This window comes from Pteropus medius, unplaced genomic scaffold (assembly GCF_902729225.1).
Source record: "Pteropus medius unplaced genomic scaffold, Ma_sr-lr_union100, whole genome shotgun sequence".
In the NCBI taxonomy this organism is placed as follows: Eukaryota; Metazoa; Chordata; class Mammalia; order Chiroptera; family Pteropodidae; genus Pteropus; species Pteropus medius.
The window spans coordinates 2,756,885-2,901,063 of NW_024354886.1; the positions used below are offsets into that span (position 1 = coordinate 2,756,885).

The 144,179-nt window shown below is 44.2% G+C and overlaps 2 protein-coding genes and 1 long non-coding RNA gene across 3 annotated transcripts; 2 read left to right on the plus strand and 1 right to left on the minus strand.

Moving 5' to 3' along the window:
• Window positions 1-5,470: 5,470 nt before the first annotated feature.
• On the plus strand, window positions 5,471-6,516 carry LOC120597584 (uncharacterized). The gene is made up of 3 exons (XR_005651419.1): window positions 5,471-5,614; window positions 5,992-6,192; window positions 6,308-6,516. It is a non-coding gene; the product is annotated as an uncharacterized LOC120597584 (long non-coding RNA).
• A 49,153-nt stretch (window positions 6,517-55,669) lies between these two features.
• On the plus strand, window positions 55,670-70,157 carry CCDC167 (coiled-coil domain containing 167). The gene is made up of 4 exons (XM_039856210.1): window positions 55,670-55,755; window positions 68,027-68,121; window positions 68,329-68,381; window positions 69,786-70,157. Exons 1-4 carry the CDS (start codon window positions 55,714-55,716, stop codon window positions 69,887-69,889), a joined length of 294 nt encoding a protein of 97 aa, XP_039712144.1. The 5' UTR covers window positions 55,670-55,713; the 3' UTR covers window positions 69,890-70,157.
• A 1,362-nt stretch (window positions 70,158-71,519) lies between these two features.
• On the minus strand, window positions 71,520-115,444 carry CMTR1 (cap methyltransferase 1). Its single transcript, XM_039856208.1, has 24 exons — window positions 115,265-115,444; window positions 113,165-113,302; window positions 105,117-105,268; window positions 103,429-103,587; window positions 100,772-100,864; window positions 99,283-99,354; window positions 98,008-98,102; window positions 97,821-97,893; window positions 93,016-93,214; window positions 92,101-92,219; window positions 89,989-90,085; window positions 89,536-89,668; window positions 88,667-88,846; window positions 81,922-81,978; window positions 81,140-81,197; window positions 80,630-80,698; window positions 79,540-79,671; window positions 78,480-78,602; window positions 77,756-77,847; window positions 76,873-76,941; window positions 75,460-75,507; window positions 74,489-74,601; window positions 73,808-73,916; window positions 71,520-73,008 (listed from the first exon to the last, which is right to left on the minus strand). The coding sequence occupies exons 2-24, from the start codon at window positions 113,295-113,297 to the stop codon at window positions 72,876-72,878; spliced, it is 2,508 nt and encodes an 835-aa protein (XP_039712142.1). The 5' UTR covers window positions 113,298-113,302; window positions 115,265-115,444; the 3' UTR covers window positions 71,520-72,875.
• Between the last annotated feature and the right edge of the window lie 28,735 nt (window positions 115,445-144,179).

Here is a 144,179-nt window from a genome sequence, read left to right on the forward strand (position 1 = left end):
AAAGAAGCCAGAGACCTTGAACTTTTCGGCAAATAGTACTAGTGACTACCACAACATAACACGGGTGTGCTAACACACTCACTGCTCTGCCTATGTCTTTCTTATTTTATTCTTTTATATCTCGGACTCCTAACAACTCCCTGTTCCCAGCAATTAGGATCGAAATTTCTCTGCCGGAAGCCAGAGGTCATTGTAACTTCCTTCCACTTTTATTTCAGGCCTTGTCTGCTGCCCCCAACTCTCCCTCTCTCGCTTGGACCCCCATCATCCATCTCCCCTCCCCAGCCACTCTTCTTTACCTCCCCTACCCCATGCTTCTTCCTTCCTGCCAAGGAGGGAAGAAAGGGACAGCTGCACATTTATTCAGTGAGACATCACGCTGTCGCCCCACCACTTGCTTCAAGCTCCCTGCTCCCTCCCTTTCTTCTTTCTGTGGTTGCCTTGAGAGCTTACTAAGAGTGAGCTAGTGGCACATAGAGGGGAGGCTTCTTTGGAGCTGGAGAGACAGAGAGGTGGGGCCCAGGGAATATGGGGGTGAAAGGAGAGCAGGCAGACACAAACAAAGACCCCAACAGGGCCTGGGATGTAGAGAAACAGACACAAACAGACAGAGGCAAAAAAAAAAAAAATAGACATAAAATGTGTGTGTGAGAGAAGCAGAGATACAGCCAGTAACAGAGGCAGATGGAAAGAGACACAGATTGACAGAGACAAAAACAGAGACGCAGAAACTGGGCAAGAGAGATGAATGCAGAAAGGAGCAAAGAGACAGTAAAGATTGTTGAGCTCCAGGGTGGAAGTAAGGCCGTGTCCAGCCAGTGTGTGTGTGTGTGTGTGTGTGTGTGTGTGTGTGTGTGTGTGTGTGTGTGCATTATTATAGGCTCTCCAGTTACTTGTTTCACATTATCTTTCGTTGAAAGCAGGCGCTGAGATATCTTTAAAGACAGGGAGAAGACGTGGCCCTTTTCAAGGAAGTGGCTGGGGTTTGAGGCCAGACTGTAAGCTCAGGGTACTGGCAGGGGTTTCCTTGGAGATTTCTAGTGCAGTGTTCAGCTCAATAGCATTGGCGTTGTCAGTTGGAGGAGCCTTCAGGGACTAAACTGTGAATACATTCTCAGCTGCCTCTGCCCCACCTCTGCCGCCTGCTCTAGCTGTGGGATGGCAAGTCACCCTGGAGGGAGGACAGAGCTGGGGGTAGGGGGCAGGCAGTCCCTGCTCTGTGCAAGAAGTGGAGGAGGTCTCAGGCTGAAAAGAGAGGCAGATTCCAGTCTTCAGGGAGCTCTGGGTCTGAGTAGAGATGTAAGCCTCGTTTGTTCACCAAATGATTATGAAACCTGTGCCAGGCCCTGTGCCAGGACTTGGAGACACAGTGGAGACAAAAACCACATGCTCCCTGCATAGGTTCTAGTCTGGTAGAGCAGACAGACTCCAAATAAACTATAAATCTAATATGACTAATCAGTTTAATACTACAAAGGAAAAGAGTGTTATATGTCATAGAATGATGGCCATGGGACTTCGTTAAACTACTTTAAACCACTCTGCCCTCAGGAAGGTCTCTCCATGTGGGTGATATTGTGACCAAGACCTTCCTGATGAGGCGCAGCCAACCAAGAAGAAAACTGGGTGTGGCGTGGAATGGGAGTGGGGAAACGGCCCAGGTGGAGGGAACAGCCCCAGTAAAGGCCAAAAAGCGGCACCAAGCTTGGGCACCAATATCAAGACCTGAGGGGGGGCAGCACGGTAGGAGCAGTGAGCCGGGGAGTGTCGGGAGTGAGACCAGCCTAGTGGGCAGGAGCCTGCAGGACGAGCCCTCCATGGAGTGTGAGTTTTATTCTAAGGACAGTGGGAGAGACGTGAGTGGTATCCATCCATTCATGTGCTGGCACCTGCCACATGTCAGGCACCGTGCTGGGGCTCTCACCCAGCTGAGGTGTCGGGATAGACGTAAGAGGAATGTGGCGCAGGGGAACCCAGCACATCTGAGCATGTCACTCCTTTACTTAACTCCCTCCGGTGGCTCCCAGCACCCTCAGGAAAAAATCCAGACTCCTTAGCAAGGCTGTCAAGGCCCTCACACCCTGCTCCCCTCTTCCTCCCCATCTCCTCCCCTCCTGCCATTCCTCTGCCTCAGGTTTAATGCTCCCCACCAGGCCATTGCACATGCTGTGCCCTCCGCCCTTCCCACTGCTCTCTCCGTCCCCCTGCCTGAATTCTAGCCATCCTTCAAGGCTCAACTCAAGTCTCCTTTTTCTTGGTGAAGCTTTTGCTGAGCCCGGTCTCTTCCTCAATGCAACTGACCACTCCCCCTTCAGGCCTCACAGCACTAGGTACCCAGGAACACTTCATGCCCTTGTCTGTCTGTTTGTCTGTCTGTCTGTCTGTCTCCTAGATGGAGTCCAGGGAGAACAGGGCTGTACATGTCAGAATCCCCAAGCAAATTATCCAGCTACGGTCATGCAGCTGATGAGAGGCAGAGCTCTTGGTCCAAGGGAGCTGTTCGCATTTCTGCTCCCCAACTCCTTCTCAGAATAATTGGAGGTCAACCCTTGTTTGTAGGAAGAAGAGACTGGAGGCCAGAGTCTGGGACGTTAGTCTAAGAACTTTTTTTCCAGCTTTTTGCCTCATTGCATCCATGAAAACAAGATAAGCCATTCAGCAGCGCTGTTGGAGCCACCCAAGAAAATGTGGCCAGGGTTCTCACTCTGGCCATGACTGCTCAGACTGGCACAGCACGCAAAGGATATAGGCCTCATTGAGTTGGACTAAGTGACCTTTTTTGAATGGATCACCCAAGACCTCTGCCCGACTGCAGAAACGATGCTGCTCTTTGTATACAAAAATTTAAAAACTTTTAAAAAAGAGAGAAATTTTTTGAGGAAATGAATGTGGGTCAGCGTTCAGAAGAAAGAGCAGGGTCATGGTTTGGCTAGCAGTAGGAGGTCAGAGACTCTGAGCTGGGGAACAGGGGCTGGCAAGGAGCAGAGGACTCTGGGTGATTGAGGCAGGGACCTCGGGAGAAGATTGGGGAGGGAAGGTGCTGAGTACTCGCTGTAAGGCGTGAACGAAATAGATGAAATAGAGCAGTGTCCAGGAAGGACTAGCACGAAAGTCTGCCTACTCCCAGGAAAGTGAATCTGCCACGGAGAGCTTTTTATCCAATATGCCATTGCCTCCTTCCGGGACCTTGTGTGCTGCGGGAACCGAGGCAAACAGAAAGTCCGTCCCCCAGGAGATGACCTCTCTAAGACCCCTGCTGTGCTTCAGTTTCAAGGAGGACACAGGCATCCCCTGGGAGCACCTAGGGGTGGGTGACAGAGGACAGAGCTGAAAAGACCAGGAGAGGTGGGGAGAGGTCAGAAGAAGCAAGGCGGGGGCTAGGGGAGCCTAGGAAAAGGAAATATCACCTAAAATGCTGGAAATTCATGAGGCCTCCAGCCCTCACCCCTCAGAGACAGCGGGAAGAGGGCTAGTAGAGGGCCTGACCCTGCAAAATAGAAAGCTGAGAGAGAGAAGATTTGGAGGCCAAGGCTAACTGCTCCCATGGCTGTTGGCTCCTCTCTGCTTCAGCACTCCTGGGGGGAAAGGGGGATTTCTAAAGTTCAGTGTGGTTTGGATCCCCATAAACCAGTCCCCAGAGGACCGTACAACCAAGCCAGATCCCTGGACAGCTAGACTAACCTGTCAGCATCTACTGAGGCTGGGATTGCACTTGGCACCTAGAAAGAAGGCCCCACTCTGCCCTAAGCCTGACAGCCAAGACAGCTGTACTCAGCCCCCATTGGACAGCAGGACAAGTGGGCCTGAAGCAGGGGGAAGGCCCTGGGTCAGAGGGCCTGAAAGGAGCAGGCTGGCCTAGATGGATGTGGCAGCACAGGGAAGGGAACACAGACCATGAGGCCCAGACAGAAGGATGGACAGGGATAGAGACAGGGGCCGGGGAGGGGGGTATTTTGAGGAAAGAAAAAGAGACAATACTAGCTGCTGTAATAGGCAAACACCCACATCTCAGTGACCTGACCTATAAAATTCACTTCTCCCTCAGTCACAGTCTAATGCAAACATTGCTATCGGTGCGGCCTGCTGCAGGGCCTGTTGGGGCCCAGGTTCCCTCCCTTTAAGATCTCTGACACTTCCCTGTTCGGCCAGCAGACAGGGACGGACACCTGAGAAGGTGTACCCAGTTCCTGATCCTTCTGCCTGGAAGTAGTATACGACACCCTGTGCACGTTCCATTAACGAGAACTAGAAATGTGGCCCTACCTAGATGCAACAGGGTCTGAAAAATGGGGGTCCTGGCTGGGCAGCTGCTTCCCAGCTCCAAACTCCACAACATGGAGAGGGGGTCCCGAATTTGTGGTGGATGGCTGGCCAGCTCTGCTTCCATCGGCAGCGTTTATTGGACATCTATTCTAGTCCAGGCCTTTTACAGAGTGTGATTTATTCTATTCTTCACAACAACCCTTGAAAACTAAAGACTATTAGAGTCATTTCATACAAGGAGAAAGGGAAGTTCAGGGAGGTTACGAGGCTTAGCCCGAGGGGGCGAAGCCTGGATTCGAACCCAGGCACCAGCATGTCAGAGCCCATGGCATTTCCTTTCCCCAAATCACCAAGTTGTTCCTCTAGAAAATGACAGACAAAAAGGAGGGAAGCGGGGGGCGTGCTGAGGAGTAAAGGAAAAAGACAAGAAAGAGAGGACAAGAAAGAGAAAGGCACAAATGAAGAGAAAATCTGAGATTCCCACAGAGGGAGAATAAGTAGTGAGACAAGAAAGAGCTGGAAGGACATCCCAGGAAGCCCCTGGTACAGATGGGGAGGTCGCTCCCCACACCCTTCCTCCCCCTCCTGCAGAAGTGAGCTATTCTCACAGAGAAAGCTGGGCCAGACCTCTGCCCTCCTCCTTCTTCTGCCAGCTCCAGGCCAGCTCAAGGCTCCCTCCTCTGGACCTTTCTCTGCTTGGCCCCACCCTGTTGAGGGGAGAATCTGGCTTCAGCTGTTCCCCACAGGCCCGAGTTCAAATCTTACCTCTGTAGGTACTAGCATTAGATCTTGAATGGCTGAGGGCTCAGTCAAGATATGGTAGATGAAAGTGCTTTATAAACACTGACAAGAAATGGTCCTGGGGTACCTGTCCTGAGGGGCATTTGCCAGAAAGAGTGGCAAGATGGGGAGCAGCCTGGGGACTGGGGACTGGGGCGACAGCAGGAATCCCTGCTGGCTTCCCCGCCCTGGATGGCGGGAGCGAGGAGAGGATGGAAATAACGCATTTAAAGACTGCTGTGTTTCCCAGCTGCCCTGTCAGAAGCAGCTTTCCTGACAGGGAGGGCTACTTGGAAAATGAAAAGTGAATGGGTTGCTAAAATGTTTTACTTCCCCAGCTGTGTCATTACTGTCCACGTGGGAGCTTTAATGAGGGACCACGCGTCACTTGACCCCCTCACCCCAGCGGATGACAGAGGGTGATGGCTCCCCGGTTGCAGGCCCCAGAACAATCCACCACTGCAGGGCTTGTAAATTGTTATGGCCCAATGAAGAGCACGCCCTTAAATGTCACTTACCCAGGAATTAAGGTGAAGACAGGCAGTGGGACCTGCTAGTGGCACAGCCTAAGGTAGGGGAAGATGGGGTGAGGGTCGGCCTTCTCAAGAAGGGCAGTCAGACACAAGGTCTGAGGTTAATGCAAAGGGCCCCTTATCCCCCCAGGTGATCATCATCTCCACTAATTATCTCAGTTTGTGTGTGTGTCTGTGTGTGTGTGTGTGTGTGTGTGTGTGTGTGTGTGATGGGGGACAGACTTGGGAAAGTGCTTCTGTCATTAAACTGACCATGGCGAATATAGGCCAGGCACCCCAACCTCATCCCCACCCGCCTCCCTCTCCACTTCTCTCTATCGCCCTGTTCCTTTCCCTTGCTTTCTCCATTCCTCCCCCTCCCCCATGCCTTCCTTCCAATCTTACTCTCTCACCTCAGCCGTTTGTATTGTTCAAGGATTTCTCTTTGCCCCAGTGGACCCTGAGGACAGAATGGAGGAGGAATCTTAATGAGTCTGACCCAGGACAGAGGGCCCTGGTCAGGGACACCACGCCAGAGGGATCGGCCAGCTTCGCTTTCTAGCTGCACTTTCTAACTTTGAGGGGCAAGGAGAGGTCAGCTTCTAACTTTTCCCTGGAGGCCCTTCTCTGGAAGAAGGTAGACCCTCCCCTCCTCGTCTCTCTCCCATACCTATTTTTTTTCATTGTGAGATAAATTTCACATCCAGAAAAGGGCATGAAACGAATGTTCCATTTAACCAATTGTTTTAAAGCAAACGCCAGGGTAGTCACCACCTCTGCCGAGGACCAGAACATTGCCGGCACCCAGCAATCCCGCGGACAGCTTCCCACCCACCTCCCCCTGAGCCTGAGATCCCAGGCAGTCACTTCTGCCTCTCTTGACAGTGCTGTGTTCCCTCAACACGACAGTGTCGTTTTGCCTGTTTCTGAATTTTACATAAATAAAGTCATATGTTGTATATTCTTTTGTGTCTGTCCTGGTTATGTTCGTGCGACTCATCTGTGTGGTTGGTGCAGTCACAGTTCGTTTATTCTCATTGTCATAAAGAGATTGTGGTTGTCTGAGTGCCACAGCCCCACCGCATGTCTCCCCAGCCCTGGTCTCACCAGCTGTAGCACCTTAGAGCTTTGAGCCACTCTGACAGTGAGGACGTGGGTGATCCTCACAGCAGCCTGAGGCCTGGCTGGACAGGATACTCTGCAGACAGATAGCACAGTGAGGAGTCCTGGGGATGAACTGAACCCGAGCTCTCCTACCCTCCTGGGGACGTTGCCTGCCAACAGGGGTCCTAAGGGGTCGGGCATGCATGGAGAGAAATTCTAATGATAGCACCCCAGGCATTGGTACCAGTAGCTGAGAGAACCTTGAAATAGAATGTGGTGCCTAATTGTTGCCTGGTAGATGTTTGCTGAGTGAATGAATGACTGCCCTCCCGGGATCCCTCAAACCAGGCTTCTAGGTGGCCAATCTTTCTTCCTTTCCTAGGTGGCCAATCTTTCTTCCTTTCCTCCTAGTTGCCAAGCACACCAGCGCTTGGCAATTGTGTCTCTTTCTGAGACTCTTCAGGCCAGCAGACCCCTCCCAGACTCATAACTTTCCTCCTGCCTTCCCTCCGGATGGGTTAACTGCTCTACCTTATTAACCACCTGCTCCAGGGCCCAGGAAAGAACTACATGGATTGCTGCCTGTCACCTGTTGCAGGTCTCCCATCCCTCCTCCTGCCTGGAAGTTCCCCTAAGGTCTAACCTCCATCCTCCCACCCCGATTTTGCTGCTCCGCTGACTCTGATTAAGTTGGAGGAGAGGTAGAGGTACGGCAAAAATAACACATTAACTTCATTTGCAAGGCATTTTTCAATGTAAGAAGCACTTCCTAATGCACTAATTGAGTGTGGATGGTTATTATCATCCTGTTCTAAGTATTTTACATTTTTAACTCATTTAACCCTCAGAACCACCTCTGCAATTGGTACTATTATTATCCCCACTTTATAAAGAAATAAGCTGAGAAGTTAAGGAGCTTGTCCAAAGTAGAGTTGCCAGATAAAATACAGAATGAGCAGTTAAATTTGAATTTCAGATAAATGGGAATTTTTTAAAGTATAAATATGTCCCAAATGTTGCATATGAAATTCAAATAGGCATCCTGTATTTTTGATTTGCTAAATCTGGCAGCCCTAGGCCAAGGTCACTGAGCAAGTAAAGGTGGAGTCAAGATTCAAACCCCAGCTCGCCACTGCCCTCCGCTCCTACAGGATCTGCACTAAGGCCCTGGTGGCTGACAAGAGAAGCAGATGGATTTGAGACTATTTAGTAAATCAACCAGCAAGGTTAGGAAACAGATTTGATATGGAAGCTGAAAGAAGCCCAGTTTCTGGCACTGGTAGATAAGATTTAGAGAGGAGGCTTCTTGCTGAAGATCACTCAGCTCAGCAGAGGCAGAGCCTCCAGAGGCCAACGCCACTTCCTCTAATCTCTGTTCTCCACCTCGCCACTGCCACTCGCCACTGGAGCGGAGATGGCCAAACCCTGCCTGGCTCAAAACCAGTCACCTCAGTCCTCGTGGCTGTCCAATGGGCTCCCATTTCCAGCCTTAACACCCATAAACAAACTACCTCATCAGACTGACTGCCAGGACCTCTGTTCCTGCCCTCCATCCAGCCCTCCCCCAGGGCTAATCGCCTTATTTAGATTCGATGTAGCCGCAAGACTTTAACTGTAAAAATTGCAAAAGTGAACTTGGTGGTGTCTGAGGCTGCAAATGCAGATATATGCTTTTATTTTGCACCAAATAACGCATTTAATTACTTCTTCGAAGGGAAGCCTGTTTGGCAGACAGTGAAGGCGATGCTAATAATAGCGCTTTGCATCAAGGGCCTCAAATACGGAGGAAGAGCCATGAAAGGGTCCTGCTTCTGTTCCTGACAACTTGAAAGCTCCCCAGACATGCAGGCCTCCTTCCTCAAGAGCAGAGGGGATCGCGAAGAAAATGCTGTGGATTTTTGCTTTTAACTCTGTTTTGATCCTTGCCAGCCATCAGAATGGAGGACCCCTGGAGAGACTGGGGTGGGGAGTTGTTGTCTGGTGGGAGGAGAGTGTGGAGGTGGGGGCACAAACCTTCTCCCTCCTACCCCCCTCTCAAAAGGCAGGGCCGGAGAGAGCCCCCCGCAAGACAACACTGCCCTGGCTAAGGCATAGTTTTGTGTACAGAGAGTAGAACAGCGAATCAAGAGAACCTGTTCTGCCAGTTTGGGCAAATTATGCTCCACGTCTGGGCCTCTGTCCTTCTGTGGGGTGTCTGGCCTCATGTTCCTCATTTGCAAAATGGGGCTCATGCTACTTACAGTACAGCAATGTCGTGAGGATTAAATGAGTCCATTTATATAAACGGGCTTAGAACAGGATCTGACACATAGAAGAGCTCAATAAATCCAGCCATAACAACAACAATAATAACAATTATTGTCATTTTCTGAACCATGAGGGGTTTACACCAGCTCAGGGACTAAAGAGGAATGTGTCTGAGGAGACCCAGGACCTCTGCACCCTGCCCTCCACCCAAGGTAAGACCACAGAGAGTGGAACAGCCTATGGCAGACTCAAGACAGCAGACCCAGTAAACAAATTCAAATGTAAATTTAAAAAACACTCTGATCAAATGATATGGGTCTGTGGGGCCAAATGCAGCTCTGGGACCCTGTTTCAACCTGGCTGAGCTTTAGAGACCCTCTGCCATTACAAAATCTCTGTAATTTAGATTCAGATGTAGCACTAGAAGGTACTTTAGAGCCCATCAAGTCTGATTGACTCCTTCACCCATCTTACAGATAAGGAAACTGAGGCCCAGAGAGAGAAGTGCCTTGTGAGTTGTATGTATGTGCTCAGGGACTTTAAACCATGCCGTCACCCGCGCAGAACACTTTCCCACACGTCTGGTTGGCTGTTGTATGCTCTTGGGGAAGTTGCTGCACTTCTCCAGGCTATTTTTCCCTGTAAAATGTAAGGCTTGGATCCAATGCTAAAACAGTGTAGGAGAATGAGCCAGAGAGGCCTGGATCTAAATCTTGGTTATGTAACCCTGGCAAGTACTGTCAGCCCCTGAGCCTCAACCATCGTCACCCTTACCGTCACCATCATCACAGCTAATGCTCCCTAGTGCTTGCTGTATGGAGACCCTATTTATCCTAAGTTGCTTTACCTGGGCCAACTCATTTGTTCTTAAGGACAACCCTGGGAGGTGAGTCCTATTATTACCCCTAATTTATAGATAAGGCAACTGAGGCCCACAGAGATCAAGTAACTTGCCCAAGGTCAGGCACCTTTTAGGGTTGTCGCTGGGAAGGATTCAGTGTCCATTAAGTACCCTAGTGCCTGGCACGTAGCAAGCTGGGCTCTCAATAAGCATCAGTGCTCCACCCCCACACCCAATCTGGGCCGTACTTTCTAGGAGTCTGTCATCACAGCCAAGACTCCCAGGAACTGGGAGACCTCTTACAAACCATATGGCTATAGAGTTAATAAAGTGTTGTAACCAAAGATTGAAGAAAAGATTAGGGCACTCGGCTCTTAGAGTAGCATTATTAAAAAAGGAAGAAGCCACTCAGCTCTGCAACGGAGGAGTGGGAATGGGGCCCAGGCCTCCTCTTAGATGCTGGGCAAACACCAGGCGAGGGAGCGTCCCTAACCAGCTCAATGTGTCTGTCGTCGGCCATAAAGACACAGCTTATTGGGGCTATGGTGATGGGAGAATCAAGGACCAACAAAACAACCTCTCTGGAGGGGGATAAGGAGGCAGGTTTATTACCTCAGCAAAGAGGGATGCTCGAGCTGGAACGTCCATCCCGATGATAAGAGACAGAGCCCACCTCAACAGGCCTCGGGGCTACCACCGTCCACCACTGGTCATAGGTGGTGAGGAGGTGAATCGGACTCAGCAAGGCCTTTGCTCTTCATCCTTGTCCTTCTGGATACAGGTCCACCTCCTACCCCAACAGAAGAGGCCAGAACAAGCTTCCTGATTTTTGTCGTCCTCCATCCTCATCTCTCCAGGCAGAACTGTTCCCACCTTCCTCTGTCTTTCTTGATGCTAGGATTAATTGCCCGGGTTCAAATCCCAGCTCAGCCACTTACTGGCTGTGTGACCTTGGGTAAGTCATGTCACTTTTCTGGGCTTCAGTGTCATCCTTTGTGAAAGGGGTATAATAACAGAAGCCATCTCATGGGATCGGTGTGGGGATTAAATGAGGCTTGTAAAGTGCTTAGACCAGTGTGTGACACTGAATAAGCCCTCATTAAATGTTGTTTTTTATTATTATTAAGACCACTTTAACCCTTACCATATCATATTATAATTTGATGATGAGTCTGTCTCCCCAATGAGACCATGGGCTATAGACATCTTACATCCTCATAACGACCTCATGATGTAGTTATTATTGTCCCCATTTTAAAGATGATGACACTGAAACCCAGAGCAATTAACCAACTGCTTGCTCCAAAGTCACACAACTGGGACCAGACAGGGGACAGATCTCAAAAGTAGACTCTATGGCCTTTCTGCTTCGTATCCAGGGCCTCAGCCTGGGTGATCTCCAGGGCTCCTAGTTCTGCTGCCTCAGGCTGTAGCTCTGTAATGGCTTGTTGGGCAAAAAATAAAGATACTACTCCAGAGCTCAGGCAGGAAAAGTGGTCTTAGTTCTAGGGGACACAAAAGCCAGAATTAGGTCTGTAGGCCTCTGAATGCGGGGTGCCAGAGGGCTGAGAGGGATCCGAGCTGTGGAGGGAAACTGGCGCTGCTCAGACAAGAAACACCAGCCAGAGCCCCTTCGTCACCAGAAAGATGCTGCTGCTGAGAGAGCATGTGCACACACAGATGCAGAGACACATGCAGACCCACGGACATGTGGGTGCACACACACTCTCACACGTGCCCACTCACTTGCCTACAAAGTCCTGTCAGAGGGAACCATTGTGCTTCCTAAGGAGAGAGACTCCGAGCTGTGATGGAGGTGCCTGGGGGCTCCCTGTCATATTGGAGGGATTTGGGTGATCATGGAAAGTACGATTCAGCAGACCAGCTCTAGAGTGAGGGGAGGAGGCATTCCTAGAGTTTTCCTCAGCAGGAGCTCAATGTGAAGGTCAGAAAATCTTAAGGTTTACAGATCTGATCCATCTAAACAAGTCTATGACCCTACCCTTCCCCTCTCCCTGCGGAGGCCTCAGATTTTAGTGGACATCAGATCTACATGGGGAGCTAATTTTAAAATTCAGATTCCTGGGCCACCCCATCAGAGATCATCACACATTGGCAGGCGTGGAATCTGAGGCCCAGAGAGGCTACAGAACTTGCCAGGGCCCAAGCTTCGAACCATCAGGCTTGACCCTGTCTCAGGCACCTGCAGACTCAGGCACAGGCATTTGAAAAGGCCACAACCAATCTCTTAGGGAAATAAGACTGGGAGCAGGGAGCAGAGCTGGGCAAAAAGGGTCAGGACCTCAGGCACAGAGGCAGGGGTTCCAAGCAGGGCTTTGTTTCCAGGGGGGACTGGAGACTCAGAGAAGAAACTGAAGTATAGGTGCAACTGTGTAGCCTGGCTGGACTAGGCTGCAAGGCGCTTAAATGTCTAGTGGTCAAGGACACTGGCTTTGCAGTTAACAGGGGCTGCGTGAACTTAGGCAAGTGACTTCAATTCTCTGAACCTACAGAAAAACCATAACAACCATCCCTTCCACACAGGACTGTTGTGAAGATTAAATGAGCTAATACACACGTCCCAGCACCAGGGAAGGCCTAGGTGAGTGACAGTTTATCCTCCTACAGATCTGACCGTGGGTGACCCTTCTGGTGGAGGCTGGCTACATACAAAGCTTAGAAGCTGCCCGAGATGGGGTGGTCCATTCCTCCGGACATGCCCTGGCCCACCTTGAAGCAAGCATGACTCACCTTCCTTTGCAGGAAGGGAGCAGAAAGGAGGCCAACCCTAGCTCCACAAGCAGCTGAGCTAGAGCTACTAATAGCATTTCCTGCCCTCACCCTGGACTGCCATCTGCGTGGGGCTGAATGGACCTGCCAGTCTCAGAAGGTGGTTAATTTATAACCCGCCCTGCTCCCCATCTATACCAAACCAGAGGGGCCACGTCCCCCAAACCCTCAGCCTCTCAGCAGGAGAAGGAGAGGGAAACAGAACTGGAAACAAGTTCCAGCTTGAATCCCTTCCTTCCTGTGAACAGTTAGCCAAAGGGACACAGAGGTGAGGCCTGCTTCCCTTAACCCCCTCTATCACAGCCTTGGTCTCACAGCACACCTTAGTAATCTGCACACTTTACTGACAGGCAGAAGAGCAAGCCAGAAGGAGTAGGGGCTCTGCAGCTAGACTACCTGGGTCCAATTTCTGGTGCTTACCAGCTCTGCAACCTTGGACAAGTTGCTTACCCTCTCTGTGCCTCTATCTCTTCATTTATAAACTGGAGATAATAATAGAAGCCACCTCCCAGTGCTATTGTAAGGATTAAATAATATTATGCATAAAGATTTCAAACAATCCCAGGCACATGTTAAATGCTCAGTTGTCATTATCAGCTGCTAGTCCATCTGGCATCTCTGTGGGCCTTTGAGGCGGGGGGGGGAGGGGGAGTCTGGATGAAAATGAGGCAGATGTTTCTCAAGGCCTCCTGAGGGGCAAGGAGTCTTCTGACCTGTAACAAGTCAGGATAATAGGAGAAGGCCTTACAGTGGCAAGGGGGAGAAGCAGAGGGTGTCCGCAAAGAGCAGTGGCAGAAGTCAGGGGTCCTCTGGGGGAAGGGACTGGAGGTCTGGGCTGAGGCTGCCCTGCATGGCTCCTGCCTTTCGCTCCTTCATTCTTCACTTTCTTCCCTGTCTGCTTCACTCTTGAGGGAGTGAATAGAGAACTCATCTATTGTCAGGCGTTCCCCCTTCACAGGGCTGGCCTCGGGCCACCAACCATTCCTTTAGGGTCTTCGCCCCCTAGATAGGTTGGCCTAGGTGCTCCATCAGGACAGTATGGCTGCTGCTATAGGAGAAAGCAGAGTACCGAGGCTCTGTCCACCAGGAGTAACCCAGCAAGGGCCCTGGTAAGAAGGCATCAGGACCTAACTGTACACGGAAATGAGGCTCCCTCACATGTGGTTTCTCCCCACTCAGACTTCCAGCTCTCTGAAGAAACAGTTACAATTCTGTACCCTCATTCTGGGGCTTCCTGAGGCAGGGCTATGTCTCTCGCTCAGACTGGTACTCCCTGTGAGCAGGTGAGCAGGGCTGTGTCTCCTTCCTGGGTGTCAGCTCACTAATCTGGAACAAGACTTTGGCCTCATGGATGCTCTAGGGAGGAAATGGTGGACGTTTCATTTATAGTAGTTCCCCTTACCCATGGCGATAACGTTCCAAGTCCCCTGGTAGATGCCTGAAACTCGATACCAAACCCTATACAGATGCTCCTCTATTTATGATGGGGTTACATCCCGATAAATCCATCATTAAGTTGAAAATGCATTTAATACACCTAACCTGCAGAACATCACAGCTTAGCCTAGCCTACCTTGAACATGTTCCAAACACAATAGCCACAAAACTCTGGCAACACAGGACATTGTAGCATACCAGTTGCTTTATGATTGCAGGGCTGACAGGGAGCTGCAGCTGTCCAGCATCACAAGAGTATCATACCACTTTTCGAGAACTTAGGAAAAGATCAAAGTTCAAAATTTGAAATACGGTTTCTACTGAACGCTTATTGCTTTTGCGCAATCGTAAAGTTGTAAAATCATAAGTTAAACCATCATAAGTCGGAGACAGTCTGTATATACTAAATTTTTCCTATACATACACACATATAATAAAGGTTAATTTATAAATTGGGCACAGTAAGAGATTAACGATAATAATAATAAAACGGAATAATTATCACAATATTCTGTAATAAAGTTATGTCTCTCTCTTTCTCTCTCTCTCTCTCTCTCCCCCCATAACCAATCTGATAACCCAGATGGCTACTAAGTGACTAATGGGTGGGTAGCATATATAGCGTGGATATGCTGGACAAAGGGATGATTCATGTCCCAGGCAGGATGCAGCAGGATCATGTGAGATTTCATCGCACTGCTCAGAATGGTACACAGTTTAAAACTTATGAATTGTTTATTTCTGGCATTGTCCATTTAATATGTTCAGGCCATGGTTGACCACTGGTAATTGAAACCACAGAAAGCAAAATTGCAGCTAAGTGGTGACTACTGTACTTACAAATATGCCTTTCATCCTCCCGGGTAGGTGGGCATCAAGATAGAGACTTAAAGGTCCTAGCCTGAAGTGAAAAGACCCGCTGAGAGCCATGGAGTCCATGTTCTGGCAGTGGGGGGTGATGGCCGCTGTATATGGACACACCCTCTTCTCTGGCCCTGTCCCCAGCAGCTTTCACAGACCTGTCCCTGGCTTTAGGAGTAGGAAGGGGTGTGGATGGCTTCCTGATGCCCAGTCCTCTCCAGAGCCGCTGAAGAGTGCACCCATCCTGTTGGAGCCAGAAGGACCATCTCTGCATGTGAACCACTAGATTGCTTGAGTTTGAGTTGCTGCCCAACTAGTGTTTGTTGAATGAATAATTGCAAACCTGCCAGCCAGTTATTCCCCCAGCCTAGATGTCTCGCCCCTACCAGCTTCCATCTTTCCAAATCCTCCAGGGCCAACCCACATTCCTAAACAGCCCAGCTGCAGATTCTTTCAACCTTCTCTGACTGCCTGTTGCACTCAAGCATGTCCCTTGACTCCAGTCCTCAAACCTGGCACTCACTGGGGAAGTTTTCTAAAACACAAAAGCCTGAGCTCTGCCACCAGGGATTCTGATTTAATTAGTGGGGTGGCAGAGCATTGAGTCTGTTTAATTTCCCAGGTGATGCTAACATGCCACCATGGTTAATAACCAAGGGACCAGGCTGTGGTCTCCTCCAGAAGAAGGAGGAGCTATCATTTATTAGTAAATCCTGGTGCCTAGCACTATGTCTGGCTCGTTGTAGGTGCTCCATAAATGTTTGTTAATGATTGCATGTTAATGATTGCATGACGGGTGGGCCAATCCCCTTCCTGGAGGTGTCTGAAAGTAAAAAGGAGTGGAGTGGTTCTTCCTCTCCAGCAGGAGAGGCAATGATCAAAAACTTATCTCTCTTGACTGACAGACCGAATTCAAATTCTGCCACCTGCTCGGCCTTGGGCAACTTGAACTTCAGTTTCCTCATCTGTAAATGAGGCTAGTAACAGCCCCTATCTAATAGCTGTTTTGAAGCGGATGGACAGCTAAGCCTTTACAAGGGCTTAGCTCAGGCTGTTTCTGCTAATCTCAGTCCTGAAAGGAAACAGATGATTTATTCAAACCACCAAGAGGCGTTTACCAAAGGGGCAGTTTGCAAAGATGTGGGCAGGGTTGAAGAAAAAGACAAGGGATGGTGCAGAACCCCAAGGCTGGCAACGCTGGGCCACTGTTAGCAGCCTAAGCCTAAAGGGGCATGGGGTGGAAGCAGTCACAGGAACCCAGAGACAAAGCTGTGCTGTAGAAGAGGAGCCTGAGACAGGCACCATGAACGGTAAAGAAGCAGCCACTGCTCCCAAAAGAACTACCTCAATTCACTCTCCTTCCTTCTTCATCTCTTCATGGTGTCACCCATTGGGCAATTCCAGCCAGGGGAGGTCATGAGAGCCTGGGAGCCCAGGGGATGCAATCCACATAGGTCAGCCCCCTAGGGCACGGTGCAAGGAGGCAGAGGGCAGAGAGTGGATCTGGAGGAGCAAACAGAAAATATTCAGCACCCTGACATATGGTAAACACTGATTAACTATTGTTCCACATATTCGAATTCGACTAACCGCAAATAGAAAATATTCCAAAAAGCTGATCCCTAAACAATACAGTACAACAACTGTTTACATAGCATTTACATTGTATTAGGTATTCTAAGTCATCTAGAGATGATTTAAAGTAGACAGGAGGATGTGTGTAGGTTATATGCAAATACTATGCCATTTTCTATAAGGGACTTGAGCATCTGTGGATTTTGGTAACCAATCCCCTGAGGATACTAAGAGACAACTGTACTATTATTACTGTCCCAGTGGTTTGTGTGGATCACCTTGTGACGTCTGACCTTGATATTTCAGTGTTGTGTGCACATGTTGGGTCTCCCTAGAACAGCAGCTGGCCTACGGGCCGGGCCAGCTCCTCAGCAGCCCCAGCCGCACACAGCAGGTATGCAGTACACACTGGTGGGAGGAAGGACTGCAGGCAGGAGCAACAGCACATTTCCACGTTTAGCCATGGGCGGCAGCATGTTTGACAAGCCATCAAAATGGCCTTTCAGTAGCAAGCTTCATTAAAATGGCAGCACGGCGCTCTAGTATGCAGATGGGGCCACTTTATTACTTTTTAATTTGTTTACAGAAAGCCTATGTTTGGTGTACACCATCTTTGCATACAGTAACAAATGGGCATGTTTGCTGCCTCAAAAACTGTGGTGTCCCTGGACGAATAGGACAAAACAGGGTTTGAACACTGCGCTTGGTTACTCTTAATAGAATTTGGCTAGCTCCTCAAAGTGTGGGGGAGGCTGGAGTGAGGTGGACCCAAAATGGGGTGGGCGCATGTGTGGTGCGTGTGTGTGCGGGGGTGTGTGCGACTTTGGGCAACGCATGCCATCTCTGCACTTACTTTCTCAATCTACACAATAAGTGACTTGGGCCTGATAGTCTCCATGGTCTCTGCAGCTTTCCTATCCAGCGGCTTGCGATTTCTCTAGCACCCTAGAAGCCACAAACCTCCATGAGCTACCAGCTTCCCAATTCCCAAGGAAAGCCTAAATGACCAAGTGCATTTGGAAAATGGGTCAAATTGAATGAAGAATACTTAATGGAGTGTAACTATTCAGGAGACAGTTCAAATACCTATACTGTAGCCTCTCCAAAGCAACAATATTCATAAATCCATCAGGACCCTCAAATCCCAGTTTTACTCATTATTAGCTGTGTGATCTTGTGGAAGTTACTTAATCTCTCTATCTCAGTTTCCTCATCTGTAAAGTGAGGGTAATAAAACTTTCCTCATGGTGCTGTTGGGGAGATCGGACTGACTGATTTTACAAACCATTCAGATTGAGGTACGGCACCAGCAACTGCTCAGTAATTGTTAACAGCTGTCGTTATTATTATGCTTGGTACTGGTATTTCTATTAAAGAGAAAGGACTGAGGACAATCTGTTACATAAAGGTGCCCATTCAGCAGAATCTTGTCCTATTCTGACCATGCCCAAGGGAGTGCCCTCGCTCCCAAGTCACTATCGCATCTCCATGGCTTACTTTCCTGGCAGCACTCATCACAACCTAAACTCCATATTTACCTCTCTATTTACTGCTGGTCTCTCTCCACCTCATTGTGGGCTCCATGGGGGCACAGACCTTGTTGGTCTACTCATGGCTATCTCCCCAGCCTCTAGAATGGCATCTGACTGGTTCTCCATAAATTCCTGTGCAATGAATGAACGTCTACATCCAAAAAACATGCAGCATTGACCAGATGTGAGGATGAACTCTGGAAACCATTGGTTAAGAGAGGGCCCCTTGTGGACACCACATACACCCACTGCATATTTTATGCCTAATCTTAGCTTACAGGACTGTACATGAAACAAATTTGTGTTTTGACTTTAAGATAAAGCAAGATCAGAAAAGAACATGAAAAAGGAACAAAACGACATCCTAATCCTTCGGGTGAAGTCCCAGGCTCAGAACTGTTTGGGCTTAAGGGGTGTGGGATGAGGGGACTTCTTGTCCTGGAAATGGGCTCTCAAGGAGCAGAGACTCCCTGGTGAGGACGATGCACCCTTTGGGGTGCCCGGGGCTTTACAGTTTACAAAGTTCACTTGGAGCCCTTATCCCACCTGCTCTCTCCTTGTGAGAGGGGAATCCCACACTCCCTCCAGGTATCATGACTCCCATTTATAGATGCAGAAGCCAGGGGTGGAGGTGGGACGGACTTGCAGCCTCCTCATAGCCTAGCTCTTTCCAATAATATTTTGAGGCCTCCACAGAAAGGAATGTTAATTTCTCTGCTGACTAAAGTGAGGAAAGGAGTTTGTGCATTTCAAATAAATTTTCAACTACAAAGGGAATGAAAATAAAAGCAATGGGCTACTCTCAGTTAACCGGAATATTCTGTTAACCAGGAACACACATACACATCCCATACTCTAGCTGGAAGCATACTTTAAACAACATTCTGTGGGTCGTTCCTCAGGATTTCAGATATTACATATTCCTAACTGATCACTCTAGCAAAGATTCAAGACCCAAAGCGATAAAAACAAGGAGCCAAACTTTCCTGAGAAGGATTTAAAGGCATTCTGTGATTACAGTAATTATATCCAACACTTATCAGGTATACACTTACTATGCTCCAGCCTTTCAGGTCACAACCTTTTAATTTATTGGTCACCCCACTTTATAGATGAGGAAACAGAGATATTAAGGAACATGCTCAAGGTCGCACAGTGGTAAGTGGCCAAGCCAATTTTCACATCTGAGTAGTTAGGCTCCTGAGCTCACACTCTTCATCTGCTGTCTCTGCAAGGGAAAAAAAAATCTTAGTGAATTTTAAAGAAGTAAAAGATAGAGCAATACTGGTAGAAATCCATTTTGTTGACAAGGTGTTAAATCACAAGGATAATAGTAATGAAAAATCATGATTATCCCATTGGGTATAAAACTTTCCTTTTAATAACATTATCTGTGAGCAAGGCTACAGCAGACAGCATATCACTTTGGCTGGTGAACGTAGCAGAAAGTGAGTTTGGATCACAATTACAAAACATTCCTACATCCCAAGAATGGCCCCCTCATCTTGCCAATGTTCTCCTTTTATATACAAAAATCCTGGAGCCCAGAGAGGTTAGGTGACTTGCCAGAGGTCACACAGCAAGTTTTCAGGAGAACCTAACCTACTCTGTTCAATGAATATTTATATCACTTCTGCCACACGACTGAGTTATGTTCTTTGCACTAGAAGCCAGAGAGGAAGCCGGAGGCCAGATTGTGGAGGGCCAACTTATTAGTTAGCGGAGGGCTAGAATCAGCTCCTTCATCACCCCAGCCATAGCCAGGGTCTATTTTCTGCCTAAGTGCAGCTGCTGCTGTGGAGTAGTCACGGGGTTTTAGACCTTGACTCTCCTCAGGGGAGGAAAAAGGAAAAGTCAGATACCTACCGATTCTTTTATCTGGGGGCCAATGAATCCCTCTCATCTCACAGAAACTTCCAATAACCCTCTTCCTTCCAGTAATTCTTGGAGAATGAAAATTGACACCTATCTGCTCTTCTTACCACTGCTTCTCCTACCATTCAAGCTAATCACTTAGGGAGAGTCCAGAAACAGCTTCTTTGTGTGCCTGTGGCTTCCTCACAGGCCTGCAGGATATTGATAGTCCCCATCAGTGATGTCACAGCACTGGTTGTGTAGGAGGCCACTGTACTGCAACGGGACGTGAAGACACAGGTCTCCAGCAAGGTGGCCAGGAAGTGGGGAGAGCAGAGGAAGCGGTCCAGGATCCTCTTTGAGGGTCTGCGTTGGAGGCTTTCCAGTGAGGAAAGAGCAGCTTATTACAGCTAATTTCCTCCCCCTAGTCAAGAACCGCAAATCCACAGGGTTTTCCACAACATATTTGTGTATCTGGAGTTCTCAGCTCACCACCTCTTGGGGACCATAACAGACACCAAGGAAAGAAACAACATGGTCCTTCATAATTTCAAAGTCAGTTTTAGAGTTAATAATAAATTAAGGGCTGGGGGCAGGTGGAGGAGGACTACACTCTGCCCATAAAGGCCGGCCCCTCCAGAAACATCTTCTAGGAGTCAGGAGAAATTATGAGAGTGCTGGAGTCTGAGATGCTGAGGTAGCATCCCCAAGTCACATGCCCATCGGACTCTGTATATTTGCGGTACGAAAATAGTGGGTCCCCATCCCCAGACTGGCTGTGGGAGGGGAGAACTGAAGAGCATTCTCTCCCACTTCTTTCTTCCTCCAGGTGGAGGGCAGGGGCACCGGGGCAGGCCCCAGCCCCGCTGGGAGTACCCGGTGATTCCCACACTCTCAGAGAAAGGACAAGTTAGCTGTTTCAGAAAGAACTGGAAAATTCCTTTTCCTGGTTGACTTGACTAAACTCACTCACCTCTGAGGATGTTTCTAGACCAGCAACCTCACCAGCTGGAAATCCAACAGTCTCAAATGCCTGTATAATTTTGCTATTCATTGTTTTTTGGTCCTAGGAGGACTACCTCCCAGACTGGGCACTCCCTGAAGATCAGGGGCACTGCCCAAAGACTAGAAGCTCAATCAATTCTTGTCAGAGCTAAGATCGCGAGGGGACTTGGAAGCATTGGTGTGAGGACACTGGGCAGGGTTAGCCCGTAGATGACAGTATGGGGTATATACAAGTTGGCTGCCCTGAAATACCAGAATTCACTCCTTCTATGTGCTGCCCCCAAGGAGAAGAGCTAGAATTAAGGGGAGATAATACAGAGGATTGGACTTCAGTTCTAGAAAAGGATAAACTTCACAAGAGAGCAGATCAGTGAGAGGTAGTGAGCCTCCCACTATGTGGAGCTTCTGAGGAAGGGCCTGAAGTACCCAGTGGCAGCTGGACTGGGTGGCCCTTAAGATCTTGTCCCAACTCAAGAGTCAGTGAATGATGGTAGATTTTTTAGTATCTTCGGCCCCAACACCTAAGGCTGTTCCTTCTGATAACCACAGGGAGAGGCCATAGGCAAATGGGCAGGAGGACATAGGGACTCAGCCACAGCCAGGGAGGTTACTAAATAAATTAGTCGGGCAAACAGCTACAACAGAGAAGGATGAACACAACGGTGGCTGCTGCAGGCCTGGAAGACGACCCCACTGTCTGCAGCTGAACAAATAGGAAAATAAATCTTCCCTGCTGAGCAGGGTAGTGTTCTGTCTTTACTACCGCAGGAGATAGAGGCTTGGCTTACCCAGTTCCCTGCAGAGGACTCACTCATTCTTCAAAGGGAACCTGGGCCAGTGTAGAGGAGTGACTTGTCCACAGTCACACAGGTAGTGAGGGCAGAGATGGGGCAAAGCCCCAGGGCTCCCTATTTGTAAGCCAGTGCCCTTTCTCCCACCCTTGGCTGCCCCCACAGCACCATCTGCTCCTGCAGCAGTTGGGATTCCTTTTAAAATATATGTTCATCTCAGGCAAGTCCCGAAGTGGTCAGAGATGATATATATGTTTTTTGCTGACCCAGGAAGAGCAGGCAGAATGAGGTCCGACCTTTCTGGGATACGAGGAATGTTTTACCCTCCAGTATCTGTATTTCTGCCCTCATGCCACGTTCTCTCCCAAGCAACTGGGAAGCACTGGCATTTGGCATCCTTCGCCCTCTTGCGCCTTGTGCTTCCTTCCAGGAGCCCCCCACACCTAGTTCCTCCAGCTAACCTGAAGGGCTGATTAACTCCTCCACTGGAAGACAGTAGAGATTCATAGTGTTGTTCCTCCCCACGCCCACCCCAGGCCCCAGGAGAATTTGCATTTTAAGTCAGGCTCAATCTAGATTCCGGAGCCTTGACATTATGAACTTTCAGGATGACACGGAGAGATGAGGGGGAGGGTCGGAGATGCCTTCCTTCCCAGGGCTCCTCAGGTACTCCCTGATGCGAAAGGAAAGCTGGGCTGAAGGTGGAGGCACTATCCAGGAGTGGAGGGAGATCACAGGGAACCTGGGCATGCTGCAGGAGGTTGCAGGCACCAATGGCAGGATGGTCCCGAGAGAAACATGTCCCGCAAGAATCAATGACCTCTCCCTGGAATGAGGATGTTCACCATTAATCCACATCTGGACAGACCTACCACCATGACCACTGCAGACCATTCTCCTTCACCCCCCAAATAGACAGCCTCATCTCATAGATTGGATCTCTTCCTGGGGTTCATTAGCCACACACTGTCTGATGTCAAACACTGGATGCAGCGACCTCTGGGGGTTCCTGCTGGAGATTTTTCCCTCCATCCACCCCCAGAAGCTAGAGGAGCAGAGCAGTCTCTGCGGAGGACTCCTACACATACCAACGGATACCAACCAATACCGGGAGCAGGGCCAGAGGCTCCTGTCCCTTCCTCTTGTCCCTCCTCCCCGACCCAGGGCAATTTCTCCAGGAGCGTGCTCGCGCTGCGCCCTCTGCGAGCCTCTCAGTGCCAATTGACTGGATTTCAATCAGAAATCCATCTCCGTTAAGGACCACTTTGGATAAAAGCAGAAGTAACCTGCAATCTAGATGCTGATGCCAAGCCGTAATGCGAAAGCTGAGAGAGGCCGGCTGCCCAACTCCGGCCTCCATCCCCCAGCGGGGTTGAAACCAGGCCTCAGCTGCAGCAGACTCGGCTTTTAGGCATCTAGGGAAGGGAGTAGCTTGATCTGCCTCCATCTCTGACATCGGCCGTACAGGCCGAATCGCCGAACCAGGCCAAAGAGTTAATGGGCTGCTAGCAGCTGGCCAGGGTCTGGGAGGCCTGGATGCGCCCTCAGGTCCCAGGGCGTGCCAGACACGGGCTCTTATGGGCCAGCTAAAGGGAATGCGAGCGTCCTTAAGAGCAGAAGGAGGTGCGGGCTCAGCACTTCTCCCACCCACCCACCCACCCCCAAACTCCACTCCACTACCACTTCTGTTACTCTAGTTCCTCTCCCGGCCTATATTGCGGTCAGGAAAGGGTCACTGAGAGAGAAGGTGGCTGCTCCCATCCCCTCGCGCTCCAAGACCCCGCACCCGGCGAGCAGCAGAGCTACAGGGACAGGAGGGACCCCGCGGAGCGCTGGTGGCTGTGGCGCTCAGCGCGGGCAGCCTCTGGTAAATAATGCACGCCTCCCAGTCCAGGCTGCAGCAGGTAGTGTATCAAAGTAATATCGCGCGGCGAATTGCAGTGTAATTGCCGTAATTTAGGGCCCCATGGGTGAGCCCGTTTCGAAAAGGCTGCGCGCCCGGACAGACAAGGTGACTGGAGCGTCTGCGCCGGCTTTGACCTCTGGATTTCCTCCAAGCTAAGTGAAGGCATAAAAAATTCAGAAGCCCAGGCTGTCTCCTGGCAAATGGGGTGTGGGCAGAGAGATTGTATTATCTATCTAGACCCAGCGAGACGGATGCCGGGCCGGGAGTAAAGCGATGTCCCTGGGCGCGCACCGCCGGACAAGCTGGGCCTCCCAGGTAGCGGAGAGAGGCCCGGGCCGTGTGTTGGGGGCGCCCTGCCAGGCGCGCGGCGACGTTTTCATTAGGTCTTGGGCCGCCCCTTCCGCGAACTGGCGGATCTTTTCCTAACACCGACTGCTCCGCAACCATCTTCCTGACCCTCCCAGGACCCCGCGGGGCCGTGGTCGCTCCTCCCCGCTGCGCTAGGAAGTCGTCGGGGCATTAATATTCCTGCCCAGGTTCCTCCTGAGAGGCTCGTTGCCCACCTTCCCTCCCCTCCCCCAGCCCCGCCAGGGAAAGTCATTCTGGGGTGGAGAGATGATAACAGGAAATGTATTTGCAGGCTCCCTTCTAACTTCTTGATGGGAGCCAGCTGGAAGCGAATGAGCTGTGCTGTCCCTCTGGGTTTCTGTTCCTGGTGACCGAGAGGGTGATAATCATGAGCTTCTCTCAGAAAAGACAAAGAAATGGAAAAACTTATCTGGCTCGGCAGCCCTGTCACATTGCATTAGCAGAGAACCTTGTGTCTGTGGCCCCGCCTGGATGCCAGAGGGGCCATTTTGTGTATCTTCAAGAAGCACCACTCCAGGCTCCTTCCCCCGCTCCATGTCTAATTGTCTGGACACAGGAGTTGCTACTTCCTCTTCACCCCTCTCCAAATCATTTTCGTGTCTCAGTGAAGAGATGCGACATACACCTGGCTTTTCTGGACTGACGATCTGCTGATATTCCCCAGCCCCATTCTACCCTCTAGTTTCTCTTTAGCCAGGCAGTGAGCTTAAGAACCAGAGGGGCCCTTAGAAACCAACCATTCTGGTTAAACAAGCTGTGGTGCATTCTTACAGCAGAACATTCCACAGCCAACAAGAATGAGGGAGATTTATATGTGTGTGGAAAGCTGTCCAGGATATATTGTTCAACAGAAAAGGCAAGTTGCAGAATAGCGTGTAGAGAACGATCTCATTTGTGTTACATTTTAAATAAAGGCTATATATACTCACATGCTTGCATATGCATAGGAAATGTCTGGGAAGATAAAAAAGACTGTTAACAGTGGTTATCCCATGGGATAAGGAGCAGATAGGGACTTTAACCTCTCACGCTTACATTTTTGTACTGTTAAATTTTTTCAACAAACAATTGCATTACTTTCATAATTTAAACATAAATCTTTCCCCAAAAAAGATAAGAAAAAGAAAGAAATCTTCCAGTCCAACCCCTTCATTTGAAATTGGGGCCAGGGAAAGAAAGGGACTTTCTCATGTTACACAGTGCTCACAGCCCGGCCCCTGTCCCTGTCCTACACTGTCCCCACACCAGGCTCCTTCCCAGGAACACAGCGCTGCCAGCCAGGCTCAACAGGCCCACAAAGGAAGCATGGACCCCCTTCCCAGAGCAGGAAGGCCTTCTGACAGGAGTGTGACCTGATTTAAGAGACCAGTCAGATAAAAGCAGGAGGGAGCAACAACAAGGATTGGAAACAAATCTGGACACCTGGCTGGATGTCCTGTACTTGCCCTGCCCTCATCCAGCTCCGACAGGCTCAGTCTTCTCTTGGTCCAGCCTTAGCAGAGGTCGGGACTGAAGGGTCATGCCTAAGGTGACCAATCATCTTGATTTGTTCAGAACGGAGAGGGTTCCAAGGATGCAGGACTTTCAGTGCTAAAACTGGGACCGTTTTAGGCACACTAGGACACGATCACTCTTGTTGGGCCAGCCATGTCTGCAGCAACCCACTGAGAGTCTGGCCAAGGACACCTTTCGGCAACTCAAGGATAAAGATTCTAGAAGCTTATTTTCTTAGATGGGTGAAGCTGCAATTTACATTGTGTCAGTTGTGATTTCCTCTTAGTCCAAGTGCGTGCTTGCACACACATGCACATACACATACCTCCTTACCTCCCTTAGTCTATCTAGAGGCACGTCAGCCAGGGCCCAGCTAAACCAGCCAGAGCCCCCTGTGTCTCTTTGAGCAACATAATCCTCAAGAAATTCTAGAGCCTTTAATTACACATGGGGTGCATCAAAATTTCTCATCTCTCCTTCCCCACCTCAGGAGACAAAAAGGAAATTTCACACCCTAGTGAGCCCAGCTCATCTTTTCCTCTTTGATGCCAGCCTGGGGTTAAAAAGCGGGGACAGGCGACACACGCCTCCTCTGGATACTGATTCCTTTGCTGATTTTGAGATTCAAAGCATGCATCTTAAAGATCATAATCTGATTTTGCCATGCCCGCCTTCCCAGCCGATTAATGGCCCCTTGGCTTCCGCACTGCAGCACCCAGTGCTCTGCAGAATGCCACCTCCCACACACCCGCATCTACCTCTGGCCCCACCGAAGACTGGTAACTCAGAGAAGAAAAAGCTAAAGTTAAGCTGGGGGATAGAGGGCAGTTGGGGGATGGTCAGAAGAGGAATGGAAGATCCAACTTCAAGTTCTAGTTCTGTCACTAGCTTTGGACACATTGCCTCCCCTCTCTGGTCTTCAGTCTTGTCATCCACAAAATGAAGGGGTCGACCCAAGTGTCTTTGAGGTCTATTTAGACCTAATAAAGCAGACTTCCTCAGTTTAAATTCTGCCTCCTCCTTCTAGCTGGATGAACTTAGGCAAGTTACTTAACCTTTCTGTGCTTCAGTGTCTTTATCTCATTGGATTTTAATAAGGATTAAGTGAGTTAATATTTTATAAAGTGCTTAAAACAGTGCCAAGCACATGCTAAAGAAGTTATGACAGAGATATTGGTGGCCTTGCCATATGCCCTCGCCATTCGATAGTCCCATGTATGGCTCTTGGACTTCTTCCAGCTCCAAGCACCTGTTTCTCTGCCTGACAGCTTTCTTTGATCCGCCTTCCCCCCCCCCCACCCCCACCCCACTGTTTGCCCTGAGTTCCAGACAAGCTGGAAGTGCAAGGTGTTTAAGCGCCCAGAGCAGCCCTCAACTGATGAAGGTAGGAAGTTGGCGTAGAAACACCCCAGCAAACTGTCCCTCATTGAGATAACTCTGAAGCTTGTTCTACAGTCTCCCCGAGGTCCAGCAGGATTGAGCCTAGGATCCACAGTGGTAACTGCTCTTCAGCACACCCTTTATGGGGTTTCCTCCTTCCTGTCTCCCTTACCCAGTACTCTCCAGAACCAACCTCTAAATAAACTCCTTACACTCAAATCCTGCTTCAGTTACTACCCTGTGCCAGTGCATTTTACAGACATCACCTTCAGTTGTTGCAACAATCCTGTGAAATGAGTGTGATTGCTTCATGTTACAGGTATGGAAACTGAGACCTACAGAGGTTAAGTGCCCTGCCCAAGATCACACAGTAGGTAAGTGGCCCCGTGGGGATTTGAACCCCAGTGTGTCTGACTTCACTGGCTCTACGTCTCCATCTGCCTCCCTCTTCCCCCTCTGGGGAGCTGAATCCTGCTTCATGGACAGACACTTCATTCCTTCAAAGCCACAGTGGCAACTCCTTTGCTCCAGGCATGGAAAAGCGGCACAGGACCTGGGCTAACTGTGAAACTTCCTCTCTGGCAGCCACTGAGAGGCCACCCAAGGACTCTAGCAATCATACACATACCCATAGAGCCCTTGGGTGGCATAGTCCTGAGCAGAGCAATCAGGCCCTTTGTATCACAGACTCAGTTTAAGTGCAAATATGTGGGAACCCTTGGGGGAAAAATGGCCTCCCAAGGTCCTGGGGATGGATCCAGTTACTACTTGACTCAAGAGGGCACCGTGCTTTCTAGTCCCCAGCCAAGCCCCCCTCTCCACCTCTGGAAGTGTGAGCTGCTGGCAAGAGCAGTGGGCTATGTGCCTGAGACTGGAGGGGCCCAGCCTCACAGTCATACCTTCTTAGAGGACCTCATTTCAGACGGGCTCATTACAGTTCCTGGTGTTTTACGTTTTATACTTATCAATAGCTTTTATGTGCACATGGTTCCAAAGTCACGAAAGCCTTCCTCCCTTCTCTGCATCTCACTTTCCCTCCCTAAACACAACAGCCACTGTTGTTGATTTACTATGAGTCCTTCCAGAGATAGTCTGAAGGTAGACAAGCACACAAATGGAGGCATCACAGCACACCGTTCTTTTTTCTCCAGAACAACATGCCTTGGAGATCTTTCTATATGAGTACATAAAGAACTTCCTCGCTCCTTTTTATAGCTGTCTAGTATTCCAGTGTATTTATGTCCCATAATTGATTTAACCAGTTCTCCAATTGATGGATACTTTGAGTTATTTCCAATGTTTTGCTAATACAAACCTCGTACATATATTATTTCACACATTATAGGAAAAATAGCTCAAGATGGAATTGCTGGGACAAGGGATATGTGCATTTGTAATTTGGAAGATGCTGCCAAACTGACCTCCAAAGGTAGTGAATCACTTCTGCTCCCACCAGTCCTGCGCCCTGCTGAGAGCCAACTGGGCCAGGCATGACTGTGCATTGCTGACTTGGATCCCACAATGACCCTGGGAAGGTGACGCATTATTATTTTTGTTTGATGAGAAAATGGAGAGAGATTCAATTTTGCCCAAGATGACCCAATAAACATTACATTGAGCATTTAATTACATGCCAAGCCCTGTGCTAAGTGCTTTACATTCATTATTTTATTTAACTCCCCAGTAACATTAAGAGGTGGTTGTTCTTACCATCATCATTTATTTCAACCAAGTATTGGAGCTCAGAGACGTTAATTTTCCCAGCATCACACAGCCGGTAAGTGGCAGGGCCAGATTTGTAATTTCTCGGTGTGGCTTCAGAGCCTGGGCTGTAGCTGCTCCCAGAAGGTTGTCACTGGCTCCCAATTTACTGCTTTATTATGTGCTCCCAATTCCCCTAGGCACTATGGGGGGTGCACGAGCAAAAGTATTAGACATATAATTGAGGAGCTAGAGACAGAGAAGGTCAGAGCTTGAAAGGACCACAAAAATGCTTTTTGAAAGGTGGTCTTTGCCCCGGAACAAGGGAGGAAGGGGTTGAAAATGTGAGAGGGTGGTTCTGGTTGCTTCAATGCCTATTGGAATGCTAAACTGTCTCACTCTGCATGGGAGGGTCTCACAAATAACCATTTCCCTGAAAATGCCCATAACCTCCTGAAAATGAGAAACTCTGGCACTTTTCATTCTGTAGATGAGGGGAAGATCTGCTTGGGGCAGGGACAGTGGCTGGGTCTTCTCAGAAGCGACGCCAGCAAGCACTAGAAATTGCTCTGCTGATCTCCAGGCCAGAGCTCAGTGCCCTGAACCCTGCAGGCGCTGTCTCCTGCACGAGCTTAAATTAAACAAAGAGAACCAGACCAAATACCTTAGTTGGGGGATGGGAGTGGGGTGGGGCTCATATATAAAGCAACTGCTACATACACATAATCATTTAAGTTCCATGATAACCCTATTATTTTACAGTCCCCAGCTGAAGGGTGTTGCTGGCAGTTGACTAGCACAGGGTTAAGTAAGAGGAGGCAGATTTGGGGAGAAGCCTGAAATCCAAGCTTTAGGTGAACAATGACATGGACCCCACTGAGCTAATGAGGCTGATTACAGGTTCTTGAGCCAGGACATGACTCGATCAAATTTGTTTCTTAGGACACTAACTCTCATGGCAATGCTTTGCACATGCTGTTCCCCTGCCTGGAATGCCTTTCCCAGGCTTGTATACCCAGAGAGCTATCGCTGAAAGCTCTCTATGAAGCATTCCCTGGCCCTTGGAGCAACCACATCCCTTTGTGAGATGGGGAACCCCTAAAGGTAGTGGCTAGGTCTTATCTTTACATCCCTAGGCTCTGGTCCAGTGTCAGGTACATAGTGGGAGTTCCATAAATGTTTATAGAATGAATGAATTAATGAATTAATGAATGAATGGAGTGATGAAGGCCTGACTGAGAGAGTGGCAACAGGAAGAAAAAGGAAATGTGAAGCCAAGTTGAAGAAAAATAAACAGGGCCTCTTGACTAGCTAGATATAATAATAACAGCTTATACCTATGTAGCACTTACTATATACCAGACCCCATGAGGGAGGTACTATTATCATCCTCATTTGACAGATGAGGAAACTAAGGCTCAGAGAGATTACACAGCCACTAAGATCACACAGCTAGTAATTGATAGAGCTGAGCTTTGAACCCAGTCGTTCTGGTCCAGGGTTCATGTTCTTAACCTGTTGTCTATTTTAAACTACTTATAAGGGCTGGAACAGGTGAATAAAATCAAAACCAAGCAACCCGGGAACATGGGATAATGATGCTTAGAGACTTAGGTCTTCTAATCTCTAATCTGTCGCATTATCCCTGCATTTTCCCCTCCCTCCCATTCATTGAACATTCTCATAGGACTCAAACTTTAGAACCTACAGAATGTATAGCCTGGGCAGAAAGGGCAGAATCTTCTCCTTTTTGAGGCCCAGTGTGCAGACATGGGGGCTGGGAGCATCTGAGAGTGCTGGCAGGAGTCAGAGCCCCAGCCCAGCGGCTTTCGGCCTGCCCCAGTGGGCTCTGGGCGGACAGCCAGTCCAGCCTGTGGTGCCATCTCTCTGCTGCGCCTTCTCCCTCACCCAAGTCACACTCCACGTGCTCAAGTTTCTTTGTGGTGGGTGTTTTGATTAATTTTATTCTAATTAATTCAGTAATCTCAAGCTGTTTGCAAAATCTTCACCGAGCGCTGCTCCGTGATGGATCTGCAGAAAGGGGCTGCAGACAAACACACGATTCATTTCTCCGTTGGCGCTATATATATCTTACGACTGGGAGAGGGTGGGCTGGAGAAAGGAGCAGGAAAGCTGCCTGCCTGCTGGCTTTCAATGTCATTTCCCAAATGCCCTCTGCTTGCCTGGGCCAGGGCTTGCTAACTGTGATTGAAGGACAAACACCCTGAAGGCTTTCTTGCAGACAGGTGGCCGGGCTTGGCGGCAGGGGTTTGAGTTCCACTTCTGCCTCTTTTTTTTTTTTGTGGCAACTCAGTTGGTTTACTTAACCTCACCAACTTCAACACCCTCGCCTAGAAAATGGAGATAAAATGCCTGCTCTGGCTACCTCATGGGCGCTCAGAACCAGCTAGAGTATGGGGACAGGCCTAAGAAACTGTACAAAAACTGAAGTACTGACATCATTATCGGAGAGGCAATAGAGTGTGTTGGTTAAGACTCAAATTAGATTTCCTGCCTCAACCTCTTACTATCTGGATACCTTGCAGAGGCTACTTCAAGTCTCTGTACCTCAGTTTCTATATCTGTAAAATGGGAGTGAAAAGAGCATCCACCTCATAGGGTTCCTGCAAGAATTAAAGGAATATGAGTTTTTAGAACAATGCTTGGCATGGAGTCAAGCACTAAACAGAATAAAACTACTGTGGTTATCTCAGTCATCTTTGTCTCTTTAAAATCTTCACAATGCAATACAAATGCCCAGTAATGAAGGAAGCCTTCTTTGATTAACAATAGTGAAACTTGCACTCCTGTCTCAAAGTACTCATCCTTCCCTCATTTCTCTGAATGTGTTGAAGTTTTCATCCAAATCTCTGTGTCCTCTGGATGGCCCATTTCCCTCTTGCAAAAATAAACATCCCAGATTACATGGCCCATTTTACCCTAAGTCTGTATCTCCCACCATGGTGGAATTAAAGGGACTCAGTCCATGGCTGTTCCAGAAGACCCATCCAAAGAGACTTAAAGGCAACATGATTATTAGAAGAGAGCTCACTTTGAAGCTGGGTTTGCTAAGTATACACACTGATTTTACTTAAAATCTAAATAAATATAAGACTTTTTTAAATTGAGGCACTGCCAATTGTCTGTATGAATGATGATTTTCTTTGATATGGAGGGACTTGAGAGGAACATATGGAAATGGTGGAAGAAGTTCCACCCTTGGAATCTGTACTAGTGCCATGAAGAGGAAAACCAACAAACCAACTGACCAAATGGCTAACCAACCAACCAACCAACCAACTGACTAACCAAGGTAATGAAATGGAGAGGGAGGCGATGCTTTAGCTGGATACTCAGGGAAGGCCTCTCTGAGAAGGTATCATGTGAGCCAAGCCCTGAGAAGTGAGAGGAAGCCTGTTGTTTAACCATCTGGGCAAAGAACACTCCAGATACAGGGCACAGCCATGGAGGTGGGAATAAACTTGGGGTGTTTGGAAGACTGAGAGCAGACTGGCTGAAGGGAACAACAGGATAAATCATAGTGATGAGGCCACAGTGTCCAGACCAAAGGCCCTCATAGGCTATGATAAGAAGCTGGATTTTATTCTAAACACACTGGGAGCCCTTGGAGGGTTTAAAGCAAGAGAATGACCCAAGCTCATTTATATTTTTAAAGGTCACTTTAGCTACCTCTCTAGAATTCTTCCACACATCCTTCAACTCATTTATAATAAGATTTACTGCACATCTATTGTGTGCCAGCCATGCCAGGCACTGACAGTTCAGAGTTGAGTAGGACATTGCCCTCCCCTCATGGAGCTCAGCGCTGATGAGAAAAGAGACAAAGAGATGCTTTAAAGGCAGGGTGGCAATTGACATGGTCGAGCTGCGTATAGGGTCTGACTGTGGAGGAAAATACTGGAACCTGGGATTGGAACAGGAAAAGCTATTGGTTAGAGCAGTGGTCTTTCAAAGTGAGTGGCATCGGAATCCTTGGAGGGCTTGTAAAAACAAATTGCTGCTGCTGATACCCTACCCTTTCCCCACCTCCCCGCCCCGAACCTAATTCATTAAACCTGGAGTAGTTCCTGGGAATTTGCATTTCTAACTAGTTGTTAGGTGGTGCTAATGCCGCTGGTCCAGGGACTACACATTGAGAACCACTGGGTAGGAGGCTCTCAGCTTCTACAGACCAAAAAGAGTTATTTCCAGGAATCCGTTTCAGCACTTGGGGCTCTGGACAGTTCCCAGCATCTCCTTTCAACGTTCATCTTCCACCCAGGCCTGAGACTGGAGCCCCCTGGGGACAGCCATTTCCCCACCATCTCCCTCCACCCACTGTTCTTTGGATTCTACCCACAACCTCCTCCCTTCCCTCCTGGCACATCTTCAAACTCTATCCTGCCTCTGGAGGAGCAATTTCACTCTCAGTCGCCTTCACTGATTCTTTTCAGAATGCAGGAGACCTGTTACCACTGAACCCGGCTCCCATCCAACCAGTTGAGAGCTCTCATCTCCCTCCTTCTTGGGGGATTCCGAGTCTCCCAGTCGTCAACTGCATGTCGCAGGCTTTATTTGCTTCACACCCTAATAATCAGGCTACCCCTTTCCTCTCTTCACCCCCTGCCTTTCTCTATGCTCTGAATGTCCTTTTTTGTCCCTGTCATATTTCCCTAGCCCTCTCCCCTCCTCACCCCTTTGACCCTCTTCTTTGTGCTAAATTTAGTGAGCTTTCTCATAAAAACCTAAATTACCAGGGCTCCTGGTAACCTTGGCCCTTAGTCTCTCAAAGAAACAGGGCTCAGGTTTCCAAAATCAATCAGAGCCCGGATTTCAAAATTTATGAAAATTCTCCAATTTGCGGTCTTCCCAACTATTCTTCAAGAGTAGAATTCTCCAAGGATTTCAAATGGGCAGCTGATCCCGTTCCTCTATTCTCCACCAGACTGCAAACTCGCTGAGAACGAAGAGCCTGGCTACTCAGCTCTGGAATAATATGCTCAGTGCAGCACCCAGCACCTAATAACTGCTCAGTAAATGCCCCCTTCATTATTACTATTATCATGATTGCATTGTTGTTATTGTTACCTCCTCTCCTTGTGCCTTGACCAGTGCTTGGCACGTAGAGTCTCAACAGAGTCTTCCACGTAAACACATTACAGAGTGCAGAGTTGTCACTGTCACCTTGCTAGTCTCTGCTCCTACTGCCTCATTTGCCTGTAACAGCTTCTCCCTCATTTGCCTTTTTTTTCTTTCTTAACTACTGCTGTGTTCCAAGCTGGAGCACTTGAATGATTTTTGTGCAATAACTCCCCACCCTCAACACCCAGATTTTGGAGGCCTGGGAGATTAGTGTCAGAAGATTTGGTGGGTAATGGGTTCTAGGCAATAGCAAACGGCCCCTTTACAGAGACACAATTATGCAGGTTACACTTGTCTGGCTTCAGACACTGCCACAGACCTCAGGGAAACTGGCATCAGCACAGATGGTGCATGGGGCCACATTATATAGAATATTCTCCACTTGCTGTAAAGCTTTTGACAAATATATAAGAAAAGAGATGATTTTCTTTTCCTTCTTTTTTTTTCCCCCCCCTTTAGCCAAACACTGCAGGCCCTCGTGAGTCACAAAAGTTTTGAGATATTACTCAGGAATATAGGAGGAAAACTCCATATTTCCCCCTGTCGAGGTTTGGTTTTCTTATTTATTTACTAGCGTGCCACTGGGTAAATTGAACCCTGAACAACATTAAAAGGAAATAAACATATCTCTCAGCCGCTCACAAACCTGGGGCACTCACTGCCTGGTGCTTGCCGTGGAGCTGGATTATCAAGATGCCTCCCCAGCCAGGGATAAAGTTGCAGCCTGGAGATGGGATGGGGGTCCAGGGCCTGCAAAGCAGGGGACCTTCGGTTTCCTACTGTAGGTTCATTGGAGCTCCCTCCTCATCCACCAGCCTCCAAGACCCATGACAGACAAACACCTACACTCGGTATCCACAGCAGCTCTGGGCAGGCAGAATAATTCTCATTTTATCCCTACCTTTCTAGTCCCTGTGTTTCTCACAAACCACTACACACACACACTCATACACACATACACACCAACAATGACAAACAGACCAAAGCCGCAGGAGAAATATCATCTCAGAGTCATATCTGCATGGTTGAAATCAGAGGGTAGGATGCCTGAGAGCATTCCTATGGCCTGTTTACAGTCATAGAGAATCAATACTTACTTTTGAGAAAGAAAAAAAATTCACACATATATATCTGTGGTGGATAGATGGATCTCTCTCACCCTGAAAACCATGACAGATGAGTTTAGTTTGGACCTCTATGCATTTTAAAGGTGCATTTAAACTCTTTAAATTAGAATCTGGGTTGGTGGTGGCACCCACCCAGCCCTGACTTAGTCTCCTCTCTCCCTTAGCGGGGCGGCGGGGGGGGGGTGGGGGTGGGGGGGTGGGAGGAGTGAGGGGGGTGGGGAAAGGATGGGGGGACAGGGAAGCCAGCCAGGGCCTCATTCAGAATTCGATCTTGCCTAAGTGGTGTGACTGCCTCTCTCTCTCTCTCTTTGCTCAGTTTTCATGATAAGGAAAGCTGGGCCCTCTCCCCAGAGGAGCACACCTGGACTAGGTGGGTTTATGGGGTGAAAACAGACAGATGCTCCACTGCTCTGTGGCCCCAATCTACCACAGTTGTGACTCAAAGCTAATTGGGATGATGGCAAGCAGTTCACACAGGCTCCAAGAATACCAAATTCATTCCTACACTCTTCTGCTCAAGAACCTGCAGTGGCTCCCAATCATCCCCAGCAACTAAGTTTCCTCTCAATTGAAAGTAGTAGGCAGAGACTGCCTGGAGCTTTGGGTTGAAAAAGACTCTGAGGTCCCACATGGCTCAGCAGGGAGAGTGTAACGATTGATTAGCAGCATGTCCCATGGATGAAGGAGGGAGACTGGAGACACTCATGCTGAAGAGCTATTTTCCTTGGATTTCAGAATTAAGTCCAAATACCTCAGCTGCTCTTTCAAAGCCCTCCACTGTCTAGCTCCTCTTTAGCATCATTGCCCACTCCTCTCCAACAAGGCCACCCCACTTACACGATACCTGCCACATGCCACCTCAAAACAGTCTCCATGCCTTTATTCAAGCTGGTATGCCATGTCTTCCTGCCATCTCTCTACTTTGTGTATGAGTTTAATTTCTACTAACTTCTTACTGTCCAGCTGGAACTCTCCTCTACCATTAAGCTTTCTTAACTGTTTCAGTCCATACCAGTTCTCGGGTCATTTAGGGGTATTACCACATATTGAAATGTTTGAGGGTTAGCGTGTGTCCTATTTCTGAGTTCCTCTCCTCAACCCAAATAGACCCATTTCCCTATCACCTCCAAATAAGAATAATATCTTAATTTCTTTTGTATCCCCACACCCATCCACCCCCAGCACTTCACCCAATTCTTGTCAGCATTCAGCCTGGCCTAAGCACTTGTTGATTACCAGGTCTTCCACAGTTTTAACTGGGTGCTTTGAGATTTCTGGGGTCTTAGAAACCAAACCTGTGGGGCCAAACATGGAGTCAGAAGAGCCTGCTCTGGACCAGGAGTCCCTAAGACCCACGTTCCATCCCTGACTCACTGTGCAACCTGTGGCCTGGGCATAGCTTAACTAAATATCTGGGCCTTGATGTGCCTATCTACAAAGTGAGTACCCACTTTCTGCCCCCTTTTTCCCAGCACACAAAGGGCAGAGTTTCAATCTCCACCCTGACACCTACTAGCCAGGAACACAGGGCCAGGTAATAGACCTCTCTGGTCCTCAGTGTCCTTGCTGTAAAAATGTAGCATTCTCATGGGGAATAGGAAGGTTTGCTCTCTTCTCTTTGGTCCAGTTCCCTGAAGCACAGTAAAGGGAGACCAGAGAGAGGTAAGGAAGTAGGGAGGTGGGAGAGATTTTAGTTCCAGCATCTTTTCTTTGGTACTGCTTGCCTTCCTCCAGAACCTTCATACTTTCTCCCCGACCCCTGGAGCTAGGAAAGGGTTTAGGAAGACAGATGTTCTCTACAGAGCCCAGGGGTTGGGGCAGAAGGACCCCTCAGGCCTCTACTAGCTGAGGTGGGGAGATGCCTCTGAGGCCTGGAAGTCAGTCATAAGACAAGCTGAGGGGTTTGGGGAAGGTTCAGGGCCCAGCAACCTCCTTGGAAAGCAGGGTCAGCGAAGAGGGATTGAGAAGACAGACCCCAGTTGGAGGGTCAAGAAGAAGAGAAAGCAAAGCTGACCCAAGCCGGCAGGACCCTGGGCCTGTTAGTCACAGGCCTCTTCCGCTCAGAGGCACACAGACCCTTCTTGATCTCACACAGGGACCACAGCCCCCTCCTTTCCCCTGGGACATGTAGACCGAAGATGCTCTGCCCATCCTCTCCATGTGGCCACCACAAATGGTGATTACAAAAATCACAAGAAAATATCTGTGGCGCAGTTAAGTGCAGAAAGCGGACACAGCACCGTATGTGCAGCAGGAGTACCATAGTGTCAAAATCATTACGAGGTAATACCCAGGAGAGGCTAAGACGACAGCTCTGGAGCCAGACCACGTGGGTTTAAATCCCAGTTCGGTCTCTTCTAACCTGAGTGAGCTTGGCAAGTCACTTGACATTTCCGTGCCCAGTTTCCTCATCTGTACAATAGAGATGACTACTGTGGGTACCCATCTCGAGTGAGTTAATCTTCAGAAAGGACTTAGCACGGTGCTTCCTATCACTATAGAAGTCACTGAGTTGTACATTCAGAAGGGTGCGGATTTTGTTTCTTTTAGTCACTGCTTTATCCCTGCACCTAGAATAACACCCAGCACATAGGAGGCATCAACACATATTTCTGAATGAGTGAATGGGCAGGGGGAATGCACAGAACCATCAGAGGCTGCCACACATCCGCTCCGGTGGCAAAGCAAACACACAGCCTGTGACTGTCTCTACAAGTCTGTCTTTTTGCACACACTACACGCCAGTGTAGTGAATGTGCTATGGGGTGGCCAGGGCACAACATAGTGGTGCAGGAGGCCAGGGCCCTATGGCAGAGGCTGCTAGTTGTCTCCATCTCATTCTTTTTTTCTTCCTCAGTCCTGGAACTTTTGCCTGGTCATATGGCCAAACAGAATAAAGGCTACATTTCCTAGCCCTCCTTGCAACTGGGCATAGTTTTGTGACTAAATTCTGATCAATAAAGCGTAAAGGAAAGTGTCAAATGATAGCTTCTGGAACTCTCTTTAAGAGATAGTTGGCATTCTTCCCCCAGTTGACTGGTAAGTGATGTAATGGCTGGAATTGGAGCAGCCATGTTGAACTGTGAGGGGACCTTATTCAGGGAAGCCACCTATCATAGAGTAACAAGGTAGTAGAAGCCTTGGTCCCAGAGGACTATATGAAGCAGAGCCACCATATCATCCCTGGACTCCAGACTTTCAAGAGAGAAAGAAATAAAATTTCTAAATGGTATAGAGGTATATTTGTGGGTTTGTTATTACCTGCAGCCCATCTCAATCCTAACTGGTACTGACTCTTTTACTACAAGCTTACGGTCAGCTGGGAGAAGCACACAAAGAAACAGAACAACTCTGCCGAGTACGGTGATAATGGGAAAAATCACAGAAGACGGGGAACCACAACCCAATGGCAGGGGAGGGGTGGGGCTGGGGCTACGGGCTGGGGAAGGGATCTGAGAAGGCTTCCTGGAGGGAGTGATCCCTACACCTACGTGAATCCAAAGAATGGAGAGGAGTTTTCAAGATGGTGGGAGTGGGGAGAGAGGGGTGAATGTACTATAACTGAGACTTATGCTTAGAGTTTGGGGACCTCTGGAGAGAGAAGGAGAGAAATTTTGTCCTGAGGGACCAAGAAGGATTTTCCAGAATGAGTGGAGCCAGATTCTGACGAGAAGGACTTTCACAGGCCAAGGCTTAGAGGGCATTCCTGTCTGAGGGACACCAAGTGGAAAGACAAAGAGGCTATGACCAAATGGTGGGTTTCGATCACGGTGTGCACGGCAATGGGGTAGGAATAATGGAAGATGAGTTACGAGTGTTTTCAACCCTGGATGGAGTAAGAGTTGAAAACTTGGTACCAAGTGCCTAACATTTTAAGTGTGTAGTATGTATAAACTCGCCTAACCTCATAACAACCCTCTCAGGCAAGTATTCTTTATAATCTCCTTTTGCAGATGCAGAAACCAGGCAGAGGGAGGTTAAACCCCTTGCTCCAGGCTGCATGGCAATGAATGGCAGGGCTGGGGTTGGAGGCTGGGCAGTGGGCCTCCTCAGCCTGTGTGCTCCCGAGACCCTCTACACTCTCACGGGGCTGTGGGCTGCATGGGGGGACTCTCAGCTCTTTCCCGCCACCCACCCTGGACCCTTCCCCACACATACTTACCTGGCATCCTCTATGGGCACATATTAGTGTCTGGATGACTTTCAGCAACACCAGGAGATTTTTACCTTGTTCCTGAACAGAGAGGGAAGAGAAGGAGCTCCCAGGAGGCGCAGGAAGTCCGAAGCACCCGGAGAAAGGCACATCTGAAAAGGGATCACAAGATTTATTCAGACAGGGTCTTCCATTTGGGGAGTGAGATTTCCATCAGGAAATACCATGACTTTCACCTTGTGTATATGATAGAGAGATAAGGACCATCTACACATCAGTGCATTTCCTACATTAGCTCATTCATACCCTCGCATCACTTCTATGAGGTTGATGCTCTCACCCTCATTTTAGAGATGAGATGAGGCACAGAGGTGGTAAGTAACTTGCCTGAGGTTGCCCAGTTCATAAATGGTGGATCCAGGAACTGCCCCAGGTCTGTGTGACCCCCAAGCCCACACTCACAGTTGCCTTGCTCTTACACATTCTCTGTCAGGGATCTTTATATCCGTGACAGAATTCTGTTCAGACACGGCTGCCTCCTCCCTCACTGTACTCCTCTACCCCTCCCCCTCTCATCCTGCTACCACAATCTGTAGTCAACATATGCCTCGAAAAGGCGACAAAGCTGCAGACGTCCTCAGAGGTTTTTAAAAATGTAGTATTATTATGCAAGAGCTGAGGAAATCATTGCTAGAAACACCCTTTGCCTTACTCATTCCTGGCACGTTTGGAAAGCCATCCTAAGACATGAATCTCAGTACCTTGGGGCACCTAAGACCTGGGACGGTTCTCCTCTATCCCCTGCCTCGAGAAGGAGGCCCCTTAAATATTGCCAAGCTGAAGAAGAACCTCTCTCCTGAGATGGAGATGTGCCCTTCCCTCACTCTGGCCACAGGTCCATAATAACCTCTCCACCAGGAGAGAGCCAAAGCAGACGTGTCACATTGTACAACCGCAGGGGGCGCCATTCCAACAGCACGCAGTGTGCCTTGGTCCCTGGAGCTGTTGCAGTCGACCTGCTTCCTCACTGACTGGCCTTGGTCCTTTAGTGCCTCACTGCCCTGCCCAGCAGTCCTTCCGAGGCTTTGCGCTGGCTTGAGTCCTGCCCACTCTAGGCCTTGTGGCATCTTGAGCCCAAACTTGAGTCTGATTGATGGCTGGATGCTGGGCGGCCTGCTTGTCTGGAGTTCTTCCCGGGAGAAGCCCCAAGTACAGCCCAGTAAATCAATAAACAAATTAATAAGCAAATATTGCTGTCTGCTGAGCTGAACTGGGACTCCCGGGCAAACAGATTTCAAATCAACAACAGACGGCCACAGGGCATGTTGGGAACCAGGGCATCCTTTCTGGGTAGAATTTTCAAAGCCCCTGTTTCTCTCAGGACTAGAAACAAGGTTGGGGGCAGGGCGAGCAGGGAGCGGCAAGGGGATGGAGGCTATTGTAGAGGAAAAGATCATTCCATCCTGAGCATCATTTGTCATCCTCACTTGCTCCACAGTCTGCTGTTTCCTGCTGAGAGCAGGGCTTGGTGCACTGTCGGAAGAAGCTTTGATCTGAGTACTACCAACGATGATGTGGGTGACAAAGGAGCCCCGAATCACACAAAGCACCAATTAAGGGAGTTGGCCCTTTATTGCTGACTTGCAGTTGCACACAGCAGCAGAATAGCTGCTTCTGTTCACTTCTCAGTGGGGCCTGCAAAGGGGAGCGAAGGGCCGGCCGGGCACCTAGAGAGAGTCAGGTGCCTGTGGCAGGGGACTGTTCCCTACTTGCCCATTGTCTCACTCCACTTGTGAGAGAATGGGCAAGTAGGCCTGAGGGAGACCATACCTCTAGCTCTGGGCAGCCACCACCAAATCCTCCAGGCAGGGAGGCCCTGGCAGAAATCTCTGTGCCAGCCCCCTCTCTCAAGGAAAGCAGAGGCCCGCCCTGCAGTGTTCAGGGGCCAGGGTCAAGATGCAAACAGAAATGCCTGGATCGCTGAAAATAAACTCAGGTGGACCTCAGGAGACTCCTCAGTCAGGAGGCCTTTTCTGAAAGGGCCTCCTGAATACCCACATCTTCTCTTTTGTGCTCACAAATGCCACCCAATCGCAACAAGACCGCTAAGGCTAAATAATAAGGCAGAGAGAGTGTCTGCCTGGGGCGCTGGCCTCTGGGCCGTCTGCCAGGGCTGTCAGGCCGCCCAGACTTCAATGCCAACAGAGTTAAGGGACAAAAGAACAGCTCCAGTAAAGGCTTGGAAGCTGGGGAGCGAGGGGGTGGAAATGACCTGTCTTGTGAGGAGACAGAATTTGGTCTGCCCGGGGCCTTCTGACAAGAGGCCATCTCAAGAACCGTGCTGGCGGCTCTCTGCAGTGTGAGCACTAAAGGTGCCTGCAGTCAGAGAAGCCGGCCTTGTAAGCACTGCCCTGTCTGGCTGCCCACGGCTCTGCTGCTAATGAATCCGGGTCCACCATTTCTTCTGCGGCCCTTGGGAAGGGTCTTGTCAAGTTGCTACAGCTCTCAGCGAACACTCTTCAGAAGGGAGAGAAGATGTCAGCCCCAAATACCCCAGACACTTGGAGAATTCTGATCATGAAAGGCACATGCTGAAAAATCTCTGATGACCCACTGTTGGCCCACAGAACAGTGTCAAAACTCGTGAAGATTCCAACATTTGGGTATAGGCCCAAGTCTTCCTGAAGCCAAAGGAAGTGGCATAGCTGTGGATCAGAGCACAGATCCTGGGGCAAATTCTAGCTCTTACTAGTTGTGTGGCCTTGGATGAGTCTCTCCCCCTCTCTGTGCCTCATTTTCCTCACCTGTAAAATGAAGGTAAAAATAGTACCAATGCTCATGGATTTGTTGTGGGGATTAAATGAGTTAATGCATATTAAGTGCTTAGAGCAGCTCCCAGCGAGTAGTAAAAGCTATATGAGAGTGACTCATTAATCTGAGAGAACAAGGCGGCTGGCTGGACTTCCTTGGGGAGGAAGGTACCCCAGGTGGCTACGTCTGCGTAAAGGACCCGGAGATCAGAGTGAGGTGAGAAGAAAGGGAGAGAAATAGCTCCGAAATGACAGGCTGCTCCAGCCACCCGGGTGAACAATGGAAGAAAAATGGGAACCCACTAGGCTCAGATGTGTGTGTGATTTACATACAGTCAAATGTACTAATCTTAAGTTTATAGCTTAATCAGTTTTTATATATGTGTGAATGCATACAATCACCACACAGGTCAAGATAACACTTCTATCACACAGAACGTTCCTTCAGGCATATTGGCCTTCAACAGTCTTCATCAGAGCAGGAAGCCCAAACCCCAAGGGGGCATGACGTAATCTATGTGTTGCCACTTCTATTTTATACCATCCTTTTCGATTTCCCTCTTTGTGTAGACTTTATCATATACATAATACGTTAACACAGTTGTGCATGTTTAGAATTTATTAATACATAAACATACATTTGCTGGGGATAGGAGCTGAAAAGTCCTGCATATCCTTCAGGCTCCCGTGGCCCTCCCCTGCCCTGCTCTGAGCCCTGCTGCCCTGGGGATTCAGGCAGGATTTGGCTAGTAGAAGGGCTTGGAGGGGAAAAATACAGTCAGGGAATTTATTCCGATGGCTCCCTCCCTGCAAGGCCACCTCATGTGGCTGAGTCCCTTACCGAGAAGCCCCCCCACAGACTGGCTCTCTACCTCCAAATTCTGATAACCATTCCCTCCCCTTCCCTGTGGACCAAGGGCTGGTCACAGCTTTGCTAACTGTAGTCACTGCACTATCCCTTGTAGCTCCTCTACACACACACACCTTTATAAAGAATCTTTTGTAAATAAGCCTCCTTGGATTACCCTAATTTAAATGTGAAATCTGTTTCCTGCTGGGACCCTGACTAATACACAAGCATATCCTCAAAAATGTTTTATCCACAGGGGTGTATGATCAAAATATTTGTAGATCACTGTATTGCACAGTATGGTGCCCATTTGTGGTTCAGTCGGTGCCCTGGAACCTGGACCCATCAGGGCAGTCTTCCTCTTCCTGGGGGAGAAGCGAATGAAGCAGTTTTCAGCGTTTGCTCTCCCCTCCAAGCTTGGAAGCAGCCGGCATTTACAGAGTCTGATTTAGGAGGACATAGAGTTGACCGAACTCCCACTCGTGGCTCACCAGGGGTTCCCCATCCCAGAGAGTGGTGGCCAGGGAGTGGTGCCAGGGTCTTCTTGCTCACCCAGGCAGGCAGCTCCCTCAATCCCCATTTCCTGTAGGGGAATCAGCTCTTTCTCAAGTGGCCAGTACTTGATTTGTTCAGGACCTGGGAGCAATGAGATGACCTGAGGAGACTTTAATAGTTTGTTTACATAGGTGTGAGCGGGGTTTAAGGGGGACCACAGCACCTCAGGGTTAGTGAGAGTGGGGAGCCTGCAAAGAGAGTAGCAGTGTGTAGAGGGCTGCCTGACAGTGGCTCACTGTGGGTAGAGGGACAAGCCCTGATGACCCTGCAGGGAGGGAGCAGGGGTAATAAATTCCCTTTCCTCACTCTTCTCCTTCTCCCTATCCCAACCCAATGGAGCCCTCCAGAGATGGCAGCCTTCCAGGCCAGAGAACAGGGTGTTGAACATCGCATTCCGGGAGCAGGGAGCAGGGTGTTGAAAGGTGGGGTGCGGTTCTGGAGGGACAAAAGGAAGGTTTCCAGCACAGCACCGGAAGTGGCCGGAAGTGGCTGCTGTTCTGGAAAGGCCTTGCCTCTTTGCACAGGGCTCCTTGACCCCAGGCCCTGGGAGAAAACCATAGCCCAGCCTCACCCACCCCTAGGGGAGTGATGAGAAACTGGCAGAGGCTGGAGGAGGGAGCTGTGGTAGGCGGGGGGAGGGAATCCAGGCACCACCACAGTGGAATGTCAGAAGAAGAGGTCTGAGCTTTCCCCAAGGCAGAGCAGTGTGGGCAGCTAAGCAATGATCTGACTAAATCCAGGCCTGAGCCAGCACCCACCACAGAGGTGGGAAGAGAGGAGAGCTCGCTCCCTGATCCCTTACAACCTCAATAAGACATGCCATAGATGAAAATGCTGGTGCCTTCAGCCAGCCAGTTAGGAAGAGCTCCTGTGCCTTTGCTTGCTGCAAAACACACAGGTCAGGGTCTGGCTTCTTTCCGGAGCGGGGGTTCTGATGTTCATGGCTCTGAACGAGAGGAGGGGAAAGAAAGTTCTCTCTCCCTCATCTCTGAGAAAACTCAGAACCCCTCAGGCACAGCTCTGCTCATCTGTCTAACTGTAGCACTAGGCAGCTTTCTGCATTTCTCTGGGCCACAGTGTCCTCATCTGGAAAGTGGCAATAATAGCACCTACTCTGTGGGGATCTTGGAAGAGTAAATGTGACAACACGTGTGAAAGCATATGTTCCTCACCAGAAGAAACGGAGGATGGTAGGCAAGTGCCATTTTATGGAATACCCAGAAGGAATACTCATCTCTAAATGTGTCTTGTTGAAATAACAAGACCTTTCCCTAAGAATTTACCGAGTGTCTCCTCAGCCCAGCCTTGTGGGCTGCCCTAGAGCATGGGAGAAGACGAGGCTAGCAGCTGGGTTGAAGATCAAACAAAGACAGGATACAACTTGAGAATTCTGGAAGGGAAAAAACTTCAGTGTGCAGGAATTCCAAAAAGGGGAAATTGGGCCAGAGGAGACAGGGAATGTGGCTCAATTGTGCTGGAGAGGCCAGCATTCGAGGTGAGAGGAATCCCCCAGGTAGAAGGCAGAGCCTGGAATAGACACATCACCCAGGAGGAGGCAGGGCAGGGAGCTTGCTGTGTGCTGGGGTGAGCTGGCAGGAAGGGCCAGATACAGTCTTTGGAGTCCATGCTCTCAAACGTCACACCAGAGAAGCCCTTCTAAGTCCTTGACCCTGTCTTTCTACTACCCACTCTGAGCAAAGCCCCATCCCTGAACCAGTCCAGCCATTTGCTTTCATTCTTCAGGCTGCTGAGGTCAGCAAGAGAAAATGATACCTTCCTGTCAGTCCTGAAGTCCCTACAAATAAATTCACTCATTCATTCAGTCAGTCAGTCAGTCAACAAATATTTATTGAACATCCACTTTTTATATCCACTCTTCTAGGCGCTGAGGGTACATCAGTGAATGAAATGGACCTACATTCTGGTGGAGAGAAACAATAAACAAAATAAATAAGCAAAATAAGCTATGCAGGAAAAGGAAGGAGAATAAGGGGAGTTCAATTTGGAGAGAATAGCCAGAGAGGATCTCATCAAGAAAAGAGACCAGCAGGAAGTAAGAGAGGGAACCATGCACATATCTGGAGGGAAAGCATTCCAGGCAGTAGGACTAGCAGGTACAAAGACCCTGGGGTAGGAGTGTGCCTGGCATGTTTGAGTAACAGCTAAAGGTCAGCGTAGCTGGGGTGGAGTGAGCAAGTGAGAAGTAATAAAAGGTGATTTCAGAGAGTTAGTGGGGGATCCAGTGTGGAGAGCCTTACAAGTTATGATTAAGATCTTCATCTTCAACGAGACCCTCAATACCATGTTTGGCTTCCCTCTTTCAAAATATACTTCAACTATTTCAAAATTTAAAATCTCCTGTAGCAATTATGTTGCATTTGGCTGCAAGTAACAGAAAAACCAATTGGCAGTGGCTCAAATCATAAGGACATATATTTGTATTGAACAAGTGTCCGATGGTAGTGGGTCCCAAAGGTAGTTTAAAAGTTCACAGATGTCATCAAAGACCAAAGCTCTTCCTGTTTTTTCATTCTGCCATCCTCAATGTGTCTCCTCATATGACAAGATGGCTGCTGCAATTCCAAGCCTCACACCCGCTTCCTATAGCTTCCCAAGTAGAAATGAAGGGGTCAGGCAAAGAAAAATGTATGTGTACAGTGGGAAGACAGGAAGACTTTCTCCTCACATATGTCTTACCGTAGAGGAAAACAGTTTCCCAGAAGACCCAGCAGACTATCCATTATGTCTCATTGGCCAGAACAGGAGGGTTCACATGTCTACTCTAAGCCAATCTGTGGGAGAGGAGGATAGATGGTCATAATTGTCTTGTACCAATTATGATTTATCTTGGTGCTGAACATATTGACTCCTGGAGAAAACTGGGGCTCTTCTAGCAAGGGAGGAAGAATGCTGTGGAGTATATGATATACAGTATCTGCCATTCCCCTCCCAATCCCCACTGCTCCCCTTCTGAAGCACAAAGAAAACAAAAGCCTTCAAGGTCCCTTAACCACCCACTGCCTTATCACCCCATCTATGATCCCCAGCTGCACCCTGGAGCCCAGCCCTCAGGGCTACTATTCCACTGAAATCACCATTGTTCCTTCCACATTGGCCACTCTGTTGGGCTTTTCTGTCCCAGTAAATGGCAGCACCACCCACTGGTCCAAGGCAGGAAGTGGGTGGCTTCCTGGACTCTCCTCCTCACTCTCCATATCACTTTTTAAATCACCTCCTTCATAGCTCTTCGAAATGTCACTTCCTTTCCATCCCTACTCTGACTGCTTTGGCTCAGGCTTGAACCATTGCCAGAGCCTTTTAACTTGGTCCTTGCATCCAGTTTCACTCTCTTCCAGACCAGGATGGGGAGTAGAGAGAGGTGAGCAAAGCACCTAGGGCACAAAATGTAAGGAGGTGCTCAGTCACAGCCTTGTGTTGCAGCTCGCTCGGCTCCTCACCATCCTCCATACTGCAACCAGACTAACGCTTCTAAAACACAGATCTGATCACGGTCCCATTTAAGTTCAGAAATGCCCAAGAGCTCCTCTCTGCCTTGGTAAGAAATCAAACTCCTTAGAATAATCTAGAGACCCCCACTTGTCTTCTCAGTCTCCTCTCCATGTTTCCTCTTTCCTCATGCATTTCATGCTTCACTCATTCTAGTCTTCCTCATGTTGTCATCTTTGTATCCTGGCTCCTGGACCTAGAACATCCTTCACCCATCTTCTGTGTTTCCCAAACTCGCTTTTTTTCTATTATGAATTATTTAGGATCTATGTAAAATTTATAAATAATAATGTAATTAACACCCTTGTACTACCACCATCACTTAGTTTAAGAAATAAAACATTACCAGTACAGTAGAAGGCCCCTGGCACCTGTCCCCAGTCACATCCATTTCCCCAATTATTAGGATAATCACTATCCTGCTTTTGATGTTTACTATTTATACAGCATAGGTTTGGATAGCTAAGCAATGTATTGTATTGTTTTGAATATTTTGAATGTTTCGAAACTTTAGGGAAATGGTATCATATGGTTTACAGTCCTCTGCAACTTGTTTTTTTTATACACATTATGTTTGTGAGATTTATTCATGTTGATGTGTGTAGCTCTAAATCAGAGGTCAGCAAACTTTTCTAGTAAATATTTGAAACTTTCTGGGTCCAACAGTCTATTGCAACTACTCAATTCTGCCATTATAGTGTGAAAGCAGACAGACTATTTGTAAATGAGTAAATGTGGCTGTGTTGCAATACAACTTTAATTACAAAACAGGCAGCAGGCTGGATTTGCCCTGTGGGTCATAGTTTGCTGATTCCCGCTTTAGTCCATCATTGCTGTATGGTATTTCATTATATGACTACACCGCAATTTATTGACTCATTCTTCTATTGATGTATATAGGTGATTGAATTATCGTTCTCAACTCTTTACTCCACGACTATATAGAACTATACATTCATACCTTTTGCCACATTGAGCAGATAGAGAATATATCCCTGCCCCATTAACTTTGGATTTGGAGTAATGAGATTTAACCAACGGAATGCTAGAGAATGTGAGACATGCAAACAGAAGTTTTAAATGTTCTTTATGGTTTCACTTGGCCTCTTGCAGTACTGACATTCACCATGAGAACATGCTCCCCCAAAAATCTTGTCTCTTCAGCCTGAGTCCCCAAATGAGAGATACACGGAGCAGAGCAAACCTGAGCAGAATCACCCCAGCTAACCTGAAATTCTGTGAGCAAGAAGTAAATGTTTGTTACTGTAAATCACTGAGATGTTTTAGGATTACTTGTTACACAGCATTATCACAGTAGTAACTAATACAATGGACATTTAAATTGTTTCCAATTCTTTGGTGTTGCAACAAAGTACACGCTTGTAATATGTCAACTGGTGCATCAGGGCACCTTCAATTTTTCTAGTTAATGCTGATTTGTTTTCCAAAGTTTTGTACCAATCTACACTTTACTGGTGGTGTATCAGTTTCCATGGCTCCGCATCCTTGTCAGTACTTGATTTTGTCAGATGTCTGATGATATGATAGGTGTGAAATTACATTGCCTAACTCTTACTCATCTTTCTCTTTCTCTGAGCCTCCTCTAACTCCCCAGTCTGAACTAGATTCACATTCTCAGTGTGTCCATAGCTCCTCATGCTTGCCTCTCTCAGTGCTAGTAATATGGCATTATATTTATCTTTAACTTTGTCACCAAACAGAGATCCCCTGTCCCCCAGCTCCAGTATAGAACTCAGAACATAGTGAGCACTTAGTAAATAATTGTTGAATGAAGATTTGGTGAGAAACTTTAATCAAGCTGGTCAGCTCCTGCCCTTGGAGAGTGTACAAGCTGAGAAAACTAACTCATCATGCATACAATACATACATAGATGTGTGTGAAAGGTCAGAAACTGGTTGCTTTTCATGTGAGTGTCGGACTTGGGTTTCGAATGCTACTTGCTTTTATGTGAAAAATATGATCAGTAAGGTGGATCTCAGAAGATTAGCAGTAGCTGGAGTAGTGAGTGAAAGCTAAGCTCTAAGAGTCTGGCAATGTTTTGTGGGCAAATACAATCTTGAGAAAAAGCAGGTAATAATAAATAGCTAGCATTTGTTGTTCACTGTTTTAGCATTTTATACATATTTGGAGCCTTGGAATAACCCTAATGTGGGTAAATATCAGAGGAGGAAACAGGGAAAAGCAATTTGTCCAGGGAACACAGCTGGGGAGTAGAGGACCTGGACTGGTTTAAACTCGGGCATTCTGGCTTTGGGCCCTGAATTTTTAATCATCGTTCTCTACTGCTCCTCTGGAAATCATCATCATCATCATCATCATCATCATCATCATCATCACCACTACACACACACACACACACACACACACACACACACACACCACACACCACACACACCCCTCAAGGCAATTACTTTAGAGATCAAGGAACTTGGCACCTCCCAAAGATTCCTTCCCAGAAGCACTGAGAACCCTTCTGGGTGGCATGGTTTCATTTGTATACCCAAGGTCATATCCAATGGTCAGGGTTTTGAGAGATCCTTGAGAAGGGCACCTCTGCTGCCAGTCAGCGTGATGGAAAGAAAATGGGTCTGGAGCCGGAAGACTTGGGTTTTAATCCAAGCTCAGACACAGTCTTAGTTTGGGTTATTTTTGTTACAAGAAGGAAAAAAAACATTAATAACTTCAGAATTCCCAAAATGAAGAGGAAAGCTGTACTATAAGGGATGGATGGTGCTGGCGGCTTTGAACTAAGACTTGGACCATTGACAGGAGCTTGCATTCATTCTACCCCTTTCTCTTTGGGCTAAGAACAACATCTCTTTCCAGGGTCACATTCCTAAGAGATAAAATCTCATTGGCTCAGCTTCAGCCAGATGTTTCCCTCCAGTCCAATCGGCTGTAATGAGGAAGGTGAGATCATATAAACCTCAGGAGAGGGAGGCCATTGTGAGCTAGGCAGATATCTCTAGAAGGTGTCTAACAAAGTTACTAATTCACTGTAGACCTTAGAGAAGCTATTTTCCTTCCTGGGACTCAGTTTTCTCATTTGTAAAATGAGTCAATCTATGTCTTACTCACTTATTATATCTACTATGTCTGGCACATAGTAGATGTGTAACAAATGTTTATTGAATAAGTGAGTGGACTCGAGCGATCTCTATATTACCTTCTGATTCTGATTGTCTTCTAGAATATCGTGTATGTGAGATATGTGGGTGCTGGGAGCTGACAGTGAGGAAGAAGAGAGGGGAGGGAATAGACAGATACTGGCAGGAGGTGCCCAGGAAAGCCAATTTAAGCAGCCAATTCTCTGTCCCCATCAAACAGGCTTCTGGACAGAATCTGGCTTCTCTAATAACTCTGTCCCTGGAGGGATAGTGCCCTTTATAAGCTGTTAATTGGCTTCCTAACAATAGCCAGCGGAGTGCCATTTGGTAAACATGGTCCAAAGGAGAGAGGACCCTGGATTTGACTCCAATATCTAGAATCCAGACTGTTTCACTTATTATGTGACCTGGGTTGGTCACTAACCCCTCTCAACATCAAAATCTCCATTGGCCAAACATAGATGAGCATATTTGTTCTACCTCATTCATAGCAGCGCTTGAGGGTTGTTAAGTATAAAATTAACCTAAATAGTTGAACTATATTTATGGTGTGCTAACTAGGATTTTTATTTTTTATAATCCTGTCAAGAATTTTATGAGGTGTCTATTTTACAGATGAGGAAACTGAGGCTCAGAGGTTAAGTAACTTGCCTAACATCACACAGTTGATGAGCAACAGAGCCAGGTGCCACCTTCTGAACCACTAAGCTCTACTACCTTTGTTTATGGCCCGGCTATAGACAGACACATGACAATGTGGTGATAGTTATTATTATTACTTCCCAGGATATTATTATCTCCCTTGGATAAGCTAAACATTGAGGTTGCAGACCTGTAGGCCTACAAAGCCAAAGCTTTGACTCCAAAGAATTTCAAGGTTTATTACCTTTGGAAAAAAAAAAATCAGTCTAAAAACTACACAAATTGAGACACCTCCAGCCTGTTAGTGGGAGAAACCCAGCTCAAACTAGCTGACTCAAAAAAGAGGATTTTTGTTTTGGTCTCCATCCTGGGAGGGGCAAGGGTGAGACACCTGGAACCTGAGCTCCAAACATCCACAGGGCACTTTCTCTCACCAGCTGTCACAGCTGCTGCCCAATGCATGCTACCTGCCTTCCTTCATATCCCACAGGAGCAGCTCCTCATAGAAGGGAGCACAGCTTTCAGCAGTTCTAGAATCACATCCCAATAGTTCTATAACCAGAGCTGGATGGGATTTCATTTTCCAGCTAGAGATTAAAAATCTTAGTGAAGAACTCCTATTGGCCCATGTCAGGTCATTTGTCCTGCCATCTGAACAAATCATCATGGCCAAGAGCATGTAGTTCTGTGATTGGCTGCCCAGCTTGTGTCGCATGCCACCTATCCACGTGACCAATGAGAATGGGTTTGTTATCAGAAAAGGGTGGGTGGGTGGAGATGGCAACACAGGTATGGACTCTGGGGGAATCTCAGAAGCCAGTGGTCACTCCAATTTGTGTCCTTTCCAACTGGTGACCCCAACCTTGGTTTCCTCCTTCTACTAATAAAAAGTCACCTAATAAGCTATTAGTTTCTATGCCTGTCTCCTTCTTCAGAGGGGTTCATGTGGTATATATAGATGGAGGGGTATGTCCTCTTCTGTAAGGTACTTCATTCATGGATGTACCTCAGCTTCCTTGTCTGCAAAATAGAGGGATTGAGCCTGCCCAACTTTCCTTACAGAGCTGAGAACCCACAGAACTAATGGATGCAAAAACTGCTCTAGAAAGAACAAAGTGCCGTATTTACAAACATAGGATGTATTTATTGATTTATTTATGCTCCTTTGTGTTCCAAAAAAAGGATTTGAGGTAGTTCACCAAAATGTACACAATACAAAGTAGGACAAAAATAGACAAAGTGATAGAGCAAAGGGAAACAAGGGTAGAAAAATAAAATAAAGCCAGAGAGGATGCTAACGCATGGAAATCTATGCACAAAATTCCTGAACCAGCTCAGGTTTGAGATTCCTCATGAATAAAAACGTGGGAAGCATGATCAGTTACAAAAGGTACTGTAGCCGTAAGGTAAATACATGGCCTGCCGGGAAAGGCCATATAGGTTATCTTGGCAATAATGTCTAATAGAAATTTCTTTCCATCAAGAAAATATTATGGATAACTAGATATTATGAATATGCCTATTTAGCAATATTTAGATCTCTGTCCTTTTGTTTTCATGATGTCATCTGACATCTACGTCAGGGTCTCATGTGGATTCATCCTCTATTTATGATTTGATTTAATTCAGCTAAAAACTGGATACTGGATACCAATTAAATAGCAAGCAAAAACATCCCTTTCATCTCTTCCGTTTTCTTTTCTTTTTATGGTAAAATGAGGTTGGGTGCAAGGAGTAGCACATGAGTTCCCCAGTGAAGTATGGGACAAAAAGTTTGAGCATCTTGGCTAAGCTGAAACATAAAAATCCCTAAGATATAAAACTGATCCAAGCAGGCCATAAAGACACTGCCTTTGCCTCAGAACTTGGGCTATAATCTGCTGCCCTGGAACAAAATTCAAACATAAATCAGCCTCCACTGTATTTTTAACCACCTACGAAATTCTTCATTTCCTGCCTGAAATGTTTCTGACAGTGAACAATTCCACTCTTCCCCAACCCCTGCTCTGAAAGGGTGGCCTCAGGGAAGCAGTGGGGGCCCAGGTCTGAGCCCCACAGGTCAGGCAAGCCCAAGATGGTACAAGAGATAGAAGAATTGACCCAAGGGTCTCCATGACAAGTAAGTCAGGGCTGCGACTAGCCTATATAGTGCTTTTGTGCAAAGTTGAAAAAGGTGTCCCCTGTAGGCCCAAGAAGCCCCTTGGGTTCCTACCAGGGGTTCTCTCTCCCCCATCGTCCTGGACCCATAGCCTTGACAAAGCTGCCCCCAGTACCCACAGTATTCTCTTTTTTTCTGAGCTCCTAATTTATCAACGATAAGTACCAGACAGCTGGTATTTAATTATATGATGTCTGGTATTCACTATTTCATGTTGACAGTCTGTCTAACTAGATTGAAGATATCTTGAGGATAATGATTAGTTCTTATTTTATGTCTACCTTATAGCCAACAAGACTGCCCTTATGTCTGGGCACTTTGCAAATAACAAGGTCATTAAAAACAGAACCCAGGATATATAAGCTGTCTAGTTCTCATCCCTGTGCCCATTTCACATACGAGGAAATTAAGAGCTGAAGGGGAAGCTTGACCTGACCAAGGTCAAGTGAAAACCTGGCCTAGCCAGGAATGAATCCAGTTCTCCAGTCTGTCAATGGTCAATGCAATGCTCTATTATTTCCCTTAAATACTTTGCTCTAAAACTCCCTAATAGACAGTTCAGAACTACAGTTCACTAGAAAACAAAGACAGACAGACAGGCGGCCCACAGTAATCCATCTGTGTGTGAGCAGAATTTCCAGCACAAAGCCAGGCCAAACTGCAGTAGGCTTAGCCAATAGCCCTCACGGGAATCAAAGCTGGTCTTTGTATGTACCAGGGAGATGAAAAGCCTCAGAAAGCTACCTGGGGCTCTTTCAGCTTCCCCAACACTGTGGGGGGCAGCACTATCCATAATGTTTGGGCACATGAAACTCATGATTGATGGTCTCAGCAGGAAGGATGAGTAAAGGTGAAGAGGGCGTCTCCTCTCTAGAGAGAGACACTTGTGTATGTTGGGGGCTGCCTTATGCAGTGAACTATGCACCCTTAATAGCAGGAAACAACCCAAGTATTTGCCCCTAACTCCTAACAACAAATACTTGACAATAGTGTCAAAGCTGATAGAAACCAGTATCAACACAATAACCAAAAATATGAATGGCAAAAATTGCTAAGCGAAACCCTATAACGAAAAATTGGCATCATCAGTCCTGCCGAGTCTCTCTTGGTCACTCACTAGCCACAGCGCTGAACACCTAGCAATTCTTACAGCAAACCTACAAGCCTGGCGTGACCAGCTTGTTTTATAGATACAAAAACCGAGGCTCAGCGAACTTGATTTTGCACCTTGCCCTGAATTACACTGCTGCTAAGTGGCAGCGCTGGGATTGAAATCCAGGTCAGTCTCACTCCAAAAGCCTCCCCTTTTACTACAACCCACATAGGCTCTCATTCCAGCCCCATTTCAAGTATTAGTCCCATTATGAGAACCAGGAGACAAGGTTTGGTTTGGAAAATTCAAGGTTCTTCAGGCAGAAGGACAACAGCTTGCCCTTTATTTCACAGGGGAATGAGGGAGAGACACAAGGAACCAACCTGACGTGCACCCAGATATCCATGACTTTTTCTTATTGCCAAACAAATGTAGAAGAAGTATCTTCTAAAAGAACACAGTGTTTTTCCTCCTTTCCTCACTCCCCTGGGCAAATGCCTGTGATAATTGGGTAGCACAGAATCTGGTTTTTCTGGGATTGGAATCAATGCTGGGAAGTGTTCTGATAATAAATGCTGCTGATTGACAGTTGATGAATAACGTTCTTGAGTAAGTTTTTCCTGTGCTGTGTGTTAAGGTAACTGCACTAAACAACTGCTCAACAGCCCGCTTACTGCTCAGACGGAATTTACTACACTTTTCCTCTGTGGGCCTCAGTCAAGTAGGCGAGATGATATCTCAGGTCCCCTCCAGCTCCATCATTCAATGACTCTATCAAAAAGAGAACATAGATCTGAAAACACTTTTTTCCCCAAACACTGAGTCGGGTTATTATTCACACACAGAAACACAGGCTCCAACGAAGAGATAACTGGTCTGAAAATAAAGAGCTTCAATTCTGGTCTCATCCTTTTTGACCCAATAATTCCACTTGTGGAATTATCTTAAAGAATTGTGAATTTATCTTAAAGAATTCAGAAGGACAGAGCTATGTATGCAAAGATGTTTGCCTTAGCGTTATTTGGAGGTAATGTCCAATAAAAGAATGTCCAATAAAAAGAATGAGATGTATTTACTTGGCGGCATATACTGCCATAACAAATGATGATTTCGAAGATATGGAGAAATGTCTATATGAGTGTTTTTCAAATTGCAGTTCAATATCCATTAATGGGTCATGAAATAAACTTACTAGGTCTCCTGTTGCCAACTCTTTTTTAATGAAATAGGCTAGAATAGAAAATATCAGAGTGCATCACAGGCAATAAAGATGTTTATCAAGCAAGTTTGGTTTCAGTTGTGTGGGTAACTAGGCCATGATATGTAAAAACTTTTTTTTTTTGTTTTTATCATGGGGTCACAGTCAAGACATTTTAAAGTGTCTGGGTCTACAGTGTCCTGTACAGTAGGGTTACAACAGTATAAAATACTATGTCTCAGAGCAAGCCTGGAAGGAAATACACAGGAACAAAGGCAGGAATGGTGTCAACGGTGGTAGGATAAGAAATGCTGCTTTTCATTTATGTTTTCTGTGATGGTTGTAGGCTATGCTTACAATAAAACGGAAAAATGGGTAAGAACACAAGACGAAAGGAGGAATAACAATAGAAGGTCATTATCAGATCCCAAAAGGCCAAGGGACTCGAGATGGGGCTTCCTGAAGCAGCAGTGCTTTCGAAATGGGTCTTGAAGTTTAGACAGAATTCGAATGCGGGGTAGGGGAGTGCAGTTAGGCCTCAAGTGGGCAGAGAGGTCACTAAAAAGAAGAGCACAGAAGATGGAGTGAAAAAAAATCAGCGTTTTAAAGTGGCTTTGAATTAGAAAAGGAAAGGGGCAATTTGATCCCTGGACGGACCATTGTTTCTCTTGGGGCCATCTTGTTCTCTATCCTCTCCCCAGCCCCAGGCTGAGACTCCAAACTAGCGGTGGCCCCGCACAAACATGGCCGCACCAAGCGGGTCATGCCACTCAATAAGATGGCGACCTCCAGTAGCTCCACCTCTCGCCACCTCGCAGGCCAATGAGGGAGAAGCACGAGTGTTTACGCATGCGTGCTGCCACCAACGGGCGCGTCCAATAATGACTGGGGGATCCTGGCAAGTAACATGACTAAAAAGAAGCGGGAGAATCTGGGCGTCGCTCTACAGGTGAGGGGGAGAGTTGGGGTGGGCCACATCGTTAGTTGCCTTCTTCCGGCGGCGGAGTAGTGGGTCAGCCCGGCTGCTGGTTGGAAGAGGGGCCAAAGGAAGGAATTAAGGGCGACGCGGGTTTGGGAGAGGGACACAAGGGTGTGAGAGGGCCCGATGGGGTACCCGTAGTTAGGGGTACGATGTGGGGACCGAAGGTTGGAGAGCCCGAGAGGGGACTAGAGGTGCGGGGACCTCTAGAGGGGCTGAGACATAGAGGTGAACGGAAGCCCCCAAAAGGGCTGGACGCAGAAATAGGAGGCCCTAAAGTAGACGTAAAATGAAGAAGACCCAAAAGGGGCGGGTACTCGAAGGTGAGGGGGCCCCCAAAGTTAAGGGAGTCCATACGTTTAGTATATTACTAGTGGCTTAAATATCCAGAGATGGGAAAGCTTCCCCCTGGAGTGCTGAAACTTGTAGCTTGAAAATTACTTTAGGAACCTGTGGGAATTTGTAGAGAATTCTGGAATAGCGGTGTTCCCAAAGAGCTTAAAAATAATTTGCTGCATACGGTAGGAAAAGAAAGTTGATGCATATTGAACAGCCGCTATATGCTACGTTGTTTGCATTCTCAGTTAATCCTCACTACAAGCCTGTGAGGTTTTTACAGGTGAGGAAACTGAAGTTTTAGGTAGAGCCCAGGTTGAAGCAGTGAAGGAGCTGAGAATCAAGCACAGGTGATTTGCCTTCTAGTGCATCTTGCTTCTCCTGTGTTACTATTCCTTTAGAGCACCCTCCCAGGGGTTGCAAGAGAGATATGGGGTAATAGTCTTTTTGAATTTACTACCAGTTCAGTGGTTCTCATACTTAAGAATGCATTAAGAATCGTTTGTAGAGCTTGTTACAAATAGAGAGTTAAATGCTCCCTTATTCCGAGTAATTCAATAGAACTTGGGTGTGCACGTTTAACAAAGAATTTGTTTTTAACAAGCTACATACATTCATGCTGATGGAGGAGGTTTTAGCACTACCCCTTGAGAAATATTGGCCTACTTGGTAGGGAAAAAAAAGGTTGGTGGAAATATGAATCTCCTAAAAGAGAATACACATGGTTAAATGAGATGGCACTATGTAGTGGAAAGAGCATAGACTTTATAGTCTATATTAGGACATGATAAGCTGCTATAACAGAAACTCCAAAAGTCAGTGAAAAAACAAAGTATTTTTTTTTCTAACAGGCTAGATCAGGGGTCATCAGATGTTGTCTGTAGATAATCCGATAGGCATTGTGGGCCATGTGGTCTCTGTTGCAACTACAGTTGATCATCATTCATGGAGTCTGTATTTGTGAATTTGCCTACTTGCTAAAATGTATTTGTAACCCCAAAATCAGTACTCGCAATGCTTTTGCAGTAATTTATGGACAAACTCAAAGCGGTAAAAAATTTGAGTCACTTGAGGCCCACATATCCAGCTAAGGTTGGACAAGGCAGTCCTCTGTCCTCTTGTTTCAGTTCTTACATCGTCAACAAGTGTCCTTTTTGTGGTCTGTTTAATGCCACATTTTTTTCTTTTCTTTTCTTTTTTTTTTTTTTTTGCAATGCTGTGCTTTTTGTTGGTGATTTTCCTATTTAAAATAGCCCTCAGGTGTAGTGCTGAAGTGCTGTCTAGTTTTCCGAAGAGCAGGAAGGCTGTGTATGCCTTACAGAGGAAAAATGTGTGTTAGATGAGCTTTGTTCAGGCCTGAGTTATAGTGCTGTTGTCTGTGAGTTCAATGTGAATGAGTCAAGAATATGCATTAAATTAGTTCTTTAAACAGAAACACACACAAAACATGGTTTTGTATTGATCGATTGATAATATTGTTGTGACTAGAGGCTCACAGGAATCTACCCTGATTCACTATTTGCTCATTCATTGTTGGTGGCAATTTTATAGAACATAACTACCACAAAAAACAAGAATCAGCTGTAATCAGATAGGCTGTCTTAGCCCAAAAGCCGCCGTAGACACTATGTAAATTAATGAGTGTAGCTGTATTCCAATAGATATTTACAAAGCAGGTGGTGGACCATATTTGGCCCACAGGCCATAGTTTGCCAAACCCTGGTCTAGAGTACCAGGACAGTAGAGGTTCTACAATATTCCTTTGATCTTGTTACTCTGTTGTCACCTTGTGAATGGAACTAGCCTGCAACCCATTGATATGTCCACTGGCAGGGAAAGAGAGTGGAGGAAGCACCCCCACTGTCTTAAGAGTCCTAGGCCCAGAGTGCCCACTTTCCATTGGCAAAGATGCGAGCTAAGATGTGAGGCCTCACCTAACTCACTTGGGTGGCTGAGAAATGCATTCATCATCTAGGAGGCCAAATGCCCAACTACAGCGCAATTGCTATGGAAGAAGGGGCCAGTGTGTTTTAGTGGACAGCCCACAGTCTGCACTGCAGATTGCGGTTTACCTCACAGTGGTTTTTTGTGATTTAATGAGACAGTATGTATAAAGTGTCTAGCATGTGCCTGGCATGGTGAATAATCAACAAACAATGCTCTTTCATACTAGCAGCCTTTGTAGTTCTTTTGTATCTTTCCATCGTGGCTAAGTCAATCCCACTGTTTGGACTTTAGTTTCCTCATCTGTAACATAAAGGACTTGAACTTCACCAGGGGTTACAGACTCACTGACTATGGTCCAAATACAGATACAAATGTATTTTGTTTGGCTGATACCAATTGTAAAAGTGTTTTGAATTTGGTGAGGCACGTGCTCTCCTAATGCCTTATACTAATCACATCTGCCATTTTTTTTTTTAACTTATCAATACCAATATAGATATTTATATTTGCCCTCTTGATCTCTAAGGTTACTTTTTGCTGGAATATTCTGATTTGAGATCTGTAATTGCACCTTAGAAAGAGCTTGCATCTGGCTGTCTCCTCCCCTTTTTCCTCCGTCGCCCCCAGCGGATCTGAGTATTGGATGTGCAGTGATGCTCAGTAGCAGTAGATATTGTCCTCATTAAAAGTTGTGTGCTTAGAGCCAATGAAGTGGTGATTTAATCAAAAATGTTTGTTGATCAGACGAGTACAATAAAACCCCCACAAGTGAGTGATCTCAGCACCTGCAAACAGTCTTCGCTTGTTGTAATGAAGCAATTACTGAGCAGGCGGCACTCACCCCAGAGAGCTGACTCAGGCCAGCTGTACTGGGCAGTTACCTCCCAGGACAACCAAGGCACCTCCTAGTTTCCCCCACTCGTGGCTCTTCTTAAGTTCTTTTTATGCAACTCATTTGCTCCCTTGTGAGATCTCAGAGTTGGAAGAAACTGGCTATGAGTTTTAGCTTCCGAGAGTTAATTCTGAATAGCAAGAGAAACTTATAACTCAGTGGAGAAATCACCAGCTCTGATACTGATTTTAATGTTGTGTGGGAAGAGAGAGAGGTTGTATTTCAGTCTAACTGATAGGATGATCCTGGCTGAGGAAAAGGTTGCATTTCAATCTAAAGTGATAGGATTTTGGCTGATGTAAAACCTGTGTTTTAATCTCTGATAGTATGAGCTGTTACTTGGTCATTGTGCTTTTCTTTTGAAGCTGGACCATTCAACTTGGTGTCTTTAGATGTTTCAATAGATAATTGTCCTCAGTTAACAGATGTGCAGTGTCTTAGCTGACATCTTAAAGGGGGTACTTGGTTGGATCTGTTTCCCAGTACGAAAATCTATCAGTTTGGAAAGCTTTTGGCTACAGGTTACAGAAGACTGATCTCAGTGACCTAAGCAAATAGGAGAATCCTTTTTTCCCCATAATAAGAAATTTGGGAGTTGGTGGCTACTGGCATTGGTTCAAAAGCTCAGCTATGATAGGGCTGGTATTTCTGCATTCTCTTAGCTGTTTCATCTTAGTCAAAATATAGCTGCCACAGTTACAGTTGCCACATCCAACTTTAAGTGAGGAAGGAGGAGAAAGGAACTACAGCACTCTTTGTTCCCTTTATAAGCAAAGCATAAGACCTCCCAGGAACCTCTCAGCTGACTTCTGGAACATCTCATTGGCCAGAACTGGGTCATGACCTCTCCTAGCTGTCGTGCAGCTAGGAAAGCATCTATTGAACTTTTCTAACTTTTATAGTGGAGGCAGGCAAAGGAGGAGGGGTTTAGAATCGATGTGTCAGCCAACTAGTAGTATCTGCTATAGGGAATAAAAGTTAATGAGAAACATTTAAAATCCTTATCAGAAAAAGAGACCAGGATCAGTGATGATTAAGAAATGGTGGTAGGTTGAGAGGAGAAAATGGCCTAGACAGACAGGATGAGCACCAAGAGGAAAGCTGCCTTGACACATGTAATTATTTGTTTAATGTCAGCCACTGCTGTAAGCTCCCTGAGGGGAGGGGAGCAGAAGCACTAAGTGTGAATGAAAACCATCTCAGTTCTGGAAAAGACTGTGCACAAAGCTGAGGGGAGCCTACCAATTTTCTGAGACAAGTGATAGAGGCATCTTAGTGAACTGTCAATAAATATTTACTGAATTGGCTTGAGTGGCTAGTGGAGGTACTTGAACCCTTGCCTCTGACATCTGGGCCCAGTTGAGTGGTTCGCTGGTCAGAGGTTAGGAGGCCACAGTGGAGCAGGTGGTTGGATGCTGCCTTGTTGGGGAGCCACCCAGCCAGGGAAAAAGGCTCGCAGCATGCAGAGACTGTTCAAGGGCTGCTGACCATTAAATGAGCCTCACCTGCTGCCAGGCTCAAACGAGAGGTCGCTATTGGGCAGGTGATTTCTCTCGGCAGCCTGCGTCTGTCTCTGCTCCACTTGACGGGGGTCAGGAGACTAAAACCTCATTACCTAACACGGCTGGATGTCAGCATGTGTGGAGTGGCTGTTTGCCAGCATCTTAATTAATGAATTCATAAGGCACGGGGTGGATGCCAGTTCTTGAAAAATGCTTTGAGCCTTTCAGCGATGAAGAAGCTTTTGCTAATTTATCAAAAAATATATATGGGGGAAAGAAGAGAAAACAAACCTCAAACAGCATTCTGGCCAGGGACAGATGAAGGCTTCAGGCAAGGACTGACGAGGCTCTCCTTGCAGAGCTGCTTAGCACACCAGAAGGTCTCAGAATGTCTCGGAGCTGGCGTGGGCTTCAGCAGGGCCCCTCTTGTTTCACAACCTGGGGCGGGGAGGTGACTCTCCAGAGACATGACAAGCCCTTTGGCGCTCTCCTTTTCCTGAAAATTGTTTATTGGTTAAAAACTGGGAAGGTTTACTCTCTTCATCTGCTCAGCCTGGGAGAGGAACTTCTCACAGGGCCTGATGATTTGGGGAGCCATGGGTGGAGGTTTTTCTGCCCCCACAGAGCCCTACGAGCCTCTTCCACAGAAAAACACCCCTTAACTAATGTCAGAGTAATCAGCATTTTGGGATTTGAGGCTTGTCACCTGAAAACTTGAGGTCCATGACCCCCATGTGACTTGGCTATGTGGCCTAAGGGCCCCAGATGGAAAGCCCCAGTGCTCTTGGCAGAGACCATCTGGGCAGGCAGTCTGGCTTCTTTACCCATTATAATAAACATCCCGGGGGCCTCCTTGACGTGTGAAAATGAGTGGATTTCCAGAAATCCAGTTCCCAGGCTGCTGGGGCTGAAGATGAAACAGCTGACACCACTCTCAGGCTGTGAATTAGCAAGTGAAAAGAAAGGCTTTGATACCCACTGGGAAAGAAGGGCTTATCAGGGCCACTAGCCCACCTTTTTCCTTCTTGAAACTGGGTCTGTTTTGTGTGAATTTTGGAAGGTGCTTTGGCAGTTTAGGCAATTTGGGGGAGGGTGTCTGGGATCTTTGTGAAGCTGGGAGTTGGAGGGTAATTGTCTTCAATGTGAGGACAGATGCTCGGCTCCCGTCTCACTGTCTCCAAGCAAACAGATTTCAGTCAGGTTCTTCCCTCACAGAGAGTGTCTGTTATGTGAACAGAGACTAAGCAAAGCCCTCATACAAGATTATTTAGAGTATAGAATCTGTTGAAGGCAGATCAACAAGCTTAGATGGGCTTCGACCGGGACGTAGAGTGACTGTTCCACAGAACCCTTCTTTGTCATGAATGTTTTCATGAGGGATTTTAACGAAAGAGCTTGACGTGGTAGAAAGAACATAAGCTCTGAAGCAGAAAAACCCAGATGCAGACCTCACTTCTGCCGCTTCCCAATTACATGACTCTGGGCAGGTTGCTTAAAATCTCCTTGCTGGGGCTTTGCTCCTTTGTGAAACAGAGGCAGGCCCTTCCTTGTAGAGTTGATGTAGACCTTAGGTAGCAGACACGAAGCAGCCCACAAATGGCCTAACCCAGAGTATAAGGATTGGAGCTAAGAGTAGCACAAGGCTGATGGCTCTCTGCCTTCTCGATGTGGGCTGGTGGCTAACAGCATAGACTCGGACTGTCCTGCTTCCCCATGGACTGGCTGTGTGACCCTGGTCAGATTACTTCATCTCCATGGCCTGAGTTTCCTCATCTATAAAAGGTGGATGGATACTAATACTACTACTCACTTATGGGTTTATTGTGAGCATTCCTTGAAGGGATCCAAGTGAAGAAGCACAGAGCAGTGCCTGGCCCATGCATGCTATAGAAGTGGTGGGCTACTACTGGGATTGTGGTTAGGTTTGCATGGAGCTGGCCCCCATGCGGCCTGACCTGGCCAGTGTGCTGGGTAGTCTATGCGTGAGCTGGCGCTCATGTTCCTTGCCCCCAAAGAGGTTTCATTTGGGGCTTTGATTCCAGGAGGCTCCATGCTCCTAAAAAGATGCCTCACGGGGATTTCAGAAGAATTTTATAGTTTCTCTTAACACAGTGGTTTTATGGCATATAGGACCCCAGGGAGACTTCCCTACAGCTCTGAGAATAAGGCATTATTCCACAAGTCAGGTGGCAAAGGGGATTTTGCTTAATGGCTTGGGGTTACTGAGCTGCCAGCCGAGCGCCACAGAGCACACAGCACTCAGAGCTGCATCTGAGGAAGGGTCCCTCCAAGAAGGCCACTGGGAGAGTCCCTGTCCCTGACGACTGGAAATGAAGAAGGCCTTTATTTCCTTGGCACCTGCCAGGAGGAGTGATGGCCCCACTTGTTTAGGGTCAGGGCCCATGGTGATCTTGACTGTCAGGGTGACTTAAGATCTTGGCATTTATTCTTCTACAGGAAACATCCCCACCTCTGTGGAGAATCCTTGTCTTGGTCTTATACTTCTCCTCAACTAAGCCTGCTCCTCTGCCCACTCTTGAAGCCATCCAACAGTCTCCGATTCCCCAGTCCAAGCTTGGATAAGAAAGGCAGTGGTTCTCACCCTGACTGCGGTGGAATCATTTGTACGACTTTACTGTTACAGTACAGACTTTCTGGATCCTGTCTCTGGGCCTCCCCTGGGACCTTCAACTCCCTTCTACTTGAGGGATGCTACTTCCCACCCTCTACCTATAGACCTCTTCCCCTCCTTTCTTTTCCTCCCTTCTTCCCTCATGGCTCTGCGTCTTCCCTGCCTAGGCTCAGACCAGCAGTCCTTTGGGCAGGTTTTAGTCACTGCTGATTTCAGAGTCAAATTACAGACTTTTCTACCAGGACACCCTGTACACATATCACCTGCGTCTCAAGTCCCCAAACTGCTTGCACACAGGTTTACACACACCTACCAGGTCCTCAGCGCTGTGTGAGATGCCAGAAGGCACGGTTTGCTAATTGTAGGGAGCCCACACCACTGCCTTTACTTCCTCAGGTTCCTTTGTAGCTGTGCTGTATCTACTGACTGTCATCTCAGTGATTTAGTTTTCATTTTCCCTGTTTAAAAATGAACACTTGGTCTTCTGATATAAATGTGTGGATACTTCTTAATGTTATTGTACACCGGGGGCATCTACTCGCTGCCCCACACACTGTCTGAATGAGTGCCCCATCTCAGTCCCTACTTTGGCTGTAACCACTTTGCCTGTGACAGTCACAGCCAGCATTGCTACCCACTTACAGCTCCAGGAAAATTCCAGCACCATAGCCAGTCTTGGGCACGCCATTCTCTTCCTGCCAGTTGACCTATACAGTGTGTCGGGCAGGAGTCCTGGGATCCTCCATGGCCTCCAGAGTGTAACCTCTCCCCATTGGTTGGTTGAATCTCTTTGATGAGGCCTCTCTCTGCCTTAGTCCTGAGGCTTTACATTCCAACTCTCAGCTTAGCTGGATGCCAGGCCCCATAAAGCCAGGGTATAGGTGAACCTGGGCTCCATCTGCCATTCAGTGTCTCCCCAGTGATGGAGACTGATGCCCATGGGTGTCCAGACAACAGCTGAGTCTGTTGTGCCTTTATACACTGCTCCAGGCCTATCATCCTGGGTTCCACCAGCCCCAGCTTCTATAACTCTGTGCTGGCTCCAGAGCCCTACCCCAGCTTTATCCTCAGGCCAATCGTGGGGTTCCGAGCATGCCATGTCCTGAGCCAGGTAGATGGGCTGGCCTATAGAGGTGTTGCTTTCTGATGGTCTACCTTGTGGGCCCCCACCCCTGCTGAGCCCTGCCTCTGACTTAGAGGATGGCCATATCTGAGCCAGAGGGGCTCCCCTTCCCACTGCTACCAGCCAGTAACCAGTGGAGATTGCTCTCCATTACACACACCCTACTTATAGCTCCTTCTCTTATTTTTGCCACAAATTAACTCAATTTTCTTTTTATTCCACAAAGATCCAGTGAAAATCATTCTCTGATAATGATAGCAAATTCTGAACTCCTACTATGTGTGTTAGGTACTGTTCAAGCACCTTACGTGTATTGCCTCATATCATTGTCACGACTCTTTGAAATATGAAACATTACTATCTTTGTTTTACATATGAGTAACTGGGGCACAGGATTAAGGAATATGGCAAGTAAGTGACAAGATTATAGCCCACACTCCTTATGACCACACTTTTCAGTAGCTACAATTTCAGGTTTCTAGACACTTGGGCTTCCAACTGTTTGCCCAGCTCTGACCCTTATGCTTCTAGAATCTTCTTTGTCTTCTTATTTTGATCCTTTCCCCCATGTCTGTTCTCCTGGTCCTGGCTATCTTGTCCTCTATTGCCTTCAGCCTGGTGGCAGAGAGGAAGCTGACCAAGGACTATCGATTTGCACTGGGGAATCTGCAAAGTGCATAATCCACGTACACGTCATTGAGAGTTGACTGAAAATCCAACTAGGGGCTTCCTTTAAGGACCACTTTCTGGGTCTTCTTCCCCACTTTTGCACCTGTCTTGCCAGCTCTGCTCTGTAGCCACTACTGACCCCAGTCACAACTGAAAAATGCATCCTGACCCTCCCTCCCTGCTTCTCCACAGCCAGGAGGTCACCTGGAATCTTCGCACCCATTGTTATAGCTGCTTGAGAGCCAGCTTCTGCTTCATCAAATGCTGCAGGGTGTTCGCCAGTGGGATCATCTTCTGAGGATGGGTTTGTAGCCTTCTGAAGAGCTTCCTGACAGTCTCAGCCTCCCCTCACTCAGCCCACATCAAGCAGCTGGGTTGTAAAGAAGGGGAACTTGCTATTTAGAAGGGAAATCAGAGCTGTCAGCAGGACATAAATATTCATAGAGGGAGGTTAGAACTTGAGTCCCTAAAACCTTGATTTGTGTTCCTCTGTTTAAGCCTCATTAAAAAGTGGTAAATGAAAGTGGGGATATTCAGTGGAACTGCAGATAAATTGGGCTTGTTCAGATAAAGGCCTCTGACTGCCAGCTCCACAGGCCCTGCCCAGAGCGCCACGGCAGATTGGCTTGGCCACTTGTAGTTTGCCAACCTCAATTTAAAGATTTTTCTTAGCATGAGTTCCTGGCTTTGCTCTGGGCCAGTTAGTGCTTTTTTGGGCACATGGTAGCCTTCTAGAGGTATTTAGGGATAGAAATTCCCAAACTTTTTCTTTCCCAGAATGACATGCAAACCAGGGCCTGGCCCAAGGGTGTGGCAGGCAGAAATCTAACCTAGGACTAATACTTGCATTAGGTATTCACAAAGTACATATCTACATGCATGTGCAGTTGCTTCTTCTAACTTCTTCCAGCTTCTGTGGGCACGAGGGGAAGGTTTCAGAGACTGTTCCTACATGAGGCCTAAATCTGTCCCAGGTCCTGGGCCCAGCCATGCCCAACCCTACTCTCTGGCTACAAACACAAAGACTGCAGCGGGCCAGGCCTTGTGACCACAAAGAGGGAACAGGTGGCCCCCATGCCTTCTAGGACAGAAGCTACAAAGGCAGGCATTCTTAGAGGCCAGGCAGTTACATACATGAGTGGAATGGGCCAGTCTGGGCTAGACTTGAACCCTGGCCCTGCAAGTTTATACCATCTGCCCTAGGGGCTCCTAGAGTTTGGGAAGATGAGATTTGGACACACAAAGCTGGGATAGCTGTGTGCTTAGCCTAATGAGAGAAGTTAATTTGCCAGGGGGAAGTAGGCAGTACTCCAGCCAAGAGCAGCAGAGAAGGCTTCAGGGAGGAGGTAGACCTTTAAGAATTAAGTTTTGTTTGGGACCTAGTATGGAATTTGGTGCCTTGGTTGTAGCTTCTACTCCCTGGAATGGAAACGGCAAGTCTCGGGGTCCTAAGGGGCTGAGCTATGTGTTTTGAGGGTGCTGCTATGAAGGGTGGACCTCATAGTGGCCTGAAGCACCTGTTCCCCTTAGTTCTAGCTCCTTGGCTCCACTAACTATCGCATCAGGCTATTGCTGTTCTCTGAGTCTGGCTCCCTAGAGCTCATTTCCCAGCAGCGCCTGTTCTAAGATGGCCTTTGGCCTCCCCAGGCACAGGCCCCATCTCCCGGCTGGGGCTGCTTCCCAGGACAACCTTACCTTTGGTGCCTATTAGCAGAGAAATGACATAATTAACCAGGCAATTAACTTAAGGCTCTGCAGTTGCTTCCTCCCACAGGGCCCTGCTTCCAGAGCTGGAGTTGGCAGCAGGCTGGGCTGCAGAGAAGGGGATAGATGGTGTTATCGTCTGTGCTGGGCATTAGGATGAGGGAAAGTGGCTGACCCAGAAAAGGCTGGGATGGGTGCTAGCCAGAGAGAGGGGCAGAAGGCCCAGAGACTTCAAATGCAATTCTGACACTGGCCCCAGAACACCTGCCTGGGATTTTGGGATTCATACTTACAATCATCGATTGCTGTCTGCAGGGACCACTCCAGAAGAGATTGGAAAGAGAACTGAGACCAATAAGGAAAGGGGTGTTCCAGTCTGACTCCTCAGAGAAGTCATTCTGTTTGGCCGGGGGGTGGGGGGCACTCTTTCATTTGTGAAATAGAGGTCATATTTGCTCTCCCTCATAGGGATGTGGTGAGAATGAGTGAAGTCAGATGGAAAATCGAGCATTACAGGGACCCAACCTAAGGTACTGTTTAGTCAGCTGCTGTGAACAACACAGGGCCTCTAATCCTTTCCACCCCCCTGAAATCTAGGCTCCTGCCAGCAGGGCAGTGGTGCAAGAAGAGCAGGTCCAGGCCCAAAGAGGTGGCCAATTAGACAGACAGATGGACACAAATGAACTTTCAAGGCCAAATGCATGATACCAGGAACCAGACTTGGATGATCCAGTCCAGTATATTATAAAACATTTTCCCACAACCCATTTCGCCAAGAACACATCTCTGAAACTAAAAACAAATGGGAAAACTGATATCGTTGGCAACCAAGCTCTCAGAAACTTAGCTGTTTTGCCCCACAAGTTGCCACTACCTTGATGACAGGCAATGTTTTTGAAGAACCCAGTCAGAAAAATAGAAGTGTTTTTGAGCTGCATTTTTTTATACTCAGGACTTTTTATTCTCATGGAAAAATGTATATCCTTACAACTTATACTACTTTAAGATGAAGTGCATCAGTGGAAAAATACCTCTGCTTCTTGGCCCCTAGATGTCTAATTATCCATCTATACACCTGTGTGGCAGGCACCTGCTGCATTCAGAGCCCTGGTTGCTCCTGTTCTGGGGCCTCACTGGGGTGTGCGCTGGGAGACAGTGATTGAGGGGCTGCTCCTATCTGCCCTCAGCCCATGCTTGGGTCCAGTGGGTCAGGGAAGCTGTGAAACCCTGAGTAACACCCTCAGCCATTTCCAGTGGGGCTCAGGCTGTACCACGTGGAAGTAGAGGACAGCAAAGACAGATGTTGGGGGTTGGATGGGGGGCTGTCCAGGAAGACTCCTAGAGGCTTCCTCTTCCCCATCCCAGAATGCCAACTATTTTGAAAGTCGAAGGGCTCTGCTGTCCATCTCTATCTGCTGGTGTGCTGTATGTTTCAGATCGATGGGCTGGAGGAGAAGCTGTCACAATGTCAGAGGGACCTGGAGGCCGTGAATTCCAGGCTCTATGGGCCAGAGCTGAGCCCAGAGGCCAGGTAATGCTCCTGACCCTCCACCACCCCCAGCCCTCTGCCTGCCCCTCATATCTATCCTGGGCCCTGGCCCTGTGCTTCCATTCCCCATCCACCTGCCACCAGAGGCCTAGCCCTTGTCCCCTTTGTCCAACCTGCCCTGGTGTGCCAGCTACCCCTCAGGTGGGAAGAAAGAAAAGGGCTTAAGCCATAAAACTTCCCCACTCACAGGAGGTCTCTGGAGAAAGAGAAAAACCGCCTGATGAACAAAGCCTCCAACTATGGTAAGAGTTCCCTTTTGTTACCAGCCCCACCTTGCAATCTCAGTGTCAGCAGAGGCAGACAGCCCAGGGAGCCCACAATGTGACAGGGATCAAGGAGGAGGCAGTCCTTCAGGAGGGAATGAGCCCTTAGGAGGTTGCAGGAGCTCACTGTAGGCCCAGGAGCCTGGAAGAACATGTTTGTTCTTTCATTCCAGGGGAGATGGATTTGTTGTTGTTCTGTGGGATGAAGGGGTATGGCAGTAGCCAGGTACAGATTCTCACATCCACCCAGACTTGGGAGGTCTGTCCTCCCTGCTCTCTCCTCCCTTAGCTTCACTCCCTCCCTGGGATGGGAGTGGGGGCAGCTGAGAGCCTGGGTGAAGCAAGGTGAACCTCCCACTTGGGCAGCATGAAGGACTCTTGGGGGTGGAGCAATGCTGCCACCTTCTGGGCAGCAGAGGCACAGCCACGTAGAGCCCAGGCTGGGTGTGGAGCTAGAGGGCAGCTGCTGGGCCCACTAACACCCCACCCACACCCTGTCCCCGCCGGCCTGGAAGATGGTTTGCAGAGGTTCCTCCGACTTGTCTGTTCTGTTCTCCCTGAACTGCCAAACTTGGCCAACAGTCAGCCCCAGAACAGACCACATGGCAGGGAACCAGGGAACCTACCAGGGCCTCAGGCTCAGTCTGGCCTGCCCAGAGCTCGTCTGCAGCTCTCTCCCTGCTCCTTCTCACGGGTCAGGGTGGGGCATTAGCTCCCCCTCAAGCCTATAATTTTCACACAAAATCGCAGCACCACCACTCAGTTTAGTCTTCAGAGTACTACCCACCTGCATGTCATAAGGGGACAAATAGTGTAGCTAGAGTAGCAGGACTGGCTTCCTGTAGAGGTGAGCTCAACTACCTTGTGGGCACAAACTGCCTTCTCTTAGCATCCCTAGTTTCTGCTTAGCTGGGCATCCACCACCTAGGGCAGGACTGGAAGCACTGGTGGTATGGTCTCAACCTGTACCTACTCCAGCATCAAGCCAAAGGAGGTCTTAGCTGCCCTCGGAGTTTCTACTTGGTCAGATGAGGCACCTTGGATGGATGAGTACCCCAGAGACGGGCCAGAGGACTCACCTAGTGATGCCATGACACTACCTAGTTTCATGTGTGGTCTTTTTGGTGACCTCCTCACACATTCCATCAACTTCAGCTGCATTTAGAGAAAAATGGTTGAGCAGCATTAACTGTTGGGACTTTTAGGGGGCCAGAATATGTAGCCAAAGGTTGTGAGGATCTGGGCAGACCAAGGACAGAGTCCTTTTCATGGATAAGGAAGGAGCTGGGGAGGAATACCTCTGCCCATCTGTGGGAGAGGCAAAGGCAGATAAGAGTAACAGATGGGCCCAGACGATCTGCCCAACACCCTGTTTCCTCCCAGAGAAGGAGCTAAAGTTGCTTCGGCAGGAGAACCGGAAGAACATGCTGCTCTCTGTGGCCATCTTCATCCTTCTGACCCTCATCTATGCCTACTGGACCATGTGAGCCTGAGATTTCTCCAGAGTCAGCACAGACTTCCCCTCAGCAACCTGGTCACAGCCAAGCAGGCCCTTCATGCGTCAAGAGGACCTAGGTACAGGGGCATTTCTTCCCTACCCAGACACTGGAGAAGGGCTTCCTATTGGCCCAGCCCCTCCTGCTTCCAGGTGCTGTGTGGGGCCTGGGTCTCCAGAAGGACTTTGTGCTGCCTCCTCCCTTAGCCCAAAGGAAAGGCAATAAAGAACAGCCAGGATATTCCTGACTGCTGAGTAAATGTCATGATCTTACTGCAGTCGGGGGGCACTGAGAGTGGCATTCAGGAATCAAGGAAGAAGAGATGTTCAAGGGAAAGGTCTTGGCTTAGAATTCAGAAGGGAGAAGGGGGGCTGTAACAGTGAGCCCCCAGCTTAAGTAGGGAATAAGGAGGCAGCGGGAAGTACTTCCCAAGCCAGAACTATGCTGGAGCCATTTCCAGGAATTGGGCATTGCTGGAGAGGTAGCCATTGTGCCACATGTCTACCACCTCCACCAAACAGTCTTGCCCTCCATTCAGTGGCAAGACTAATTATGGCCGAAAAAAATGCAGCCTGTGCAGTGAAGGGTATCTTTGGGATTTGAAGTCACATGGCAGCCCCACGGAGGCAAGGAGTTAATCCATCTTTAAGAGACAGGCAAGGCTGGTTAGGCCTAGCAGAGTGAGTGGGCAGCAAGAGCCATGGTAATGACCAGAGAGACTTATGGTGACAGTGGCCAGTAAATCGGGAGGGGATTATAGGGAGAAGCGGTATTGGTGGGCCTACTGGATAAGGAAGCAGGAGCCACAAACACAGACATCACCTGCTGTCCTGAGCACATGCCCCAACCCTACTCCCAATACAGGGCCCAGGAGGGTCAGGAGTGGGAGGCTAGAGCAAGGCAGAGCCGAGCAGGGCAACCAAGGATGAAGGGCTTGGGAACTGAGATCACTCCCATTAAATAAGTTAAAACAAGGAAAGGAGTTGCCCCAGAAGCTCAGGCTATGAAACATCAAGGAAGAGCAAGGAGCCAAGCAAAGTGCAGGCAGGCTCTAGGAGGAAATAGGCACCAGAGTGATATAACTGGTGGAGAAACTGGCCTGGAACAGAGAGGGAGGCACCATCAGCACTTGCATGTCTCCCACCCCCAAGCACAGCTCCCAGTTCAGGAGCAGAAAGGAGGGGAGGCGCTAGCTGGGGGTCCACAAAACCATCTCTCTCCCTCTCTTTCCCTGGTCTAGTGGCACTAATTGGTCTGACACCTCTGTTATTTTAGTCACACAGACTGATCCTGGATTGTCAAGGTACCACCACGGAGTGAGCTGTGTGATTTATGTATGGGGGAGAGTGCCTCCCTGCCCTGCTGGGCTGTAGGTTCATTCATTCTCCAGTTCCAGCTTCTAACAGGAGCTGCATAATTTCTCAGCTTCCTTGGGCCCCGTCTCTGGCAGCAAGCAGCAGCCCTGGGAGCCCTGAGCTTAGACAAGCCTCTGGTTAAACCCTCTCTTCCTTCTTCGAGTACAGCTTTTTCCCCTTCAGCCCAAGGTGTTTTATCCAAGCCAGTCCCAGACCACAAAGTACCCAGGACAACCAGCAGCAGCCCCAGTAGAGCCACACAGACATTAAAAATATGTTTATCTTTAATGATCCAAGATTCTGCAAGACACACTGATATACCCAGAAATGGGTGGAAATACAGCATTTCAGTGGTGCTGCTGCCAACCCAGGGAGGAGGCGGGAGGGGGTGCTAAGACTGGATATTGGCTGGCGACCCCCCCACAGGTGGAGTCAATTCCAACCTCACAGGGAGCTTTAGTGCCCTATCTATCTCCATGGAAACCAGCCTAGCACTAGGATGGGGCCCTAGGGAGCCTGTATAAGCATCTCTGAGAGGTATTTCCCATTAAGAACCACAGGTGCCCTCCCCCACCCAAAGCTACTGCCCAGCTTTCCCACTTCTGCTTCCACCAAGATAGAGGAAATGGAGTGACCACAAAATGACACGTGACTGTACCCCCTATTAGAGAAGAAAAACAAGGTTGTGGGGAAGGGTAGCAAGGTGGCTGTGGCAAACAAGAGTGCCATGATTGCCAGAGGGCTGGGTATGACCCAACCCTGGAGGTACCCTCTGTTGCAGTGGGGCCACTGCTGCTGGGACACAGAAAAAGGCAGGTCTTCAAGGGTGCTTCCTCCTCTTCTAGAGCTGCCCAAGGTTTAGGTCAAAAGGGGTCGAGGCCCACGAGGCAGTCACATCCACTACCAGACAGTGCTACCTGCATCCTGATGTGATGTCAGGAATGTGGGGCCCACACACCTCCCTTCCCGGCCTGCGGGACTGTCAGAGATCCAGGCTGAGAACTCCAGAGAAGACCAGGACAGGGTAGGGAAAGAAGACAAAATTTTCTCCAACTTGGCATCAAAACAGAATAAGTTCAAAGAAACAAAACTTTGATTTGTACAGTAGCTGCTCCTGGCCAGCTCACGACGGTGGGTCTTTACCCACTCAGGTTGGCCCAGTAAAAAGCTGGGCAAAGCAAGGGCATGGCTGCCCTCAGGGCAGCGCATGGAACTCAGAAAAGTGAGTCTACAGGATACAGGAGAGAATCGCAGAGCCAAAGCCCTGCTGCGCTCTGCATGTCCTCCACCGGCCCCATGTGCCCTGGGCCCCGATCTCAAACCCGCCGTGAGAGCAGCATCTTTCAGGCTGAGTCCTGGCAGGAGAGAGAGTTCCCAGGCAGGTCTCCGAGGAGGGAAGTCTAAAAGTGTTCCAGAAGGGACATGAGTGTCCTCTGAAGGCCCCAGACCGAGCTCTTCAGGGGAGATGGAGAAGAAATCACCCACCCTTCATGGCCAAACTATGGTGACTGTGCTCCCCTGTCCCTTTGAGAGGGGAAAGAAACCAGTACTGTGGGCCCCCAGGCAGAGCACCCTGACTCAGAACGAGAGGGCATTCAGCAGGAATGGGTGTTCTCAGACCCTCAGGCGCTGTGTGTCTGGATGAAGGACAGGACATCCTCCTTGGACAGCTTGTCCGGGTCTTGGGGCTTCTGGGAGTCATGTACACGGATGCCATCCCCCCACTCCCAGAAGAGACGGCCATAGTAGCAGATGCTGGGGAGGAGAAAGGAAATCAGAGGGCTGCACCCAGTGGAGCAGGACCGAGAGATCACCACCCAAACCCTGACAACTGGCTTAGGAGATGAGTGTTCTTAAAAGAGTCAGGGGGTAGGGGGTCCTGTCAATGACTCCACTTGAGAGTCTTCACTCTGGCAGCCAAAAACCCAGAAGGCCTCAACTCCTCCTCCCTGCCTTCTAGAACCAGCTTTTCCCAACAAACAGCTGCTGCTACTGAGTCCAACTGGATTTCTACAATTACTGATACTCCTGGTTTATCTGTCTGCTGTTCATACAGAACAGTATTAATGTAGTGACAGACACTAGTGTCAGTGACTAATTATAGGTACATTAGGGCTACTGGGGGCCATTGGAACCTATGACCAACAATCTAGCAAAGAGACACTGAGTCCTGACCAAGGGATAGCTGGGACCCCGAGTCCCAAGGGGCAGGACTGTGGACACTCAACATGTTCCTACCACCAGGCCAGGGTCAGAAAGTCATGTAAACAGTGGCTGCCCTGTGGGGCAGATGCCCAGCCTAGGCGAGGCCCTTCACACCCAGGGCCCCCAACCATCACAGCAGGTCTTGGCATCACTCTCTTATCACTGAGCTTATCATCCAGGCCCAGCCACACACTGGATGGGGGCCGCCATCCCCACCCTTGCTCAGAGGAGCCCCTGCGTGGGCAGCAATCAGTTTCAGGACCTGGGGTGTGCCCCAAAGGGCTGGCTAGCATCCTGGCAGGAATACTTGGGGCTGCAGAGGGGGCAAGCCTAGAGGAGGGCTACTTACTGAAATGGGGCAATGGAGTCTGCAGGGAGGTCAAAGGTAGAGAGCTTGGTTTTCTTGTTGTAGAAGAACTTCCTCTTGAAGCTTTTGCTGAATCCCATAGTCCATGGCTCTGACAGGAGGAAGAAGGGAAGAAGCCCATGGGGGAACAGGTCAGGCCAACGTAGGGGTGTGCCTTTTCCCATTCCCGTTCTTCCAGTCCCCTCCCCATCAAAGTTCAGGCAGAGAACAGATGCAGCCTTCATCACCAGCCCAAAGGGGCTCCAGAAGGACGACTAAGATAATTCTCAACAACCCTGCCCAGTCCTGCCAACTTGCCACCAGGGCAACATCTCTGGGTCCCTGGCAGAGGCAGCAGGACTCTGTTAACTAGAGGGCACTGAAGAAAAGGGATTCTACGAGGGATGCAAATGGCCAACTTTGACTTTCTGGACCTGCTGCTGCCCACTGAGAAGGTCCTCTTCCCACCATGAGAACACCATGCATGCATACACAAATTGGGGCCCTCTCTCCCTAGCCCCAACCTAACCCCCAGCACCCACCAAAGAACAGAAGAGGCTCAGAGAACACAATACTCCCCAGCATAGACCTCAAAGAAATGCCAGCCTGGCTGCTACCCACTTGGTCTGGGCCAATCACTCTGATGGAGGGATGCAGGGCAGGGAACAATCACTCATCACCCACCATTCACTGTCCTGACGATGTAGAGGCCAGTGGGCACAAAGTGCCGGTCGTCCCGTCCTGTGTAGCTGAGCTTCGGTATGCCACTGGAGCCCTTGATGATCTTCATTTCTAACCTGATTTCCCCGAGGAGGTGTGCAAACAGGAAGTGTAAGTGTGTGCATGAAAGAGAAAGCCCTAACATTAGTCTCTGGCTAATATTGAAATCACACCAATCACAGTATTTTATCTCAAATCAACGTAAGAAACAGGCAGACATAAGTGAGCTGCTCCAAGCCACACTGCAAGTGAATGAGTGCAGTGCTAGGTTCAGAACTCAGGCTCTGAACTCCCAACTAAGTAATGGAGGCAGGGGAGTGACAGATATTTTGTGGTGTTTGGGGTGTTTCAAAGTGACACCAGTAAAGGTAAGATCTGACACCACAGGTGCCACCAGGTCCACTACCCATAACATCATTGGGGCCAGTAAAGAGTTAACACAAGAGCACTGAGACTCCATGCCACAGCAAGGGGCACACCCAGGATGACAGATGAGACCCACAGATCTGACTGAGCACCCCCAACACCACTAAGAATCTGAGGAAGCAGTTATGCCCCCTCTGCCCCTCCAGGCTCAATCTCTCTGTCAGCACCAGGAGCTGGGATTTATAGTGTTTCAAGCAGCTTGCTGCTCTACCCCTCACAGGGACAATTGTGACTATTACAGCATCAATGAGCCCGTATTTCTGCCTGACACACACCCGCCTGCTTCCCTCCTGACAGGGTGCTGAATCAGCTCTCAGCCGGGGGGCTCTTGGCTGCAGTGGAGCCGCACTACACCGAGGCAAGGGAGGTGGGAGGTATAGGCAGCCCGCCAGGGCCAACTCACTGCTCACCCCAAACCACCTCTACAAAAAACAACGAATCCTGGATACTGCCATGCCCCCCGCTCCAACTCTTCTCAAATCCTGAGCTACCCTGGTTGAGTCATTCACCTGACAAAAATCTTCTCCATCTCCTCCAGCCTGTACACCTCCTTCACCCTGCAGGTAGAGAGACAGAGGACAAAGGCTTCCTGGGGAGATGCTCCTGTCCAGGAAGCAGCTGGTAGGCAGGAGGCTGTGCCTGTGCTTGCCCTCTACCCCAGGCCCCTGCACCACCCAACCTTTCAAGAATGTGGACCCCCAGCCTTTCTGCCACACAGCTGTCATACACAGACAAGCCCTACATTTCAGAGCTGCCAAGCACCCCCTTGGGCTGGCTGCAGGGTGACTGTGGTTATGGAAAAGGGGAGGGAGAGAAGGGCAGGCAGACAAAGATGTCTCTTGTCAGCATTCCCACCCCAGTTTGTCATCACCATTAACAGAGACCAGAACACCAAGGTCCAGACTCTTGCCCACGTCAGACTATGTGGATTTTAGGCCCTCCTGGAGCACAAGTTACTTCCAAATAGTCCTAATAGGCCTGTTACCATAGAGGGCGGGGGGATGCCTACGCAGGATGCAGGGCTACTGTTTGATGCCCAGCCCTTCACTTCTGGAGGCTCTTGAACACGCCTTGGGAATTGCTACTGGGGAAGGTCCCCAGAGACCCAGCAACCAGACCACAAGCAAGAGAGACAGGGTCCCTGGGAGCTGCCTCTCAGGCCCAGGCAGATAGGACATTTTCAAGTATGGGAAAAAACTGTTTTTGGACTTTTAGAAGACATCTATAAAGTGCATTCTCAGTACTGGATTTAATTTTAACTAAGTAAATTTATATTAAAAAGAATAAGAATGATTTTGATAAAGTATAAATAGACACCTCAGTCTCTAGTAAAATGAAGCTCCAGAGATAATAACCTCAGACCTTGGCCTAGCATGGAAACATCTGCTCTGTCTGTTCCCTGACTGTTCTCTCCTCCTCATGAAATTTAACATGGCAGCAAACCCTAACCTTCCCAAGCACCAAGGTTCCCACTCCTTCAAACTATCCTCCTCTATCCTTCTCTTTCTCATCTTCAAAAATTTCCATCCCCTCAGCACTCTTTTCTTACCTAAAAAAATGAAAAAGCCAAGTGATTTGCTAATGAGACACAAGTATGAATGTGTGACTCACAGAGGTGTGTGAGTGCTCTCAGAAGCACACACATCTTTAATGAGGATACCTTAACCCCTACAAATAAATCTCCTGAGGAGGCTGGCCCACTGTGACCAGCAGGATGAGGAGTTACTCTGGGGTAAAGGAGCTACCTACCTACCTAGCACTCCCAAACAAATCACTCATCAAGGGCAGTCTTATCTCTAACACCAACCTTGCTGGGTCTCCTTCACTGGGCACTCCCATCCCCCACAGGATGGGGAAGCCAACATTGGCCAGAAAGAAGCAACAAGGAAGGGAGATTTGAGAGGAAGAGATGATATACTCACCTGATGGGATTCATGTCAGGCCGACTAGGCTTGGAAACAGCTTTCACAAATTTCTCAGCAAGCTGAATTCTACGATCCAAACAGAGTCTCTCAGATACAATCAAGGGTGCCTCCACCAGCATCCTTGCCCGGAGCATTTTCACAGCACCAATAAGAGAACACTCTGGGATCTACAGCAAAACTGCTCCAAGGGGCAGCACTCACGGCCCCCAAGAAACCCAACCTGCCTTTCTCCACTGAAGTCTTTATGCATGCCTTCTCTCTCTCTCTCTGAATTCTGACCTCTAATCTCACTACATCTTCATTGGTTTTTCTGAAGTGTGCCTTCAGCTGTGCTCAGGCAGTCTACTAGAACTTTAATATCATCTTTACTGTGTCTACTTCATTACCCCAAACCACAGATCCAACAGTCCACCCACTCAGATGAACCAATTCAGAAGTGACATCAGCAATGTGGCAGTGCAAGATGTCCCTCCTTTTAACAACTAGGCATCCACCCACCAACAAAAGTGCCTTTGTGGTAATTGTGGAATCCAGATGAACTGACAAATAGGACCAACCAGCCAAGCACAACATGTGCTTCTCCCCGTAAGGTCACCCTCTTGCTCAACCTTAACATAAACATCATCTGTGATCTGAACGGCTGTGACAAAATGGGACTGTGCTGGTATCTATGATCATCAAGGCCCAAGCCCTGGCAAAGTCTGAAGTGCCAACACTAATATCTTACCCTGCCCCTGAAACCAGCCCATAGGTGGAAGAGGGAAACACTATGGAAATCTGTAAGCAGAGAAGGCCTGGCTGAGGGGCCAACCCTCAGAGGCTGCTGCCACAGGGCTGACCTGGCCTACCCCACCTCCCTCCCCCAGGGCCCAGGTCAGACCGCTGGTTAAAGTGCTGCTCCCGCACGTCACTGCCATTCAGCACGAGGACATCAAGGATGTGGATCGCACTAATCTTCCGCTGGGCCTTTCCCTAGAAAGACAAGTATGCTGCCTACTCTGCCCACCATGGCATGCTGGCCCCCACTCTACCTATAGCCAGGAGAAGGGAAGGGCTCTAAACACAAGGTATTTCTTTTGTCTCTCTCCCAGCTGATTCTTAGCACCAGGCTGGCCCAGGCTTCTGAGCAGGCAGAGATCTGAGGCTTTGGGTGATAAGCACCCCGTGAACCTCAAACCCAATGAGGCTGTCGCCATGGTGCTCCAGCCAAGAGCATGGCTTCCCACTCTTGCCAACTGTTCCCACTGACTATTCTAAAATCATCTGTATAGCTGTAATACTCAAAGCTATGGGAAATAACAAGTTATGATCTCTGGTCATAAACTAAACCAGCACTAAAAACACCCAGCAGGGCCACCGGGGCCCTGGGTGCACAGAGATGCTAGACGTCTCCTCCTTCACACACAGAAACCGTGGTCCTTCCTACCTGAATGTACCATGGCTTAGAGCAACTGCTTGAGCAAGAATAATTATAAAGCCTTTCCCTGGTCCTGGGACACATACGATGTAACTCAGTTAACTCAGAGGGAAAAAGGGCCAGGCTCAGCTATGCCCCAGGTCCCTAGCTGGCAGGGCCAGGAGACGTGAGCAGAACCACCTCTGACCTCCCCTTTCAGCTCATGGACAATCTCCACAGATAGCAGAGTGTCTCGGGGTAGCTCTGTCTTCAGGTCCAGCTTGACCCAGCGGTCTGACTGGCGGCCATCCCACGTGTAGATCTGTGATTTCTATAAGCAGAGAGAAAAGGCTAGGTCAGGCAAACATGGAGACTGAGGGGTGAGAGACTCAGTTCTCAAAAGGGCTTTCGGTTGGTGGCTACAAGCTGATAGGACTGAGAAATGTCAGAAGGAAATGTCTAGGAGCGATCAGTCGGCTATACTTCCGTGATAACGATAGTGCTGTCCTCCACTGCCTTAGCGGAAGAGAAGTAGAGATCCAGCTTGGTCCCATGGTAGGGAACAGACCAGGGCACCATTCAATAAGCCTAAGTCCACGATTAGTGCCTTCGAGAAAGATCCAGTTTGGTGTATATGTCTGAGGTGGGTTTGGCGAAAGGTCCAGAGAGCAGAACAGGAGAGAAAAAGTAAAAATGAGAAAAAGATAAAGTATGAGAGGACACATAGAAAGTAAGTGAGGAAGAAGAAATAAAATTATATAGAAAGACAAGTCAGAGTAGAAAAAAAGAGCAACGATGACTTTACCCAATTAAATAACACATAGAACTGCCAAGGCTTTCCCTCACCTTGTTTTAGACTCCAAGGGCCCCAGAGTAAGGATAGGTAGTATCTTTGCTAGAAAGGATGACATGGATGGTGGTGGTGTTGCAAAGAAATGGCTGCATGGACTCAAGCCAAATTAGCCTGCTGACCATCCTACTAGCCTAGGAAGCTCCACATAACAAGAAAAGAGGCAATATTCCCTTTAGCAATGTACAGAAATGAATAAGCAAATAAATAAATAAAAGAATGAATGAATGACAACTGGCTAACTCAGAGGAAGAAAGGAAGTAAAGTTGTAAGAAATACCTTCGCCGGGGTCAAAGCCCCAGTTGCTTGGTGCCAACAGAACATGCACTGAGTGTGGCAGGCAGCTGTCCAGATTCCTACAGACAGAGGGTAAGATTCCGCCACCCAAAGCTGAATAGGAAGCAGGCTGCAGACTTACCCCCAGGCCAATGAGAAACTTCTGCTCACTGCCAGACACCATGCAGCGGTAGTCGAGCACTGGGCGGATCTTCTCCAGGGTTTTGGAGGTGAGCAGTGTGGGCTTATAGCTGAAGATGTCAATCTCAGTGCCCTGCAGCACCGGGTCAGAGAAAACACAGCTGGGTTGGGGGAACACACAGGCGCTCAGTATGGGTGCCTGTATGGGGTTGGGGGCAGACTGGAAGAGGCGAGGGACAGGAAGCACTTGCTCTCTGAAATATCACCCCCTATACCTCCTGCCCTCCTTAATGACGTACTAACTGGGGTCTAATTCCCTCTGCCTGGAGTGTTCCTTTAGGATCTATTAGGAGAGGCTGAGATAGGAAACAACACCGAGGGGCCAAATACAGATCCATTTACCAGAGCTATAAAGAAATGTCACCAGCATATAAAAGCCATTCCTTCAATAAAAGTGAAGGCAAGGACTCACCAACAGTTGGTTTAAGTGATCTCTCCACCCCATTCAGAAAAATGTACCCATGCTATTCTTTTTGAGGCCATCTTCAATCATATTTTCCAGTTCCTGAGCCCACAAACCAGCACAATGGCCCATGATCTGGGCTAGATTTAAATGATGCCCAGGGAAAAGCTGGAAGTCAAGTGGTAGAAAAAAACAGGGCAGGACCAGTTCACCAGAAACAGAACAGTGAGCTGAGGGTTAGGCCAGCCCCACTACAGAAGCTCTCCTGGAAGCCCCTCTTGGGCCTTTGCCCAAGATCATCCCACACTTCAGTCTCCCCTACAGGCAAATCTCATGGAACCCTAAACTGGCCAGGGAGTGATAGTCAGCACCATCCTTTGGGTGGCAGGAATGCTGAGCACAGCACATCTCAGGACGAGAATCTTCAGGCAGCCTAATGGGCTCTCGGGGAATTCAACATCCCTACACCAAAGGTTCCCACCTGTGGTGGCCTCGGCCCAGCCCCTCAGAGCCCAGGTGGTACCTGTACAAGTCTTCTGGAAGACAGGCATCTGGGGTCTCAGTGATACCTTCCGTATGTAGAGGTAGGCCTCTCTAACTTTTTATTTTCATCAGATATGAAACTTACCTGGATTAGCTCAAAGAACTTAGATTTTGGGTCTGAGGAAGAAGGAGCAACTCGAGCCTGATCTGGGATCTGAAGAGACAGCAAAGAGCTTTGATTTTCAAATGGACTTTTGACCAAGACTAAGTGTGAGTCTACATAGATGAAGGGAGAGGTTCAGACTGGGGAAGATGGAATGGCATGTAACACAGGAGTCTAGAAAGGGGGATGGAGGTGGATAATTCAGTCACTGCTCCCTTTCAGGCCCTGTGGTAGCACACCCCAAATGCCACTTCCCTTTGTTGCTACACAGGGCTACCAGCAGCACCTACCACCCTTGTCCTTTATGACCCAGCTGCAGGGCCAAACTGGCAGTGAAAGGGCCAAGGAGGTAACACCCAACAATGCTGAAATGTCCAGGAATGCTGTGAGGGGAGGCAGACATTTTCATGTAGCTGGAGACCTAAAGGTCAGTCCCATTCTTCTCTATAGCTTCCCTGCCCTGTAGCAACACTGAGCTAGGGAGACACTTACCCCCCAAAGACGGAGGCACTCTTTCCGGATCTCTGCCTGCCGAGGCTCACTCAGGGTCCTGGGAAAATAAAGCCAGCAAGTGATTAAACCTCCATGAGGTACAAGGACTGTGAGTCCTATAAGCCCCCTTAGAACCCCAGAGAGGAAGCCCGCATGAAAAACGTGTGTGCACACATGGAAGCCGTGATGCCATCAGCACAGAGTGCTTATCACACTCACATGGATCTGCCTCTTGAAAATGGGATGACCTCTCCTTCCTACCACACAGGAAAGGGAGGAGACTACCCTCCTAACCACCTGACAGGGTTCTTCACACATCCTTCTTCAAATTACCCATCAGTATGTTCTGGCTCCTCCTCTGCTAATATAGGCCACATTAAGTCCATCCCAATGGACATCACTATGCCCCAAAAAGCCAAATTAGCTTATGCTGGCCCCTACCAGAGATTTTCCCTAACCAGTTCTACCTTTCCTCTCTTGATCATTCTTTACACAGTATCCCCTAAACATTATGTATTCTATACCCTCTGATGTACTGTTAATGACTCTTCCTGTATCCTTTTCCTGGGTTAGTCTTATCTTCACAAAGACAACATAAAATCTTTGAGGGCAAGGTTCATGCCATAATCTTCTCTGGCATCCTTCATAGACCACAGCAGAGTATGAGATAAAAATGTTTTAAAAATGTTTGTTGAAATGAAATAAAAGAGCTCAGAGGGAGAAGTAAAACAAAAAGATCTTCTCCTGAAATAGGTGAATTCTGGAAAGTAGGCAACACTCACGTGTCTTGAACAAAGGCATGGATTTTGGCCAGAGCTTTGATCTGCAGACTACAGTGGCTGAAAGGAAAAAAAAAAAAAAGATTTGATCTCAGAAGGATTACCAAAAAAGACAGCCAAAAGACATCAGGACAAAGAAGAGCAATGATGACTTCACTGGAGCAGTGACCCTTTATATTTGGAGAAGGGACTGGGAATTGAAAGAAAACCCCCACAACTACACCCCAAAGTACAGTTACATGGGCCTGCTGAAGGCTGAGGGTAAAGCAAAAAAAAAATGAGTCAAACCCTCCAGACATTTAGATGCCAAGTCCTGCTACAAGGAAGGTTCTGATCCCATCTTTAAAAATGAAAGCAGTAGTGAACTGATTCTAAAGAAAGCAGCGCCAAAGCCCAGACAGTTCAACTACAGACTAAAATGACTTGACCCACCTACACTAACAGATCTTGCCAGGCTAGTCTCCACTTTCTTTTACATACGATGGCTGGCATTTAATAAAAAAGTAGGAGACATGGGATTAAGCAAGAAAATGTGACCCACTGACAAAAGGGAAAATAATCCAATAGAACAAGACTCAGAGATGGTCCGAATGTTGGAATTATCAGACAGGGCCTTTAAAATAACTGAAAAACATGTTAAAGGATCAAGTGGAAAAGTTGTATGACATGCATATAAAGATGGACAATATCAGCGGAGATATAAAAACTATATTTTAAAAGCAAATAAAAATTATAGAAATAAAAAATATGATATTAGAGATGAAGGATGATTTTGTTGGGCTTATCAGCAGACTGAACATAGTAGAAGAATCAGTAAACCTGATAACAAACAGGTCAACAGAAACACAACTGCAACATAAAGAGAAAAAAGTGAAAACCATAACCGAGCATGTAAGCTCTTTGGTACAATAACAAGCAGTTTAACATAAATATAATTGGAATCTCAGAAGCATAAGAAAGAAAAGGACAAAGATATTGACAAGATAATAGCACTGAGAATTTCCTCAAACTGATAAATGAAATCAATCCACAGATCCAAGGTCAGAGAACCCCAAGCAGAATCCATACAAAGAAAACCAGATATAAACACACCATGGTCAACAAGCTGAAAACAAAAGATAAAAGAGAAAATCATGAATGCAATCAGAGGAGAAAGGACACATGACATACAGGGAAACAATAGCTAAAAATAATGGTAAGGGTAAAAATAATGGCTAACATCTCATCAGAAAACAAGGAACTCAGAACAATATCTTTAAAGTGCTGAAAGAAAAACACTGCCAACCTCGAAGTCTATATCCAATGAAAATACCCTTTAAAAGTGAAAGGGAAGTAAATACATTTTCAAGAGACAAAAGCTGAAAGAATCAGTCTCCAGCAGAGACTAAATAAACTAAAAGAAATTCTTTAGGGTGAAGGGAAATGATTCCAAATAGAAATCTAGTTCTGCGGAAAGGAATGAAGAATGCCAGAATGGGTAAGTGTCAGTAAATGTCAAGGAACCTTTAGTAGATGTATATACAAAATATATAAAAAAAGTAGATGTATATACAAAGGTGTGTGTATCTTTAAATCTCTTTTAAAGACTATAGACTGTTTGAAATAAAAAGAACAGCAATGTAAAATAAGGTTTTCTATAAAACAAGAGCACAAAGGAGAACTGTAAATGCACATTTACTGTAAGGTTCTTACACTGTTCATGAAGAAGAATACTTTTTGAAAGTAAACTATGATAAATTAAAGATGTTGTAATCTCTAGAATAACTAAAACAACACAAAAGGCATAAAAAGAAAAAAATATGAGGAGATAAAAAGAAATACTACTAAAAATACTGAATTTGCCCTCCACCAAAAAGGAAGGAAGAGAGAAACAAACAGAAGACAGGATAAATAGAAATCAAACAACCAAGACAAAGGATTTAAACTCAAACATATCAACAATTACAGTCCATGTAAATGTACTAAATACCCCACTTACAAGGCAGAGACTATCACAGTGGATAAAAAGGTAAGAACAAACCATGTGTTATTTACAAACACAAAGACAGGTTAAAAATCAAAAAGACAAAATAGGATAAAACCATGTACATACTAAGCGAAAGAAAGCTGATGTGGCTATATTAGTATCAGACAAAGCAGACTTCAAGAGTATATCAGAGATAAAAAAAGATATTTCACAATGACAAGAGGGCGATTCATTAAGAAGACAAAATCTTAAATGTGCATTTGCCTAGTGATTACAAAGATCCCAAATATATGAAGTAAAAACTAACAAAACTAAAGAAATAGACAAATCATAATTGAAAAATCATAACTGAAGACTTTAATAACCCTCTTTAGCAACTGACAGAATAAATATTCAACATATCAGTTAAGATATAGAAGATTTGAAAAATCTTATAAACCAACTTGACAAAATTAATATTTATAGAACACTATACTCAATAATAGCTGTTGGAATACTCACCAAAATAAAGATGAGCCACAAAAAAAAAAAAAAAAAAAAAAAAGGATGAAATCAAACAGTATATTTTGAGTATAACAGGATGAAATCTAATAGCTATCTTGGAAATTCCAAAATATCTGAATATTAAATATCACATATCTCCATAATACATGAATCAAAGAACATATCATAAGGGAAATTTAAAAAATATTTTGAACTGTATAATAATGAAAAAAGATAACATCAAAATGTGGGAGAAGGAACCTGGCAAAATGGCGTAGATGATAGAAGCTTCATTCGTCCCCTCTTGTAACCACATTAAAGTTGAGATGGAAACAGAGCAAACAACAAGCAGAGTCACCTGGGGGTCTACAACTAGTGAGAGAAATAAGAAATCACCCTGCAACGGTAGAAAGTAGGAGCGGGCAAAGACGTGAGGCTGCCCAAGCAGCTGAGTGGGACAGAGGGGACAGTAGCTGCAGACACCTCTTAAAGGGGCCGTGTGCTTGAGCTGACTTTCACAGTGACAGACCTGCTCACTCTGAGTACCAGCGCTGGGTCAGCTACTTGGGGGGCACCAGGGACTTACAGGGGAACACTGAGTTGTCGGAGCAAGGGCTGGAGGTGAGGCTTTCTACGGGTAGAGGTACTAGCGGTATCCATTATTGCTCTGTTGAGCCCTCCCCGCTTCCAGTGCGTGGACACAGCGCCCCATAGGTGAGATATCATCAAACTGGATAACAGAGGTCGCTCTGCTCAGAAGATTCCCTGAAACTCTATCTCCCCCAACTCGTGGCTGCACCCAAGCTACCCTCAGTTTTGTCTTCAGGGAGTCCTGTGCCATTTGCAGAGCAGCACCAAGACTCACAGTGGTGGCAGCTGACCTTGGTTTCTGGCATGGCTTCTTGAGGTAACTGTGGATTGCTTGCTGAATCTTAACAGGTGGCCCCAGAGGGGCACAGCCTTGGGCTAAATTTGGCCTGTAGCTGAACTCTTCTCAGGACTGTGCCACTGGACACTTACTACACAAAGTCACGCTAAGACTGGGAGACTTAGGAGCTTTGCTTAGTATATAGAAACAGACATGTAAAGACAGCCAAAATGGGAAGACAAAGAAGCAGAAACCATATGAGAGAAGAGAACCGAGATTTAGGAATAATGGAGTCAAGCAATCTAACAGATGCAGAGTTCAAAACACTAGTTATAAAGATGCTCAATGAAATTAAAGGAAGTGTAGATGAACTGAGTGAGAACTTAAAGAGGTAAAAAACATAAAAATGGAAATGGAGAGTATAAAAGGGAACCAACCAGTTAGAAATGAAGAATGCATTATCTGAGATGAAGAATGTATTAGAGGGAATCAACAGAGTGCAGGAAGAAGAGGATTAAAACACTGATATGGAGGATTGGGAAGCCAAGGACACCCAACCAGAACAGCAAGAAAAAAGTAACCAAGAAAATAATAATAATTTAAGGAACCTATGGGACAAAATTAAGTGTAAAAACATCCGTGTAATAGGAGTATCTGAAGAAGGAGAGGGAGAACAAGAAGTTGAAAATATATTTGAAGAAAAAAATGATGGAAAACTTCTCAACTTGGTGAAGAAAATAGACATACAACCCCAGGAAGCTCAGAGAATCCCCAGAAAATGAACCTAAAGAGGCCCACACCAGGACACATCATAATTAAAATGCCAAAGGTTAAATACAATGAGAAAATCTTAAAAGCAGCAAGAGAAAAGCAATTAGTTACCTACAAGGGAGCTCCCATAAGACTCACAGCTGATTTCTCAAAAGAAACTTTGCAGGACAGAAAGGCTTCGCATAAAATATTCAAAGTATTGTAAACCCAGGATTTACAACCAAGAATAATTTATCCAGCAAAGCTATTAGTTAGAGTGGAAGGACAGATAAAGAGCTTTCCAGACAAAAATAAGCTAAAGGAATTCATCACTACCAAGCCAGTATTACAGGAAATGTTGGAGGGACTTCTTTAAAAAGAAAAAACATGTATTGAAATCATGAATAAAGAATGGAAATAACTACGTATTTATTAACAAGTATATCAAATGGAAAAGAATTAAGTGCTCCAATCAAAAGATAGGGAAGCTGAATGGATAAGAAAACTCCGACATATGCTGCCTACAAGAGTCTCACTTCAGATTAAAAGACACACACAGACTAAAAGGAAGAGGATAGAAAAAGATATTGCCTTGATGGACCTAGAGGGTATTGCGCTGAATAAGTCAGAGAAAGACAAATACCACATGATTTCACATACATATGGAATCTAAAGAACAAAATAAACAACAACAACAAAAACGGAAACAAACTCAGGGATAGAGAGAATATTTTGAGGGCTACTAGATGGGATGGGCTGGGGAACGATGAAAAAGGGCAAAAGGATGAAGAAGTACAAATGGAAAGATACAAAATAGTCATGGAGACATAAAGTGTAGCATAAGGAAAATAGTCAACAATGTTGTAAAAAATATGTAAGGGGAAAGAGGGGTACCTTATTTAGTGGGGTGACCACTTCTAACCACTATGCTGTACAACTGAAATGAATATTACTGTATGCCAACTATAAATGAAAAAAAAAAAGTCCATTGAATTATACAACGTATGTATGAGCAACTGTCTATTATACTTCAATAAAACAGGAAAAAAAAGAAGAAAAATGTGGGAGATTCAGCTACGGCCGTCCTCAAAGGAAAACTTATAGCATTTAAACACACACACACACACACGTTTAATTAAAATAAAAAGGAAATTATTATAACATTTATAGTTAAATAAATAAAAGGAAATTATTTCCTTTATTCTCCTTACTTTGGGCTTCATTTGCTCTTCTTTTTCTAGCTTCTTTGATTTTAGACACTTTTTTCTTTCAATATATTTATATATTAATAAGAATATTAATTTTAAAGGAAAATTTATAGCATTTACAAATAAATATTTAAACTAGACGAGGACTTTAAAAGAATACAGATTTAAAGACTACTATTCCTTATGAACACAGACACAAAACTCATTAATAAAATATTAGTAAATCAAATTTAGCAATATATAAAAGTGATAACTTATGACTAACTGGAGTTTATCCAAAAAATGCAAGATTTGTTTATCATTGAAAATCACCAAATGTAATTCACTATAAATGGAATAAAGAAAAATAATTTCTTTATTAAAAAATAATAATTTATAGATAGAGAAAAAATATTTGACAAAATTAAATTTCCATTCATGATAAAAACTCTCAGCAAACTAGGAATAGAAAAAAACTTTGTCAACCTGATAAATGACATCTACAAAAAACCAATAGCTAACATCATACATAATGATTAAACATTTTACATTTAAAATCAAGAACAAGGCAAGGATGTCTGCTCTCATCACTTCAATTCAACATCATACTGGAGGAACTAGTCAGTGCAATGAGGCAAGGGAAAAACAGAACTACCATTATGATCCAGCAATTCCACTTTTGGGTATTTGTCCAAAAGAACTGAAATCGGGATCTTGAAAAAAAAAACCAGCATCCCCATGTTCACTGTAGCACTATTCACTACAGCCAAGATGTAGAAACGACTTAAATGTTCACTGACAGATGAATGGACAAAATGATTTTTTCAACACCTATCTGGCACCATAAGAAAGCACTTGTACTGATTCGCTGCTACTATACAGCTCTCCAACCTACCTCAAAAAACTTTTCTCTAAGGCTTGCCCACTTAGAAAACTGAGCCAACTGTTAGGACTTTAAATTATTACCACTAACAGGGAGGAGGAAAAACAATTAAAGAAGGCTGAAAAAAATAGCATTTGGATCACCCATCTGGGGAACTTATAAGCTGGCAAAAGCTTTCATACCAGAAGCTTTTCATGTCATATACTTGCTTTCCAGCCATCTCCTGCTCCCAAACAGCAGCTTCACATGGCAACAACCATTATTGCCTTTTACAAACAGAAGCAATTAAAGAGAAATTACTCCTGCTTGCCTCCAGGGACAGAAGACAAGGTTGCTCTCTGTTAGGTTTCAATACCATATCCAGACTCCCATGGGCAGGGGCTAAGCCAGCCAGGCTCCCACTGGCCACCCTTGTGACAGGGCATGGGAGCAGGATGAGGGTCCTCTAGGTACTCTATGTCCCAGGGAGCCCTGGAATAAGCAGACCAATCCCAGTTACCAATTTTTCAGGGTTGACAAAGTGATACCAAGAGCCAGTCTTTCAGTCCTTCATTCTCTGGTCTTCCTTGATACCCTAGTGGTGCCAGTAAAAAAACACCTGGTTTACTTACCTCTCATTGGACCGTATCATGTAGTCGGTAAATTCATGGTCTCCCTTGATCACATCCAAGGGGACCACAAGGTTGACATCAGAATCCATGTTCCGTAGCTGGTTGAGTTTAATATTGACGGAGAAGAGGTAATCTCGCACGTCATCTATGCCCACCTTCAGGCCCTTGCACACCACATACCTGGCAGAAGAAACCCTGTGAGCAAGAGCTTCCCTGCCAACATTCTTCCTCTCCAAACCCCTTGCTGAGTCATGAAGCTCAACAGCCTTAAGTCTATGCACAAAGAACAGCACAGACTGTGCTGCAAAAGTTTACCTCAAATCTTTCCTTTTTATGTTGGGCTGTATTTCTACTCCCTATGGCAGTGGTTCCCAACTGCCCTGTGCCAGGCTAGCTGTATCACCATCACCTGGAGAGTCTGTTAAATTACAAACCTCATCAGTCAGACTCTCCAGGGATGGGGCCCAGAAATTTGTTTTTAACAAGCCACCTAGCAATTCAGATTGGCCGCATCTTCTCTCACATGGTGCATGGGCACTATATCCCACCTGGGATCTCAACAGTGCCTCTGGCTGGTGACCTCCTTGCCTCTCCCAATTCATGTCCCTTCTATTGGTCACATTCTCCCTCCTGGGCCAAGCCAAGGATTCCCCTACACAAGGGTGGTGAATAAGGCTTGTAGAGAGGGAGACAGAGGCTGAACTGGCATATCACAGAACCAGTAAGATTCGAATCCTGACTCCTCTTGGCTCTAATCACTTCTTTAAAGTCAAGGTTTTTAATGTTGCTTGAGTGGTCACGCCAGAAAGATGCACCAAGATTTGACATTTAGCCAACCAGTTTGATTAAAATAGAGAGGAAAACCTCACCTCTCTGAGTTGGCAGGTCGGCTGGTAATCGGCTTAAAGAGACATACTCGTTCAAAGCAGCAGTATAACAGGTAGATGAGCCCCACGCTGAACGGTGTGAACAGGTCAAAGGTTTTACAGATGAAGTGGCCTCCTGGATTAGAGAGAAAACACCAACAGCAGTCAGTGGTTTTAGTCCAATAGGTGGGTAAAGTAGTCTCAGGGAGTAAATATGACCAAGTCAGGGACCTGGGTCCATTAAAAGTCAGAGACAATTTATGGGGGAGACTTAGCTTTAGAGGGACTTTGGGGAGTCTATGGCACTTTCTTCCCTAAATTCCTCATTCAGCCACCTATCACCTGATATAAGCAGATTTTTTTTTTTTTAACTTCCAAGCCAACTCTTATACATGCTCTTGTCCAACAGGTTCTCTAGTGGGACCTGGGGTAGGGAGACAGCTGAGGAAGTGTCACCTGTCCGGACAACAGACAGCGCCATGAGGAACTGACAGAGCAGCAGCTGTTTGCTGAGGATCTCTTGCAGGTTCTCCTGCCCCTCCACGGAGAAACCCTGAAACGAAAGCATGAGGATCAGGGTGGGGAAGAGAAGTGATGAAGATTGAAAAGAGCATCCTTACCTCATCTTCACTGAGATTTCTTGACGTGTTTGCATTGATTACCACCACCTGACTGATAAAGATACAGCTGGGCATTTGAATTATTTTGGCATGGTCACATGACTCATTATAGATGAAGCTAGTACTAGGACCCAGGCATGACTACTGGACTAGTGTCACTGCTCTATCAGTCCCAGGGAATGGGAACCAAGTCTGCTTTTCCAAGGAGGCGGTCAAAAAACTGTAAACCTCACATAGGAATCCAAGGGAAGAGTGAACAGAACAGAGGCAAAACACTGGCTAGTCACAGGCCAACTACAAGATAGGAGACAATGCCCTGTTGAGTCTGACAGGGCTCAGGAAGTACATGTGGTGGAATGCTCACTCAGCAGCTATGCTGATCACTGAACAGGCCCCAGTCTGGTGACAGGAAAAAAGTGAGCACAACTCTGATAGTCAGTGATCTGTCTGTCTTTGCTAACTAAGGATTTACTCACAAAGCCCCCAGTTCTCTGTCCCAAGACCATGAAGGCTCAACCTCTAGCTGGCAGGGTCTCTGGCCAGTGTGTGTGTTCAAAGAATGTAGTCGCTATCCCTTGAATGGTCTCTTTCCCTGTGAGATCCCAACAGGGAGCAGAGTGCCAAGCTCACCAAGAAGGAAAGGAGACCAGGGGCTGGGGGATGGGAGAGGGGAGTTGCTTAATGGTAAAGAGCTTCGATTTTGTAAAATGAAAAACATTCTGAAGATCTGTTTCAAAACAATGTGAATATATTTAACACTACTGAACTGTATACTTAAAAATGGTTGAGATTATAAAATTTACATTTTTTTTAATCACAATAATGACTTTAAAAAAGTAAATGAGGTTGGTCTCCATTAAGCTGGCCCCAGCCAAGCCAAGCCTCAGTCCTGTGAAGGTAACAGCTAAATGACTCAGAATTTAAAATGTTTAGCAATGTCTTCAAGATTTATAGATGCTTCTCAAAATGCATGCCTGTTTAAAGGGTCAATTCAAAAAAGAAAAAAAGCAGCCCAGTCACCAGTCTGTATTGCCTAAGCAGAAAGACAATCCTTGAGTTTGCCACTCTAGCTGCCGCATTGCAACAGCTGCCTCTCAAGTATTATCAGACCCCCATACCTGCTCAGCTGGAACAGCCCCTTCACCATACCTCCTCCCCGCAGCCTGTCTATCTGTTGTTCCCTACTGTGCACAAAGCTTTGGTGAGCCAGGGCATCTTCAGAGCCTATGCTGACATCCTGCACATTCCATCACCTCTCCATACTCTAACACTGCTTGAAAGTCCACCCAAGGAGCTCCAAAGGCCTTTCTTAACTCTAGTCATGTGATCCTGGAGCAACTGTCATGTTCTCTGTCCCTCCTCTAAGTGGTGGCTCACTCAGGAAAAGACTATGTGACACATTAGATTACTGGCTGAGAAAGCTGCAGTGGGCTCCCCTCTGTGCCTCAAGTAGTTGCCCAAGGAACTGGGCTCCAAGAATATTCACTTTAGCCCAGCCGCTGACAGAGCCTCCTGTGGATTCCCCTGAGCTGCTGCCTCTGGTTTTGTGGTCATCTGCCAGAGGCTTAGGAGTAGTCATGTATAGACAACCTCTGCCAGGAGCAGCACCCAGGTGACAAATGATGGAAATGTTCTTCCTGGTTAGTTCTGCCTAGTTCCTCTTAGTCATGTTTCTCCCACCTCACAGTGTCTCAGTCAGCTGAGGCCCTTTGAAGTGAACTGAGAAGAGCAACTTGCTCCAAACAAAGGTGTCTACAACATCACTGCCTTGACAAAGTTATGACTGAAAATATGTACAAAACAATAAAAACATATATCACATATCCCCTACTATCTGAATAGTGAGCTAGTACCTTCCAGGGCAGCTCAAGGACTAAATAAAACAAGTCTCAAGCGTCTAATGTGCTATGTCCCTATAGCATCACCCTATGGAGAGCAGATCACCTACCCCATCGGCCATCAGAAAGTGGACACCCTTGCGATCTGTGTTATCCAGGACAAAATTCCGAAAAGCAGTGATGTTCTCTGGGCGGGTGATGTCTCCATCTCCATCAATCCCACCCTCACCTGGCAGAATACAAGATTCACATTTAGCTCATTTGCACTGTACATTCCAAGAGCTGGGACACGAGCTCTCTGGGGCTGTGAACACAGGTATGAAGTGGGTCTTAAGGCCCAGGAGAAAAGTCCCTGTGAGAAGCAACTTACTGCAGGAACCCTTCTGCAAGGCTGCCTTGCAGTGATGGACCAAGAGGCAGAAACAGGGCCCTGCTGGAATAAACCAGAGGTCAAAAGGAACTGACCAGCCAAGAGTCATCAACTGAAACACAGGTCTTCTTCTTCACAACCAAAGCTGTGTTTAAAGCATCTACATTTTGAAATCAGTATCGACTTTTAGTAAGGAATGTTAAGAAAGAACTTAGGATTTGGTGCCAAATCACAATGAAGACAGAACAGAGAGGACTACTGTGGGTTGCTGAGCTGTCTGTTACCAGTGCAGTCCATACCCCCACACTGGGCTGGAGATAAGAGTGGGGTCTGGATGTTAATAACCCTGACAGTTCTCTGCCGGAGATCAAGCAGTTTCATTATTTCCTGTCACCACAAGAGAAAAAAAGGAGGAATTAATATAAAGGAGTCTTGGATAAGTTTGCCTAGTGGAATGTTTAATGTGTATCCCACGGGCCTAGGGTAAAAAGGGACAGTCTAATGGGAACCGAGACCTACATGACATGGACTGGGAACCCCAGGCTGAGAGACCTAGGAAAGAAAACATGGCAAGTGGACAACAGCTGCTTCCAACCTAAATTCCCCGCACAGGACTGTCCCTCATAGCCGCTAGTACCCTCCTCTGTGTCCCTACCATAGTAAGGTTCGAAGAGTTCACTGGAGGCTGAGTAGAAGTCCTCTAGCTTAAAGTCATTAGGGCCCTTCAGAGTCATTCCAAAGCCCTTTGCGTGCCACTTCTTCCTCCACAGCACATACTCGGAGAAGCCACCTGGGCCTGCACAGACGTCAGCAAAGTACAGAAGCTCAGCTTCCCGATCCTTTACCAGTGGTTTCTGCAAAAGCAAGTGGAGGATGAGGAGGAAGGGGAAAAAAATGGCTCAATGAGGGGCAGGAAGGAGAAGAAAGGAGGAGTAAAATCAGCCTTTCAGCAAGCACAATACAGAGTTCTCACCACGGCCATAATACCCAGGAAATGTATTCTCAGTGATCATCACCCCTGGAGCTGTCCATCCCCACCTCAAATACCCGATGCCTTTTGTACCACTAGTTCAGACTCCTAATAAAAACATCTTAATGGGCAGCTGAGTGTGCATTTTTTATCTCTCAGCATTTTCACCACATCCTGACTTACAAGAGTCCTACTGAGCAGAAAAGACGCTGTATCCCCTACATTACAGATAGGGAAAAAGAGACACCAAGACACAAAGCAACCTGTTCCCAACCAACAAAGGTAATGAGAATCCAGTCAGCCTGACCACTAGTCTCAGGTCTTCCTGTCCAATCAAAGTCTGGGGGGGCTCTAACATCATCCCTTCCCAGCCACAGTGCTTCCCTTTCTAGACCATAGCCTCTGCTTCCCTTCTCTCCTTCCTCCCAGGCTCTCCCCTTTTTTTTTTTTTTTCCAATTAACTATTTTGGAATAATTTTAGATTTACAGAAAAGTTACAAAGACATAGAGTTCCCATATACCTTTTATTCAGTTTCCAGTTTTGCACTGCCATTTGTCAAAACTAAGAAACCAACATTGGTACACTACTATTAACTAAACTCCAGACTTGATTCAGATTTCACCAGAGTCCTTGTTCTGTACCAGGATGAAATGCAAGATACCACAATGCATTTAGTCTCCTTTTTTGCACTTTCTTCTCCTGCCATCGCCCCTCGGCTAGCCAGGGGCCTGAGGTGGTACACAGCTGGGAGCTGACAAGGCAGAGAAAAAAGGAGACACTGGTGTGCGGCTAGCTTCCAGCGTCTCCCTCAGAGTACTCATCCACCTCAGGAATAACTATATTACAGTAACTATTTGAATTTTTACTGGATTATAGGTTTGGCCGCTTGAGTAGCTTTAACTCTCAATCTAAAATTTACACTCACCACAACAGCACTACCTATATGTGTATTTACACTTCTCTCTTATATACCTGGGCCCTAAATGGGGAAATCTACTTGTCCTGACCCTCCACAGCAGAGAGGATAATACCATCTACACTGGTGACAAGAGGCTGAGCTTTAGAGTGGGTGAGTACAGAGGACCCTCATGAACATCCAGCAGAAAGGGGCTTAGACAGCTCAGCCTTCTCTTTCAACAGGCTGGCGTGGCTGAGTGCTTGTCCAGAGTTCTGTAACTGCTAGATAAGATCAGAAAGCTTTAAGGGAAATAGTTATAAGGAAGAAATAGAAAAACTAATGTTCAGGATCCAGTTGCTTTCTAGGTGACAAGGGCCTTGCCTCTGATGATAGCTATCTAGCTTTATCAAAACAGTGAAAGTTTCTGGAAAAAGTGACTTTAGCTAAAAATAAGCTTCATCATCCTGTGACAAGCTCACTCAGGCATGCTGGGATTTATCAGTTCTTTCTCTCCTTCTCTACCACTCCACCCCAGCATTCTTTGTTCCTGAGCCATCAATTGTTCATATTCTTGGATCATATTCATTTGCACACAAAAGAAAGACCTAATGGCACTTGCCAAGAACATTATGTAGCACTTTCCAGATAGCACAGTGGTAATGAGGCAGGGGTCACAAGTTTAAGACCCGCACACATTGGAAAGAAGGAAAACAATGTTCCTCACAGCAGCAGAGCCCTGGCCCCAGGCTCCAGCCTCTTCCGGTGAGCTGCTGGCCCAAAGGAGGACAGGGAATGAGTCGGTCAAAGTATCTCACCTCCAAAAAGAGGGCACAAATACGATCTCATTTGTGATTTCAAGATGTGTGGCCCTCACAGGCCATGGCCAGGTGTTTTCATAGAAAGGACACCTAGGATTCTCACTTCTGCCACCTACAGGCTGTGCAGTCAAGGACAAGCACACAACTTACATCTTTAAGCTCAAGCTTCTTCGACTGTATATTGGGACTAATGTAGGTTATTTCTCAAGACTGTTATAGAAGTAAATTCCCTATGTCAAAAAACTTTATAAACTGTAAAATACTAAGCAAATGTAAGATATTGCATTCAACTAGATTAACTACCTTAGAGTTAAAACTCTTGTCCTTTTCCATCTTTTTCTCTTCCCAATGCCTAGTACAAGTACCTCACATTCAGTGAGCACTTTGTAAGTGCTGTCTAATTTCCTCCAAGATAGCACTGAAACTTAAAAATCTACATTCAGTTTTTATCTCCTGTTACACTTCAAAACAATGTTTTCTTATCTTAACAATATCCCCAGGCACACAAATCCCTCACGTTATGGTTTATAATATACTTCCATATACCCAAAGAATCTAAACTCCCTTCCTTCCCTGTCTCTTCCAATTTTTGTTTACAATTTCTTTATTTCCCTGCCCTAGTCTCTTTTCTCCTTTTACCACAACCTGGGATACCAGAAACACATGGAAAAACCTGAGTCGGGCCCCACCACCACCACCTCCAATTTCTCCACTCCCAAGCTTCAAGTTCTCCACACTTATTCTGAGATTTCCCTGTCCCAAGAGCCACTGAGACCATAACCAACCCAGGTATGTGCCTGGGATTTCAGCCACTCTCATCTCCCCTGGGAACTGCTCTAGAGCATCTCTGCTCTAGAAAAACACGCTAAGCCTGCTGGCCTTGGCTGTCACTCTGGGTCTCGGGAGAAAGCAGAGATGAAAAGAGAGGAGAAAACACAGGGGCTGCAGTGTAGAGAAACATCTTTGAAAGGGCAATTCTCCACCGCCACTAACAATCAATTCCGGTCAAGAAGCAGTCTGAAGCATTACAAACACGGCTGCCTTTTCCTATGTAACTAACATCTCCACCCTCGACCTGAATGGTACAACCCTGCTGCCTACTTCATTTTCCCGACAGCAAAAGACCATCACCAGATACTAGATACTGCAAGCGTTTTCACTCAAAAGCCCAAAATGACTTCCCATCAGCTAGACAGAGCTCCTCTGCCAAGCAGGGGTCTAAAGGAAATCATTTGGAGCTCAGAAAATTAAGTCAACATTGTATCAACCTAATTTTCTCAAGATGCTAATTCCAAGAGCCCTTTTGTGCTGCCCACAGGTACTGGAAAATGGGGAGAGACACCCGGGAGAGAGAAATAACTAAAGGCTGGAGGGGTCTACATGCCAGTTTTGCCAGCATAGAGAATTAGGTAGGTGGAGCTGAAACATAAAGAACTTGGAAAAGAAGTTTCTGTAGTGAGTGGATAATCAGAGGGCCTAGTGGAAGGAGAGTGACTGAAGCAGAAAAAGGTTTGTGAACAGCTGGTCCTGGCCCGTTCACTGTCAAAGAGAACTACCTTTCTAAAACTAGGTAATAATGCTTTGAAACACTGAACCTAATGCTAGAATGAAATTTCCTTTATTCTTTCCTATCATCATGGGGGGTCTGTGTTCAGAGAAATGAGATGCAGCACAGTAGAAAATCATGTTGCTCTACCACTTCGCAAGGGCTAAAGCCTAATAACTATGGTCCCACGCAAAGCTTGTTCAGAGAGGCAAAAAGGAAAAGTAGCCACATCTGAAATCACAGATCTTAAAGCCAGAATGACTCTTAAGAACCTTTGGGTCCTACCCTGGCCCTGGCAGGTTAGCAGGGCTAATATCAGAGATGAGGCAACTGAGACCTAAAGACAGTATGAACTTAAGTGACATCCTAAGTGCTACACTCCCTGCCTCTCACTGAACAACAGAACCTAGATTCTCAGACATGATACTGATTTTAAATAGACCAGTGAAAGGATCAAGATGCTCACATTTCACTCAACTCTCAAACATTTCCCGGAGTACTGCTCTCTCATATGAGAAACAGTACCCAAATCAGATGATGTCACAAGTTTCAAATTGGAAAATAAGCTAATTGTAAGGACTGTGTATACTCATCTTTCTACTCTTATCTATAATAGAAAGAAGGCAGGCTAACACTCCCTGATGACAGCTGGCCTCCACACACCAATGAGCACAGAAAGGCTTTACAAACATCCCAACCTTGAACCCTTACCAGCTCTCAAGTCTAGAACCTAAGCACCATGGGGAAAGGAATCACATCTATCTCATTCAAAATTATATTCCCAGTGCCTAGCACTGTGCCTGGCACAAAGTAGGGGCTGGACAAACACATTTTTCATGAATAGAGGAGGAGGGCCAATGCTCTAACTCGTGGCTTCACCTTCTTGCTGCCTACAGAAGCCACAGCTGCTGATTTTGCCCAGGAATGTCCTTTCTCCCTTGCTGTAAGCCCTGCCTGCCTCCACCTGGAGTGAGCAACAGGATCTGTAGAGTTAGGGGCTGGGATTTTGGGCCTGAAGCCCTAGAGACAACACTTACTGGGGCACTCTTGGGACCACAGGAAGCACTGTGGGATCCTATCTGAGGAGCTCAAAGCAAAGTATATCTTTATCATAAAATATATCTCTAACACATAGCAGTAAAAATTTCATTGCACAAGTGGCAACTTCTGAGACACTGAAGCTTAAGCCCATTTAACACTATGAATTCAGAAGAATCTTGTTCTCACCCCACATGAGTCCCGCGGATTTGTAAAAATGCGATCAAACACAAAATCCATGTTAGCCATCTTCATTGCTGCCCTGCAACGAAGCAAGACAGAGAAGTGCAACTCAGTACCAGACGTATGAAAACTGAGGCTCAAAGAAAAGGTGAAACGGTCCATGTCAGGAGAGGGGAGGGAAATGTCAGCAAACCTATTTAGGAAGAAGACTCCTCGGATCATCTCGTAGGGATTGGCCCGGGTCCGAGCTCGCCGCATCTCCTCCCCATCCAAGACATCAAACACACTCTGCCCAGAGAAAATCAGAACTCAAGGTGAACATCACCCTTCATGATGGGACAGGGCCCTTAAAAGCCTGAGGAGAGCAACTCACAGCCCTCTGAAGAGCAAGGCTCCTGCTGCACCCCAGCTCTAAAATGCCCAGTTGTGTGACCCTACCCAAGTTGCTCACTCTGACCTTCAACTATGTCACCTGTAAAATGTTAAAAAATAATATATATATGTATAAGCACATCCCTGGCACATGGTAAGTGGTTAATAAATGGCATCAATAATTATACACAGGGTCATGTTTTGGCATTGCTAATCTTCATAGCAAATCTGTTTCTCCACTGCAGCAGCAACTTTCCAAGGGACCAAAGTTCTGATACTAAGGCTCACTCAACTGGAGCTCATTCAGAGAGAAGATAAATAAACCACAACCAGGGTTTTCTGATGGTACCTGCCACACAGTAGGGATCCTTTCTTCTCCAATTTTCTCTGAAATAAAAAAGCCTCATTTCACATGAGTACCAGTCACTGTAAGGATATTCCCAACCTTCTGAATGCAAAAAAAAAAAAAAAAAAAAAGCTCTATGAGGCTGGTCTGAGGCCCTGCAGCTTCTTCAACCCATTTCCTCCTGTTTCCTTGGTTCGTTCTGCCGCAGGCAATGCACTTCATGTCCCAAAATCAGGCCACAAGAAATCAAGGGCAGGCTGACATTCACCCAGCGAATTAGGACCCTTGGACCACCCACTATTTCATTTAATTCACACAGCAACCCTGGGAAGTATTTTCTCCCCATCTTATAGATGAGGAAACTCAGAGAAGCTAAAGCAACTGGCCCAAGGTCACACAGCAAAAAAAAGTTACAAACCTAGGATTTGAATTCAGGTCTATCTGATGCTAAGAATGACTGCAAACCTTTCATTACACCAGGCTCCCTCAGGATTACAATGAACCGACCCAAAGAGGTCTGGTGGATCTTTTCCTGGCTACTGACCACAGGGACAGCCCAACAGTACAAGGCAGAACAGTCACCAGGAAAAAGGACACCTTGAAGAAATGTACAAGCTATGCATCTAATGTCCAGGAAAAATATTACTAGCTAAATCTCAGCCCCCTACAACTGGCTCAAGAGAACTGGAAAAGCCCAGCAAAGCCCCTCACACAAAGTTTGCAACTCCAGCTCTAGCCACAAGGCCTTACCTTACACTGCAGCATACTGTGAAGCAGGTCTTCCCCACAAAACTCTGTTTCATCTTCAATAATCATCTTTCTCTACAGGGAGAAGAAACAATCAATAATGAACACATGGGGCTGCACTTGGGAGATGGAGAAACTAGGGTTTTGAGTGAGTAGAGCAAGAAGGGGCTTGAGTACCTGCCAAAGAACATCAATCTCTGAGGGGCGAGTATAAGAAAATCCTAAATCCCTCTGGCTATATTCCAGATGGCTACGACATGAAGCAGCCCCCTTGGTGCTCTGACTAGAGCACCATATGGATCAAGACTCATAAATGCTGAGGCTGCGAAAAGCAAACAGGAAGGAAACATTCAAACTGTCCCTGGGGCATAGAAGCAGAAGGATAGGGACTACCCCAAATGACAGAAGCCTGTCCTTCAACTGGGAAGCCTCCTGCTCTGTGATGAGTATGAATGCAGACAGGACACCAGGCACTGATCTGGTAGTGTCATAGAAACCAAGGGCTTGAGGGAGCCCCACAGGGATGTTAAGTCCAACCTCATGCGCAAGTGAGGCTACCTCTAAACCAACACTGCTCAAACTTGGTATTCTCAGGTTTTAAAATCACCAAAAACCCCAATAAGCTTTTATTTATGTGGGCTATACATATATATCTTGAGATTTATGATTAGAAATGGAAACTTTAAAAATATTTATTCACTTTAAAAGAACAATGTTATGTTAACATAAATAACATTTTTATGAAAAATAACTATATTTCCAAAAAAAATTTAGTGAGAAGAATGGCACTGTTCCATTTTTGTAAATCTCTTAATATCTGACATAATAGGAGACGGCTAGATTCTCCTGTCTGCATTTACAATCTATTGGTTGTGACATCACATGCCATAGCCTCTGGAAAACGCCACTGGGCTTGTGAAAGACTGAGAATTAAAAAGGCAAATAATTTTTCAGTATCATTATGAGAATAATTTTGACCTTGTAGACCTCCCTGAAAGTGTTCTGGAGATCCCTGGGGCCCCCTACACTTTGAGAACTCCTCTCTAGACCATGCTGATGTGGTAGCTATCTACCTTATCCTTATAGTTTTCCAGAAAAGATTAAACAAATTCCCTCTGTAACAACTGCCTCATTACTTTCCGAGGACAGGTACGATGTCTTTTCATCCACCTAGAACATGCCCAGAAGTGACCAGAATATACAGATGTATAATAAGCTATTCTAAAAAGCATCTTGAGGGAGACAAAAACTATGCATTTTGAGTTGTTTTGCAAGTTCAATGATGAGAAGAAAAAAAACCCTGCCTGCTACATCTCCCAGAGGCATATCTGTAAAACCCCGGACACATCCTCTTGACACAGCTTCATTCCTGCCAGAATGGTCAGATTCACATTTTACACATGAGTATACAAACATACATACTGGACGCGAGGAGAAGAAAAGTTAGGAGATAAGTGCCAACAATTCAGGGTACATTCTTCTGAAATCCTACCTTTCCCACAACCATCCAATCGCTCATTTCCTGAGTGTCAGGAATTTCAGTGGTGCATTCTGGGAACCATGACACCTGCTCACAGGCACTGGGCTACAAACAACAGAGAGGCAAGTAAGTCAGGTTAGACAGACCCTTAGCGCTATACCTCAGGGCTTCACCAAAACAATCAAGAGAGACTCAGAGAAAGTGGGAAGGGTCCAGGAAGCTGAGGCCATATGCAGTGGTCAGATATAAGAATTGAGAGCCAGAATTCTGAAGTCTAACTTCTGAAGGCCAGGTTTCATTCTGGTTTGAATACCTACAAACTTCCCAAACCTTCAAAGTCTTTCACTTGTTCCAGTATTTTTTGATGAATATGGGCTAGGTACTAAGAATGCAGAGTTAAAAAGGTAAGGTCCCTGACTCAAGAGGTTTACAATCAGAGCAGAGGGAATACAGAGAAGTACACATAGGATATGTGTCTGTGATAAGGTAATTACATCAGGAAGACTCAATGCAATGAGCCTCACCTCTTGATGCCTTTCAAAGTGTTATTCACAAAATAAATAGGATTCCTCACCTATTCATTCCAAGACAGAGCAGAAACTGGCATCTCTAATACCACTTGCTCTTAATTTTTCAATTACTTTCCTCTCAAGTTAAAACAGTGGTTTTCATCCTGGCTATACATTAGGATCATCTGTAGTCCTTTTAAAAAGTACTGATGCCTGGGCTCCACACTCAGAGTGTGTGGTTCTCTTGGTCTTAGGTAGCGACTGACTATAAGTATGTTTTTACAAGTCCCAAAATGATTCTAATGTACAGCTGGGGCTAAGTTCACCAGGCTAGCGAGACAGGATTATGAAACCTAAACAGGTGGTTAACCTGCATGGCAGCTTTACACATTCCCTCCTGAGCAAGTGTAGAGAAGAAATTCACCATTGCAAATTGAAGCAATGTGGTTAAAGGTAATATTACATGCTCTGAAAGGCATAAAATGGTATCACAATGCAAGGTCTCGAGGGCAGGCAACTACCATCGACAGAGGAAAAGTTTAAAAGAAAAATCACTGCAGCTTTTGTCAATGAATCTGGCAGTGAATCGTGGCTTCTCCCCTTGTTCAAATCCACCACCTTTAAGCATAAATGGTTGTGATTTATGAACTCTTCAAAAAAAAAGGGGAAGAAAAAGAAAAAGCTCATACACACTTTGGATGCCCCTTTAGAGAGAAAAAGCAGCCTCAATCTCCCCATGGAAGTCTGAACATTATGGCTACCTGCAACCTTGCACTCTACATTCCTGGGCTGCAGCAGTCACTAAGCACTCTCCCTCCAGTGACTCCAAGCCACCCAGACTCATCTACCTTAAAGAGTGGCCACCATCTGATAGTTAAGCTAAACTCTCAACCAAAAAATAGGGCGTCTTTTGTAAGAAAAAAAACTGAATTATGGTAGATGGTAATTAGGACAGCTTTGCCTCAAAAAAGAATTTCAATAGGCTGTCTCCATTAAAAGCAAAGATTTTATGGGCAAATTTTATATTCTGAGTTTAGCAAACTTAGTTCTAATTCTGCCCCACTGGGAGGAGCGGGACTCATTTTCACAAATGAGGACATATAAAGCACCAAGTATTTCCAAGGTAAAAACCTACATCTAGCTCCCAATTTCAAATATTTATCCTATTCTGCACTGTCTCATCTATTATTCTGCTGGTCTCATCTCCTCACAACTACAAGGCAACACAGCAGGACCACCCCAGAACCCATTAGCTCTTGCCTTGTCAGCATCTTACTCTGAAGCCTTATTAGGCTTTTATAATGCACAGGTTCATGGGAGTTTTTCCTGAACTGGAACATCAGCGAGACAAATAAAATATCAATTTTCCAGAGTTCAGAGCCACATCTGAAGCTAAATTACAGCAACTATGTAGAAGAGTAGACATTTGTGTTCTATTTTCTCTTGTTTCAACTCTATAATGATAATATTTCATCATTATTTTTAGGTGCTTTTATTACACCTTTATGGAATAATGCAAGACATAAATAAATGAGTAAAAATAAAATCTCAACATTATCTGTACCATGAAAAGGAATAAAAGTCTCTTTTGATATTCAAGGTTAAAACAAACTGGTACCCAAGTAGGTAAGCAAACTAAATCCACAATAAAAAAAAAAAGCCATAAGGCATAAACAAACACCTGTTTAGAACCAGGATGTCATAAACGTGTGGAGGTGCAAGGACCTTAGAGGGCACCTAATCTAGTCACTCACACAGTGGGAGACTGGGCCCTCACTGAATTCTTTCAGCAGAGGGAAAACACTACCTTGTGAAGTATCTTAATCACTAGCGGAAAGCTGTATCTATTTATTAAAGTTCTTTGTGGAGAAAAACTCAGCCTTCCAGCATCTTCTACCCACTGGTCTTAGATAGTACTATATGAAGCAACAGGAAACAAATTCATATCCTTTCAATATCCCCCCGCCTCCCACGCCAAGTCTTCTATTTTCTATTCCGGATATCTCCAGGACCTTTCAGGTAAGAAACTAGTTCAACCCCCACTAAACACCCTGATCATACTCCCTCTGGAGACTTCTAGTTTGTTAATATGACTATTTAAAAGTATGCATCCAAAAATATAAGTGGCTTTACTGCCCTCCTCCTCCCCACACCAGTTACCTCTGGCTCATCTCGCCAGTCCACGTTCAACTCCTGGTCAAAGCCTTGCAACGTCAGACCCAAGCCTCTTCGACCTTTCTGACTAGAGGCCTCAACAATGTCCTTCCGACCCTGGCTGTATTTACCCAATCCTTCGCCTTCCCTGAAGCCCATCTTGGCCTGAAAGAAAGAAGTAATGGAGCATTTGTATAAACAAACAGATAATAATGGAGCATTTATATAAATAAACATTTATTTAACCCCTATCATGTGCCAGAAATTGTGCTAAACCCTACGAAATAGAGAGGAGTAAGGCCTAAAGTTTTCCTTCTAGCCTAATAAAGAAAAGCAGCATAAATAACTGCAGTTTAACTTTGGGCCCAGTGGCTATCTATTCTGGAGGTGAAAGTCTAGGGCAACCAGAAGTTGGATAAATGAGAAAGGACCTCACAGCTATAATTAAATGTACCAAGAGTACCAAATGAATCTGATTAGACATTTGCACAACTACCCTTCCAGCTAATGTGTCTGATTAAGTGAAAAGTAGATCTACAGTGCAGTTGATAGAGAGACCATGATTTAAAATGGAACCGCTTCAAACAGTAACTTCTACCTTACTCTCAGTCAAACAGCCTTATCAGGCCTATAGGAGCCCAAATCAAGAGGTTAACCAAAAAACTGCTTTATGTAAAACTCAAGTATGGAAGGTACTAGAAGATCCTGGACAGAATCATTTTTTTTTAACATTGCAACTGTCTATAAGCTCATGCTGAACTCTGGAGTTACTGGGCCCAGTTACATACCCCAAAAATCAGAAACCCAAATCCCAAACCCCACAGATCCTTATCTAATAAAAAATTCCAATCCTAAAAGGATTTAATTTCCCCTCAAGGGTCTGTACTCCCTATGGAAGCAGCATTACCAGCTCAAGAGCTGGATGGGATTCCTACAGTAGCCACAATCCTTCCCCCAGTCAAAAAGGCTGACTGAGTCACAAACCTCCCCATCTTCCATGTCCCCAAATTTCATGGCCCCCAAACCAGAATCCTATGACTTCAGAAGTGGCAGTTCTCATTTTCAAATGAATCCAACAGAAAAATGGAGGAATGAGCTATAATATTCCTGAAGCTAGACAGAAGGCAGACTTGGATTTCTCTAACTTTTGCATATACAATAAAGTTTGATGAGGAAAGTAAGCAAGTCTTCCTATTTACCTTCCTTCTTGTATATCAGTGGGGTATGGAAGCTGGGGAGGAGAAATGGGCTATCTTTTGGAGGCAATACAGAAGACTTTACTACTCCCACTTATTTTAGGCACCTGAGAGTGAGCAGGATTTTAGTCTTTTCTTTTGACATCATTCACTAGAACAAAAATTCACAGCATAAAGCTGCTTTACCCACTGACACACATCCAGGTACAGCAAAGTATGTTCACATGTGCTCATAATAAGAATTAATTACTAAGAAGACCAAAGGGTGATCCAGCTCAGGACAGGAGAAGCAGGCCTGAGCAGCCACTTTCCACAGACGATTCAAATGTGATAGATATTTCTATCAAGAAGGCGTCACACTCTCTCCAACACATTTCGGTAGCTGAAAAACGAAGTAAAAACTCATGCCCTAGCTTTCCTTCTTTTCACACCTTTACAAGTTCCCTTCTCTCATTCTGCTAGTAGATCTTTAGAAACTCAACCCAAGCGTTGACATACCATAAGCTTCTGGGAGACACTATTATACATGGAATAGCGCGAGGACGTTCCCTCCACAAGGGAGTTTGCTTTGAATACATCGTCGAAAGAGTCAGAGCTGCGTTGCTTCCCCTCAGTCTCGCTGTCAGACCCACTTAGGCTTGTGGTAGATACTGGAAAAGAAAAAAGAAAAATGTCTAGGTGACATTTATTCAACTAGTGTTCAGAATATCCATTGCGCACATAAAGTTCATTAAATGACTCAGGGTCAAATGTATTCTCTATCTCTTAACTGTAATCGTGGGCAAATCACTAAAAGTTCCTAGTGGTACCTGACACACAATGGGCACACAAAAATATCTGTTTTTCTTTCCCATTCTTTCAATTTCTTCCTATACAAAACCGGGACGGTAACACCTTCCTCACAGGGTTGTCTGAAAATTAAATGAAATAACGTATTTAAAAGGACATTGTTAAGTATAAAATGTATTTATGGAAGATACAATTGTCAGACTAACAGTTTCTGATAGTTTGATCTCCTATTGTCGTTTTCGGTCCTTAAAGTTATAGGTAAGAGGGTAGGGCTACAGCACAGGCCTAGAGAAGAATTGGCTCACAGGGAGAAAAGGGAGTTAGAGCAAGGGAAAGAAAAAGGGGGAGGGGAACAAAGAGAAGGAAGGAAAAAGAGAAGGAAATAGAGGAAGGACAGGGAGGAAGGGAGATGCTCAGGCAGCAGCACTAACAGAGGCTGATGGCAGAGAAGCTGCACCCAAATAATCCTAGACGGAGCTGGTGGCCTGAGCAAAACCATTATCTTAATTGTCAATAACCCTGTTGCCAAATGACTCCAAACAAGACATACCTTAGCAGCTGCCAGAAGTGGTAGGTTACCTGTCTCTCAGCCAAAAGCAGGATGATCAAGTCTAGATATTCAATGGTACGGCTCTTTCCCTCTCTTTTATAGATATATGAATCGCAAAGCTTGAAAGCTATGTCAACCCAATATAATTTTACTGTTTCTCCAACAAACCCACCCAAATCTGGAAATAGACTGTATCTCAAAAATTTCATTAACAATTTCTGCTTATTGCCATTGAAAATGGTATCAATTCCAAGTAAGGAGGAATGCAGAATAGGACATGGTGGTGTCCAATCTGATCCCAAAGCTTGAGAAGTTATATAGTACTGCTCAACAGTATACACATCTCATTAATAAGTTATTGTGCTTATTTAAGAATACAATAAAAAACTTTTTTTTCAATTTATTCATATTGTTCTTTCAAATGTCTATTAGTTGTTAGGATATAAATGCTTACTATTTAGACCTGAATACTTAATAAACTGAACTGTTTCATTTGGCCTTGGGGCATGGTGAAGAAAGTTAGGGTGGCACTCAAGGTCAAAGACCCAAGAAAACTTGGGAACCTCTGTTCGATGCACTGAAATGGATAGATCACCCAGACACACTGACAAATTAATAGAAGAGCTAGACTATGTGCATGAGCATGGCATCCTAACTCCTGTAAAGAGGAAAAATAAGGAATATATATTGTTATATTTTATAATTGCAAAAGGAGCTCTCAGAAGGGAAAACATACAAGAAGACCAATAAAAGTGATTATCCACACATTACCCAGCATGGAGACAGAATAACAAAATGATTACTTGGAACAAGTAAAAGTGAAAGAAATGACACTTTCTTTACATTTTTATATCACTGGATTTAATACTGGCTATCTTTTTATTTCTTTATTTATGAACCATGTAAACATATTATCTATTAATATTTTTAAAAATATTGGAAAAAAAAAAAAGACTGACTGCAATGTGGCACAATTCCTTTAAAAGAAAAAGAAGAATTGAGAAGAGATGCTGAGTCAAAGCTTGGGAGGTACTGAGAAAAAGTGCAGAGGGTAGTCACGTAAAACAATTCGTCATATACCCAGATGGTCACTATTCGGGCATTCATAATTTGAGGACTAGGATTACATCATATTCTACAGCCTATCTGCACTGATCCACAAGAACACAAACTCGTTAAGGGTTGACATTCAAGAGCAAAGCCTTTGCTAACACCCCAGGCCTGATTCTCCCTTCCACTATGCTCCAACAGCACCACTATTCATACCCTAAGCACAGCACTCATCACACTGCCTGAAAACCAGTTACCGTCACATGCCACCCCACAGGACTGGGTCACTCCTGGAGATCAGGAACTGGGTCACAGCCAACTTTCTATCTCCCACACCTGAACCGAGGCTTTCCATTTAACAGAAATCAAGTGCTCACTGTCGTGAATTTAAAGGACTCTCACCCAGTTGTCATTTTTGCTAAGCACTGAGTGTATAACTCAAGATACTTCCTCTTGAACTCATACAAGTAGTGGAGGTTCAGCCCTCAGAAGTATAAGGATATATGTCATTATACATTTATTCAAACCCATAGAGTATACAACCCCAAGAGTTAACCATAATGTAAACTATGGACTCTTGGCGATAATGATGTGTCATCAATTTTAACAAATGTACCACTCTGTGGAGGTATGTTAATTATGTGCTGTGCATATGAACCTAAAACCGCTTTAAAAAAAAATAAAGTCTTTAAAAAAGTTTTTTTACAGGTAAAATAACAACAAAAAGTTTAAGCATGAGGATGGAACACCTATATCTCAAAAGAGAACTGAGTCCTCCTTAGACTATTATTTAGCAGTTCCCACCTCAAAAGGCTGAAATAGGGCATCTGTCAGAATCCAAATATCAATATTGTTTAACAGATCAGACAACTTTGGTTCAGGACTTGCTGTATAAAAGGCCCATGCTACATACAATGAAGTACTATCCAAAAGTAACAATCCTGCCCTCAGACAGCTTAAAAATCTAGTAGCTTATATAAATATGCACTTTTTAAAGGATATAACATTTTGCAAAAGAAAGAACACACTGGTGACCATGTGTGAAAAAAATTAGAATAATCTTAAAACCAAAATATCTGACCCCTAAACAGTTAGCAAGGAGAAATTTTGGTTGAGAGGGTCCATGCATGAGAGGCACCAAATCTGCCCCTTCCCTTTAAGGTGGCTAACCAATTCCCTTAATAAGGAGTCGGCTGGTTTACATGGACCAATGCAGCATAAGTCACAGAGTGCTAGAGTGCCACTCAGAAGGAAAGACCCAGAAGACTAACAGTGAGTAACCATGGAAACTGAGAGGCGAAGTGATACTTTGTTTTGCACTTTTCTGCATTTTCTATGTGAGAAATAATATATCAGTTTGAAAATTAGGGTAAAAAAATAAAACTATAGAGAAATAAAGTACCATTCCAAGCCATGGGAAGTTTGGTTCCTTTCCAGAAAAATCTTCAGAGGACAGCACATCTGAGGGAAAAGACCACCAAAGTGGCTGAAGACTAAGCCTGGGCCTTTCATCTATTATCCCCCATGTGGAGGAGAGAGATCTGCTTTGCAAAAGAGTGCTCACATGCTAAAGAACCACCTTTTCAAAGGTGCAGATTGTCTTCACTCAGTTACTTCCATGCCTTAAACCTGTACTGCTTAGTCCAGAAAGAGGTGGTACTAGAAATGTGGGCAGCTCCCTGAGCACGGACTCAAAGTTTTCCTCAGGGCAGCCCAGGGATCCAGGGTCTTGATTAACCAGAAACTATAATGCTAAATCAGTTATTATTCCTTTCACTAGATATCTGGGGATTCATAGGTCTATCTATACAAAGGTTAGGAAAACTTCGAATCCTTCTCTATTGAGTGTGCACTTGATCCAACTCTAGGGACCTGCCAGGCAGTTAGGGTTTGCTTGAAGACCCATTAATGGGCACCCATCTATGGTATATCATTCCTGAGACTGCATGGTTCCTGCCACCCTCAGATCTCAGAGAGAGATCTTCTGTCTTCATAACATTTTTGGAACAAAATGACAAAGAACCAAATTTGGGTGGAAGGTTCATCAGGCAAATCAGTGATGATTGGTGCAAAATTTCCAGACTCTGGCACAAAGATCTTTCTACTCCATTCCTCTTCCCTAGGTGTTACCTAATATACAGATATCCTATCCAGGTTCTGAGAGTGAGGCTGATGGGAGCTAAAATACCATCCTACTAGGCATTTCTTTGTAAAATCAAGAAGTATGCTAAATAAACACACAAGCCTTGTTTCTCTCTTTTATTTCATGTGGCATTTGAGGCCAATTCTTAGCCTGACATGATTTAAAACAAAGTTCCCCATATTAGCCCTGATGTCCACAAACTACAACAGCCACTCCTTTGGGGCCACTCTTTTCTGATGAAAAGGAGACAACTGTTGTGGCTGTAGCAGAAACTAAAGAGGTTTAACCACCCAAGACTGATAAGAATTTAGCAAACATTGAATAGACAATCTTGTAATGAGGATATAAATTAATAGGAGTAATAAGGTCAGTCTATTAAAATCATTAGTTTCATTAAGAACTTGCCAAAGCTGGGTGGCAGTCCCATTTACCTCCCCAGAAGCTCCCCTTCTAAAACCTACCAGAGAACCCAAAACATTATTTAGAGTTTTCATTTAAGATTTCTTCTCTACCTGACCGAAGTCATTACTCTTAAGTCATTTTAAAAAAGAAAGTTTCACTTTATAGAAGAATCAGAGGTTTCCCACTATTGGCAAAATTTTTCACATGGCAATAAAAGAGTAGGGCAAACTTATGCCAAGATTAGAAATGACAGTCAAAACAAACACACAAGAGGGGCACGTCCAACCACTAGTGGCCAAGGTGAGCAGTGCAAAGATACAGAATAAATTATGGATTTTAATAAACACGCGATCCTGCCTAACAGTTGCTGTGGAATACACTCATTCTTGTTTAAAGACTCAATTTCTTCCTACCAGATAAATAGTAACTCGTTAGAGCAATTTAAACAGATACCGATAAAGGAAGTTTTTGATTAAGGTCATGAATCTGGACTGACAGGAAAGCAATGGTGTTTCAGAGAAAATAGACTATTTAGAGAAGAATTAAACATGGTAGAGGGGAAGGCACTCAGTGTGGTGCCGGTGAAGGACCCTGGCAACTAACACGCTGTGGGAAGGCCAGGAGTGCAAACTGGATGCACAGCTAAGGAGAAAAGGAAATTGTCTTAGGGTCTATACCAGCTTCCCTGTGAGAAACAACCAAAAAGAACAAAATGACCTTAATCTGTCTCTCTTTACTTCGAAAAGTTGTTATTTAATAGCAAATTTCCAAGAGTTTATTTAGGCTTGAAAATGTCTTCAAATTCCTCTTAAAATACTCAAAAGATCACATGATGCCACAGTGGCCATGACAAGAACACCCTTTTTCTTTTTTACTGTGGTCAGATGTCAGTCTCTGACATGGCAATGCAGCTTACCTTGTCAATAATGTAAAATAAACTGATTAAACTAAACAGATCTATTGAGTCATCATCTAGCAAAGGAAGCACAAACAAGGCCCAGACAGAAATAGTAACTACTGTTTTTGTTTTTCTAATTGTACTCCCTAAAGAGCATTTTTCAATCACCCATTTGAACAGTACGTCCAGGTAGAAGTGGCTGGAACAAAAGGCAACACACCTGCTTTAATGCCATGACTTGAATAGGAAAGCTGCATAGTGATCTCAGGGGATATGTGGTTTCCGGTGGGACAGTAAACTACAAGGAACATTTCACAGGGGGGCCTTAGAGGAACTGATACAGAACAGAGATGATATAAATGCTAAGCACTTAATGAAATGATCTTTTGTACACTGGAGGAGGGACAGGCAAAATGAAAGAAGTGAAGCATTTTAAGCTTCTCGGAAAAGATACCACTGTTGCTTTCTATCAATTTTATTCCGTAAATACTTACTGAGCATTTACTCCATACCAGGCATGGGGCTTGGGGGCCAGAGGGCACAGGGAGCAATCTTGCTGATGAAGACACCAGACTCTAGCTCTCAGAGTTTTTGTGTCATTGTGGAGCTGCCCCTTCCTAAAATAAGTTGACCCAGGGAAATCTAGCAATGTGTGCTTACCTCTGTCTCTTGATTCATTTTCTACAAATGAAAAGGACCAAAAGGCCTATTGCCAGCTGCATACAAGGTACTAGCTACATCTAAAATGTCCATGCTGTACACACAACAGCAACAGTCAATCCTGAGTCATATGGTGCTACTTCCAGAAAAGGTTAAAGCTATTTGGTACAAATAAAGGGAGTCTGTGAGAGAGAGGGAGATAATCTCAATTCACAGTCACATTTTTAAAAGCTTGAAATTTAAATCAGACTGATTCCCTTGATAAATCCTTAACCATATACACTTGCCTTCGTCTACCTTGGAATTGTCCTCTCCTTACCTCAAAGAGATATTACTTGAGAGCAAATGCTCCCCAAGATCTGCTTGGAACTAGATACTGCCACTGCCTGAGTGTCATTTATTCCCCAAAACATGCTCTCCCTTTTTCCCTTGTAGATCCCTCTCTCCTAATACCCTAGACCCCTACCCAAAGAGACTCTACCTTCACCGAGCTGCTCAAATACCAGGTGAGAACCAAAACTCCCTTTCCTCAACAGTCCCTAGAACAAATGCACTCAATGTTTTTACCTTCCCATTTAGTAACCTCAGTTACATATAACCTTTTTCACCTACCCTAGAATTCACCATGACAACTTTAAAGGCATACATATGTCCACACATTAAGTTACAAATCTCTCATACAGACAGGACCACAACACACCAAATGCTTCATTAGCTGTACCACCTGTCAAGCTTCTCCTCTCTGGACCAGCTTCTCAGTACAGCTGATGAGTAACTGCCCTTCAATTAGCCTACCACTTGTGAATAAACTGTATTTTCTACCACCCTCAAAGGATGCTTCACACCATCTCAGTTACCAATCTGTTACCAAATTTCATTCCAATTTATCAGTGATCTGGCAGATGATCTAAAATGCAACACAGCTGGTGTACTGGGTTAGTGTTTCCCAAAAGGTCACGTCACCCAGCACCTGGGAGTGTCACATTTGGAAATAGGATCTTTGCAGATGTAATCAAATTACAATGAGGTCATACTGTGGGCCCTAATCCAATGACTGATATCCTTATAAGAAGAGGGAAATTTGAACATACACACAGAGGCAGAGACTGTAGTTATGTTACTATAAGCCAGGGAACACCAAGGACTGCCAGCAACCATCAAAAGCTAGAAGAAGCAAAAAAGGATTCTTCTCAAGAGACTTAGGAGGGAGCATGGTCTTGCTGACACCTGATTTCAGACAGCTAGGCTCCAGAACTGTGGAGAATAAATTTCTATTGTTTTAAGCCACCCAGTTTGTGGTATTTGTTACAGCAGGCCTAAGAAATTAATTCAATCGGCAAGTCAAGGTAAATGCAAATGAGCTACTTCTAATTGCTTGGCATTTAAGAGGCAAGCTCAAATCTGTGGAAGCTATTAATGTCCATAACCCTAAAAAGCAGGCAAAGCAAAATGCTACTTTCAACCAGATCAGTGAAATCCTTTGAGCTTAATGTAAACAGTGAACATGGGAATGTTCCAATACATTTGGGTGTTTCTGGTCACAACTGCTAAGGGAACTGCAAAAACCTGAGGGGAATTAGGCCAGATTACTGCAACAAAGATCCTCAGGATCATTAACAACTATAGGACACTCAATGCTCACCAATACAGGCATATCTTGTTTTATTGCACCTCACTTTATTGCACTTAATAGATGTTGCATTTTTTACAAATTGAAGGCAAGACCCTGCACCTGCAAAATGATTACGACTCACTTTATTGCAGTAGTCTGGTATGCCTGTACTTCCAACTGGTTTATGGCAGCAAAAGAGTGCCACCTACTGAAGGACCAGCAACAGAACTAAGGCACAGCTAATGCTATAAAAATTCCAATTTTTATTTAAAACAAACTCCCCAATCCTATTAGGATAATAGCAGAAGAGAAGAGAGTCTACAGCAAACATGTCTCTGTAGATATTTCCTCAAGAGGCATGAACTGTATTTCGCCCAATTCAGGCTCCAGGGATTCAAATAATTAGATGACCACTGGCCTCAGACCACACAGTCAAGCATACCTTTTGCTGCATGATTGACAGTGGAGGGAGGTTCATCATCAGACGTAGAGCTGAGGCTCAGGGCAAGCTCTGCAACTCTCTTCTTCTGTTTCTTGATAGGGGCAGTGCATTCTGGATCATTTCTCCTCTTCATTGTTACTGCAACCATAAATCCAGTCAATTGGCTACCCAATGTCAGAGCCACTAGAATCAGAGCAGGGATTCCTAAGCATAAATCATAAATGGGATGGGATATAGCAACTTCAAACAACTTCCAATGCCAGCACTCAACTGAATAGCCTCTTCCTCAAAATAAGGTCCAATAAGGATGCTAGCCAAGCTCTGGGTTTCAATAATAGCTGTTTTACTGGAAAACGTGGTACTCATGGATCCAGAGGCCTCTGGGCCATTGGTGTCAGATACCAAAAAGTCATGGATCAACTCCACAAGCCACAGGGGAAAAAAGGCCTTGAGTACTTATTATTCCATACTTTTGATGCAATGCTGGCCATGTGTGACAATGTACACAGGAAATTTATTATGAAACTTAATGAATGTTAACCAATATTTCCAAGGTGAAGGGATCACCCCAGAATAATTGTTCCATTACTGTTATTATTTTACCAGGACAATTAAGAAGAAATTACATAATATGATACAAATACTGGTTTTTGGTTTACTTCAGGATATTTGAAAACATGAAAGAATTGAGAAAATTTTTAACCAGAGTAAGGAATGGAGGCAGTGGTTGACCTAGGACCGAGGAAATAAAAGAGTCGGAAAGTTATTGGGACTGGAGGTAGCCATAGCATAGGACTCAGGTACAAAAACAATAATTTTAAGAACAGGAATCCACCTCTGCCAAAACAAACAAACAAACAAACAGGCAGGCACCATGTTACCATCATCCATGTCCATGGGTAGGTACATGAGAGGTAAACATAAGAAAAAAAAAATGAGATGGAATGAAGAGATTATGAGATCTTGGAATCTTAAGACATGATCAAGTTTAAGAGCAAGCAACAGCAGTAGTGAATACAGTGTGGTTTACTGATTGGCCGTAAGGAAAGAAAAAGAACTCAAAACATAAGAGCAAACAGCTGGATGACTAGCTAGGTTGCAATTCTTGAGAAAGGGGAGGTGCAGGGGTACAAAGACAAGCTTAACAGTATGGGTTACAGCAACAAGAGAGCAATAAAACCCAAAGATACCACTTATTTCGTCAAAGTCACAAAACCTTGAGTCACATTTCACTTTTCTCCAGTTCAAGGTAAGCTAGTCAACTCAATTTACAATCTCATCCTTCCTAAGGAGGTAGCCTCTAACTAGGCCCAGACAGGGGTTTATCCTGGGGCAACAGTTAGAACAGAAGTCATTGAACAAACAGAAGGAGCAAGCTGAGCCACATTTCACTTTAAACCTCCAGTGTTAAATCCCAAGAAAAGTCTATAACAAAAGCAAAAAGGCCCTTTTGTTCTTAGCAACTCTGGGGGTGACTGAAAGCAGGGGAAACTCAATGAGAGCAGTGTTGAGGTGGATGCAAAAAAGGCGAGGGAACGCTTATGTGAAAAGCAGGATATGCTGATAATCCTCTGCAAACCACCTTAGATTTGAGCCTTCCAAATCATCTAATGCGACCCTCTCATTTTCCATTGGAAAAAACTGAGGCCCGAGAGGGGAAGGCCAAACAGCTAACTAGTGTCCAGGTTAAGTGACCTACACAGGCCAGAAGAATGTGCTCCAGCAGGGAACTTTTAAGTAGAAGGAAGAAGGCCTAGGAAGGGGTTCAAATCCCAAATCCTCTCTCTAGTCTTCTCTCCCTGGGCCTCCGTTTCGCACTACCACCCCTATTCATAGATGGAAGAGAAGAGTTCCTATCTCCCCGAATCAATTTTTTCATTTGAAGATACGTGAGTGTGTGAATGTGTGCGCATAGACGTAGGTTAGCGGCAGCTCGGGCTCCGGGGAACTGAGGGAGTAGGGTGGGGGAAGGGAGGAGGGGAGAGAGGAGGCGGCGAGGGTCAAGACCGCGGGTGGGGGACCGAGGCGGCAGAGGAGGGGAGGATGCTGAGCCCGCGCGCCCGCCCGCTCGCTCCCCCCGGGCCACGCGTGGGCACTCACACTGAGGGGAGAGGGCAAGCTGCAAGGGAACGGAGAGAGGGGGTCAGACCACCACTGCCAGAGCCGCCGCCGCCGCCACCACCGGGTCTGGCCCTGCTGCTGCCAGAGCCTCCGGCTGCTCCCTCAGTTTCGTTTCCCAAGCCAGCCAGGGTCCGCCGGCCGCGCTGTCGCGCCCAGGTCCCGCCCTACGGGCAGCGCAGCTTGATGACGTCACGAGGGAGCCAACTTCCTCCACCCGGCCTGGTCCTGGCCCCGGGGAAGACCTCTCGGGTTCTGGCTCGCCCCACCCCTCGACCTGGGCGGTCCAGGGCGCCTGCGCGGAAGAGCCAGTCGGGAAAGAATGCAAAAGCAAAAGCGGCCAACTATCTTTTCTTTCGGCTCTGGGGTCGAAAAACAAATATAAAAATTAAAAGGGCCAGGTGCCGTCGCCAAACTTCATCTCGGTTAATCTCATTATTATCTTCATATTACAGATTAAGAACAAGTCTGAGGAGGTAGATGGTAAACTGGCTGAGGGCAGAAACCGAGTGTGCATGTTCACTGATATACCCCAACATCCAGCACATAGTACCTCCTCAACAGATGTTGAGCGAAGGTCGGGAAGAAAGCATGAATACCGCCTTGTATGGACAGAGATGGTTTCCCATCCCAAACCACTCTTCTAATTTTCAGGCCAATATGGCCAAAAGTCTGCAAAACATCCTCAGTCACTTCGCACCCGAAATTCAAATCTAACCCTATTTTCTCCCATAAGCATACTTTTTCCAGTGAATGGCACCACCGTTCATTCTGTTGGTCCATCCTCCTCATTCTCCAGAGCCTCCAATGTACACTTCATTGAGTTTACTTCCTAATTATTTCTCAAATCTATTCATTCTTCTCCATCTCCATTGCCACTTACTCATACACTCATTCTCTCTCACCAGGATTTCTCCGATAGTCTCCAAATCATTGTGCCTGTCTCCAGTCATGCTCACTCTAGTGTATTCGTCATAAAACCAAAGTGATTTATTTTTTTTTTCTGATCATGTCGCAACCTATCAATGATTAAAACCCACCAATGGCTTCCCACTTCTCTTAGGATGAAGCAAATGTCGTTAAGATGGATACAAGACCCTTCAGTCTGATCCCTTTTGCAGTAGTGCCTTATGCTACTACTGGTCCCTTCTCCTCATATTAGTTTTCTCTCAGTTTCTCAACCAGGCCATATCTCTTAAGGGTTCATTCTCCTGCTTGGATCCTCCTCCCCTGTCTTTGCTTGGCCAATGTCTACAAAAATCCCTGAGGTCTCACTTTCATGTTCTTATATCTGGAAATCTTTCCTGATCCCACAACTCTGGGTTGGGAGTCCCACCCTTGAGCACTCCATCCTTCCACTATCAAAGCACTTACCACAGTATTGTGTAATGACCTGGTGACTCATCTGCCTCCCCTACTCAGTTGTAAACTGCACACAGGAAAGGTTATATCTGTGTGTCCGTATTAAATCTTGAATACAGTGTCTGATAGTAGGTGCTCAATAGACATTTACTGATTCTGTGAAAGTAGGGAAGATGAATGAAGGTTAAGAGATGGGCCCAAGGTCACAGAGCTAAGTAGCAAATGAGCATTTAAACCCAGTTCTAAGGCTGTCTTTGTACCTCACCAGGGATTCTTCACATGTATTGTGCTTGGACACCTTCGGTAATTTTATAAAGCTTATGGGCCCATTCTCAAAATAATAATTTGAAGAGCATAAAGTAAAATGTATAAGATGACAAAGGAAATTAATTATATATAACATATCTAATATATTTTGTGATTTTAAAAAACTTTAATGTAAAACATTAAAAATGAGGAAATACACTTAAAAGGTAGAAAAGTTAAAGTTTATTTTTTAATATATATGCACGAATCTAATGAATAGTGCTATAAAAACCAGATAACTACATAGTGGAAAAATAAATCTCGAGTTCTACCTTACACTGTATGTAAAATTAAATAAAAATGGATCAGAGCTAAAAATAAGCTAAAATTATAAAGCTCATAAAATAAAACATAGGTGACTACAGTTAACAATACTGTATTGTACGTTTGAAAGTTTCTAAGAGAGTAGATCTTAAAAGGTTCTCATCACAAGAAAAAAAATGTGTAACTATGTGAGGTGATGGATGTTAATCAAGTTTATTGTTAATCACTACCAATAAATATATCAAATCATTATGTTGTACACTTTAAACTAATACAATATTATATATCAATTACATCTCGATAAAACAGGAAAAAAAGAAGTTAAAGAGAGAACATAGGAGAATATCTTTGCAGACTTGGAATAGAAAAAGTTTTTTTGCACAGGACCCAGAGAGCATTAATCGGAAGAAAAAATTGATAAAACAGACTTCATCAAAATAAAAGGCTTCTGTTCATCAAAGACACCTTTAAGAAATTGAATAGGCAAGCCACAGACAGAGAGAAAACATTCACAATACATTCTTTTGATAAATGGCTTATACCCAAATATATACATAATACACAATGATAAAAGGAAGAACAGAAGATTCCAATTCCTGTCAAAATGGAGAAAACACGTTTCATCCCATTTCTCCCATTGAATGCAATTTAAAACCTAGGCAGAATGCATAGAACACCTAGGTGAGGATTTCAGAAAGTAAATCGTAGCAGGATTATTGGAGAAGAAAACCAGAAGTCAAACAATCGTCAAATCAGGGGTGAGTTTTTCAATTTCTCCACTCTGATATCTCCCGGCCTAGACTGAAAGGCAGTTTGAAACCTGAAACTGTGTCACAGGTGCAGAGAGAAAGATCCAAGAGAAGCCATATACTTGTCATCCAAGAAAGAAGAAAGAAGTATCCATGGATCAGAGAAAGTGGGGGAAAATCTCATGGGTGTTTTTTGTTTTGTTTCTCTGATTCACTTTCACCCCAGTCTTCAGGCAGTCACAAGGTGACAGTTACAGCAAATCTCACAGCCCATTAGAACCACAGCCAATAGAAGGTAAGGAAGAATTTGTGGCTTAGCCCTAACTGGGTCAATTCTCTGTTAAAATAAACAAACAAACAAACAAAGCCCACCAAAAAAAATCAACATTCTCCATAGGATTTAATTAAGACCTAGAGTCACAACGCATTATATCCAAAATGTCCAAGATAAAATCAAAAATTAATATACAAAGAACCGGGAAATGCTTAATGGTTTTTTTTTTTAATTTTTCAATTACACTTGATGTTCAATAGTATATTAGTTTCAGGTGTACAGCATAATGATTAGACATTTACATAACTTATGAAGTGATCTCTCCAATAAGTAGTACTCACCAAACACCAGATATAGTTATTACATTATTGTTGATTATATTTCTAAGCTCTACTTTACATCCCTGGGACTATTTTGTAACCACCAATTTATTTCTTAATCCCTTTTTTAAGGTAAAAGAAAATCAATAGACTCTAACCTCATGATGACACATAGATTGGAATTATCAAAGGGTTATTTTTGTTTGTTTTATTAAGACTTTATTTTTTAGAGTAGTTTAAGGTTCACAACAAAATTTAAGGGAAGATACAGAGATTTCATATGTACCCTCTGCCCCACATATGTACGGCCTCCCCATTATCAACAACCTCCATCACAATGGTACATTTGTTACAACTGATAAACCAAGTTGACATATTATTATCACTCAAAGTACATTATAATTGACTCTTGTACATTCAATGGGTTTGGATAAATGTATAATCATATGTATCCACCACTATAGTTTTATAAAAATCCTCTATGCTTTGCCCATTCATCTATTTCCACTCCCAATCCCTGGTGATCTTTTTACTGTCTCTTCAGTTGTTCCTTTTCCAGAATGTCATACAGTTGGAATCACACAGTAGGTAGCCTTTTCAGGTTAGCTTCTTTCACTTAGTAATATATATTTAAGGTTCCTCTATGTCTTTTCATGGCTTGCTAACACATTTCTTTTTAGCACTGAATAATATTCTACTGAATATATCACAGTTTCTTTATCCATTCACCTACTGAAGGACATCTTGGTTGCTCCTAAGTTTGGCAGTTGTGAATAAAGTTGCTATAAACATCCATGTGCAGGTTTTGTGTGGACATAAGTTTTCAATTCTTTTGGGTAAATATCAAAGAGTACAGCTACTGAATAGTATGGTAAAAGGTTTGTTTTTATAGAAACTGCTAAACTGTTTTCCAAAGTGGCTCTACCATCTTGCATTTCCACTAGCCACGTATGAGTTCCTGTTGTTTCGCATCAATGTCAGCCCTTAGTGTTGTCGATATTTTGGATTTTGGCCATTCTATTAGGTGTGTAGTGGTATGTCGTTGTTGTTTTAATTTGCATTTCCCTGATGACATATGCTATGAAGCATCTTTTCATATTTGGTAAGGTGTCTGTTAAGGTTTTTGGCCCATTTTAAAATTGTATTGTTATTTTATTGTTAAGTTCTAGGAGCTTTTTATAGATTTTGGACACAAGTCATTTATGAGATGTGTCCTTTGCAAATATTTTCTTCCAGCCTTTGACTTGTCTGCTTATCCTATTGACATTGTCTTTCATGGAGAAGTTTTTAATTTTAATGACATCTAGCATATAAATTATTTTTTTCATGGACTATGCCTTTGGTGTTCTATGTAAAAAGTCATCACCATACCCAAGATCATCTAGATTTTCTTCCATGTTCTCTTCTAGGAGTTTTATAGTTTTGTGTTTTATATTTAGGTCTGTTATCCACTTTTATGAAGGATGAGTAAAATTTTGTATAAGGTCTGTGTCTAGATTAATTTTTTGAATGTGAATATCCAGTTATTCTAGTACCACTTGTTGAAAAGATTATCTTGGGGGAGATGGGGTAAAAAGGGTCAAATATATAAAATTAGAAGTTATGTAAATTACATCAGGTGAATAGAAAAATAAAGAAAAAACAAGAAAAGACTATCTTTGTTCCATTATATTGCTTTTGCTTCTTTGTCAAAGATCAGCTGACAATATTTAGGACAGTCTATTTCTGGGCTCTCTATTCTGTTCCTTTGATATATTTGTCTATTCATATGACAATACCACACTGTCTTGACTACTATAGCTTTATGGTAAGTCTTAAAGTCAGGTAGTATCAGTCTACCAACTTTGGTTTTTGTCCTTCAATAATGTGCTGGTTATTCTGGGTCTTTTGTTTCTCCATATTAACTTAGAATCATTTTGACTATATCCACAAAATAACTTGCTGGGATATTGATTGGGATTGCATTGAACCTATAGATGAAGTTGGGAAGAACTGACATCTTGACAATATTGAGTCTTTCTCTCCATGAATATGGAATGTCTCTCCATTTATTTATTTCTTATTTGATTTTATTTATCAGAGTTTTATAATTTTCCTCATGTAGACCTTGTATGTAATTTGTTATATTTATACCTAAATATTTCATTTATGAGTGCTAATGTAAATAGTATTGTTTTTCATTTCAAACTCCACTTGTTCACTGCTGGTATATAGGAAAGTGATTGACTTTTGTATATGAACCTTGTATCCTGCACGAGAAAAAGGTTTTGATAACAGCTATTATGAAACAAAAACAAGTACAAAGTGAAGTAGCCCAATTTTTAAATGGACAAAAGACTTGAATAGGCATTTCTCCAAAGAAGATACACAAATGGCCAATAAGCCATTTGGACATATGCTCAACATCACAAATTATTAGAGAAATGCAAATCCAAACTACAATAAGATATCACATTATACCCATTAGAATGGCCACTATAAAAACAAACAAACAAACAAACAAACAAAAACAGAAAATAACAAGTGTTGGTAAGGCTGTAGAGAAATTGGAACCCTAGTGCACTGTTGATGGGAATGTAAATTGTGCATCCACTATAGAAAACAGTATAAAGTTTCCTCAAAAAGTCAAAAAAAATTTTTTTTTCATATGATCCAGCAATTTCACTTCTGGGTATATATTTAAAAGAATTGAATGCTAGACCTCAAAGAGATATTTACACACCCATGTTCAATACAGCATTACTCACAATAGCTAAAAGATAGAAGCAATCCAAGTGTCTATCAATGGATGAATGTATAAACAAACAAAATATTATATACGTATATATGAGTATTATTCAGCCTTAAAGAAGAAGGAAGTCAACTTCTTCTCCACTTACACGAGTTTTATTCAACATGGTACTAAAAGTCTTAGCCACTGCAATCAGACAAGAAAGAGAAATAAAATGCATCTGAATTGGAAAAAAAGAAGTAAAACTGTCATTATTTGCAGATGACATGATACTATATATAGAGAATTCCAAAGATTCTACAAAAGAAATGTTAGAACTGATAAATGAATTCAGTAAAATAGCAGGATACAAAATTAATGTTCAGAAATAGGTTGCATTTTTATACACCAATGATGAACTATCAGACAGAAAAATTAAGAAAACAATCTCATTAACAATTGTATCAAAAACAATAAAATACTAAGCAATAAATTTAATCAAGGAGGTAAGAGACCTGTACTCAGAAAATTAAGTACTAAAATAAAATACTAAGCAATAAATTTAATCAAGGAGGTAAGAGACCTGTACTCAGAAAAATAAGTCATTGAAAAAAAGAAATTGAAGAAGGTACAAATAAATGGAAGCATAAACCGTGCTCATGGATAGGAAGAATCAACAACATTAAAATGTCCATAGTACTCAAAGAAATCTGTAGATTCAATGCAATCCCTATCAAAATGCTAATGGCATTTTCCAGAGACTAGACCAAATAATCCAAAAATTTATATGGAACCATAAAAGGTCCCGAATACCACGGCAATCTTGAGAAAGAAGAACAAAATTGGAAGTATCACACTACCTGATATCATACTATACTACAAAGCTGTAGTAAATCAAAACAGCATGGTACTGGCATAAAAACAGATACATAGATCAATGGAACAGAATATAAATCCATGCTTATATGCTCATTTGATATATAACAAAGGGGGTAAGACTATACAATGGGATAAAGACAGTCTCTTCAATAAATGGTGTTGGGAAAACTAAACAGATATATGCAAAAAAAGGAAACTGGATCTGCTTCTTACATCATATACAAGAATAAACTCAAAATGGCTTAAAGACTTAAGTGTAAGACCCGAAACCATAAAAGCCCTAGAAGAAAATATAAGCAGCAAACTCTTTGACATTGCTTTTAGTAATTTTTTTATCTAATATATCTCCTTGGGCAAGAGAAACAAAAGAAAAATAAATAAATGGGACTATATCAAATTAAAAAGTTTTTCACAGCAAAGGAAACCATCAACAAAATGGAAAGATGATCTACTAAATGGGAGAAGATTTTTGCTTATGACACATCTGATAAGATGTTAATATCCAAAATTTATAGAGAATTCATACAACTCAAAACCAAAATAACAAACAATCCATTTTAAAAATGGGCAGAACATTTGAATAGGTATTTCTCCAAAGAGGAAATATAGATGGACAACAGATATATGAAAAGATGCTCAAGGTCACTAATCATCAGAGAAATGCAAATTAAAACCACAATGAGCTATCACCTCACACCTGTCAGAATGGCTATCATCAATAAATCAAAAAACAAGTGTTAGCAAGGATGTGGAGAATAGGGAACCCTTATATACTGTTAGTGAGATTGCAAATTGGTACAGTCACTATGAAAACAGTTTGGAGTTTCCTCAAAAAATTAAAAATAGAAGTACTTTTCAACTCAGCAATTGCACTTCTGGGTATTTATCCAAAGAAAACCAAAACACTAATCTGTAAAGATGTGTGCACCCCTATGTCCATTGCAGTTGTATTTACAACAGCCAAGATATGGAAGCAAGTTAAGTGCCTATCAATAGACAGTTGGATAAATAAACTATGGTACATAAATACAATGAAATATTACTCAGCCATAAAAAAATGAAATCTTACCATTTGCAATGATATGGATGGACCTAGAAGGTATTATGCTGAGTGAAATAAGTCAGACAGATAAAAAACAAATACCATATGATTTCATTTATATACAGAATCTAAGGAACAAAATAAATGAACAAGCAAAACAAAGACTCAAAGATACAGAAAACAAACTGGTGGTTACCAGGTGGGAGGGAGTTGGAGAGCTGGGTGAAAAAGGTGAAGGGTAAGAAGTACAAATTAGTAGTCACAAAACAGTCACGGGGATGGGGAGTACAGAATAGGGAATATAGTCAATAATAGTGTAATAACTATGTATAGCGCCAGGTGAGTACTAGAGTAATCAGGAGGACCACTTCATAAATTATATAAATGTCTAAACATTGTGCTGTATACATGAAAATAATATAAATTTTAAGAAAGAAGGAACTCCTGTCGCATTATAACATGGAAGAACATTATGCTAAGTGAAATAAGCCAGTCATAAAAAGACGAATACTATATCATTCCACTTATATGAAGTATATATATTAGTCAAACTCATAGTAACAGAAAGTAGAATTAAATTTTCCAAGGACTGAAGGGAGGGGGAAATGGGGAGTTATTGTTCAATAGGCATAGAGTTTCAGCTTTGCAAGGTGAAATGTTTCTAAAGATTTGTTATGCAACAATATGAATATAATTAACACTACTGAACTATACACTTTAAAATGGTTAAGAATGGTAAATTTTATGTTATCTGTTTTTTCCCTCTTTAATTCCACCCCTGAGCTACGGATGTTGCCTTCTCCCCTTAAGAACTGGATCTCTGAAGGAGGGGCATCTCCTCCCACACGCATGTGGTGTGCACCCAGGGGTGCCGGGGCCAGGGGCCAGGCGCCCCTGGCTCACTCGGGGGGACCCCGGCACACCTGGGGGGCCTGGAGCATCCGGGACGTGGTCTGTGGCTCCACTTGGGGCGCAAACCCAGGACCTTTTGTGTGTAAAGCAGATGTGCTAACCACTACACTATGGAGCCAGCCTCTGTTATCTGTTTTTTTACAATAGAAGAAAACCCAGCTATTATAATTATGATCCAAGAAAGAGTGAAGACTCTTAAAATGAATGGAAAGATAATAAGTATCATCTAAGAAAGGAAAAATATATAAAAAGAACCAAATGGGAATTTTAGAATTGAAAACATAGTTACCAAAAAAAAATTTCACTCGGTGGGCTTAAGAGCAGAATGGAGATAACAGAAGGAGAATCACTGAACTTGAAGATAGATCAATGGAAAGTATCAAATATGTACAGGAAAGTAAAAATGAAGGGGGAAATTTGAACAGAGCTTCAAGGACCTGTGGGAAAATACCTAAGATCTAACACTAATGTCATCAGAGTTTAAGAAGAAATGGAGAAAGGAAAAATATTTGATGTGGATAAAATATTTGAAAAAATAATGGTTGAAAACTTCCAAAAGTTGGAAAAAGACAGAAACTTACAAATTCAAGGAGCTCAGCAATCTCTAAACAGGAAAAACTCAAGGAATATATTCCCAAACTTAAAATAACCAAACCGCTAAAAACTAAAGTTAAAAAAAAAATCTTGAAAAGAGCCAAATAGGAAAAAAACACAGGCATCCCATATAGGGAAACAATGTCTGGATTTCACATCAGAAATGTCAAGAATGAAGGAAGAATAGCAATGGTTAATATCTAGGTAAATATAATAGACTATTTTTCTTAAGTTCTTTAAAATTTACATGACAGCTGAAAGCAAAAAAAAATTGTCTGATGGAGTTTTCAAAGTATATGGATAAACTGTATATGACAATTACAACAAATGGGATAGGGCAAAAGAAACTATAAGGTGTTAAGGTTTCTACATTCCACTTAAAGTAGTAAGATATTAATTCTAAATAGACTGTGAAAAGTTAAATATGTATATAGGCCTACCTTGTTTTATTGTACTTTGCTTTATTGCATTTCACAGATGCTGCGTTTTTTACAAAGTGAAGGTAAGATCTTCTACCAGCAAAAAGATTATGACTCACTTTATTGTGGTGTTCTGGAACCAAACCCACAAGATCTCTGAAGTATGCCTGTATTGTAATTCCTAGAGAAACCTTTTTAAAAGATTTAGGAATCCAACTTCTGGAATGTCAGAGTAAAGACCTCTGAAATACAATCCTCCATAAAAGCAATGAAAATATAGGCAAAATTATCTAAATCAACTTTTTTATAACTCTGAAAGTAAACCAAAGACTTGCAATAATCCAAAGAATGTTTCTTCAAGAAAAATGGCCTCAATAAAAATAATGAGCTTTGTGGTATTTAACTTGCCCCAATCCTCTCTCTTTATTGCCAGCTCTGTAGTAGACTTGAAAACCAACAACCTTGCAATTATGGTAGCTATAAAAACCAGTAGCCGGGCAGCCACAAAAAAAGACAAAACAGGCTTGCAGCTCCTTCTCCACAAGAAATGTCATTATTTGACTTGTCTAGAAGCTCATCTGAAAAGCTCCATTCTCAGGGCTTGTCTTTATTTTTACCTGTCTCAGTGGTCACTCTGTGCAAACAGTGCTATTTAAAAGGCATTGTCAAAAATAATCAGTGGCAGTTGTTTAACAGTGCAGCTGCCTGAGGCAGCATTACCAACTGGAGCTAACAAAAACCTTAAAAGAAATATTCAGGAATGAGTTGCCCTTAGGGGGTCTCTGAAAATCCCCAGAATATTCCTAAGTATTTAGGAGCCCACATGAATGTGCAGAGCTATGCACATGCCCAAGAATGGCCAGAGAAGGCCCTAATCTCTAACCTCTGACTGACTTTCAGGCTCTATACAAGACAAAGACAGAGTCGTAAACTGCCCATCAGAACATTGAAGCCATGCTCCCAATACACAGACTCTTGACAAATGCTAGGAGATTTATTGGTTCAAGTCATTTAAGGAGATCTGTCTAGTCATTAGCTGGTCATTAAGCTAACCAAGCAGAAACTTCAGTGGCCATGAATGACAAAGAATACAGACTTCGTATAATTGGTTCAGGAAAATTACTAAAAAACATCAACAAAAATAAACTATACTTAAAAAGAATGTGTATTCTGCTGTTTTGGGGGGTGAAGTGTTCAAAAGTGTCAGTTAGATCTATTTGGTTGATGTTGTTCAGTTTTTCTGTATCCTTGCTGATTTCTGTCTACTGTTCCACTAATTATTGAGGCAGGGTCTTATATCCATGGTTTCTATATTATTTTAAATATTCCATTTTCTATACATAAAGGAATGATAAAGTATGTACCATCTATGTGGGGGTGGGGGAACAAGGGAAGCAGTAAATAGAAACTATGTCTGAGGAAGCCCAGAAGCTGAACCTAGTAGACAATGGTTTTAAATTAGCTATTATAATATGTTTAAAGAATTAAAGGAAATTATATCTAAAGAATTAAAAGAGGGTATGAAGACAATGTCTCACCAAATAGAGAACACCAATCAATAAATAGAAATTATTTTCTAAAAGAATCAAAGAAATTTCGGACTTGAAAAATATAACTGACCTGAAATTTTCACTATTGGGGCTTGCTATGCACTGAATTGTGTATCCCGCAAAATTCATGTGTTGAAGCCCTAACTCTCAATATGGCGGTATTTGTAATTAGGAGGTAATTAAGGTTAAATGGGGGTCATAACAGATCCTCAATAAGATTAATAGCTGACTTTTCATCAGAAATCACAGAAGCCAGAGAGCAAAAGGATGACATATTCAAGAGCTGAAAAAAAAACAAACCAACGAAAACGAACAAACAAACAAAAAACCTGTCAGCCAAAAATTCTATATCCAGCAAAACTATTTTTTGTGGGGGGGTTCGGCGAAACACAACAAAAACAAACTTGTGGTGAGGTGGGGTATCTATAAAGGAGAAATTAAGAGTCCCGGATAAACAAAAATAAGAATTTGTCATTATCAGAACTGTCTTACAAGAAATAATGAAAGGAATCTATCAGGCTGAAAGAAAGAACACTAGACAATAAATTGAATTCACACAAAGAAATATATAGCACCAGTAAATGTTCCCTCAAATCCATTTTGGGAGTGGGCAAATGAAAAATAGTAAAAAAATTATGTTCAGAGCTCTCTATCTTATATTGCCTTCCATACTCATCCCTGTCTCCTAATCAGAAAACCAAGTTGGAAGCAACTTAAGATGAATTTTTATTTCTTATCTAAAAAATAAATCATATGAATTTTTAAAACTATACAAAGAGATATAGTAAAAAACTCACTAGATAAAATGGAATATTTAAAAATACTATACAATCCAAAAAAAAAGACAGGAAAGGAGAAACAGAGGTATTAAAAACAGAGAGAACAGAAAATAAATGACAGACATAAACCAAATATATCGACAACTGTGTTAAATATCAATGGTCTAAACACACCAATTAAAAGACAAAGATTGTTGGAAAGGATTTTTAAAAATCAGGAACTAACTATACGTTATCTGTAAAAACCCATGAAATATAATGTATGTCAGTTAAAATTAAAAATATTAAAAAATTATATACCAAGCAAACATTCATCCAAAGAAAGCCGGAAGATCTATAATAATATCAGCCAAAGCAGATGTCAGAGTGGGGAAAATTATCAGGGATAGAGACATTGCATAATGATAAAAGGATAAATTCACCAAGGAGACGTAACAATCCTAACTATGTATGTGCTTAACAACAGAACTTCAGAATAAAAGGGAAGACTGATAAAAATGAAAGGGAGAATGGACAATTCCACAAATATGATTGGAGAGTTCAAAACTCATCTCAGTAACCAGTGTAACAGGAGACAGAAATCAGCAAGGCTATGAAAAAGTTGAATAATATCATCAACCAACTGGATCTAATTGACACTATAGAACACTTCGCCAAACAACAGCAGAGTACACATTCTTTTCAAGTGCACATGTGCACCAAGATAGACCACAGCCAGGATCATAAAACAAACTTAACAAATTTAAAATTATTGAAATCATACAAAGTAAGTTTTCTGACAATACAGCATTAAAGTAGAAATCAATAAGAAAAATTACTAAAAAAAACTAAATACTTGGAAATTGTGTTTAATTAGATAAGTAATCCATAAGTTAAAAATAAATCTCAATGTATATTAGAGAATATTTTTAAAAATATTAATGCACACTTTTTATTATATTAAAATCAAGCAATGATCTGACAATAAAAAGGCTGCTTATGGAATACTCTTATGTTAAACTTTACTTAAAGGATGTTAAATCCTTAGAACTAAGTTTTTCCTCAGAAAAAAGATTAATGAAAACATCATTTGCTTTTCAGACTTGATAGTTGCTGCTTCAAAAGGTAGTTTTACACAAACACTAAATTACAAAAGAAACAAACAAACCCCTTTAGAACACTATGAATTGCTTTTATTTCAGTATGCATCCACATCTCAGCATTTGGTGATCCTGAACAGAAAAGTGGAAAAACACAGCAATTTGCCAGGAAATCAAGCTCGCCAACTTCGGGGATCTGCCATGCGTACCAGGGATCTTAATCCCTGCTGAGGACTGTGAGAAACAACAACAACAAAAACAGAGTATGCACCAAATCTGAGAATATTTTTAACAAAATGAAAATGCAACATATCAAAATTTGTAGGATGCAGCTGTGTAATGCATTAAATGCTTCCATCAGAAAAGAAGAAAGGTCACAATTCAATAATCAAAGCTTCTATTTTAAGAAAATAGAAAAGGAAGAGCAAATAAGTAAGCAGAGGAAGGAAATAATAAAAATAAAAGCTCCAGTGATTACACATTGTATGAATCCACCTACATGTCCTTCTGGAAAAGACATGACTATAGGGACAAAGAATAGATTGATGATTGTTAGGAGTTAGGAATGGGGGAAGATTTGACCATAAGACAAAATGGGATCCATGAAGAATTGTTTAGGATAATGGAACTATTTTGTATCCTGATTGTGGTAGTGGTTACACATATCTAAATATGTGTTAAAACTTACAGAACTGTACACTAAAAGCCAATTTAACTATATGTTGTTAGTTATCAAGAACATGCAAATTAAACCACAATGAAATACCATTTCACACCCTCTAGAGTGGCTAAAATTAAAAATACAAGCAAAAATCAAATGTTGGCAGGGGTATGGAGCAACCAGAACTCTCATACATTGCTTAGAAATCGGTATGACAGTTTCTTATGAAGTTAAATGTACACCTTATAGAGGAAAGACTATGTCACGATGTGACCACTGCCTGAGAGCTGCCAGACCTGTCAGCTAGATCCAGAGCAGAACACAGATTGTTTCCCTAAATCTCCTCAGAGACTGTCTGATTGACCTCTCTCCTGTGCTCCACAGCATGCTGGTTTGCTAGTTTCTGGAACAGATTGTTGCCCCACCCTGGGCAAGCATGGTTGGCATTTTCTCCTTATCTGGTGCAGATCATGCCCCAGTACCATTATCCACCCGGCCTTGTCTTATATAACCCCTTAGTGGCTGCCAAGTAGTATGAAGGATATCCATGATGTCTCACTGCCTTCTGGGATGCACCTTGTATGTAAGTTTGCTAATCAACACAATGTAATGATAGAGTTGTCAGCCTCTTCCTCTGGTTTCACAGCCCTCCCACCAATTTTTCCAACACACTTACTCTATAAATCGGCAATTTTGCCTCTATGTATTTACAAGAGAAATGAAAACATATGCATACAAAAGACTTGTACATGAATGCTCCATAGCAGCTTTATTCATAATCGCCTCAAAAATATAATATTGTGCAAAAGAAGCCAGGCACAAAAGAGTATGTACTCTAAATTCCATTTACATAAAATTCAAGAAGAGTTGAATCTAATCTATGGGGATTTCAGAACAGTGGTTGGCTCTGGAAAAGAGGAATTGACTAAAAAATGTGTGAGGGAACTTTCTGGGGTGCTGGAAATGTTTTATATCTTGATTGATTTAGTGATTACACAGGTACATACATTGTCAAAACTCATGGAATTGTTTCAAAATTCATGGAACTGTTCACTTAACATCTGTGATTTTGTAACCTCAGAACCAGCTCAAAATGGTCCTATCCTGTTTAACGAGATGCTGAGTTCCTTTTCAGAGACAACAGACCAAAACTGCAAGTCATGTGGCAGAAGCATGCACAGAGGAGAGAACTTTGACCTCCAGCTGCACTGGAACGAAAGTTTTCACACACACACACACTTACGCCCTACGCATGCACGGAACCAAAGGACTGAGACATAACCAGAACTTGAATGTTCAGAAGCTGAGTGTCTGTTATCCAGAAAGATCTAGTGCTGACCATAAATGGCCAAGCTCCAAGGTCCTCCAATTAAATTTGCCCTGCCCGTGCTTCCACATACCTGTTCCTCCTATGCCCTTAAAAACTTAGGGGGTTGGGGCTTTGGGGCATTAGTTTCCTGTTCTCTTGGGCGGCACCATTTATAATAAAATAACCAATCTTTCTCCACTGCAATGCTCAATTTTTAGTGTTGGGTTCTGTTAGCACTGGGTGGACGAATTTTTTCTGTTCTGTAATAATTTCACTGGAGGTAAAATTTACCTTAATAAAAAAATTATGTGTGAATAAAATCAGTGTAAAGGCATTACTTAGCTTAAATAAGAAAAGTAAATTGTGAGATAGTCTTTGACATGCATGTTTTGTCGGACATTTAATCAATTTTTAATTTTTATTTTGAAGGTCAGAGTATTGAAAATCTCCATTTATAGATTCATAAAGATCTATTGTTGTAAATCTTGATTAAAACTTTAAATCAAGATAGAATAATCCTTTCATAAGGAATACCAGAATTCTCCAAGTATATTTGAGTTATGCTCATTGTATGTTTGTGTTATAAGATTAATGAATTCACCTTCCATCAGGTCAACATCTTAACATCTTTGACTCAGTTTATATCAGAAAGAAATGGACTCCATATTTGTGGTTCAACTTAGGAGACTTTAAGATAGAAATAACTTTTGAAAGTCTTCTGAAGTGTTTCAGAAATTAGCAGATTTTTATTTTCAAAGAAATTGACAGAATTTTGTATTACAACTCCATCTTAGGAAAGCATATAGTCCATTCTCTTCCTTATTGATCACTTAACCAAGAATGTTTTTAATTTTTTTAAATTTATTTATTTAAATTAGTTTCAATTATACAGTACATTGGTTAGACATCTATATAGTTCATAAAATGATCCCCCCAATTGCTCCCTCCCTTTCCTGACCCTCCACCTATTCATCATATTAATGCTAACTTCATTCCCTCTGCGTTTTTAATTTTTTAAGAAACATCTATAATGTTGAATTCAAAGGTTTAACTCATTCATGTGGTTAAAAGTACATGCCAGGTAAGCCGATGCATGGATAAAATTCCTTTTCTCATAATATCTCAAGAGTAGATTTTCCTTTCTTTTTTAAATTTCGGTTAAAGTAAAACTTCTGCCCTTAGTTTGAAAAAGTGCTCGAAGGCATATCCTTGTGGAGGCCAGCGAACTTCTGTGTGATAGAGAAGGAATTCATATGTAGCTCTCATATCTTTACAAAAATTTTAAAAATGTATTGCAGTCAAGATCTGCCTCTGATGAGTTGGTGACATTTATTGCTGTTGACAAAACTTCTTTCTCAGGGCTGTAAGAAGGATCTTTGTTGTCAGCGTGAGGAGTGTCCCTGTGAAGAGTTTCCTTTCTCATGAAAGTAGCAAGACTAGATGCATTACCAAGCATCTCAGGGGCTTCCTCTGTGCAGGATATGAAGGTTTTCTTTCCAAAATTTCATTTGGTAAACATGTTTTTACCATTTCCAAAATGTTCACTCTGTTTGTAGTATCCAAAAGGACTCACAAAATAAGAATTCTTCCTCGATGACATCAGTATGTATACAGGAAACAAAAAGAGGGAGCTAGCTACATTGAGAGATATGGGTGGAGAGATATTTAGGCACCTTTTCAGGCTGGACAAATATGAGAGGCTCATTCAATTTTGCTGATATTATACTTCAATTCACATTGATTTACACACACACACACACACACACACACACACACACACACACACACACCACTCTGGCTTTTGTGTTCACATTCAATAATGCAAGTGAAATAATATAATACATGGTTTTCACCATTTGTTCTTTTCTTTGCCATTTCATTTTAAGTTGAGTTTATAAAAAAGATACAATATAAAGCTAAAACATTTGATTCAATTTACTTAACTTTTAAATTTGTTTAAGGGGGTGTCTATCAAGTTTCTCCACTATAAAGTTACTATTTTTTCCTTTGCAATTAACAAGTATTTCGGAATTATGTAAAAACGTTCTGTGCCTCATCAAACCTTTACCAGCTAGTTTTAGCATCCAATGATGACTCTCGCCTAAATCAATTTTTACTGTGATATCTACTAAATGGTGGCTTTCTAACTCCATCATTCCTTCTGACTTTAATAGTTGGCATTCTACTGTAAGTAAGAAATTTTCCTTCTTCCCTATGTATGTATGTATGTATGTATGCATGCATGCATGCATACATGCATGCATGTGGTTATAACACCTTTAGGTCATTATATATTACTATAGTTATTTATTTTAATGCTCCAAGTGACATTTTTGAAACTCAATCTTTATATGGGTTTTAATTGTTTTCATGAACCTAAAGAGAAATAAGTAATTCGTATGTTAAGTAAAATGATATTTAAGAAATATATAATATATTATAAAACAAGATAAGTTTATCTGGTTTTATCACCTTTAATGACTTTTAGTCCTCAGATAGACATGTGGATCATAGCAGCAGTAGCTTGAGAATTGTATCTCTCCGAGAATCTGGCTATTGTTGCACATGACATTGACTGGCTTTCTGTGTCTTCCTAGAAATATTGGTTCCTGGTTTGTAAATCATTTACTGTTTTTTTCACAAAGGTTGTATCATATATATTATATCATAATAATACAGAATTATAATAATTTCTTGATATAATCTTATGTTTTAAAAATAGTTAAGAAATGAGCAAAAATGTTTATAGAGTCTTTTTTATTTTTTCTATTTTTATTTTTTATTATAGTTGACATATAATATTATATTAGTTTCAGGTGTACAACACAATGATTAGACATTTATATAACTTATGAAGTGATCACCCGATAAATCCAATGCCCATCTGACACCATACATATTTATTATAATACTACTGACTATATCTCCTATGCTTCTATATCTCCGTGACTGTTTTGTAACTACCAATTTGTACCTCCTACTCCCTCCCCCTTCACCTATCCCCCACTCCCCAATTTGACAACCATCAAAATGCTGTGTGTATCTATGAGCTTGTTTCTGTTGTTTATTGGTTTATCCTTTTCTCTAGATTCCACATATGACATTTGTCTTTCTCTGTCTGACTTGCTCTACTCAGCACAATACCCTCTAGGTCCATCCATGTTTTTGCAGATGGCAAGATTTCATTCTTTTTATGGTTGAGTACTATGCCATTGTGTATATATACCACCTCTTCTTTATCCATTCATCCATTGATGGACACACAGGTTGCCTCCACATCTTGGCTACTGTAAATACTGCTGCAATGAACATATGGATTCGCATGGCCCTTCAAAGTAGTGTTTTGGGTTTCTTTAGATAAATTCCCAGAAGTGGGGTAACTGAGTCCTTCTTTGTCTCTTATTATAGTTATTGTTTGAAAGTCTATTTTGGCCCTCCTAGCACCAACACCAGAGCGAGATATGGCTGCTGCTTCCCTTGTGTCCACATTGGCCACCTGGCTGCTCTGGCCCGCACAGAACTGCCACCTCCATCACCATCCCTTCTACCTCTTGGCAGTTTGAAATGAAGCTGTTGTTATTTCTGGAAAGAAACTTCCCAGCAGATTAAGTAGGAAGTGTGGCAGGAGGTGGAAGAGTGGGTGGCATCGGGCAACAAACGGCCACACCTGAATGTGGTTCTGGTTGGCGAGAATCGAGATCCCATCACTGCTAAACCCAAGTTGGTTGGAGATGTGGATTTTGAAGGACTCAGGAAGAAACCTGGTTATATCACTCCAGTCCCTGGGGGCATCACCCATGACAGTAGTGATGCTAATGAAGAATACAATTCTTGCTGCAAAAAAGGTGCTGAGTGAGGCTTGAAGAGCAGGAAGTACTGAAGTCTAAGGAGCTTGGAGTAGCAACTAATTAACTGTCGTGTCTTCTGTGTCATGTACAGTACTCCAAGCCAATTCAAGAGGCAAAACAGACCAGTAGAAATGCAATATTTTAATTTATTCTCTGAAATGGTTTAAAATGATGCTTTGTATTTTCTGAAGCTTAAATGAGTGAGTGTTTGCGCACCTAGCTTTGTGGCACCTCACCAGGGAGCATGCCAGTATCATGCTGGGTCATGTGATCTAGCTATAGGAGAAGCCATTAACCTCGTGATTAACATGGAAGGACACTGTCACATTGAGAATGGCTGCTTAACTTTATCCGACCACTACAAATTGCCTTTTCTAGGATTGTATTTCCCAAGTGCTATTCCAGAAAGAGTTGATACTCACATTAGGTTCCAAACCTTTTGAGTTCAACCGGTCAAACTAAGGAAAAATGTTGCTATAGAAAATTTGGGAAAAGGTAAAAAGGAAGAAATGATGGCAATTGAGAAAAAAAAAGTTACCGTAATTTTATACTGGGACAACAGTATTGACTAATGACCAGAAGAAAAGCTACATGTTAATAGTTTCCTGAGTTGTCATTGGGAAAATGTCTAGGGCTGTTCCAGGTGCTATTAGCCCTTGTTTTATGTGTGTTACCATCCATGAGGTCGCCTCATTTTAGTTTTCTAGGATTGAAAGGCTTATTTTATAAATTGTGTGTATTATCACATTTAGTTTTCCCTATATCCTTAAACTTCACTGTGAAGATTTTTTATTATTGGAGGTTTCTGTGTAGTTTCTTTGGCAGATCTCGAAACCTATTTTTGAAAAACAAAACTTGGGCTTGATAATCATTGGGGCAGCCTGTATAAGTAGGCAACTTTCTTTTCCATCAAAGAATTGTCAGCAGCTGCCTGCTTTTCTCTGAAGCACCTGTTGGTCCACTGCCTGCCCCCACCCCCACCCCACACCCCATAGGTTTTTGAGAGCTTGAGTTACTATGGAATTTAATCAGACTTTCTGATTAAGGTTGTTTTTTTTTAATAAAACACTTCTGACTGGTAAAATAAAAATAAAAATAAATAAAGTCTATTTTGTCTGGTATAAGTATTGCTACCTCAGCTTTTGTTTGTTTCCATTTTCATGAAACATCTTCCTCCCTTTACTTTCAATCTGTGTGTCTTTCCATCTGAATTAAGTCTCTCGTAGGCAGCATATGTAAGGGTCTTGTTTTCTTATTCATTCAGCCACCCTATCTTTTGATTGAAGCATTTAATCCATTTACATTAAATATAATTGTTGCTAAATATATAGTTATTGCCATTTTATTATTCATATTTTCAATCTTTTTTTTTTCTCCTTCTTAAAGAAGTTTCTCTAACATTTCCTGTAATATTCGCTTGGTGATGATAAACTCCTTTAGCTTTTTCTTGTCTGGGAAGCTCTTTATCTGTCCTAAGATTCTAAATGATAGCTTTGCTAAGTAGAGTAATCTTGGTTATAGGTCTTTACTTTTCATCTTTTTGAATATTTCCTGCCAATCCCTTCTGGTCTGCAAAGTTTCTGTTGAGAAATCGGCTGACAGTCTTGTGGGAGATCCCTTATAGGTAACAAATTGCTTTTCTCTTGCAGCTTTTAAGATTCCCTCTTTTTATTTAACCCTTGGCATTTTAATTGTGATATGCCTTGGCGTGGGCCTCTTTGGGTTCAAATTGTTTGAGACTCTCTGTGCTTCCTGGGGTTATATGTCTATTTCCTTCACCAGGTTACAGAAGTTTTCAGTCATTATTTCTTGAAATAGGTTTTCAATTCCTTGCTCTCTCTCTTCTCCTTCTGGTATCCCTATGATGTGAATGTTGGTATGGTCGATGTTGTCCCAGAAGCTCCTTAAACGATCTTCATTTTTTGTATTCTTTTTTATTGTGGCTGTTCTGATTGGGTGTTTTTTTGCTACCTTATCTTCTAAATCGTTGATTCTATCCTCTGCTTCATCTAATCTACTGTTGATTCATCTTAAGGTATTCTTCATATCAGTTATTGTATTCTTCATTTCTAACTGGTTCTTTTTTATGTTTTTAATCTCCACTTTTACGTTTTCTATCTCTTTGTTAAAGTTCTCACTGAGTTCATCTACTCTTCCCTTAAGTTCATTGAGCATCCTTATAACAAGTGTTTTGAATTCTGCATCTGGTAGATTGCTTGTCTCCATTGGTTTAGTTCTTTTTCTGGAGCTTTCTTCTGATCTTTCATGTGGGTCATATTTCTTTGTCTCCCCATTTTGGCTGCCTCCATGTGTTTGTTTATATGTATTAGGTTGGGCTGCTATGTCTCCCAGTCTTAGTAGAGTGGCTTTATGTAGTAGATGTCCTGTGGGGCCCAGTGGCACAGTCTTCCCTGGTCACCTGAGCTGGGTGTCCAAGGTGTGTCCCTTGGACACCCGGGGTTTGTGTATGTCCTCCTGTTATAGTTGAGGCTTAGTTGCTGTTTGCACATCAGTGGGAGGGATTGACCTGCGGGCTGACTGGTTGTGAGGATTGGCCGGAGAGGAGCCAACCCTACAAAGCAGGATTCACTTTAGAAGGGCTCTTGCATATACCCTGTCAGCCCAGTGGGTGTGTCATCCTCAGATGTGACCCCAGGTGGTGCTCTAGCTTAGACCAAAAGCAGCCTCCGGGCTTACAGGCCAGGGCCTCCTAGAAGGGGCCATGCCACAGACCAAGTTCAGCTGCAGCCTATGCCCTGCCTGGCAGATGGCTGCCACCCATGCTGGGCTTAGAAGTGCCTCAAGAGGCCAAGCCCCGAACCAAGGCTGACTACCACTAGTGCCGGGCTTGGAGTTGCTCAGCAAGAGATTCAAGGCATGCTGAGGCCAGATGCAGCTTATTTAGGTTTTGTAAAACTTTGAGAGATTTTAGAAAAGTCCTCAGTGTGAGCCAAGCCAGGTTGTTTGTATGGAAAAACCACTATAAGTGGCTTGGGTGGGACTACATGCTGGGATGGGTAGGATCTCAGAGAATCATCAGGGCAGGGTGACCAATGTTAGCTACATTGATGGAGACTCAGATATGGCCCCACTTGGGTATGCAAGCTGGGCAGGGGAGGGCTCAACAAAGGAACAATGCCTTCTGCCAGCACTTCTGTCTGGGAAAAAAGATGCCCTTACCCTAAAGCCAGACAACTCAGTTCCTCCTCATATATCCCTGGTCCCTTTTGAGCTGCTGTCTAGTACTGGAGCTCAGAGCAAATAAGTCTGTCACCGAATAAGTCTGCATGTGGGCCCCTTAAGAGGAAAGTCTGTGACTCCCTCAGACCTCCATCTCAGCCATAATCTCCGCTGGTTTTCACATCCAAAAGTTTGGAGACTTCTCTTCATGGCACTAGAAAACTGGGCTTGGGAGCCTGGTGTGGGGCCAGGAGCCCTTGCTCCTCTTAGTGGGCCTCCACAGCTGAGATATTTCTCCCAATTCTCAACCACCACACGCAGGTATTGGACCAGTTCGCTTTTTATCTCCATCACTCTTATCAGTCTCGCAGTGGCCTCTTCTGTGTGTCCCCAGTTGTAGGACTTCTGTTCAGCCAGACTCAAAGAGACTCCCAATGATAGTTATTCTGCATTTTAGTTATAACTTTGATGTGGTTGTGAGAGGAAGCAAGCACTCTACTGTCTTAACTGGAAGCTAGAGTTTCTCATATCAACCTACATATGTACCATTTCAGGTGCTCCTCATTGCTTCCTGTGGATTTGAGTCGTTTTCTGGTGTCATTTTCTTCAGTCTAAATTAATTCCTTTATTATATCTTATAAGGCAGCTCTGCTGGCAACAAATTTTCTGTCTTTATCTAGAGATGTCTTTATTTTACTTTCATTTATGAAAAATAGTTTTGTTGGATATAGAAATTTTCATTCAGCCATTGAATATGTCATACCACTGTCTCCTGGCCTCCATTGTGTCAGATGAGAAGTCAGCCAACTATTGTATTAATGTTCCCTGTATGTGATGAGTTATTTTCTCTTGCTGATTTCAGATTTTCAGTTTATCTTTCAACAGTTAGAAAGTGCTGTGCCTAGACGCAGATCTCTTTGTATTAATTTTACTCAAAGTTTATTGAATTCTTGGATATATAGATTCATGTTTTCATCAGATATGACAAGTTTTTGACCATTATTTCTAGAATTAAAAAAGTCTGCCCTATTCTCTCTCTCCTCTACTTTGGACACAACCGTTAGATATATGTCAGTATGCTTGATGTTGCCCCGCAGGTCTCTAAACACTGTTTATTTTTCTTCAATCTTCAGACTGGGTAATTTTTATTTATTTATATTCAAGTTCATTGATTCTTTCTTCTACCATCTAGAAACTGATGCTAATGAATGTTTTTATTTAGTTGAACTTTGTTGTACATACATAAAATTTACCATTTTAAATCATTTCTAAATGTACAGTTCAGTGGCATTAAGTACATTCACATTGTTGCAACCATCAAAATTTTTCATCTTCTCAAACTGAAACTGTCACCTGTTAAACAATAACTCCCCATTCTATCCTCCCCTCAGTCCCTTGAAACCACCATTCTACTTGCCATCTCTATAAATTTCCTATTCCAGGTACCTCAAATAGGTGAAATCATATACTTATTTTTTTGTGACTGGCTTTCTTGGCCTAGCATAATGTCTTCAAAGTTCATCATGTTGTGGCATGTGTCAGAATTTCCTTCCTTTTTAAGGCTGAATAATATTTCATTGAATGTATAGACCACATTTTGTTTACCCATTAATCCATCAATGAGCACCCAAGTTGCTTCCACCTTTGGTTATCATGACTAGGCTTCTTTGAAAATGCATGTACAGTATCTGTTCATATCTCTGCTTTCAATTCTTTTGGATATATACCCAGAAGTATAATTACTGGATCATATGATAATTTTATATTTAATATTTTTAGTAACTGCCATCCTATTTTCCATAGCAGTTGCACCATTTACATCTCCAGAAGCAGTGCTCAAATGTTCCAATTTTTCCACATCCTCACTAACATTTGTTATTTTCTGGTGTGTGTGTGTTTCCACAACAGCCATCTTAATGAGTTTAAAGTGATATCTCAATCTCATTGTTTTTATTTGTATTTCCCTAATAATGGTAATGTTGAGTATCTTTTCATGTGCTTATCAGCCATTTCTATATCTTCTTTGGAAAAAATGCCAATTTATGTCCCTTGCCCATTTTTAAATTGGTTTTTTTTTTCTTTTTTTCTTTTTTCATTGTTGAGTTGTAAGAGTTCTTTGTATATTCTGGATCTTAATCCTTTATCAAAAATATGTTTTGAAAATACTTTCTCCCATTTCAAAGGTTGCCTTTTCACTCTGTTGATAGTGTTTTTTACTAAAAAACACTAAAGTTTTTTACTTTGATGAAGTCATATTTATCTATTTTCTCTTTTGTTTTTTGGTGTCGTGTCTAAGAAATCATTGCCAAATCCAATGTCATGAAGATTCTCCCCTGTGTTTTCTTCTAAGAGCTTTATAATTTTAGCTCTTACATTTAGGTCTTGAATACATTTTTTTTTTTTGTCAATTTTTGCAGATAGTGAAAGGTGAGGATCCAACTTATTCTTTTAGATGTGAATGTCCAGTTTTTCCAACACCATTTGTTGAAAATACTGCCTTCTCCCCCATTGAATGGTCTTCGCATCCTTGTCAAAGATCATTTGGCCGTATATGCAAGAGTTTATTTCTGGGCTCTCTATTCTGTACTGTTGGTCTAGACATATGTCTCTCTTTATGCCTATATTACACTGTTTTGTATCTTTGTAGTAAATTTTAAAACCAGGAAGCGCGAGACCTTCAATTTGTTTTTTTCCCAAGATGGTTTTGGCTATGGGGTCTCTTGAGATTTCATATCAATTTTAGGATAGATTTTTTCTATTTCTGCAAAAGAGAACGTTGTTGAGATTTGTATGGGGATTGCATTGAACGTATAGACTGATTCAAGTGGTTCAGTTGGCCCTAAACAAAATGGAGACCAGGTGTGCCAATCACTCAAGCTGTCAAAAATCTATGTATAACTTAAATTGGCCCTCCACATATTTGGATTCCCAACTGTGGATCAAAAATACAGTTTGAAGGTCAATTGTACTGTATTCTCCAACTCCAGAATTTTCACTTTTTTACTATTAATATCTCCTTATTGAGAATCTCTATTATTGATTCATTGTTGTTATATTTTCTTTTAATTCTTTAAACATAATTTCCTTTAGTTCTTTAAACCTAATTATAATAGCCTCTTTAAGTATTGTCTGCTAAATTCAGTATCTGTGATCGCTTAGAGTTGGTTTATATGGATTGCTCTTTTTCCTCTTGAGTATAGTCACACATTCCCATTTCTTTGTGTGTCTCGTAACATTTTGTGGTTTTGTTGAAAAATTAAACACTTTAGATGATATCTTATAGCAACTCTGGATTCTAATCTCCCCCCCCACCATACACACACACATACAGGTTACTGTTATTGCTGTGTTTGTTTATTGTTTCTCTGCTTAATAACTTGTCTGGGTTAAATTCATGAAATCTGTCTCTCCCACAGTATGCAGCTGTTGATGTTTCTGTTCTGTTTTGTTACTTTTGATTCTTTTTATTTCTGGCTTCCTAAGGGTTGTCACATGTCTGTATAGCTTAAGCGGTCAGCCACTGATCAGACAGAAGCTGTGATCAACCACCTCAGTCAATAAGTCTTCTGTCCTATACTGGTAGGTCTGTGTATGGGTAAAGGAGGACATTTTCAAGGTCCTATCCGACTTTTACTTTCTGTTGGGCCCTTTCGTATCTCTGCACATGCACATAACCTCGGTGTTGGTTAGGTGTATATAGCTGACTTGGGTCCTCTCTGGTCTCCTCTGTGCAGGCATGCAGCCTCAGCCTGGAACATGCTTGCCCCAACCAAGAGTCATTGTCCCTTCTCACTTGTCTGCCTCTGAGATTGTCATTTACACCAACAGTGTTCCTGGATGTGTGGTCACTGTCCACTGCTCCAAATTGAATGAGCCCTCATTCATCACAGCAGAGAAGTCACTGGTCCTGATTGCCCCCAAATTTAGAATTTCTGTATCAAATAAGCAAAAGAGGAGTGTGAAAGAGAAGCCCTAGGCAAGAACACCACAGATTCTCATTATTCTAACCTGAATTCAGCAGTTTTTCAAGTATAAATACTTCTTGGATCATTGTATGATTTTGTTTGGTTTCTGGGGAACTGAAATGGTTGTTTCTGTCTTTTTTTTTTTTTTTTTGTCAATTGCTTTTGTCACTAGTTTCTTTCTGGGGAAAGCATATTCTACTCTCTTTACTTGGCCATACCTGGGAGTCCTGCCTCCAGTTTTCTTATTTTAAATGCTCAGTATTTTCCAAGGAAAAATAATATACAAAGACTACCTGTACAACATACTGTGTGCTCCCGCCTTTACTTCAAAACACAGACAATATACAAAGAGGGAGTTTAAGGAGAAAAGTAAAAGAAATAACCTCTGCTACTTACAGAATTTATAACTCTATAATGACCTGTGTCATGTGTGAGCAATAATAAATTATCTTAAATAATATCCTGTAATGGTTACTTCAATAATTAGACATGTTTGAAACTGCCCAGTTCACACTTCTAGACTGCATACTTGTTCATGTTACAGGTTAAGATCAAGCTGCCTTATCAAGAGTTAATAATTCTCATTGAACTGTTGGTTTGTAAAACTTGAACCAATAATGGAAACAATTCACTTTTTTTGTTTGTTTGATAAAAAAGCAATTTTCGATAGAAAGTCCTGGAAAGCAACAAAGATATCTGAGCTATCAATTTGAGAAACACATCAATTACTAGGTGCAGAGTTATCCAATGGCTAGCCAGCTATATCACACAAATATAAATAGATGGAAGGCTATAATCATATATTACATAGTAATAGATCTAATAATACTGTAATTCTGAAGTAATTATCAGTAGAACTACTATTTTAAAATATCTAAAACAACTTTAATAGTATATGAAAATAGCTATGGTTTCTGTTGGTGACAACATCACAGATACTACTAATATTACTGGGGTTTGTTGCCCACTTTATTAATTATTTATTACTGCATAACAAATTGCCCCAAATTTTAGTAGCTTAAAACAACACTTATTATCTCACACAGTTTCTAAGGGTCAGGAATCTGGAAGCAGATTATCCTGGTGGTACTGGCTCAGGGTTTTTCACGAAGTTTAAGTCAAGCTGTTAGGAAGAACTACAGCCATCTAAATGCTTAACTAGGCTGGAAGATCCACTTCCAAGCTCACTCATGTGGTTGTTCACAGAAGGCTCACTTATTTGATGAACTCTATTTTATTATGGGTGGCAATTTGTCAAGTTGAAAAACTATAATTCCAGCCTCCCTTGCAGCTAAGTGTTACCATATACTATGTTCTAGCCAACGAGACATAAGTGGAGATTCTTGGACGGAACTTCTGAGAAGTCTTAAAACTTCCCAGATAGTTGCTGTCTTGGATTGTCAAGCAACCACTAAAGGTGGTAAAGGAGAAAGAAAGAGCCTGAGTCCTTAATAACAAGAGAGCCTTCCTTCAGCTTCTTTTACATGGGGGGAAAATGGCTTCTTTAGAGACTTGTGTTAGCCTAACCTAATTCTGATATCATCTCATTTTTTCCCTAACAAAAACCTTGGGAGGGAATATTTTAATATCTTCTCTTTATAGAAAGGAAATCAGAAGATAGATTAGTAGAGTTGTCCAAGCTTATATGTATAGTATAGGCAGAGCTGGAATTCAAACTCAGGTGTGTCTGATTCCCCAGCCAATGCTTGTGACCACTAGACTACATGGTTATTTTGCAGCATGGACAATCTACGTTCTCTGTAATAGCAATAATGGTAACAATAGCGATATCTAACACTTGGTGAACTCTTGCTGTGTGCCAGGCACTATGCTACAGTTTCATTTAATCTTCACAACAACCTCCAGGAGGTAGGTATTATTATTCTCATTCTACAGATGAGGAAACTGAAGTTTAGAAATTTTAAATCACTTTCCCATGATTCAAGCAGAGACATAGGTAGCCGAGACATGATCTCATGGACACTTCAGACATGGCTTGGGACATGGCATGGAAAATGGGTTAGAGGGGGAAAGAGCAAAGACCAGGACCTTATTTAGAGAGCTATTGAAAGATTTTTGAGTAGAGGGGAAGAAGGCATGAGTACTTGTATACTCTGTCCCAGGTCCTGGCTTCCAAGATGTAAGGTATAATATGTGCTCTAGGAAGCTCCTTGTAAAATAGGCCGCTTACGAAGAGATGAGGTTGAGGATGTGCTTATCTCTCTTCTCTGAGGCTTTAGGGAGCTCTTCTCATTTCTTCTTGCCTCTCACCTCCTTTAGCTTCTGGAACTCCCACTGTCCCAATCTCACTCAGAGTTTGTGGAAGGAATAGAATGGATGGAAGAGAAGAGGTGATAAACCCGTTAACTTTAGAATGTTATGAACTTAAGGGAGAACTCTTGGTGAGTGAGGGGTAAGGAGTGGTGAGTGAACATCAATCAGAAGTTCAACTTGTCCCTTGTTACTCAGCTCAGACCTTTGAGGAATCACCCAAATTCTATAAACAGAGCAGGTCAATGTGGGAAGTGCATTTTTACCTATTAGAGGAGGTAACTGAAGCCCACAGAGGTTGGGTAACTGGCTGAAGATCACAGAGTAAGTAAAAGGTAGATTAGAAGCTCATATTCTTTTCACCATCATATTTGCTACCTATACAAGCAATGGAACCTGATGCTGCTAATTCAAACCAAAAGAA

Excerpts from the sequence above, each read along its gene's own strand:
- CCDC167 (XM_039856210.1), top strand. The coding sequence starts at position 55,714 with ATGACTAAAAAGAAGCGGGAGAATCTGGGCGTCGCTCTACAG. Across the intron at positions 68,122-68,328 it reads GAGCTGAGCCCAGAGGCCAG|GAGGTCTCTGGAGAAAGAGA; the intron begins GTAATGCTCCTG and ends CCCCACTCACAG. Across the intron at positions 68,382-69,785 it reads GAACAAAGCCTCCAACTATG|AGAAGGAGCTAAAGTTGCTT; the intron begins GTAAGAGTTCCC and ends GTTTCCTCCCAG.
- CMTR1 (XM_039856208.1), bottom strand. The coding sequence starts at position 113,297 with ATGAAGAGGAGAAATGATCCAGAATGCACTGCCCCTATCAAGAAACAG. Across the intron at positions 92,220-93,015 it reads ACTCTTCGAACCTTACTATG|GTGAGGGTGGGATTGATGGA; the intron begins GTAGGGACACAG and ends GTATTCTGCCAG. Across the intron at positions 81,198-81,921 it reads CATGCCTTTGTTCAAGACAC|GACCCTGAGTGAGCCTCGGC; the intron begins GTGAGTGTTGCC and ends TTATTTTCCCAG.